At 45.9% G+C, this 106,944-nt stretch overlaps 2 protein-coding genes across 4 annotated transcripts; one reads left to right on the top strand and one right to left on the bottom strand.

Annotated features, from left to right (window-relative positions):
- Nucleotides 1-6,306: 6,306 nt before the first annotated feature.
- ITIH5 (inter-alpha-trypsin inhibitor heavy chain 5) lies at nt 6,307-56,890 on the top strand. Its single transcript, XM_026119355.2, has 14 exons — nt 6,307-6,526; nt 11,263-11,307; nt 15,435-15,598; nt 16,055-16,162; nt 18,162-18,412; nt 26,600-26,769; nt 28,739-28,855; nt 42,781-42,952; nt 45,180-45,489; nt 48,250-48,803; nt 49,193-49,243; nt 50,339-50,455; nt 52,537-52,914; nt 54,206-56,890. Exons 1-14 carry the CDS (start codon nt 6,407-6,409, stop codon nt 54,493-54,495), a joined length of 2,847 nt encoding a protein of 948 aa, XP_025975140.2. The 5' UTR covers nt 6,307-6,406; the 3' UTR covers nt 54,496-56,890.
- LOC112994770 (store-operated calcium entry regulator STIMATE-like) lies at nt 39,992-98,657 on the bottom strand. 3 transcript variants are annotated; one of them, XM_064500404.1, is made up of 10 exons: nt 98,498-98,656; nt 83,042-83,090; nt 82,153-82,248; nt 79,951-80,072; nt 69,540-69,652; nt 68,313-68,396; nt 66,615-66,731; nt 59,569-59,670; nt 43,974-44,037; nt 39,992-41,498 (listed from the first exon to the last, which is right to left on the bottom strand). In XM_064500404.1, the coding sequence occupies exons 1-10, from the start codon at nt 98,598-98,600 to the stop codon at nt 41,467-41,469; spliced, it is 882 nt and encodes a 293-aa protein (XP_064356474.1). In that variant the 5' UTR covers nt 98,601-98,656; the 3' UTR covers nt 39,992-41,466. The 3 variants fall into 3 exon arrangements, with proteins under 3 accessions (XP_064356474.1, XP_064356555.1, XP_064356520.1); XM_064500485.1 differs by lacking the exon at nt 59,569-59,670 and having other exon boundaries at nt 98,498-98,657; XM_064500450.1 differs by lacking the exons at nt 39,992-41,498; nt 43,974-44,037 and having other exon boundaries at nt 59,016-59,670; nt 98,498-98,655.
- Nucleotides 98,658-106,944: the final 8,287 nt, after the last annotated feature.

Below are 106,944 nucleotides of genomic sequence, written 5' to 3'. Positions count from 1 at the left end.
TACTTTTTCAAAGTCAGTCATGTGGGAACATCTGGTGATATTTTCAAAGGCATGTTGTAAGGCTCCCAGGTGCTTTTGAAACTGCATTGGCCTGTCTGCTTCTTTGCATACTTCGATAAAGTTAGCCAGCAAGGCAAGCAGGGAAAAGAAGGGATGAAACAAGCTCCTGGAAGAAGGATCTGGGGACCCACTTCTACTCATCTAGAAAAACAAGGAAATTTGCAGACATGTGAGCAACCTCAAATGGAAAGATTGAAGAATAAGTGGATCCCGGGACAGAACAGCAGACAAGGCTATGTTATGTTATGTTATATTACGTTATCTCATCCTATCTTATCTTAATCTTGTGTTATCTTATGTTATCTCACGTTACAGTTTGATGTAAATATTTCAGTAAAAGATTTCAGCAGCACCTGTCTACTTTTACACATTTTTTACTCCATCCTTTCAGCAGATTATTTCTCAGGCTTTATCTCTGAGGCCTGAAGCTACATCCAGAGGAACCCATGCAGAATAGTGAGTGACCTTTCAGCTCAGCACCATGTGCCAAAGGTGCTTCGGAAAAATATAAGACCTGGATCAAGCACGTATGGCACTTTCCAAGCACCTTTCCAGTCTCCAGCTACTTGCAGCTATGGTACATCCTGACCAGGACATCATTTCTATCTGTTCAGTAGTCCTCGGTTACTTTCTCTTCCATTAAATTATCCAGTTTCCCCTGAAGAACGTGGATAAATATTTAGCATCCATAGCATCCTGTGTGAAGAAATTCCACAGCTTAACTATACATTGCAGAAAAAAACACAGCCTTTTGAGCATAACTTATTTCATAAGTGTTATGTTGCGAGAGACATTGAATAATCAATCCTGATTTGCCTTCTCCCAAGATCTTCTGGGCAATCCTGGATCTTGAGCTTGGAGGTAACAACCCCTGAATTACTAGAAAGTTTAGGGGTCTGTAGGCTGTATCCAAACTGGGACACAGCCTTCACAGCACGTACAACTTGGTTTTGCACTGGTCCATCCACACAGTGGTCCCCATATCACCTATTTATCACTTCTCTCCCTAAGCTCTGGCTCTCAGTTTCTGAACTCCCCCAGAGCTTTCTTGGGCACAGATAACCCAAGTAGTCCTGTGCTCCTTGGACCCAGTAGGCATGACTTGGCTCATCTTCCTCTCCTTCAGTTACTGTAGGTCTGCTTCTGGGTTGCGACTTCCTATGGGGATGTGGGGCAGGGGTGTGTGCGATAGGGAAAAAGGCACACAGAAGAAGCATGGTGAGGATAAGTAGCGTAGATGGGATTACCCTATGCCACACCTTTGTCCCCCTTTTTAGTCCACAGAAAGAAGCAGATATTCCTGACCGTGCCTGACTCAGTTTAGCTACCTGCCTCCACCATAGAAAGAGCTGCATCCTGCTGTTGCAGTGTCCAGTTCATGCCATGTACAATATAGGGGGTCCAGACAGAGGGGCACACCAGCACTGGGAACATCTATGCTTCGTCAGATGACTCATACCTCTTGGAGTAAACTGCTTTGAGCTTATCCCCTTTGTAGGCCTTCTGAGTGGACGAGAAGCTCAGCAGTAAGATCCCAGGCACACTGGCACAAATGGGAGGTTGTATTACAGCTCTGTGATACATAAAAAAATCCAGATTGGCTTTAAATCAGGTAGTCAAGGGCCTAACGATCTAAACAAACAGCTTGGACTCTTTATGTTTACTCGGCCTCTTAGGTAGGTTTTGCTCAGGGCCGTGTGCCTGTAGTCCTAGCAGTATTTAAGTGAGCTAGTTTGAAGTTAGCCTAGGAAAGTCTCCATGAGTGTGGTTAAAGCTGTAGCTATATGATTTATCCAGTATCACAAGAACAGCAAGCATAGGGCACCCAGTCTTTGCTGTTGCATTAGTATATACTGTAATTTGAGGTTTTTATCCACCCTGAGTTGGGTCCACACACATGCCCCAGCTCAAACTGAGAGGTCCTTTCTCATCAGAAACGTAAAGCTTAAGATAGCTGGCCTGGAGGTATCCGGGACCCTGGACCTGAAAGCTAATCACTGGTGCTCTGAAGAGATGCCAAAGTTACTATGGAACATAATTTTATTTAAACACGAATTTCCCAATCCTTTATTTTAAGTCTCCCCTAAACTGTAAATGTGGCTTAATTTTTTTTAGGTAAAAATAACAAGATCGGGAAATTAGTGTGACCACTAGATGGCGCAAACTGCTCAAATATACTGTCCAAAACAGTACAAAAAGCTGAAATTTCTTAAGGAGAAAGTACAAACACTGTAAGAGAGGAACAAGTGCTGAGGATGCTACCATTTGCTACTGGGGTAGGTGAACTTCCCCAGAATTTCGTGGGGAGGACATGATCTGTTAAGATGTTTTGTGGTATGTGTCACTTGTCCTGTTTCATGACTGGGTTTCAGAACAGTCCCTCAGGCAGACTCAGATCTCCCCAGCATCAAAGCCCTCTGTCAAAGGCTTCAGGCATATTTTAAATTTTCATGCAGAATAGAGCAATGCCATATTTTGAAGTTCAGAAATGCTCTGCTGGGCTGTGGCACACGCAGCTAACGGCAGCAGAGAGAATTGCAGCCACCTGGGCTTCAGAGGAGCTCTTTCAGGAACACAGGCACCTGCCACATGGCATCAGATCCAGGGACCATCAGGTCTTATCTGGATACTCCAGAGGAGATTGATTAGCTTAGGGCCTGAGAGAAAATATTTAATGTAATTCCCCAAATTTCAGCATAATTAATTTTAACTCTATACATTTATCTATGTCTGTGCCTGTGTAACCTTTCGGGAATCTTGCCAGTCGCTCAGTCAAATTGCTGGCTGTGAATGCTAATAAATTTTATGGTCTGTTAGAACTTTGGGTAGATTTCGTTACTCATCCAGCACTTTTAGTTGGGTATTTTATGTAGGTGCCTTTGTGTGAGCTGGGTGTTTGGTCTCCTGTTATAGTCAATGGAGAGCTAAGGCTCTGCTCAGCTGCCCACACATACCTAGAGCCAGCTGAGATGGTCTGAGATACCCAAGACACATGATATAGGATATATGGGCAACTCGCACCTCTCTGGACTGTCAGCTGGAGGCAGGTAGACACTCAAGGATATCTCAAGAAGCATTAGTTATGTCTGTGTGGCCAGCTGAACCAGCACCCAGGCTGTACAGTGTAGTGATTTAGCTGACAAAACAGTAGGGTGACCTATGGGATCCAAAACCTGCATCAGCTAGATCTCCCCTGAAAGACAGGACACAACTGACCAGGGAAACTCCTGCAGAAATCAGTGCTAATGGGGAGATAGGTCTACCTAGAAAAATAGAGAACTGGAAGCCTTTAATTTATGAAACCATGCAGCTATGGCACGGAGGTCATGGCCAAATGTTGCTCTGATGTGGTTCCCACGGTTTCAGTTTGGAGTCTGGAAAACCCTTGCTCTCAAGCTAGAAGGTGCCAACCTTTTCCTTAACTTCAGCTCTCCCTACAGTTGGTTTATTGAACTGGCATGGTGCAAGTGAGGAAAACTAGTTCTACCCATGAGCCTTGAGTGGGAAAACAGGGGGACGCAAGTGTGTGAAGGTAGACCATCACCAAGGTGCATGTGCTTGTTTGTAGACACAGAGCAATTCCTTGACACAACATGATCCATCCCAGGTAAAATACATGTGGAATCTTAGCTGTTAGGTCATGCCTTTCTCAAATGTCTTGGCAGGCATGCCAAGCAATTTAATTTGGTCAGCTCCTGCCCAAAAAACAGCTGCTGATTTTGCCAAGTCAGCAAAAGTCAGCATCAAACATGTCTAATGTGAACAGGCACACCTGAGTAATTGCTTATCTCTGTCTTCAACAGCATACCCAGGGCAGTGACTGTCATGTTCCCCCTCAAGTCAGGAGACCATATCCCAAGGAGGGGGGAGAGACGATAATGTGAACAATCAGGACCTCAGGCTTAATGTTCACACACCAAACCTAACTGCATCTGAATCATGTCAAAACACAGTTTGGCCTTATTTAGCTGTGTGCTGTGTCCTTAGGTACCCTTGCTGAGAGCCTGAGTAGAGTTGGCTGCTCCTCATCACTTTGGGAAGGGCACTGCTTTTCCCAGTGGATTTCTTTATGGGGTTGATGACCCCTTGCCTGCTCTAGACCCCTGTTTTGGTCTGCTGCTCCTCCTTTCACTAGATGTGCTTAGGATCAGCTCTACAGCAATATCTTTGCACTGTCTGTGCACTGTCCCCCTGTTTAAGTTACCCTGGGACTCAGCTTCTCACCTGTTCGATAGGAAAAGTACAGCGGCTGTGGAAACAAAATAAATGCTGATCTGGAGGCAAAGAGTGATAGCTGATGGGATGAGGAGGTTTGTCCAAATGCTTCTAGACCGTTCACTGGTTATTTCAAACTAGCAAACATCTCCTCTTCCTGTCCAGGCCTTCCTTTACGTCTAGGGTCAGCAGGGAAGTTTTGACTTGCTTTTTACAGGGGTGTCTATGTCTTCCAAACACTAGGAGAATCATCCTACTATATTATTTTAAATGCCTGCCCTTTTCCATACATAAGCACATGCTGGAGAGCTACAAGACTCTTATTCTCTGTCACCCTTGGCCCCTGGTTACTGAAACATGGACAGGGTAGGCTTAGGAGCAGCCCACCCTAATGTTAGTAGTGAAGGCACATGGGGCCACAGCCCCACTTCTCCCCCTACTCCTGTGCCAAGCTCTTTTGTCTGAGCAAATAGATGAAGGAGCTAAAATAACACTGAACCCAGCCAAAACCACTTCAAACCGTTGTTTTTTTCTTCCTTAAACCAGGTCTCAGCCTGAACCATTATTTTGAAGTCTTACTTGAACCTCAGTTGAGCCCGTTCCCTGCCTCCCCTCAACAAGGTGAGGAGCTGAGGATAACGCCTTGACCACCTCCCAGCAGGGACCTGCTCAGCACAAGGTCTGTTTGGGGTCTCTCCAGGGCCTGGAGCAAGCACTTTCTGTGTCTTCAACTGCTAGATTCAGAGGATGTAATGCTCCCAGGACGGATGCTTTCAGGGGACGAATGTTTTCGGGGCATGACATCTGGGTGCACGTGTCTGTCCAGAAGAAGAAGCTCCAATGGCCCAAGGGTGTGTTTACACCTCCCAACAGGGCTGGAGAGAAATTTAGGCACCAGGTTGGAAATACGAAGTTTCAAGGCCGTGATACAGCCACAGATGATTGTTTATTCTGGCTGTGGTCTTACACCCCGGTCTGCCCTTAGTAGTGGCCTTCTCCATCTGAAAACATTGTGATTCAAACTGGGTGCTGACCCACTCACCAGACTGTTACCGGCACGAACTAGACCTGAAGCAAAACAGCTTCAGGAAGATGGTGCAGAACTGGGAAGGAAAAGGAAAATACAGTGCTTTGAATCCTGACAGGATTGTGTATGCAGCACCTTGCGCATGCAAAAAAAAAAAAAAGACAAGACAGAGAGAGAGAAGATTTGTGGAGCTGAGAAGTTACTGCTCACGTTAGGAAAGCAAACGCCCTGCCGTTGGTGGCAATAACAAGCGTGCCTGCTCGGGGCTGAGGTGGGCTCCCGAAGGCCTGGCGCAGGGAAGCGCCCCGTGCGTCTGTGGGGAGCGGCTGGGGCGGCCGAGCGGTGGGAATGGCACCGGGGCGGTGGGGACACAGAGGCCCCCGGCTGCCAGGCCCGGCGCCGAGGCGAGGAGGGGTGCGGAGGGAGCCCTGCCCTGCTCGGGAACCAGGCCCCCGGGGCAGCTTTTGACGGCAAAACAGGCCTCTCCGGAGCGGCGGGGGGAGGAGGCAGAGGTGCCGCTGCCACCCAGAGCTCAGCGGTTTGGGCCTCACTGGGGCGAAACCTCAGGGTCGTACCCGTCCCGGGCGAAGGCCATATTCTCCTCCTCGGGCCGCGCTCCCCACGGTGTGGAGCAGGGAAGAGGAGGCTTATTTCTGTGAACAAGGCTTTCGGGACATCATGGCTGTCCCCGGACAGTGGGACGGGCTTCGCCTCCCAGCAGGGCCGGGGGCTCCGGCCATCTCGGGCCCTGCTGGTGGAGGACATCTCCCCAGCCGTCACCCCGTCCGGGGCCGAAACCCAGGGGGGCAATAAGTGAACCGGGGGTGGGTCGGGAGGCGCGTGGGGCTGCCCGGGGGTGATCCAGCGTCCGGCACGCCGAGGGACGCGGGGTGGCCGGGCACGGTGGAGGCCGCGGCGAGGGGCACCCCCGGGAGGCCCCGCGGCCGCCCCGGGATGGAAAAGGGGCCGGTCCAGGGATGGGGAGGAGGAGAGGAGGGTGGGGGCGGCTCGTCTCCTGTCAGCCTCTCCCGCAGCGTCGCAGCCAGCCGCCGGCAGCAGCCGCGGCGCTCGCTGGCCGACGCTTTCCTCTCGCCCCCCGGCACCATGATCTTCTGGCTATGGCTCTGCTGGGGCTTCTCCGCCTCCACGGCGCAGCCCGACTCGGAGCTGCTGGCGAGGTACCTGGAGGAGAAGCTGCTGGCAGATTACAGCTTCGCCGAACAAGTAAGTTTGGAGGCGATCGCTATGCTGTTACGTGTGGTGCCCGGGGCTGACTCGCCCCCTGCTAATTGACAGGGGGTTAATTGAAAGCAGCCGGCCAGAGAGCTCTTGGGATCAGCGCGTATCAAGGACGGCGGTGTGAAAGTAGCTCCTTCTCCCCAGACGGCCCGTGTCACCCCCCGTGGCAGGAGAAAGCTGACAGTGAGGAAAATGCACTTAATTTGTTCCTCGTCTGCAGTAACGAATCGATCCCCACGTTGAAGTGCCGTTCCCCTGAGAGCGCCTTGCCCTGCCTCCTTGAGCCTCTGCCACTTGTCGCTTCTGCTTAAATACCGATCCCCTCTAACCCAGGCTTTTATCGCTGACTGCAAAGCCGGTCTGCAGAAAACTGCGGGGCATGTGCTCGTGTCTTCCAAAATTTCTCGGGGAATCCACCTTCTTTCAGGGTTCGGTGCTAACCCGGGTGGCAGCCTGCTCGAACGGCCTCCTTTGGGAGTGTTGAGCAAGTCCGATGTGTTTATTGCGCCCGTGTCTGCAACATGCTGCGCCACGTTCCCCAAGGCCGAGGAGCAAGTTTCTGCCCTGAGGCAGCAACTATTAATTAAGCGGCTATTAATAAACAACCCGGTTATTTGAGGTGCTAAGCCGGGAAAGCACCAGCACCCTCCGATGCTGGCAAGGGACGGGGCATTGCTGCCTGTGGATGGCTTTAAAGCTCACATCCCCATAGCTATGTTAACGAGGAGTTTTGCAGGGACAAGGGAGTTAACGCAGTGCCCTGGCCGTGCGCCAGTCTGAGTAATTCTGCGTGCTTCAGGCTTGGAGGAAAGTTTTTCTGCTTTGTCCGAAGGTCCCAGTCCTGCAGTACTTGATGAATTATATCTTTAACTCATGCTGGATGAAATGAGCCCAATGGCTTTCAGCTTGTAAAATGCTTCTTGATCAAGGGAGAAAAAAAAATCTTTGATGCATTCCAGTGAGGACTATCATGTTGTTTTATTGTGTGGCTTAGATATGGGGCTGAAGGGAGAATGATCTTTTTGCAAGTAAGGAAGAAAGTTTGTTCGGTGATTTGGGAGACTGTGGTTTAAAAGATCCAGCTTCAGATCTGTACTCACATTCTGCAGGCCCTTAGTGGACATCCTGTGTGACCTTGGATAAGTGGTTTACCCAAGTGGTCATTTACCCAAATTTCATGATTTGAGATGCTCTGTAGTATCTGAGACACCCATGTGGGGCTGGCAGGACACTATGGCGGACCTGTGCCTTGCTGGAGTTCAGGTAGGATACCCTAGCAGGTCTAAAATGCCACTCGATGCCTGTTTTGGCAACTTGATCACTCCTCTAATCTCTTTGTGTTTCAAGTTCCCCTAGTGCTTCTGTTCCTTGGTGGGGAAATCATAAATATCAGTGCACTAAAGACTGTCAGAAGTTTCAGAAACAGGCCACAGAGAAGTAGTCTGGATGGATAGATTTCTCTCCAGAGATTTCCATTAGCAAGCATAATTTGCAAGACAAGGAGTCACACAGGGGTTGCAAAGTAACAGATCTCCTATCATACAATAAGCGGAAAGAGTGGGCCTGTTCACACATATCTGTACCTGTCTTGGTGTTAGTCATTTAGTCACTCATCCAACCCATTTTAGAGTGGAAAGAATCTCTCTACAAGTGCCCAACTTTTTCCACTACGATGACCCCAACCTCACTGCTGATCCTGCTTAACACGTATTTCCTGATGAGGAATTTAGCCACACACTGTCATTGTCTTCCAGACCCAGCTGTCCTAACAGAAGAGAATATTTCCACCACTGTCCTGCCAGTGGAGTGGTATCTGGGAGCGCTTCAGGGAAAAAAAACAACTGAGACGCTCAAGCAACTGATTAACAGTGCTGAAATAACCTGCCTGATCTTGCTTGGGCAGATGATGGAGCTTTCACAGCAGCTGTGTTGCTGCAGATCAGTGGCAGCAGTAACTTCTGACAGAAAAGCTGTGATACATAAATAGAGGTTGTGACCTAGCCTGCTGGGACAGCCAGACCTGGAAAAGGATGTCTGTCTATCCTCTCACTGAATGCATGAACCAAGTTAAGAGGAGACAGATGCTTCCTTAGGTCAACTTATCATGCCCCGTATAAACAAATCTCTAACCTACCCTGGTTAGCATACAAGATTATATTTAACTGTAAACTCCTTGGATGACCTTCCTATGCAGAGGTGAGCAAAGACGTGGGTCTTTGCAGGATTCGAGTACTTGCAATGAATGTGGGTTATTTGTTGATTCATCCCATGACAACTCTGCTAATGTAGACAAGAAGGTAGCTGGTTATTCTCATTGCACTAGAGGTGGTTCTGGATAGCTCTTTGTAGGTAGTTGGGTTGCTACTGCCCAACTTGTTCTAGGTATGCCACGCTAAGACTAGGAGATGGCAGCAACTATGGGGTCACTACTAGCAGTTAGTGTGTTTTAATGAGTGTCTCAGAAGTGGAAGGCTTTAAAGCCAAATATTGATGGGAACTTAGAAATTGTTCCATTAGATGATGCTAGGGAAACTACCTGGTTCAAAATACTCTGATGGGTTGATTGGTATCATAAACCTTGCATTAGTGCTTTGACAGTAGTCATGGAATTATAATGAACAGAATACTCTTATCTGGTGATCCTCAGCTACTGACCAATGTCTGCTGTTTGTCCTCAGGACTTTAGAAGGTAGCTCTTGAAGGACCCAAGCCATACAAAGTCTCCTTACGCAAATCAGCAAACAAACAAAATGGGTATGTGGTGAGGGTATGAAGATAAAATTGGTGCCAAATGGCCAGTTTCATTGGTCAGTGAAAAACAATGTGGTCGCATCGTGCAAAATATGGATTGGATTTGTTCCAAAAGCTAATCTTCTTGTTAAAAAATACTGAGGAGCATTGATATAGTCATTGCCTCTTCTCCAGGCAGGATCATCTTCACAGATGTTTGTCTGGCTTGTTCTTAAGAACTTACAATGATGGAGACTCTGCAACTTCTCGTAGCAGTCTCCTGAGGTACTTTAGTAGCCTGAGACAACATACCTAGGTAGAAAATTTCTTCCAACCTTTCATGAGCAAAGAATTTCTTTCCATTGAAAATTGCCTGACAGAGCTGCTTTTCCTCGGTTATTGATGTTGGCTAAAGTAATGAAGAAGCAAATCATAAAGATTTTAACAGAACAGACTGTTTAATTTCTCCACTGGGCTTTTCTGAGCTTTGCAATGCATGATATAAACAGACATAAAATCATCTCTTTGGCAAGGAGTCATATTATTTTAGTATAAATAAACAGAAAGGGCAAACTGGGTAAAAAATTGTCGTTACATTCCTCTGCTCCCTTGAGTTTCACCAACATTTTAAAACACCACTTGTCTTCCCACATTGACAAGAGACTCATACTCTCCTGTTTTGAGGGGGGCTTGGAGATGCGGCTTGCTAAGCCGAGACTTACACCGTAAGCAATGAACCAAGAGGAGTTGTTATCATCGTGAAGGGAGATACAATGAATGAATGTAATTGGGTTGTTATAGATGAGGCACTTAGTTTCATAATCAAACCTGTTGCTAAGTTTACATAGCTTTATACCCTTCTTGTGCCTAACTAGTGCTTTTTGGTCACTGCAGTAAATCCAGCATAACTGTGCTGAGTTTTTAGGCAACAGAGCTCCTGTTGAGGTAGCGCGCCAATAAAGCTAATGTCGTTACACTAGTTTACACAGGTCCTCCTTTGAAGCAGGTCCACACTTGTAGCAGAATGGAGTTATGCTTGCTGAGCCTCATCGCCTGGGTGCATTCTGTCTGCATGGGTGGGACCCTGTTGCCACTCAAGCTCCAAGCATCCACATTGTGCTGAGCTGAGGACAATCTCTAGTGAATGGGCTTGTAGTGTGCTCAGCCCAGTTCCTGCCCAGTGTCTGCAACCCATGATGAGGTTCTGAGTGCTCTTGCATGGGAAAAGTGTGAATAGAGACCAAGACTGCTCTGGGGAATGGGCTTTGGGCTTTACTTTTCTGAGGCAGTAGATAGCCCTTCATGACATTTGAGGAGCAAGCTAAACTATTCCAGTCCTCAGTTTCTCCAGTTGTGGCCTGGTTAATTGCAAAACCTGCTGAGATCCTAAGACATGATCTAACAAAGGGTGTCCTGCCTTGGGTTGATGGGCTATAGCTGGCTTACGAAGACAGTTCATCTGGCCTGTGGCAAGCTTCCAGCTTTCTTTTCCTAACAGAGGCAGAGGCATGTGGATCACAAAAATTTTTCTAGTAAAACCAACTTATTCCTGGTCATTATTTTCCCTGTGGACCATTTAACAGCTCTTCTCATTGTGTGACATATGCCATGCAACTGGGGAAAGACAGTGGCATAGAGTCCTTGGGTACCTTCATAAAAGACTATAAGGGAATAAGTTCCAGGGCTCAAGGCAGAGCATCCAGGGCTAGGGCTAAGGGCTGTGATCCATACCTTCAAATAGAGGGTCTCTTGAAAAGCAGCATTTAAAAAACACACCGTGCCTCCTTGCCTGTGAGTGCCACATTCCACTGCTGAGCTTTGATCAGTGGGTCTGTTAATATAGAAGGAGATTTAGGTTTTAATTTTAACCAGAGGAACGCTTGAACCTGGCCATGGGTAATCAGTCACAGAAACCCATGTCTGGATTTAAACAAATGACAAATCTGCCTATAAGTTGACTAGGCTCCATTAACTCCCTTAACTCTTTGCAGGTTGCACGACGTGTCCCAAGGCAGACCAGATTTTTACAGAGGCTGGTACGTACCACATTGTGTCTTTATTTTACTACATGGGAATTATAGTAGCTCTGTGTGTGTATGGGTATGTGCACCCCTGCAGCCAGGAAAAAACTCTGTATTGGTGAGTGATTGCAGGGTGAGGTTCTAGGAAACAAATCTGCATTTTGGTCAATGCAACAGGTGCAGCTTCTCCTAAGGCTTCCCAGTCAGTCTTCTTGACTCCAGATTTGGAGAGACAACTTTCAATGTTATCAACCTCAGTCATGCAAAAACATAAGACTGACCGAAATCTCATTGTATTCCAAGAGAAAAAGAGAGCTCTTTGCAACTGACTTGTGATTTCTCAAAACTTGAGGATCTTGGTTGTTCTTTTTTGATACAGAGGCCAAAATTTACTGAAAAAAGGAAGAAAACGAGGAGGCCCATATGCTCCTTTTAGGTTTTGCACCTAAGCTTTAAGATGTGTACTTTGAACTGTGAGATGTACATCAAGTCTGCAAGATCTGGCTACATTGCTGCACTGAGAGTTGCATGGCCTAAACCCACTGAAACTTTGGCTAAAGAGGCAGCCAGTGAAATTGCTATTCATGACCAGTTATTTTTCTGGCTTTTCTGAGGTATAGATGCTTCCCAGCTGAGAACTGGACGAATTTCATTCCACACACTGAGCAGCCATCACATGGTAACAGCTTTTGATCCCTTTGATCTTTGGCAGATTTAAATCAGCAGCCTAGAGGAGAACAACTCTTAGTCCTACTGCAAGTTTATTACTTTTAATTTGACATGTGGTCAATCTATTTTGATCAAAGCAACTGATAAATGCAAAAACACAGAATGTATTTCACTTATCTTCAACTCTTTTCCATCTTTTTAAACATTTGATGAAAACAAGCATAAAATCATTTGTTTGGCAAAAAAATTTCAGCTCTCACTTCAGCATAATAAAAGGACACCTTAGTAAAGCATCCAGCCAACCTGCCTGGTAGCAACGTGCTAATCTGTCGCCTTGGCGTTCCCTAGCTCTATTTTAATAGGAATAATAAATCATGGTAATAATATTAAACAAATGTTTTGGTTTGTTTTTTCCTTTGTGCTGCCTCTCATCTTCTGAAGGGCTTAATAACAAGTGGAGAAAACAAACATGCATCTGCGCAGCTGTAGGTCAGAGCATCAGGCGCTGACGGATTGTGCAAGAACTCGAGGGAATACAGAAGAATCACAGAGTGGAACCTGGGCTGCAAGCCAGGCCCGACCTAGCAACCTGTTTGGAAGCTGCCTCTGCCCCCACTGTTTATTTTTTGCTATATACAAGGAGCAGCAGATCCCTTCTAGGGCTGGGAAGATGAATCAGCTCTTTCATCCTCAGTTTTACGTTATCAATGTTTGCCTCCTCCAGCAGCAACTCCTACTCACCAGAAGGGAGAAGGGAGAGGTGTTAAACTGTTGATTTTTTTTTTTTTTTGGTCTGTTATTCAGTCTGTGAGGATATTGAATCTGGAGCTTGTTTTGTGGGATAGAGAGATATGATAGAAATCAACTGAAATCAGTAAATGGTAGATTCAGAAAAAAACCCTAATGGTTGTGGTTCTTCAAATAAATTATCATTAAGCTGTAGAACTCCTTGCAGCAGGATGGTGTGGATGCCAGAATTTTACATCAATTCAAAAAGTAACCGGGTAAATTCATAAAAGAAAAATCCAGAGAGGGTTACTAAACAAAAAGATACCACTCTTATCTCAGGAATTCCTTGAGATACAAATTACTGAAAACTGGGAGAATGTTCTTGGAAAGTGTCAGTGCAGGTTGGCCCAATTTTACACTCTTCTCTAAGCATGTATTATTGATCTCTGCCAGAGACCAAGTGTTCCTTCTGCCAAGTGTTCCCAGTTTGAATTACTTTTTTTTAGCCCAGCACAACCTTTCTTATGTTTCTGTCTTAACAAGGGCAACTCCATGTCCCCTGTCATACTCTAAGGACTTTCTGACTTCAGGTGAATCTAACAATGCATTCACATTATGTATTAAATCTAGAAGTTTAACCAGGATTCAACCTTGTTCTGTTTCAAATATCTTCCCTGGATTTTGGAATATGCACATTTTCATAAGGCCTGAGCTAGGATAATACAGCAGAACCATCTTGTATCTCAGGTAAAGGTTTGATCCACTCTTCTTGTTGTGATATAAACCAGTTTTGAACACACAGTTTGTGATGGAATGCAGAAGGTGGGAGTGGATGCAGGATATCTGGAACCAAGAAAGCTGCTGTATCTTCAGCACCTCTGTTTCACTTCTGCTATTAAATCTGTATGTCTCTTGCTATGCCACAGGCAATTAGAGGTATAGAAGACCAAAAGAAACATCATTATATCTGGAAATGTGCCTACACCTTCACTCCCAAACAAAAATCCAAAACCTTTCCAGCTTTAGGGCAATCAGACTTAAAAGCCATGCCTATGTATCAGGACAGTTCTTGGAAGTCCTAGGGTCTAGTCCCAGTCACCAGCAATTAAAAAGCCCCTTTGGGCCCAAGGGTGGCCATCTAGATCTGAGCAGACATATTCTAGTCTCTGACGGAGACATTTGAAATCAGTGAGCTGAATCACATCCTAAAAGTGCTGTTTTTTTGCCCTTGGGCTCCATGGGAGCTGAGCCTGCACTAAACAGGATGCATGAGGACACAGAACACATCATAAATTCTCCAGCTCTTAAAGATATCTATCATGGTCAGGTTCCTTTGAGAGACACATTTGTCAAAGTCCAAGCCTTGAAGGTGTAGGCAGATGGGACTTTATTTCCAAGATCTACTGATAGTTCTGTGTTTGTTTCTGGAGGATCCTCATTATTCCATTTGCCTGGAATTCAGAAGCCCAGCAGTTTGGGTAGCTGAGTGATCACTTATTGCTGCTTCTGATGCCATGAGCTATTGCAGAAATGTTCCCATTTAATATCTGCTCACCCAAACGATTTCTCCCTTCGTTAAGTCCTTTGGCAAGGACTTTGATTTTTGTTGGGGAAAAAAAGGCTTGGTAGTGCAGCTGAAGAGCATATTCTTGTGTTCACAACTCTCACACAGGGCTGTGGCTTTTCATCAGCCTGCATGGGAAGACAGTCTCGGTGTATTTGGATTAGCAAAGTTGCTCTGGATTTGCAATGTCTTTTGCTCTTTAGTTCCCTTATGCTTTTAAAGGTTCAGCCTTTGACTGCTTAAGGCAACACACAGTTTTTTTCTGGTGGGCTGCTTGTAGTTATATACACTTACGTCTTACAGGAAGAAAACTGTCAAGCTCCGTGGAGATATTGCTGTCAAAAATCACGTTAGACTGGAGAAATGCTCCAACCCAGGACTTGTGCACAAAAACACATTCCCAAGAAGCAGAAATTGGCATTCAGCTTCCATTACTACATCATGTATCATTCATTGCAGTCTCTGCTGCTTCTCTGTTGGAAGGAATCCAGTGTTGGCTGAAAGGATATTTTGTTACAGACATCGCAGTGTCAGGAGTGTGTTTCTTATTAAGCCTCTTCCATACGTTGGCTGAGACCTCCAGGATGGAATCTCAGCAGATGAAGCCTGAGGCCACTCCATTGACAGAAATTTATGCTGATCTACAAGAATTATGGATCTGACTGTATGAGTTTTAAGATACTGCTCTACCCACAGTGATCTCAGTCATCTAAGAGGTCTTATATCTGCTTTTGTGCACAGTCCAACAGGGCAATTTCTTTCTGACATTAATTCTAGACCCTATGAGGAAATATTTTGGGCTTCTCTTTCCATCCAGTCCATTAAGGGCTAATCCTGGCTCCCTCAAAGGGTCAGAATTGACTTGGGATACAGACAGCATGTTTCATAGCATAAAAGATAGCATAATCAGAGCTCTCATCCTGCCTAGACCATTCCCCAACATTGACTTTGCCCTTGTGTGTGAACAAAAGCACTGTCATAGCTTTGGTTAACCTTTTGCAGCTCACCTGAAATTTTGAGGGAGAGTTTCACCTTGCCTGCTGTTGACTGTTTTTTAATAGGGAGTCTGGTACTTGCTATAGGAGGGTTACTTGTTTGAGCATATTAACCATTAAATCCAGTGAAATACTGAAGGGGTGAGTTATCTAGCTGTCAATGAGTAACCTTCTAATTCCTATAGGAAACGAGGCCTCGAATGTCTGAATTCAATGTGAAATCCACAATCATTTCTCGCTATGCTTTCACCACGGTGTCCTGCACGATGGTAAACAGCGGATCTGAGGCACGAGAAGCTGTGTTTGAGATGCAGATCCCAGCTGCAGCCTTCATCTCCAACTTTACTATGTAAGTAAGGGTCTGTTTCCTCGTTGGAATCCATAGCCCTGTAACTCATTCCCAGGAAGAAGCATTTTAGTCAGGAAAATGGCTACTTGAGAGCAGTAACCCAGAATGTCTCCGTATGTATTGAGACAGATGGTGGATCTGAGACCAGCCACAAAACAGTGCTAGTTGGGGGCCTTGGCAAATTGCTTTACTTTCAGTGTTGACATCCTTATGCTTTGGAGATTACCTTCTAAACTGGTATGCGAGAGATGTAAACTCCTGGAGTAAAAATGTGCTCAGCCAGGGCAGTTCCAGGTTGGCTTCTGCGTGACTTGAGTGAGCTCAAGGAGAGTTGTATCAGCAGCACACTTGGTCTAGTCACATGTGCACAGTCTGTGAATTCTTCTGCAGTGAGTGCATAGCTGTCACTGTTTCTGAGCTTCAAAGTGGTCACATTGACACCTCTGGTCTCTCCAGGAGCATTGGCAACAAGACTTATTATGGGGAAGTCACAGGGAAAGAAAAAAAACAAGGCAGTGAAGACAAAGCAAAGAGCAGGAAGCCTCCAAGCCCCACAAATGGAGGGTAAGTATCATGCATTCGGTTGCATTCTGCGAAGTGAAATACCCTCCTCCTGTCTTTATTTTGCTGCTTTAACATACTTCTGTATGGATTTATAGGAAGAGGGAAGAGCTAAATAGAACATTATCAACATTGCTTGGTGTAGTTTTCATACTCCAAGTCATGTGAAATTGGATGTGGCCCTTTTCAGCCCTGTTACATAACCTTTTAACTTGGAAGGAGCTCCAGGATATTAAATTAATGTACTTGTGAGGGGGAGAAATCTTGTTACCTCCTGAATAACAGACAGGAAAATCACCATTCACAGAGATTGAATGAGTTGCAACTTCAAGATTACAAAGCTAGTCAGTGACAGAGCCACAAGAAGCCTTCTGCAGTCCTATATACTCACTCTGCTCTCAGTGCTTGACTGGATTTAGTGTTGGTCATGCACTGGCAGAAAATCCCATCCCTTTAACAATCTAAAAGCCTGTATGTTCCCCTGAATGCTATTTTACCCTTAAATTTTACAGGAGCCTAAATTTCCCTGAATAGTTCTGAAAGAGATGCACCATAGTTGAACATGAATTTTGCTGCTCTGGAAAATCCTGCACTATTCCCAGTAACCTGGGATAGTAGCACTATTCCAACCTACATACATGGTAAGGAATAGCTAAGTAGACTATGACTCCTCAGACCATAAAAAATACAACTGTGGGGAGGGCAGGGTCTGATAGAGATGAACACTCATGAGTGAGATATGGAAGGAGAATAAAGACTGTTTGTTTTCTGTCTCTCATAGAAAAACTAGAGAAAATTGAAAGAAATGATCAGGTGTCAGGTTCAAATCAGCCAAAACAAGGTGTTCTTCACATAAATTGTGTATGGTGTTTATTGTTACTGGAAATTGTGGATGCCAAACATCGGTTCAGAAAGTGGTTAGACAAATTTATGGCAGGAAAAATCCATCACAAACCCTTGACAAAGGATGCAGTCTTAGGATCCAGACAAAGACTGGCAGAATGTGGAAGAGTGGAGAAGACAAATATCACTAGATTCCCCCCCTGTTGTATACTCTTCTGTAGGCAATCACTATCTGTCATTCTTAGACCACTGGTGTGACCCACAGAGGTCATTCCAACTGTCTTAAAGACTAAAATTAAGGAAATATTTTTATATGTGTTAGAGAGCTCTTTAGTAAGTCTCAAATCCTTTCAGTACTCACTGCATTGTGGACATCACCAAAATCTCACATCAGTGAGCTCAAGGGCAACCCTACATGATCTTGAAAGCTCCCATTCTTGTTACGTGGCTTTTTCACATTCTCTTTAAAAATAATAGTGCCTAACATCATAGAAGTGCTGGATGCCTGAATATTGCAGTGCACTCTATGGGAAGTAGAGCGTCTTAATTATCTCTATTTAATGGATTGGCAACTGAAGCCCATACAGGCTAAGGGTGGCAATTCATCTTGCTTTACATTAGCCAACAAAAAGTTGAGTATCAATTTTAAGTTGGGTGTCTGAAGGCACACTGTCGTCAGTTGGAAGAAATGGACCCTTTCAGGGAGGCGTCCAGTGGTGGGATTGTCTTACGGGTCCTATTTCTCCCCATTGAATATGCAGCTATATACAGTTAATGTTAAGGAAGAGGAATTGAGCTGTGCATTGCTCAAAGTATTGCAAGGAGTCAGCAGTAAAGTCAAGAACTAAATGTGGATCTTGCAAATCCTGTGTGTACATCTAAGGGACAGCCTTTCCTGTGGCCCTGTTCCACATTCTGTGTGTTTGCCTTATTCCTCTCCAAAAGAAGTCACTTCAGCCTTTGAAGACCTCTCTTGTATAAGTCTCCTTCTTGCACAATGCTCAGTGAACCATTAGGATGTTTCTTGTTTGCTGGTTTCATGCATTTGTTAGTGTGAAATGCTTGCATTTGGCCAACAAAAATCAGATTCATCGTTCACTGGAGGATGTAGTATATGATGTATGTGGTGTGTGAAGGCATCTTTTGATTTTTCTTCCAGGGAGAAGGGCTATGAGACATTCAAAGCTTCTATTATTATTCCTCGTAAGATGCAAGCCAACTTCCTGCTGCATTATGAAGAGCTCTTGCAAAGGCGACTGGGAAAATACGAGTATACAGTCAGCATCCGGCCCCAGCAACTGGTGGGGAGGTTACGAGTTGAGGTGAACATACTGGAGAACTCGGGCATAATTTCATTGGAAGTGCCTCCCCTTCGAAACAGCAAGCACAAAGGCAATGGGAAAGTTGAAGGTAAGGAGAGATTTTATGACCCATGGCTCTATTACTCAGGGCAACTTAATCACTTTTTGGGAACTGGACTGGCAGTAAGGAGTTCTCCAAGGTAATTCTGGGCAATTGCAGAGACTGGTGGTGCATTCAATCACCCTCTCCCCCAAATGAGCCATTTAACAATGTCTCAAGATTGTATTAAGGCAGCACAGTCTGGGGTCAGGTCTACCTAAAAAAATGAAGGACACATCTCTTGAAGACAACAAGGAAGAAGAATGCTAGCAGCTCATTAGATCTGAATTATTCTAGCAAATTCCAACTATGACTTTATTTAGAAAGATACATTTTTTACTTTCCCTTCATAGCTCTTGTGGCACTGTATGGCAAGCACATTCCACCCCAGAGGTGGCTGCATTTCAGTGACAAGCAAGTCTCTAAGCATTGCAGGCTGTCAGCAATATATTTTTACATATCTGTCTTTCATTCACTGACTGAGCAGTCTCGAGATTCAAGAGAGTTGATATAATAGCTATGGCATGAAAGGATTTTCAGGATTATGGACTCTGTGAGGTTCAGTGGTGGGAATTCAGTCTTAAAGGCTGATGGCTTTTGTTCTGTTATGTATACATGTGTGTGTCTATATGGTATGTGTGCATAAGCACGTGAGAAGTTTGAAGCTTATTGAATATGGAGCTGATCCCACTGAACTTGGTAGAATTCTTTTCTGTTGTTTTTATGAGCTTTGAAATGGACCTTTAGGCCTTGTGCTCAACATCTGAGCAGCCTCTTCCCTGGCTCCACATCTCCTGGGAATTGTTTATTTTAAGTGAATTGTTTTTCCTATCCATCCATGCCAAGGCAGATAGGAAATCCTGCGATTTAGAACATGGGAAATTCCAAGGGGAAAATCCACATTTTGCCAGAGCACCAAATGTGGTGCAAGGGTCTACTCTTACCTGCCAACTGTCCTCACATTTTGTTTGGACAGTTTAAAAGTCATTTTTTTTGGTGAAAACTGACAGCGTGGAGCACAGGATACTGTGGTTGCTACCTGTTGACAAAAAATCCCCATACTATGAATAAGATGGTGAGTCTGTCCCCAAAGCAGGATGTAGAGGCTTGTGGGACCCGATCCTCAGTTTCTCTAACTGACATAACGCCGGTAAAATCAGTGGAGCCGTTTAACGTCTGCGAGGCGGGGATCTGCCGTAAAGCACATGAACATGCAGTTAAACTGACTGCTCAGTCTGATCCTACTGGCTTGATCCAAATACCATTGAAATCAAGGCTCGCAGTGACCTGAACTAGCTTCAGGTCAAGCCATATACAGCTAAATAGTATCTCTGCTGTACGTCCATGCATAGTGTGGTGAATGTGCTCTGCACCTCATCAGGAGGGACAGAAAGCCTTTTTCGCCTCTTGGGGAGTATCATAGTGCATCGTCGTGTATGCATTCCTGCAAAACATCTGGTATCAATCAGTGTTAGAGACAGGCTAAGCAGAGCAGACATGCTGTTGGTCTAGTCCAGTATGGAAATTTCTATGAATAAATGACATATAGGGAAAACTCTTGTATCTTGCTGTCCAGATGGCAGTCTGTGAGTACTGATCATTCTTTGCTCTGTGCTTCAGGAGATTTAAAATAGCTTATATAAAAACAGGGCCAAGTTTTAGGGTTCCATAATCCTCCCTAGCCAGTAAAATATATATAAAATAGATGTGACCTTGCACTACGGGTAAAGCAGCTGAAACTCAGATTCTTTGTGCTTTATCCATCTATCTGCTACTTACCTAGAACTGCTGTTACTAATCCTTTGTATCTGAAATCTACCTATGCAGTCAGTGAATTCTAGCTGTTATGGTGAAATTACTCATATGAAGGATACTGACGTGCTAAATACTCTTTTGGGCATCCAATTCCATCATGGGCAGGCATGGGTGGGTTTGCCCTGTCAGAGCAAAGAAAACTGTGCTTCATTGGTCCTCAGGTGAGTGCCACTCTCATGAATTTATAGAGTTACTGAATTCAGCAGGTTTGCTGAGCTCCTTTCTGATCTGAAGGAAGAGAAAATGTGGAGATCAGGACATTACCAGCAAGCAGTCGGCTCACCCTGCCAAAAAAAGAAAAAAAAAAGAATTGGCAGAGGGTCTCAGAAGGGTCTCAGCGAGGTCTCAGAGAAGGAGAGCTTGTTTTGGATAGGAGGGATTTATTGCTGGTGACCTTTTCTGAACAACAAGATCAATCCCAGTAGAAGTAGACAATAGGAACTTCCTGCCTTTCTGAACACAAATGGAAACCACAAGAATACTCCTAGGGAGGGCAAGGCCAGAACAAGGAGTATTTCACTTGGAAATCTATTGTACTCCAGTGGGCTGTCAGAGCTTGTGCTTGATCCAGAAAGCAAAACATTTGAGTCATTAGATCCTCCCTACAAAGCCTGTTTGCTCATATGACATTCCAAGACCTAAGCTGCAAACCAGAAGATCTTCTCATGCAATGAGACCTCCAGGGAAGGTTGTGGTTTCTGAAGTGAAAGACAGGTGACTTGTGAGTCTTACATCTAAAGAGTGGCTGCTTGGTAGGCAGTCCGCAACCTGGAAGTGAATCAAGAAAAAGACAATACCTGGTGTCCGCTCACATTCCTGTGGCTTAAAACTCTTCAGGATCACTTGACTGTATAACGTGGCAGCAATCTAGCAAGGCCAGCAAAGGATGCCAGACCAGATGCCACCATAACTGTCTTATCTGTGATGCCCCAAATGAGAGGTCACGACTTAAAAAATGACCAAATGAGGAACAGAGGGCAGCTTATTGAAAGATGGGACTTCCTGGCCACTTTGAGTTTGAATATGTCATGAAAACTCTTTTCCTCAATTCCTATGGCTACGAAGATGTTGGTAGTATCTCCTGCTTAATAATAAAATGTGAGGTTTTGATAAGCATTGATAAACTATGTTGAGATTACTGGGTGAAAAATTTATTGCATCATCAAGTCATTATCAGTTAAATGGTGTTCTGAGTAATATTTCCAAAGCACTGCCAGCCTCAGGTCAATGCTGAGGATGGGATGTAGATTCCTAAGTCATTTAGACACTTCTGACTCTGGTCTGGATTAGAAACTACTTACTTTTCCTAAGTACAGCTCCTGAAGATCCAGCATAGGATAGGAAAATTAAGCTGAAAATCAAGGGTTGGTAACCCTGGAGCCGTCATCAACTCCAGATGATCAGCACCAGCAATGATTAATGATCATAACTAAAATGTCAGTCTGATGTGGCGATAAATGCCATTAACAAAGCTAATGAAAATGCCAATAACAATAGTTAGACAGGAGGTCAAAAGCAGATGAATAGCTGATCTGCCTTAATGGCACAGATCCTACATACAGTTGTAGTGCTTTATACATGCTGCCTGTAGTGACAAAGTACCATGCAAGACACATAGTGGAAAAAGCAGTTTCTTTCTCCCTGGTTAATGTTTGTTATGGATTTGCACTTTTGACTACAGCTGAATTGTTAGTACCCATACCATCTGTGATGCACAGAAGAAACAAAACTTGAAGACCTGAAGACTGAAAATGCCCTTTGATGAGAAAGGGTGAAGAACACGTTTTTTACATTTATAAAGCAGTACAGAAATCACAGCAGTAGGAGCAGAAGCAGCAAAGAGTCCAATTCTGCCTGTTATTCACTGTCAGGGCCTGAGCTACAAAGATTGGCCTTGGTTCCATGATTTTTCAGGGATTTACGCAAAGTCAAACTGTGCCTTCTTATAGATAGAGGCCATCGGGAAGTCCTGCTTACATCCTCTCTGAATATGGAACAGAGACAAGGTGATGACAGCTCCTTCCAGGACATTTCCTTTGTCAGTGACTCCTGTGCACACAGCTTCATCTGAGAGCTGTTTTTTTTCCCCAAAGGAAGATATTAGGCAAGCGAGTTTTGGAAAATGATCTTCTGGCATGTGCAGGTGTCTGCTTCTGTCATACATAAAACCCAAACACAGCAGATGTTGAGGCTGGTGATCCTGGCCTTCTCTGGTGACCGCAGAGTGAAACCATTTGCTGAATGGTGCCCTACCTAGATTCCTGATGACTATTCTTACCCTATTCCTCCAGGGCAGTAAGGTGAGAACTAGTCACAGACACGGGCAGGGGGATACCAGGCTGCTTAAGAGTGACCCTATTTCTCTTCAGAGGCATAGCCCTCAGAAAGTTGTTGTTTTATTCTTCCTTATCTTAGTTGTCTAGAAGATCCCACTTGTTAGCAGAGGATGAACTTTGCATTTGGGCTCTATTCCTGACTCTGCTAGTCTCCAAAATAGTCTGGATTTAACTGTTCACCTGTGAGGACTACATTTTCATATGGAAAATGCTTTTGCCTGCCTTTTTATTTTTACTGAATTATCTTTAATTGAATTTGGCAAAAAAAAAATGTCTAAAGGCACTATTAACTAGCTCGGTGTGGGCACAGATCAGTTCAGGTTTTTGGAGTTCATCCATGCTCTGCACTCTGCAATATCTCATAGACTTTCCTCTCTCAGTCCCTTTTTGAAGAGAACCTGGCCAGTTAACAGGGGAGAGTAATTAATATTAAGTGCTGCCTAGAAGAGAAACCTGAGGGAAGGCAGAGTAATGGTTTTGAAATATGTAAAAGGCTTCTTCAAAGAAAAAAGGAGCACTGTGCTCTCTGGGTCAATAACAAATAAGACAGAAGGTCATGGGTTTATAATCCAGAAGGAAAAATGTAAGTTAGACATTTAAAATATTTTTCTAATAGGGAAAAAGTGAAGCCCTGGAAGGGACTGGCAAGGGCAGGTACTGAGTTTTCATTGCTGAAGGTCTGGAGTGTTTTCAGACCATGTTGTAAAACCAAGTAGAAAGTGATTCTGCCTAGGGACATGGGATGGATTAGTAACCTGCCTTCCAGATCTGGTGTTCATTATTCTAGGAAAAAATGATTCCGGACTTTTTTTATTAGACTATATTTTCTCTAGCTTCCTCCTGACAGTGGAAGAAGAGTGACTATGAAGAAGACTGGAGCTGCTTTCCCAGCCATTTCTGTCACTGGCAATGACTATGTGCAGGCAGCCTTGGAAAGCTCCTCTCAAGGGGTTCCTATAAACTGCTTGTATAATGGGGAATGACACTTCTCCACCTCTGTAGAGTGTTTTGAAGAGTGTTAAAGGAATGCAACATGATCCACCTCACATGTGGATCCCACAATGCTTTACAAAATTGGATACATATGATTATGCCCATTTAACAGATGGGAAGACTGAGACAGGAGCATTTACCTTACCCACCTAATTTCAAACAAAGTCCATAGAGATGCTAGGACTAGAACTCAGGTTTTAGTGGTGCACAGCGTACTGTGCTCAGCCATCAACATACTTACTGCAGAGAAGCATAGAAATGAAGTCCATGACGCTACAGCCACAGATATGTGTGCACTAGGTATAAGGGGAGACCTTCTGTTTCCAGTGTGAGACTACCTTTCACTGACCCACGCCTTGAGTATCTCATGTGTCCAGGCAGCCTAACTAATGACGGTGCTTGCTTTTCAGCAGCTGAGGAGGAGTAATGTGAAATCCTCAAGTAAATCAGAAAATATAAATGAAGTGTTAAGCCACTTTTATGAATTCTGTGTATTTCCAGCAAGGCCAATACAAGCAAATCTGATGGAGTGTATTAGAAACATATACTACTTCTGTCAATTCATCAGATCCGAGTGCAGCTGTAAAATTAAAGACATATCAACATGGAGATAAAATCCTATAGAGCTATTGATTTATGACTTTTATTTGCAAAGGAAATCTGGAGTGTTCAGAACACTTTAGAGTAAATGTCAAAGCTCTCGTAAACCCCCTTTAAGACCAGTCATTAGTATTCTTAAGTGATTTCAATGCTTTGGCTGGACTCTCTGTTTCAGTCAGGATGGATGGATTGGACCTGGCTTAGTCAGAGAAGGCCTAATGTAAAGTAAATTCTTGGCTCTTAAAGTTGAGTAATATCTGTCATTCAACTTCACTGGGTCAAGAATTTTGCCACTGGGTTTATTTCACATTATAGGCCCTTTAACTACAATTTCTTTTTGTAGTTTATGTTGTAGATGGACAGATTCTAAAGTGTCTTTATTAGCCTTCAGGAGCTATGCTGGGCCTAAGAAAAAACCCCTTCCCTGCCTCAATAGTTTATTTTTGTGCCTTGTATATTCAAATGAAATCACAGGACAGCTATGAAGGTAAAGCCAAATCGATATGGAGATAAAGTTGTATAGTGCTATTGTTTTATGACTCATTTTTATTTCTTTGTCTGGAGAAGTCTAGACTGCACACAACGCTTTAGGGTAAGTGTCACAGCTGTAGGTAATCATTTTATGAACCCAAAAGTATCCAAGTGCTAGTCCTGGCCTCTCTTTGGGCTTTGACCTGTGTGAAGTCAGGTAAGTTAGGTAACCACTGCATGCTTCAGTTTTCCCATCTGTTAAATGGGCATAATCATATGTACCCAATTTTGTAAAGCACTGTGAAATCTAGATGTGAGGGGAATTGCGTTGCATGCTTTATACAACTGTCGTGTTGCATTCCTTTAACACAGCTCAAAGCACTTTACAAAGGTGGAGAAGTGCTTTTCCCATTACGCAGACAGTGTTATAGGAAGCACTTGAGAGGAGCTTTCGAAGGCTGCCTGCACGTAGTCACTGTGATCAGTATTGTTAATGGACTCTAGGGCATAATTAAAATCATCCTAAATTAGATGCCTACATCCAGCCAGCTGTCTCATACCCCTGTCTCCCCTGACACTCTTGCCTAGATCTCTGCTGAGCATAACAGGAGCCAAGAAAATCAGCTCAGATGCAGACACGTACACTGTGAACACCTAAAATGACACTGATTCTCACCCACCTTTTCTCTGCCGTACCAGAGACATCTTGGTTCACTTTCAGCAAAGAACTGAGACCCAGACACACAGTATAATTAAGCACCTCATTTCCACCAATTTTAACCAGCAGGATTTAACATGTAAACAAATATTATAGCACTTCCGTGCTTCAGAATACTGTTGGAATAATCACTGTGTCAGCGAAAGTACCCAAGAAGGACATCAACTGAGAATTTACCTTGATGTTTTCAGTGACTTGTTAGGACAAGGAGAAAGTCCCCAAACTTTGGTGCTGTTCAAGGCCAACTCTGAACTTGGCCAATCTCACGTAAGGGTCTTTACCTGGGTCAGAATGAATGAACAGTTGGCACACCAAGAGAGAGTGAGGTGGGATTTTGACCACACGAAGAGGCAGCAAGGAATTTTCATTATCACTCAACTTTAGAAACTAAACAGAGCTAGCAAGACTCTCATTACTGGCAGAAGATCCTTCAGGGTGATTCAGACCTAAATTATTCTCTTACTCTGAGATGTTCTCAGAAAGGCACCTCACTCTTCTTTAGCTCAGGAAGGTCTGTAGGAGATTAGGTGAGGTTTTCAGCTAAGGTCTGCAGTTTGTAAGACTGTGTTAGTAAGTGTTGGCTTTAGGCTCACTGAGTCAGACTGATTCCAGCGACTATACTGATAACTCTCTGCTGAATATAAAGGGAGCTAAGGTGACTTGTTCGGATGTAGACATTACACATAGACACTTGTAATTAGTCAGATCGATCCTACCTCACATGTCCACAGTACAGACAGGTATATCTGAACAAGTCTCCCCAAGATCTCTTTATAATCAATACAAAGAAATTTGCAGTATGATTCATCTCATCCTTGAGGAAATGTTTAAACAGGTCGGATGAATCATATCTTTGACTCTCAGGAGCTCACGTATAGAATCTGCATTCTAGATGTCTGGGGTTGGCTGGAATGAATACCACCTAAATGTCTAAAGTTGGGTGTGTTTTATTCACGGAAGGTTATTTACAGACATACAGAGACTATCTGGCATTTGAGTACGATGACTTCCAAACATAGCAGTGAGCATAGGAACTTTGCCTAAGCATTTATTTTCTAGAAAACATTGTGATGTTAGGGTTAGTTTAGAATTAGAGGGAAAGGATTATTAAGTTCTTTTTTTTATCATTAGCTAGCTGCATTTTTAATTTCAATATGTAACTGTGGTAGCTGACCTAATTCCACGGTAATACTGTGTGTGCTGTGCTGAGACATGTCTAAAACAATAGCAAAAAAATGTAATATTGTGGTTTTATCTCAACAGGTGATACCTCTCCTCCTCCTTCCACTGTTATCGGACATACCAAAACCCTAGCAAAAGTAACCTTCAGTCCCAATGTTGTTGAGCAAACCAAGATTGCCCGAAATGGCATTTTGGGAGACTTCATAGTTAGATATGATGTCAACAGGGAGCTGAGCGTTGGGGATGTTCAGGTACTGTATGCATCTTTCTAGTGTTATTAACTGTACCTGAGGTGGTTCTGCATGCTCCAAATGCCCTAGCAAATATTTTCCAAGTGAAAGCTGCTTCTCCATCTTGAAAGAACTATCTAGAATAAGACCAATTATCAGCTGCAGCCACAAGATGGACTTAAAGAGGTGCATACTTCATCTGGTTTCATTTTGCATTTGCCTTTCAGTTTCTCACACTTCAGATCTTACTTGCTCTGTGCTTTCTTTTTTTTTTTTAATGACATCCTACAAAAATAGCACTACATTTCCTTCAGTGCATATGCTTACTTTTTAATACAAAAGATTCCCATGATGGAGGATCATGGAGAAATAGTATGTATGGAAATGGTGGAATCAGCAGCTGTGAACTGGGCAATTTTTGACAGAAAGTAAATTTCAGCTATTAGAAAATGACAGATCTTTATTGCTGTCTTTAGTGAACTCAGCCTGGCAAGCTCTGGTTGGCTCATTTTGCTAGATGATCTAAGAACAGCATCTTTTTCAGTTGTGCAAGATGTACATACAAGCTAAGATTCACCCTTCTTCAGTCCTGGTTTGATGGCTTCAAAGTGGATTAGTTGGCATGCAAGACCTTTATGCAGTTTTTGTGTATAAAGAAGAAATTGATGCTAAATATGTGCATACATTTTTAACACTTCTGCACCTCCTCTTATGGAGCAAACTCCTCTATGTTTCTCCCTCAGCTTCAATACCAGGTCTGAAAGCTCCATCTCTTTTTGCATTTTGTTGCCCTTTTCTGTGACCTTCCCAGGTCTCTGGACACCAGCAAGAAAAGGAAGTTGTTACTTGTTGCTTACCCACAGTCAATTCAGATCGAAAGTTCCTGCCTTCTTTACAACTTTCTACTTCTTCCTCACAGTCTAATTAGGGCCAAGGCTTAGATTTATTTTCATTTTTCTTTCTACACTGCAACTTTGCTTCTACCAAGTAGGCCATCTCCATTGCCTGGGCTTTAAGGCAATTGGTCTTATCACTTGCTTCCAGAACTGGCTCTAAATTTACCTCAGATACTGTTTCTGTCTCTAGCATTCATCATTCCTGCTCATTTTATCTTCTGTCTGTATCTTTTGCCATCAGAAATAACCTCCCCTTCTCTCTCCACAGCCCTGTTTTTCTACCTCACTTCTGATTTCCTCTCTAACACATCTCACTTCTTTTTGTTCAGCATCATGTCCACCATTCTTCCCTCTGCTCTAAATCAGTTTGTGTTCTCTGGGAAGTGTCTAACTCTTTTCACTCAGCTGGAATGCAAGTGGTGAGAAAGAACCCCCCAGCCCTCCTCTTGGTGGTTTTGTCTACATGATCTGTTGAAGCCTAAGGGAACCAGGGCTCACCCTCTGAACTAAACACCCACAGAGATAGATGCTAATGAAGCTAGAGCATCTCTTCCAGAGCATATGGTCCCTATGATGCTCAGTTATGTCTCACAGGTACTTAGTACCTCACTTTGACGCTCTCTGAAGGTTTTCAACCCAGAGACCATGATGATGAACAACATGTCATGCTTCTGCTATTCTGGAGGTTACTGCTTCAGTGCATTATGGCTATAACCATTGAACTGATTGCCAGTGGATTTATTAACTTCCTTTATTGTGTAAATCTGGATACAAGACCAGGTCCCTAGAAACATTTTGTGGTTCTAATCCCTGGATATATATCCTGCATCCTTACTGCATTTGGAAGGAAACTCCGATGTCCAGCCTGGAGGGAGATATAAAGAGCTCCAGTAGGTCCCTAGGTCTGGACAATCAGGTGACCAGGATTAGGAGGGATATCAAGCAGCACAGCTACCCTGAAATGTAGACACAGACAATGAAAGCAGGATCAGGTATGGCCAACCTGCTCTCAGTAGCAAAGATCCCATAATGATGTATGTGAAACATTGCAACATGACCTACCTTCCATTCCTGACTTTCTTGCTCTTCCACAGATTCTTAGTGGGTACTTCGTGCATTACTTCGCCCCCAAAGATCTTCCTCCATTGCCAAAGAATGTCGTCTTCGTGCTTGACAGCAGTGCATCCATGGTGGGAACAAAACTGAGACAGGTGAGGTCCTTGCATGCCTTGTAAACTGTAAGGTTATAGAGAGGAAGGCTCAGGCTTCATCTCACCATATGAGTTCTTCTCCAAAATATTTGCAATGTCTGAGGTGAAAGGAGGCTCTGAAGACACCTCAAGGTGAGGTGTTCCATCTGCCACGAGAAAGAAATAACCATGTTAATGAGAATGGGATTGAAACAAGAAGTGCAGAGGACTCTGTCACTCTGTGACAGAAGAATAGGTATGTGCTGTCAAAACTGAGCTAGGATGTTGCAGGTAGGATTGTGCTGGGCAGTTCTGTTCTGGGCGCTTTGAAGGGATGCAAACTAGGAAGAATTCCCAGAAAAGTGCTTTCAGCAGACCTTTGTATCAGGCTTAATAGCAAAGAGAAGATACTTCTGTCTGTAGATTACCCGGGCAAAACCTGTAGCTATGTGTATCTCAATGGTTTCTGTTGAAAGGAAGATCAGTTTGTGCTGTTTGAGAATCTGATTCTTTCACCACAAATCTCAGCCATTTTTCTAGGGCATAATTCTTCACATGAACCTGCATATCAAGCTGAAGAACACCTCATCAGTGCTTAAGACGAACCTCTGACATGAAAGAGTTCAGGCACCAGCATTTTTGCTTCTCCAGTTGTCTGAGCTGGATAGATGGAAACCAGCTCCAGTCCAGGAGCTGAGCAGTTGGCTTGGAAGGGCACAGTGCCCAGAGGAACATACTGTTCCTCTCAGCACAGTATTATCGGTCAATATCTGATTTCTGTTCTGAATAATTTGACAGATGTGTGTCAGTTCTGCACTCACACTGGAGTGGAAAGTCCTGTTTCTATATCTGTGCAGAAAAGGACAAAAGCCCCAGTAGAGTTGGTAGGGTTTCTTTCCATTTGAAGTCTAGCCCCACATGCATGAGATATGGAGAAGTTTTTTGGCTTGTCTGCCATATGGCCCACATCTTTAGCTTCTACATTCTTATCATGGCCAAGCTAATGACCGTACCACTTTCCACATAGGCTAAGATACCAGTATGGGGAGATTCCAGGGTGTATGGATCATGTCACAGTGTAACCCTGTAAGAATGATTGAAGGCCAATGGCTTGGCCTTATATCTTGGCCAGGGAAGGAGCTGTAATTAGTCCACTCAGGCTGCTTGGTCACCTGCCCAGAGCATGGCGATATTTCTGAAAACAATGATGTGGTCATCTGAGAGTCTTTTTTTTTCTTGGCCACCAGCACTAGCCTAAATGTCCTTCACAAACACCTACACTGGTCATTCACTGATGGTTCTGTGTCTTTCACCAAGGATATCCGTGGTATATATGCCTTTACCTTTCTGCTAAAAACTTTACCATATGGTCTCAGTGGTGATCATATATCTTCATTTAGAAACTGCAGCCTCTGTTAAATCCAATTATCTCCACAGTGAGCTAAAGTGCAGTGTGACTTTTATGGCTCCTAACTACCTCCTCCTGTGACTGGAGTAGCAAGCAGAGAGTTGTTAAACACATACTTACTATTGTGTTGAGACAAATTTTGAATGAAAACGCATTTGAGTCATTACAAATTCCTGTGGACAGAGCCTCGCTCTTGCCTGTCTGACACCCTTCTGCTGAAAAACATCTGCTATGCCTCGCAGAATACACAGTTGCATCCAAACCTACATGCTGAAAGCAGACAGTCAGCAATACAGTGCTGAACTAGGAAGATTGGGGCTTTGAAGAACTCGGTGGTGGTGTGAACTGCCCAACTAGTGCCTTGGGCCAGCAGATTAACCTCATGCTATGAAGGCTTTTATTCTCCTCCTGAGAGCAGGATTGATGTTTCTTTTTCATATAGAAACAACATGCCCAGTGATTAACCCTTGAGGATCTACTTCATAACCTTGCCAGCTCCTACTGCTAAACTCACAGAAATCTCAGGCTAATTAGGCACAGATAGATGCCTCTTGAGACTGAAGCAAGAGCAAACAAGAGCAGTTTCAGAACTGAGTATTGGGCTAGTGATCAAGACTCGATGGCTTGCATCTATACTCCTCTGTTAGAACAGCCTTTGCAGCAGTCATGAGCTACACATACTCAGCCTTTTTGCCTGTTATCTCAGACATCCTCTTTTTATGGAGAACCACTGGTGTATTATAGAGAACTGCTATGTGTGTGAAGCACATATCATCCTCTCATTTCAGCTGCTTCAAAAAATCGAACTTCTTTGAGTTATGACTTAAATCATAACCCCTCCCACTCCCCAGATTAGTCAAGGAAAGGTCAACAGCCAGGGCCAGCTGAATAATATGCCTGTTTTCCTACAATAAGAAAGTGTGATCAGTTACAGCCATGATGTGTTTGTGCTGTGGCCTTTTTACCCAATTGTTGCTGTTATTAAGATGTTTATTAAATTACAGACACGTCCCCTGGTGACAAGATACAACTGAGCAGAGCAAGTGCCTCCTCTTTTATCTCTGACTCTTGCAGCTGTGGTGAGCTATGGTAGTGTGTAGAGAGCTGGGAATTCCCATAGGACTGCCTTTCCTCATTTCTCTCTACTGAGTCACATGCAAGATCAGCTAAAAATACACTCAGCACTTGTAAAGAGTGCTCTTCCAGGTCAGCTGCAGTAACTATGGCAAAGGACAGTTTTTAGGGTTGTAGGAGGGTGGGAGACAGGGTGAGAGGCATCAGTGGTGTGCCCTTCACTGAGAAGATTTTGTAGACTCTTTATCCATCCACATTCATGAAGTTAATGGCAAATTGACTCAAATGGGGTCAGGATTTCATGCATACTGCAGTTCCCACAGTCTAGTTGCGAGTCCTTTCTTTCTTTCTTCTCCAAAGGTCTTCCTTTTCCTACATAAATTTTTTATCTGTTTGTGCCATCCCTCTTTCTTTCTAATATATGTCAGTCTTTACAGCAACAACATGTGCAGGCCCAGTTGGAAACATATATAGTAGGACTGGTTGATCAGCTTATATCAAATCCCTGAGACATTTCCCTCACATCACTGATATATGTTAACTCTGTGGGGAAGATTGGCCCAGGTGCACCTTCCTCTTGTGGTCCTAACAGCCTTTGAACTCAGGTAATATCTAGCAGATTCAGCTGTGTTGCACCAGTCCACCTCCACTGAGGATCTGGGCCTTCGTGACAGTCACCTTCTAGCACTGGCAGCGAGATCAAGCTAAAGAAAAGAAAACTCTAGCGTATGATGATAAAAATCCTTCATGTGTTCAAGGCTTTGCAGGTCATTACTGCTGTTCCACTGGCAAGGAAAATACTGTTTCTGTCCTCAAGAGTTTTGTTCCTTCGTCTGCAGGTGACAGTAAGCTCTGTGTGGAATAGTTGCTTTTAACAGGAGCCAGAAGAGCGTGGGGAACAGGTCATATCTGCAAATTATACTGGGAAACAAAATGTTTTGCCCTTAGAGCAGTCGGATCTGCTGATTTTTATGGTACCAATACCTTTTGCTTCAGAGGTAGGCGGATATAACAGTTTTATATTGACATAACTAGGAGAAAGAGAGGCCAGTTATGGGCTCACCTCCCTTGGGATGAAAACAGAATAGAAAGCTCTGACCAGTTGTTATAACTGGATCTGCAGATCCATCTGTAAAAGCATCGTGCTGCAAAACTGAGTCTCCTGAACTAAGTTGGGTCATGGATAACAGTGAGGGTGAGTGTGCCAGTATCTGTGTTACTAAGTCAAATCATGATTTTATGGCTGTGCCACAGAAACATGTACAGTTGCTATCGATGCAACATCCAACAGAGCCATAATCAGGAAAAGGACCAAAAGCATTCAGAGCAGATGTGAAATGGAGTACAGGCAGGGTCTAACTGTGACATGATACACTGACACCTCTAAAAATGATGGAGACTATAGTAGTTCTGGATATGGCTCCTTTATAAAGTATGTGTTTATCAGGTTACCATGGTTACCACCAGTTTCACTAGACAAGATGAAAAAGGACCTTTATCAGCTTGCAGTTCCACTATTATAAAGCAGGCATGTTCCAAGTTATGGACATGTCCATAAGAGGATTTGCAGGTGTTTTGCAGACATGAGGTAAAATGTGATTGTTTCAGCCACAGATTCATTTCACTTTACCTTTTTCCACAGGCAACAAATGCCCACACACTCAATTACAGAGTTGGCTACACCGCAGCCTGGCAACTTGTCAAGGGTGGTGTGCCGGACTGTAATTTTCTTTGCGGTTAATTGTACTAGGAGGAACTCAGCTGCAGCTGGGGCCTGCTGCATCTTTTTGAATACCTCAGCTTACCCTCTTCAAAGTCTGGGTGCCTTATGTGTACATATCCTTACACTTCTGTGCCCCAGCACACAGTAATGTTATGCTGGGAAGAGCAGACTAACACCTGAACACTTGATGTACCCTCTCCAAACTCCACTTACTTCTGTTGGTTGCCAGAGAGTTGGCTGGGGGCCTGTGGACTGCTAGTCCAAATAATGGCTGCTGTCCAGCAGAACTGCCTAAAACTGCCAGGGAAGCTTGGAAAAAATGCTAATCCTAATTACAGCCTTTAGTGATTTTAAAGCTACTGTGAATAGGAGAGATGTGTTGACTTTTCTAGTAGAAAGCGACAATCTGGATGAGCATAGAGAAACTCTATGCAGTGTCCCCAGCACAGAATGCAGCTGCCTCCTACTAGGAAATACAGAACAGTAGTGTTATCTCAGGCATCTCACTAGATAGGAGTATGGAAATCACAGGAGAATATAGGATCTGCTGTGTAAACTTAGGCAGGTTATTTTCTTTGTCTGCGCTTGTTTCCTTGCAAAGACTTTGTCCTATCTGTTTAGCTGGTTAGCTTATGGATGAGCTTATGGCAGTACAAGATCCCCCAATTCTAAACAACACCTGATCTTTGCCAAGGTCTAAGCTATTACTCTAACACTGCTTGCAACAACACTGCTATTTCCAAGAAAATCCCCCTTCACCCTGTAACTGGGTGCATGGTACAGGCATTGCTTAACTAGGATGGTCTGTCTCTAATTATGAAGAGCAATGAGAGCTCAGAAGTGACTGCTTGGGACCTTATGTGCAGACCTGCTGGAGCAAGATTTTCTACGTTGTTACTGTGTGATGTCCTTAAAAAGCCTTCTCAGGCAGGTTCTGACTTTGAGGTCTACATGATGTAATCTGAGGTCCCTTAAGAACAAGATATGATACCTTCTGTGGCATAAGGAAAGAGCTTTGGTTTGAGTAGTTACCCCTGGTGGAGTGACCTGACTATGTCAAAGCATCTGCTCTGTTTTTGTCTCTGCAGAGTTTTGGACAAGGATTTGACCTGTGATCCTGTCTGAGGCAGTAGGTCAGGACCTAGATGGGCAAGGGAAGGGTTGGAGGCAGAGATGTGCAGGTGGTAGGGAAGGCAGTGGGGATCCTGCAGCTGAAGACGTTGAGGGGTACTCAGAAGTAAGGGAAATGGGCAGTGGGGGCTGACATTGGAGGACTGTGAGGGCCAGATTCTGACCAGACTCTCGGATGGGAAAACAGGCAAATTTTTAAAATAAATTTTTAGTTCTTTTGCGTTGCCCAGTGCTAGCCCTGAGCAAAAATGCTTGGACTTTGCTCCAGACAACCACCATCGCCATCCCTCTCTCGCTTACTGGGGACCAAAGTGGGGAAGTCCACATCTAAAAGTAAGAGGTGTCACAATTCAAGGAAAAGGGACAGGGTTATGAGGGGAGGTGGCAACAGAGTCATGTGCTCTGCAGAGGGATAACAGACACCCCATATCCGTGGAAGTACAGCACTTCTTTTCATTGAGATATAATGCATGTCTTTCCTCTATGGAGAAGTAACATCTTTCTGTGAAGGAACAGTGCATCCCCCCTTAGCAGGTTACACGCACTCGTAGGATGTTCTGAAAAGGAGCTAGAAAGCTTCAAACCCGGCAGGCTGCCGATTGCTGAGCCACCCACCGTGAGAGAGTGGACACATGAAAAAGGATCAGCGTGAAGATCATCAGGCTAATCGACAGGAAAAGCATAACAGGCCATGCCTCAGCCCAAATCCCACTGCCTAATGGAGCAGCTAATTGCTGCTGAAATCCCGAGACTGTGCTGTGGACAGCCTCGTCTTGGGCACATGAACACTTCCCAGCACTGTGAAGGCAGCTGAGCTGGGTGACAGGGGGCAGGGAACGACAGTTCTTGGAATAGTTTTCCAGCACTGGGACTGACTGCATTTTCTGAGGGCAAAGGGAGAGACTTCAAGCTCTGCATTGAGGGCATGGGGCACTTTCATCTTGGCATGGACCTTTTTGCTGTTAGCTCCATGGAAATTGCTTGTCACGCTGACCGGCGGGTTTGAGTGTCTGCCTGGCATGGTATGGGGTGTGATCCCTCTTCAAACGAGCTTAGCACAGATAAGAATGTGGCCTTCATACACTGCTGTGTCAGTTTGGCCTCCTGCCCAGTTAGCTTCGTTGTTTCCAGTGGGATTATTTCAGGATGTCACTGTAATATTGTGGGGCAGCCTTTACGCTTCTCCCTTCAGCTAATTTTACAGGGACATTTACTGTTCCAAATGTAATCTGTACTGCACTGTTGATAAGGGCCTGAAGTGATGATGCTTGGTGCCGATAGTAAAGCTTGCCTCTTTAAATCTTTGTACAGACATTTATTAATCCCTTCAACAGTCCAGTGAGATTGCAAAGACTTAACAGCTGGTCTACCTTCTGGACACATGAAACCTCCATTCCTGAGAAAACAGATCGTCTTGCAGTTTTTCATGTATTTAACCTCACCACACCGCTGAGTGGTAGATAAGTGAGTTACCACCAATTGATAGCTTGTCCATATCCTTGATGATAGTTTAAGTGCTTTGCTCCCACGGAATAGAAATCCAGTGGTTAAATACCCTCAGCAGATGTGGAGCTAAGTGGTAAGCAGGTTACTCAGTGGTAAGCAGAAATTCTGTGGCAGAATAGGCAAAAGAAACAGTTCTAAATCCTGGAGAACTTCATTTGCAGACAGGGAAGCTACCAAGCAACTTTTTCTAAGGCCATGTAGGGAGTCAGAAATGTTCAGTATATTAGCAAGGGATCCATGATGTTTGGGGGTAGACTGGACCATGCACTGGAGACAGTTCTTTATTGTCCAGATCTCCGCAACCAAACTCTTCCTTCACAGGCCAGTGTCAGTGTGAAACAAAATACTTGTTGTCCAGACTTGTGAAGGAGTTTTCCTTGGTTATGTGATCCGTGTCTGCCAGCAGGAAAGCACAAAGATACATTGACAGGGAGGGGGTGAGCTGCAGTCCATGAACTGCACAACGCTGCCTGCAAAGGAAGAAAGGGCAGATTGTCTTCTCCTAAGGGGGGGATGGAAGATGGCAAAAAATCCAAGGATATGATTCTAGGTTAAAGACCATTTTTGGTTCAAAAGTCCTTGTTAAGAGCTGGCACGTGATCTGCATTATGTGGGCAGAAAGGAAATAGGGACGTAGAGGAAAATAAAACTCGCAAGATGTGGCTTCAAACCTCAGCAGAAATGACGTTGCTCAAACCTTTGATCTGTCTGTACGTCAGCTCCTTCCTGAAAAAAGGTAGTGGTGCTCGCACTTGCCTTTTCCTTGGCTATTGGGATCACAAACTGGATCCTTAATTTGCAATACCTCTTCTGGCCTTGGTAGGAGTGTTTTATGTGCGACGTTGATGTCAGCTTTTCCTGAACTTGCAGTGTTAATGCATCTGGCAAAACACGGGCAGAATTGACCAGATATTGCTGTTTTAGCTTGGCAAAGCCAGATCTGAAACTTTTCATTATTTGCCTGTGGAAAGGGATAACTATGAACAAAAACATGGATGATATTGGGAAAAAAAATCCCTCTCCTAATTGTCTATTTTTTTTTCTCCCTATGCTTTCTTGCAGTGTTTTGCCAAACAACATATTTACTTGTACTTTTCTCCTTATCACTGTAGGAAGTCTGATTTCTGAACCCTTTCTCTGTGCTTTTGTGCTCTCAGACAAGTTACTGGACAGAGATGTGTGTTCCTAATTCTCTTTGAACTTACATCTTGTGCCTTAGCTCCCTTCTTGTCAAGTATGGACTCTCACAGGAGATCTGGAAGGACAACTTAAAGGCTATGGTAGATTCAGATCCTGAAGTAATAGGCAGGTAAGCCCCAGAGAGAACAGTGATAGATAGCTGTGATCTCATGTGCCAGTTATGGCATACTACTGTCAGGACTCTGTATGCAGCTGAAATATTGTCTTCTAGTTATAGCATCATTCTGTCCTTCAGCAGATGGTTGTGGATGGGCCCAAGTCCTCCATTCCAGCCATCAGCCCAGAGTCAGATTGTTCTTTTGCAGCTCTCTCGGCTGATGGGTGCTGCTCTCCAAAAACTTTGTGTCCTGCTGTTAATGCTTTAGTGAAAGAGCAGGTCTCTTTGCTAGCCATGCTCTTTAGACTCACTGATCTCAAGCTCACATGGTTCTCTGGTGCTGGCTGAGCTCGGAAAGGAGCTGTCACTGGTGACGATGTCTCACCGTCCCAGCACTGTGAGTGCAGATGCCAGCTGTGTTAGGGCATGCAGGGTGAGGCTGAGTACTGCCAAGTGATCTCAGAGGCACTGGCAGGGTGGGTGCTAGGAGAGCTCCCTCTGCATCTGGAAACTATTTTGAAGAGGGGGGCTGAGGTTATACTCCGGTGATGCAGAGACCAGTTGTTCATACAGAATTTGATTCAGCATGGACTGATAGTCTTTTGATTTCATAGGCTGGCATGAGGCTTGCGCAGAGGATGCAGGCCTAAGACGGAGCACTTATGAGTGCTCCAAATCAGTGGAAAGCATGAATACGTGGGCCTGGAACATGCATTATAATGAAGTGCTTGAACTCCACTCCTGTTTCATAGCAGGGCCAGTGTCTGGCAATGCCAGGGCATCTAACAACCACGCATTGTCTCCCTTTGAACTGCACAGCTTTTAGGGTAGTCAGGCTTCGCCCTCACCCTGCTCCCTAAACAACCAAGAGACTGTGGCAGAAATGTCACCGGGGCTCAGAGCCCTCCTAAAAGGTGTCCAGATGGTCTGACATCATTCCAGCTGTCCCTGAGGCAGATCTCTGACCCAGAGAAGGGCTGAAGGCTCTCAGCTGGCCCATGAGAGTGTGTCTCCTTCCACGCTTTGTTCCGACAGTGCTTAAGCTAAACAGGGTCTGTCAGCGCTAGCCCCAAGGCCCAGGTGCAAAAGTGACAAGTGACTTGAATGGCTGAACTGAGCATAGCTGAGGGAGTTCTCCTTTTCCAAGCTGTTGTGGGCATTGTCCATCCTAGACTGATCTCAGCAAGAAGGGAGCAGATGAGTAGCAGTTGTCTTGAAGGTACAGGTAGGAGTGTGGCAGTGGCAACTAGGACCAGGGTGGTGGCTGGGAGCCAGCTTGTCTCTGATCTTGTAGGCCGGAGAAGACACTACTTGTAAATTGTTTCTTTAGACAGTGTAAGTCCATGTTCAGCTTCCCCCTGTTTCTGAATCACAGACATAACTTCTGATCCCCCCAGCAATCACTGTCACCTCCTCCCTCCCCAGCTGTAGGCCATCGTTCTTCTGCTCCACATTTGGGCAGTGATATTTTACAGCCCAGGAGGGGCTGTTTCAAGCCCTCGGGTTCCAGCCGTGCTGACAGCTGTCATTCACAATCACAGCTTCTCAATACAAATGTGGCAGAATGGCAATCCAGTCTCCTGCATATCTCAGCTCAATTTCTCCCATGCTAATGTAGAGGAAACAGGGGAATCTTCCAACAGCTTATCCTCTTTTAAATCCTCACTTAAAACTTCTCTGTGACAGCTACAAGCCATACCAAACTGGCAAAAATTGATTTTTTCTAGGCTGTTCTGTATTGCTAATTCCTGCCACCCGCTCCTTTAATCCCTGCTCCTCCCTCCACACAAGCAAGCATGCATCTGCCCAGGCAGATGTGTAGGGAGAGGAACAGTCTTTCTTGCTTTGCTTACAGCACTGGCACAGGAGTGCTGGACCCTTAAACTGTGCTTTATCAGTGCTAAAGGGTTAGATCTGTGTTCTGTCTAACCCCCAAATGAGATCAGTGTCATCTACACAGCTGCTGGGGAACGATCTGAAACTTGTCAGGGAATAAATGGTTAATTTTCTGCTCTGCATGAGAGAGTCTTTGGCATGAATTTCAGTGTAACGACTTGCATTTCAGTGTAATGACTCACTAAGGCCTGGCAGGATTGGAAGTGCAAAGACACCGTCCGCAGTGGAGCAGCTTGGGAATCCCACTGCAGCCTCCGTCCTTGGCTCTTCAGAGCCATGAGAAATTCCAGCTGTGGCCTTACAAGGCCAGAACGGAGAAACCTGTTGATATGTCCTAAGCAAAGCTGCTGCCAGGCACTCCCAGCACGCAGAGCTCTGCAAATCCTTGCCTGAGGACTGGGGAGACCAGAGGGGAGGACTGGGCCTGGAGAGCGCTCAGTTGTAGCAGCATATATAAGGATTTCAGCAGTGTACTTTTACAGAGATGTTCTCCTTATTTAAAGCTGCCAACTCCTGAATCATATCCAGCCCTCCAGAGGGAAGTCAGGTCTCTCTTGCTGCCCATTTATGGGTGAGGGATATTGGCAGAGAAGCATATGTTGCCACTCCATAAGGACTGCAGCCTTTAGGAAAAAGTAGAAGGTCCATATGGACTGGGAGAGACGGGGAAACACACAGAATAAACCAGGGAATTCAGAGCACCTTGAGAGAGCTGGAGAGCCAGTTCAGCTCCTCTTGGCTTCAGTAAGCATTGTGGCACTCAGCCTTGGAATAAGCCTTCAGGTGAGTCCTACCTTTGCTATAGCTGAGCTTCTCACGCAGCCTCTTGGAGAGAGGCGCTTCTAGATGGTGACTCTGCCCATCCTAAAACCTGTCCGGAACAGATGGGATGAATGACTCTCTGGAGGTGTCTCCCCCTGCCTGGAGAGGGATTAGATGAAATACCTGGCTGTCTCATGAATGAGTTGGGAAAATTGAATCCCATCCTTCATTTTTACTGGGGATGAGGTAAAAGCTACAGGAGAATAGAACCATTTGGTCAAATAAGAAGCTGACTCCCTCATATTTTGCTCACTTTGGAACCAAACCATGTATACATGCACACATATATATGTTTGCTTGTATATATGTATATATATATATATGTTACATACAAATACAAATGTCTTTAAAGTTGCAGAGAAAAGCTTGTGTTAATTAGAGATGTCAGGATCTGGGTTGCCTTTGCGTGTGCATTAAAATATGTCAGAATGTTTTTCCGGGGAAAAACTTTGATTCACACTCCATGGAAATGACTCAACTGTGACCGAATGGGAGATGGAAAAGGAAAGAGAGAATGGAAGAGGGAGAGAAGCAGACAGTCCCAACCCCCTAGTAAGCCTCTCTCTGAGGGTGTGGGGAAGTATTGAGTTTTCAAGGAAAGTCTGCTTCAATTCCCTCCTGACTTGTTCAGCAATTTTACCTTGGATGCTCTGTACATACAAATGCACTGCTGTTCTGCATTGTTTCTCCTTTTCTTTTCCTTTTCTTTTGGCTGAACGCAGGCAAGAATGTCAAAAGGAATTTCTGGGCACACTGGAGGTGAGCTGAAGTCTCTCAGCGAGAAGGCCAAAACATGATTATTTTTCCTTTTGCCTTGTTCTCAGAAACAACAGAGCTGCTTGGGCCAAATAAATCCCTCTGAGAAAAATGCAGTTTGACAGAACTGCAAACATCTGAAAAGAGGGTTTTGTAATGGAAAATATCAAGTGATGTTAATTATAATCAGAGCTATAATATGGGTAATAAGATTTGGGGAGTTTCCCTCCAAACTATAGCTTCTAGACCTCTCTCTGTTTTTCTTCCTTGCCTACACAGGGAAGTCTGTACATGAGAAATGCTGTGGTCTTACTGTTTCTCGCACTGACATTCTGCCAAAATTTCCCTCAACAGTGACTGGCAGGAAGGCCTGATCACACTCACCCTGGACAGAAGCTTCCTCATTTCCATTTCTCCTTACTTATATCTGATTTTTGAGGGACAACTGCATGGACCACTCTTGTTATCATGGAACAAATCCAAGACTCCTTTTCTCCACTGTGTGGAGAAGGGCTGTTTCGCCCTTCTATGTCTAAGCACAGTTTGGCCTAGTGGATAGAGAGCTGGAAAGCTTTGGAAAGATCTCAATTTGTGACCTTGATCTCATTACTCAAGGGATCTGTGCCTAAGTTTTCACATCTATAAAATCAGACTATGAGTGTTTGCATATCCTTCTGAGGTGTGATGTCATGTATTATCTGACGCATTTTTACCACGCAAAAGCTATTGTAAGAGGAGATAGGAGAGCATAAAAACTGCCCTTCCTTTCTTCTTGGAATAACTGCTATTTAATTCGTCTTAGCAAGCTCCTTAATGACTCTTAGACTGAGGAGGCAGCCTCCATATTCAGGCAGGCATTCATCTTCTTGGAGGTTTGTTTGGTGCACATCATGACATGGAGATGGTAGGGTTCTCCCCTCCTCTTTAAAAAAGTCTCCTCCACCAGTATCTGCTTTGGTAGTCTTGTCTCTGAAACATCTGTGGAACCGATCCTGGTGAGATGTGGAGCAGAGTTCCTCCTAACCAAATGGAGGCATGAATCCTGTGATCCCTAGAATGAAAAGGGTTTATACTTAGGACAGAAACAAGGAGAGACTGACTCCTCAGTTGTGTGGACCTGACTCCAAAAACCTTGAAGCAAAGGGAAATAGTCTCCTTGACTTTGCATGGACCTTGGACCTGAGTCAACAGGTGGGAGGACTAGAGAGTCTACTGTGGGGGGTAATTTGTTTGCATTTGCATCAGCTTCAATGCAGAAGCTAGAAGGTTCTGGGGTACGTCATGTCCACTGCCTTATTCCTTCTATAGCATCAGTAGCTTCTCTGCTTTCACCTCTGCTTACAGATATTGCCTTATATTCCTCTTGTGTTTTGCTGCCGAACATGTATGTTTGTGCAGACAGGGTCTGCTTTTGGGCATCTTCTCTCAGTTGGTCTTTTTAGCTGAAGTTTGAATCCATGCAAACACAACTGCATGGTTGTTCAAACAAAGTTGGTCACACTGGGGAAAACAGGATACATCTGCACTCTTCCTGTTGGCTTACTCTCTATGGTCCGTCTTTACCATCACCCAGGGACCTTGGCCTCTCTAGCTATAAACTCAGCTTAATACCAGCTTTCCTTGCTCTGATTGCCTTTATTTGCTTAGGATGATGAACAGCAGAGCAATAAAATGTTGGCATATTGCTGGATAAACAATAGGCCTGAGACCAAACTGACTAGCAGTTAGAATCTGCAATGCTTTGAGGCTGCTTCTCATATCTTATTCATTTGAGTACATTAGTTTATACATTTGTTAACTGTCTGAACCATTAATTGGAGTACTTATACACAAATCAGTATGACAATTATGAACAGGGCATGTGCATCCTTGACATGTTTAGAGCTATTGCAACTTATAAGCGACCTTTTTAATCATATGCCACTTCCAGCTTACTGCAAGTGTAGAGTGTTTTAGAAGAACTCAGTGAGGCTTTTGATATTACTTAACATTATTCAGTATCTCTCATTCCAGGGCACGGTTCTCACAGGCACTGGGAGCTTTTATTTTAAATATCATGCATGACTTTTAAGTTCACTTAGATCCAGGCATGTCTCTCCCAGCTTTGCAAGATCTTATGGGCAAGAGTTGTTCTTTTGTCGTATATTTGCAGAGTACCTTGGCACAACAGTGATCAGGCCTTGAGACAGGAAAGGACATCCCAGCTGTCTTCATGAGCCAAACTGTCAGTGTAGAAATATCTTTAAGATCAGTAAACATCTTAAGAATTTAATTTTTGCCTGCTAAAGCAGTGACAGTTGCACCTATTGGTCTCTTTTCTCTTCTCTTTCTAGACCAAAGAAGCTCTCTTCACAATTCTCCAGGACCTAAGGCCTGAAGACCACTTCAATATCATTGGCTTTTCCAACCGAATTAAGGTCTGGCAACAGGACCGGCTAGTGCCAGTTACTCCAAATAATATAAGAGATGCCAAAAAGTACATTCATAACATGTCACCTACTGGAGGTAGGATCCAGGGATACGAATGGGATTGATTTTGCTATCCAATTAGCTATGCCTAATGTGTAGCTGTGTAATGTGGTCTTATAGCTTGCAACAATAGAAAAGCATTGAGACTTGGCTCATGAGCCAAGGGCCCCTTCCCTAACCCTACTCTGGGTTATGTGCAGAAGGGTACGTGCCCTGCATCAGCTTACATGGCAGGGAAGTGACCCCAGATCAAGTCATACAACCTGATGTACTTGTTAAAGCAAAGCCATGCTCATTCTCCCACTCATCTTGTGGGACATTTGGAGTGGGAAAGTTCCCAAAGCCATTTCTTGAGGATACAGGAAAAAAACCCCTGTATCCTAGAGGAGGACGCACAGGACCATACTTGCGTGGTCTACAAGCAGGCCCAGGGCTTTGTCTGGGTTGTAAACTCCAGGGCTGACCTAGCCAGGGTGGGCTGTGTGGTTGCCCTCTTGAAGAGCTGGTTTCTCACCTAGTACTGGCTCCTCCTTGGCTCCACCTTCCAACTACCATTATGGAGCAGCCAGAACAACATTTAAGAATTTCTTGTCCCTTTTGCTTGTGCCTTATTGACGGGAGTGAAGAGGGGAGAGGAGGAGACCGCAAGACAGTGGCAGAGCACAGGCATGATTTTGAATTTGATTCAGTGGTGATCTGTAAGGCTGTGGACACTAGTTTAAAAAAGTACAGCAAGGCTTATAAACAACACATTTGGGCAGCTATGCCCGTCCTGGCTAAGTACTCACCAGGTAAGCAAAGAAAGCTGCAAAATGACCTATGCCAATCCTTCTCCATGCTAGCAATGACATCTGGCTAAAAGCTGGACAGGGCTTCCCTATGGCTTCCCCTGAGCAGAGACCACTCCTAGCAAAGGAAACGCTCTGATGGAAAAATGCAGCAAACAGGATGGTTGGCTGTACTGTTTGTATTAGGAGGGGAAGAGTTTAGGAAGTGGCCAGGGGACCAGCCCAGCTAAACAATTACCAATGGTGGGACTAGATGCAGAGGTACAAACCTTTTCTACTGCAGAAGTGCCAGAAGAGCCGTGCAGGAACCAGCTGAGTTTGCCTATGATAAACCTGACAAAGAAAAAAAAGTGAAAGGAAATGATTAACTTAGAGGTTCAACATGGAGATGCAGTAATTCTGTAGTGCAGACCAGGGGTAGTTTAGTTTCAGCTAATTCTGTGCATTTTCCTTATAAAGGAGATGTTGCTTGGGTATCTTCCTGTGAATGTGAATGGGCATTGGCTCACAGATCACATACACAAAGCATGTGCTGTTCTCACCCTGCTATGTCAAACTCACACACTGAGAAAGCAGGAACAAAATATTGTTTCAAAATATTTGTGCATGTGGAAAAGGCAGTCTTTAGTGCTTGGTAGCTCTGTGATGTGTCTGGGTTTGAAAGGACACTATATCTGACACATGGAGTGGTTTTTTTTTTTTTAGTTTCTGGGAAAATAATTCTTTCTGAAATTTTGGATCTGGATGGGGACTGTGGGAGTATTAGGATATTTAGATCCATGATTTTGGTTCAGACCCATTTTGCAAAAACACAATCTGGATTTTGGAGACTTTTCAGAAGTTTTAGGCCCTTTGCTGTTCTTTGTCTTGCTGCAGTCACTGGACCTGTGCACACCAAAATTGTAGGGGCACACCTTAATGCACAGTCAGGCCTGCTAGCACATCCTTGCTGATAACCTCCCTAGATCTCTCTTTTCCCTGTTTAAATTTTCTTAGCCCCTGAGGTTTGAAGAGCAAACCCAACCACTTGTTTTCCCATTTGAAGGGTTTTTCTCCCTCTCTAGATCCTGCACCCTTCAGACAAACTGGGCAGAACTTACTTTCCCAATTCAGATATCCTCTGGGAAAGTCCTGTAATAAAGCCAGCGTTTTTTTATGTTCAGGCAGGACATGGTAGGTGCCATGGCTCTGATTGCCACGGCTGATTATTGTACATCAAAACATTCAAGGATACAACAATTTCACATAATTAAGTGCAATTCATAATTCAATTTATATGAATATAAACATCTTCCCCAAACTCGTGCAGAGTAACAGAGCTGAGCTGAGTTAAAGGGCCATCCTTTGGCCTCATCCAAAGAAAAGGAACATCCTGATGAATAGAGATGCTGTCATTTTACTGAAAAGAGCCTAGGGAAGCTGTTTGCACCACCATTAGAAGAGGAAATGAGCTAATCGTTTTGGTACCCCCACAGGGACTAATATTAACGGTGCTCTCCAGACTGGTGCAAAGCTGCTAAATGATTACATCGCTCAGAATGACATCGATGCCAGAAGCGTCTCTCTGATCATCTTCCTCACGGATGGGAGGCCCACTGTTGGGGAGACCCAGTCATCCAAAATCCTCAGCAACACCAAGGAAGCCATCCGTGATAAATTCTGCCTCTTCACTATTGGCATTGGCAATGATGTGGACTACAAGCTGCTGGAGAGGATGGCGCTGGAGAACTGTGGCATGACGAGGCATTTCCAGGAGGATGAGGATGCAGCCAGCCAACTGAAAGGGTTTGTTCTGCTTTGTGCTTATATCTGTATCAAGTCCTCTGGGAATGGGTTTTGGGGAGGAAAATTCTCGAAGGAGACATGGAGAGAGAGGTGAGTTTCTCTGAGGCTCAACTCTGGCTGAAAGAGGCAGGATACACCCAAGAATTGGGATATATAGTTTCTTTCAGGAATGATGCCTACCCAAAAAAGGCCTGCTTCCTAGCAGACACCCTGAGCTGTACTGGAGCTTCCCAGCCCCTCAGAATGAGTTTTTCATTCACATTATTCTAATCACTACATGTAAACCTGGAAAGGTGGGAGACACGAGTGCTGTCTCTCCTCAAGTGGATGGAGGGAAGAAAGGATGCACTGCTCACTTTAAATTGACAGCTTAAGCAGCGTGAAGGGGTTTAGGAATGAAGGTGTCTGTTTGGGGCAGGAAATGAATTCTTAATTTTTTGAAAAAGATAACTTCATGCCCAAAATCTTTGAGTTTGAAAATTACATCAAGGTCATTCTTGGGATGATAATGTAGTTGCTTTATTGCCTCATTCTTCGTAATGGCCCAGACTATTAACAAGAATGTCCTGTTAGCCTCATGATGCAGTAGGGCCACAGACCATGTTCCACTTCAGTATGGAAGATCAGGGAGCGTGATGGGAGCTGCAGTCCAAGGGAAGATCCTAGAGAGGAATGGCAGAAAATTTAAACCACAGCTCTGTCTAAAATGTCAGGCAGTGTGTTAGTACTTCCAAGTAAAAATGTTTGGCTTTCAGCCAAAAAACAGTAGCGTTTTGAACCTCTGAAAACCAAAGGGGAGTCACACAGCAGAGACCCCTCGTTTTGCCTGGCTAATGCCTAATTTATTTGAAGAAATGAGACCATGCACCTTCTACCAGAGCTTTTCTTTCTATGTTGGTTATACTGCAATGTGAGTTTCTTGCTATTAAGCCACATTTTATAAATCCTTCTGCCACATTACCTGTGTAATTTGCTTCTCAGAATATGTGTTTTGGTAGCAAGTGGCATTCCCTGGCAAATGAAGGATGTGCTGAAAAAAATGATTGATTGGGTCACAGCAACCCAGCATTGCAAGAACTGGTGCAAACAGCTCACTCTTCATCAAGCTCAGCAATGGCAAACCCACTTGGGGTCTGGTGCCAAGTTAGTATGAAAAGGGGCAATAATTTATTGCATGCCAATTCAAATCACTGCTGGCTGGGAAAATTTGCATGGGTGCCAATGTCATTCATGATTCTTGTGGTCAGTGATTGTTTTTTTACCCAGATATTTTCTTGCATGGCACTACAAGACCGGTTGTATCCGTCACTCTACTAGTTGTTCCACCCCAATAGCTGTTTCACAGAACGTTCTCACGTTTATTGATAGTTTAAAGTATATTAAGGTTTCTTCATTGAAGATGCTGAGTGTTCAGAGACTTTAAAAGAAAGCCAACCAATTCAGGCTTTGGATTTCATTTGGGAGAGGATAAAATAGAAAGTGCAACTCTCCAGCTTTCAGACGATCTGTATGAGCAGATGTGAAAAGTAAATGCAGCTTGAAGTTAAAAAAAGGGCTGAAGCCATTTCTTTGTTTATTTACTGAACAAGACCCACATGACTTGCCAAGAAGTGAGAAGGCTGACATTTAAATGGGAAATATGGCATTCTCAGGGCTGCTTGGGAAGATCCATCAAAAATACATTGCTGCAGGGAAAACACAGGACTGTAAACTTGGGCCTTGACCCCTTGTAGAAGCTTTCCCGCCTGTCCAGTACAAGGCATTTTCAAAAGGTCATGTTAACAAAGCATTATAGGATTAAACCCTGTGGTTCAACAGAAGCCATTGCTTCAGGGAATCATAACAGAGACTCATAAATAAGGTAGCCCTGAGTTCTTCTCTTCCAGGTTTCCTGTAATTGGTGGCTAGGATTCCTCTAGTCCTTGGAAATGTCCTCATTTATGGGGTATATTGGGATGCCGTCTTGATTTTCTTTCTTTCTCCCCCTGAAAACTGTAGTCCTCTCCATCCCACACTGGCCCATCCTAAACTGCAGTTTCTAGGGCTTTTTCCAGCATTTCCAGCAATACAAAAGTTTTGTGTTCAGATACTCTCCAGCTTTGGGGTGACTAGCATCTTGTTCTAGAGTTTCTGACTCTAGCCATTAGAATACTATGCATCATACCATTAGAAAACCATGCAGCATCTCTTCTAATTACGTTTTGAAATAACTATAGTGCAATCTGTGAGTATGAGGAGCAAAAAATGTACTTTTAATGGACAGGTTCTCCTAAGCAAACCAAAGTGACCACAGATACCTCCTTGCAGAGCTTTTGAGTTATAGTGGAAGTTAGGTGACTGCCAGAGCATGCTGGGATGCTTCTGAACATACTTAAGGGTCTCTGTTTAGATGCCTAAGAAACACTGAAAACTGAAATGAGTCACAGAATAATTTTGGTCACAAGGGACCTCTGGAGATCATGTAATCCAGCCTCCTGCTCAGAGAAGAGCTAACTTCAAATTTAGGTGAGTTTTTCCCCAGATCTTGTCAAGTTTTGAAAATCTCCAAGGTTGGAGATTCCCCAATCTCTCAGGACCCAATTGCAGTGGATACAGTAGTTAAATTAAATTAAATACCTAAAGTCTGGTAGCCCTAACTGCTCCTGAATATCTTAGGATCCATATTAGGCAGTCTGTCTTATCCTTGGCTATGCATAAATGCAAGTGTGCGCACACATCTGGATGAGAGTACTAACAGTGAGAAATGTGTGTTTGTTTCAGGTTTTATGATGAGATAGGGACACCGCTTCTCTCTGACATTCGAATTGATTACCCTAAAGACAACGTGGAGCAGGTCACCCAGAACTTCTTCCCTAACTACTTCAATGGCTCTGAAATTATAATAGCTGGCAAACTCATCAACCACACCTCAGATAGCCTCCATGTGGAGGTGACTGCTAGCAACTCCAAGAAGTACAACCTCCTCAAAACAGATGTGGCTGTCGACCTGCCAAGCAGAAATGACATCAGAGGTGTCTCTGGCCTAGAAGATGGCAAAGGTGATCAGAATTACATTGAGAGGGCGTGGAGTTACCTCACCATCAAGGAGTTGCTTAACTCCTGGCTGAAGAGTGATGACAAACAGGAGAAGGACTATTTGATGGAGAAAGCCAAGTCAATGGCCCTTACTTACAATTTTGTTACTCCCTTCACCTTTCTGAAGATGAAAGAGGCTGGGCTCTATTCAGAACCTCCTAAAGAGGAGTATATCAGCCCTTCTACTGAAGGCATTGGTGAAAAGCTACAGAGCTTGCAAGGACACAAGGCACCACCAGGTACGAGGGAAATGATAACAATGTGCTGGTAAGAATCTTTTCACATACGTGCTGTCCCATGGCTGACTTTGGTAGCAGGGATAATCTAGCCATGGAACCAAGGGCTGAGAAACAGGAAGCTGGGATTTTCACACTGATTTTGCTATTTGTGGGCTGGTTGACCTTAAGCAAGACCTTTCAAACCTTTCTTTTAGGCACCTAACTCACCCACTGGAAGCACATACTGCTCTTTAGTTACTATTGAAGGAATTTTCATGCTCTAAATGAAGCCTAAAGTAGCTGCAGGAATATGTCCCACAATCTCTCTGAATAATATTTGGGGAATATTATTATTCTATGGCTGATTGTGCTGCTTAGTATCTGTAACAGCTTTCCCTCCCCACTTCTAGGTATACCCAGGCAGCAAGATAAACAAAGAATTAAAATCTCCAAAACTTCAGGTCAGTGCCTGTTCTAATGCCTTTTATAATCCAAGATAATAACAGTTGATTTATGGAAACTTATGAAAACTATAGAACTCCATTTATGGAATTGCATGTCACTGTGGTGTAAATCATCTCAACTATATTTACTAGACTGCAGAGTAGGGAGGAAAATGAAAACAAAAATAAAATACAGAGAGAATCAGGAATGAGTAAAAATATGAGGAAACACAGCAAGATGGATTAGCCACAACATTTGATCCTCCTCTTTGACCTTTCCGTAGAGCAGAGGACAGCAGGAAGTGCTTTCTCGCAGTGCTAGAACTGGTAAAATATTGTTTGATTTTTACAAAGTAATGCAGCTGAAATATAAAAAAGTTGCCGAAGGAAAAAAAAAAAGACAATTCTGCAGTCCTTTACTCTTTTTCTATTTGTTCTGCAGCTCTACTTAACATCCTTTTCATACATTAAACTCTTAAGAATAAGCTCAGATCATGAATTTAGACTTGAATTTCACTGCATAAGGTCAAATTTAGCTTACATACCAAGAGTTTTGGTTTGTCTCAGTGTGATACCCATCTGGTACTTGATAGTAGAAGATTGATCAAGGATTGTTAAAAAATTAAGGTCAAGGGATTGTTTAAAATCTGTGTGTGACTGGACCAATCTGATATTGAGGGCCAAGAAGGTGTGAGGTGTAGCTATCCACCAGTCCTTCGTTAGAGGATAAACTTTTGTGTGCTGTGGGGGATGTAGTCCACCAACAGATTATGGAGAACAGGAGTATAAGATACCTGCATGATGACTCCCATAAATAAAGGAATGATATTTCAGGAAGAAAAGATTCTGATTTTTACCTGAAATAGTTTGGAGTTTGATATTTCATTGAAACACATTTTCCATTAGAAAAACAAGCAAAATAAAACACTCTTTGTGAAAACCAGAGCAAAACACAGTGTTTCCTGGCAGACTTATCCAGCTTCTCTAAAAACAATAAATGAGGAGGTTTTAGAAAAAAACAGGCCCAAATTTGCTTTGAAAAGCAGCTTTGTTATAGTCTTAGGCTCTGGAATGTTGTGTATGTCTCTCATATTTGTTCCTTTTCCATGTCAGCGGATGGAGACCCTCACTTCGTCATTGATTTTCCCTCCAGAAAGTTCTCTGTCTGCTTCAATATTGATGGAGAACCAGGGGACATTCTCCGACTGGTCTCTGATCATAAGGAATCTGGTAAGCAGTTAAGCAACGCAATTGCTTGTAGAAGAAAACTGAAGTGCACGGTCAGCCCTGTTGTGATAAGACTTAGCACCAAGGTGCTAAATAGGCAAGGAAGCTGTAGGAAATTGGAAAAAAGTGCCTTTCAGGCCAGGCAATGAAATACGGATGCACACCATATTACCTGTAGCAGAAGGAGGGATAAACTCTCTTGCACTTACCTCTGACAATGTCATGGCTTATGGGTAAGTTCACAGCAAGTGTAAACAAGAAGGAAGCCTGCCCACTGTTACATACACGATTAATCTACAGAAGTGATTAGCAACAGATTAGAGCTAACCACGGAGAGAACTGGCTTTACTGTGTATCCAAGCTATTTCTAATTCAGATCTTCATTGACCAGAATTGAAGGAGCTTCAATTACATGTAAAACAGCTGAGAAACCTCCTTGAATGCATGAGGACACGCTGATTCCCTTTCTATCCATCTCGATTGGAGAGCTCAGTTCCTGATGATTAGACCTGGTACGGACTGCTGGTTGCAGCACAGCTGAACAGACAGGCACAGGCATTTTGGATGCTCAGTATGTAGGGTTTGGGTAAGCCATGCAGCCAACTCCATGCCTAGAGATTAGAGAGGAGACTCAGCTTTCGGCTGCAAAGGCAGGACATTAATGGAGAAACTTCAGCACACAAGTGAAAGATGTAACAACATGGGCTTACAAAAGTTGCTCTATTATTGGAATTTCACTCTCTACTATTTACTTACTGATCACTTCTGAAGTATCCTAACAGGCTAATCAAACACTGAGGCTATTTGGTGCTACCAAACTTGCTACTGAATCATGACAGCCTTGAGAAACCCTGCACAATTCAGGTTTGGCTTTGCCTGGGGCAGTTTGATCTCCAGGGGCCCAAATTCTGGTCTGATCCGATCTGGAATTCTAAGTAGGGCAGCTAATAAGAGGATTATACCCTGAGCAGGAAAACGGTGGGAGGCAGGGACATCAAAACCAGAGACAATGCAGAGACTTGTTTTTACAAATGAGATAAACAACCCCCCCCCCCCAAAAAAAAAAAAAATATCGTAAGAATTCTGTTCTGTATGGCACTGGTCTAGACTCTGTATTTCTATGTCTGTGCTTGCATTAGAGAATAAAATCCAGCTCCTGGCAATGTTTTCCTTAGACTCCCTTTCCAGACTGTATTTGTACTACTGCCTGATTGATTCTGTGGCTCAAATACAGAATGAACTAGGGGAGAATAGACTCCTTAGAAGAACTGGCAGGCTAAGTCTATGAAGACAGGAATGAAAGATTTCCCCCAGGGATGATGGTATATAGAGATATTTCATCTCGGTGTTGATGGCTTGGACCCAGCTTGGGATAGCCACAAATGTCCTCCCTTATTATTACTGTCTATTAGGTGTTCAGAGACCTGTAGGGAGTGATCCACTGTTTTATGAACAGGGAGTCACAAAAGTCATCAAAATGATTGGGAGTTTTGCTGTGGATATCTAGGATTCAGATGAGTCAGCAGGATCTGCAACACAGACTACTCAAAGATGGTTCTTCTGGGGCAAAACTGAGGCAAAGTGGAAGGGCAGGACAGGTGAAGCTGGAAAGAACCCAGCAGGAGTGCAGGGTTATGGGTCGTCCTCTGCAACAGCACAGAGACCCTGAATTTCTTTCAGTGCCACCTGAGGAGGTTCAGCACTTCACCTCAGACTGCTGCAGGTCAGTCTGTTCCCTCTGCAGATCCTGTTCAGTCTTTGACATGTTGGCCAAGATAGTAATACTTTGTGGCTTCCCAGGCTAGATCTCTTAGAATTCAGGTAGTGAAGGACATCAGGTAGTGAGGGACAGGGGCACCTGTCTCCAGGGCAAGTCAATATTTCTGAACTTGTGTAAATTTAATTGCTCTGTATAAAGCAATCAATTTACAACACATTGGCCATAGTGTTTGGAACACTGGGAGGTGAAATAAGGCAAGTGTGAGGTAGTGAATCAGTATCTCAGATACAAGGCTTGCGTCTTTGAGACAATAGGCCTGTTCTTCAGTTCCAACTTTCACTTGCTGATTCTTTTTCTCTACAAGGTGTAACTGTGAATGGGCAGTTAATTGGAGCTCCTGCACCACCCAACGGCCACAAGAAGCATCGGACTTACTTCAGCACCATCACTATCCTCAGCAATAAGCCAGAAAGATCCTACCTAGAGATCACACCCACCAGAATCATCCTGGATGATGGGGAAAGACTTGTTCTGCGCTGTGACCGGAGCACCACTGTGCAGAGCAGCAGCCTCGAGGTGTCTATCTCTGCCAATTCCAACATCACCGTGACAATACGAGACACAATCAGCTTTGTCATCCTCATTCACCACTACAAGAACCCAGCACCCTATCAGAGGGATCATCTGGGTTTCTACATCTCCAACAGTAAAGGTCTCTCTCCCGACTCCCATGGGCTACTGGGTACGTAATGGGTTATCAAGTTCAGAGCAGTATACTAGAGAGCAAATTGAGATAGCTGGGGAAAATGATCCTTCTAAAGAGTTTTAATGGACAGAGACAGGAGGTCATGAACAAGGAAGATGGGGATTAAGTTTCCAGGTGAGACTTTTGCTTCTACTCAGAAGCAGCTTCTCTGTTGCCTGTATCTTCAGCTCCTCTAGGACCTTTCTCCATATGAGCTGTCTCCCACTATCCTAGCCACGTGGCTATGCCTGTTTTCACATTTCCACTCTTTTTATGATTTTCTAATACGGTCCTCATTAGAATATACAGACTAGAAGCTCACAAGGTTGAATAATACAGAGAGAGAGTGAGAGAGAGCACACAGGTATTGCAAGAGATCCCATGTAGAGCCCAAAAGAGAGCTCTACTCTCAGAACTATTCCATGGCTGGACATTATTGGCTTTCAGCCTTGACCTCTGTGCCCGCACAAGTCCAGAGGGACTATCATCTTTTTTGCAGGACTAAGCTGTTCATATCTGAGCCTGATCAGGATCAAGAAACAGTAGTTCTTGTTCCCCTTCCTTTTCAAACACGTGACATAAAAGAAGAGCCATGCCCATATTTCAAGATCAGCTAGGCTTAGGTAGGGTCGGAGAATACCTAGAAGGTTGGGCTGTTTCAGACAACAAGAACTACTGATGTTTAGTGATCCTGATGAGGCTAAAGCGTGAACAGCTCAGGCATAATGGTCCTTCTGGACATCTGCAGGTGCAGAACTCTAAGGCTGAAGCCAAAGTTTCTAAGACATTGAGACACCCCAAGGTTAAGCAGATGACCACCCTTCAGGAGTGCAGTTTTGGATTCAGGGCCCTCACACATACAAGTATCTAAATCCACACATAGATTTGGCCTTGAAAAGCTTGCCCTCAGGAAGGCAAGGGAAGGCAACGTGGAGCTTCAAGCCTAGATCTTCTTTCTTCTTGCTGATGGGCTATTATCCTCTAGTAACCTTGGCCCACAGAGGGGAACATAAGGTCCTTACTACCACAAGCTCAAAAAGCTCTTCTGCTCAAATGCTGCATCTTGGCAAGTGGAAAAGAAACAGGGTTTTATTGTAATCTCCATCTCTGCGTGAGATTTATAAAAGAACTGAAGGACCTCCACAATAGCAGGCAGAGTCTAGAAGCCTTTCACAACCCCATACTCTAAGAATTTTCAAAACACATCTTGTTAAAAAAAAAAACCAAACCACCCTATAAACAGGCACAAAACAGCCACTCATGGAGTTAATTTTATCTTGTCTTGCAGGTCAGTTCTTGAACGATGAAGTTAAGCTTCTTCAGGAATCTCTAAACATGAGTCATCAGCTGGCTGGTCAGAACAAAACTGAAGCATTAAAGTCAAACCCTACAAATACCCTGAAAGTAAAGGGACGTCTCGTTCCTGTTGTATGGAAACAGAGGAGGATCTACAATGGCCAGCAGGAAGTTGACTGCTGGTTTGCCAAAAACAATGCAGACAAACTGATCGATGGGAGCTATAGAGACTACTTGGCTTCTCATCCTTTTGACACAGGAACCAGCTTTGGGATGATTTAATAGCCTTTAAGACCAATCATAGTATCACATTGCAGCAGCATGTGTGACAGCGGTTCCTTTCTGAAGCCTCTAGAGCTAGGCAGCTTCTGAATATTTCTTTATTTTTGGGTGCCGAAGAAACCAAGGTTTTTCCCCTTGGAAATCAGCTGTCTTTCATCCTAGATGAACATGGGTCATCAAGTTCCCGAAGACAAGGGGAGGGGGAAGGGTTAAGGACACTGTTAAAGGCATGATCAGTGCTCCCCCAGTGGGAGGGGAGGGAGAAAGGGGCCAGCACTTGTATCTAACAGTGCAGAGAACTGCTGACCTTAAAATAAACCCATGTAGCAGTCTGTGCAATACCCCCAGTGGCTGGTGAGTCACCCAGTGTGAGGCACAAATCAGACAGCATGATGCACATCTAAAGAGGCAACCTTGAGTGATACACTTTGCAAAGACATGATTTGGAGCACCTGATTCAACCATGCTCCCTGGCAAAAGGACAGAGAGAGAGAGAGACAGAGAGAGACAGAGACAGAGAGAGGAGATACAGGTGGATATTCATCTACAGAAACCCATTAGCATCAAAGGTAAAAAAAGAAATTGAAACCTTAAATCAAAAAAACTCAAGAGGGTATTGCTTTCTTGGCCTTTCGGATGGGGCCTGCATTGGCCACTAGCAGTGTTCTCTAAACCACTACAGACCCATTAGTCAATGGTGAAAACCATCTTGTGGTTTATTGCTGCCTCAGAGTACAGGCCTTGTGTTCAAAAAGCACCTTGGATCTTCAGCACTGCCAGGAATGGTGTCAGCTCTCATTCCATGAAACATCTAATTGAAATAACCTTTCAGGTTCAGTGTTTTAAACCAGATTCTTTTTTCCCCTCAGAGAAAACCAAGTTTCCACTGGGAGCTGCCATCTCCTTGAGCAGAGCATCAGTTCTGCTTAGCAGAGATTTAAATTCTCTAGAGATGAACCACAACCCTCGAGAGCTTATGACCCCACAAAACAGATCCTGACTTGAATTCAGACTAGACTTTCCTAGCTGCTTTTTTAATCAGGGAGGAAATCTTTATTTACTCCAGATCTTCAGAAAAATTTCATCCCCCTCTCCCTAGCTGCTTCTCTTTCCTTACGCTGCAGGAATTTGGCAACAGGGAGGTTAGGAAAGGGCCTGCCAACCACCCCCACTGCAGGTGGTGCTGCTCTGAAAAGAAACCTCCAAACCCAAATGGCAAGGCTGTGGTCTATTTTAAAGTGAGGCACCACTGAATAATGTTATACATCAGCCACAGGGGAGTTTGCTTAGTAGGGAACTCAGCCAGCGAGGACTTCAGCAACCACAAAATTTACATGTCAAAACCAAACTGAGCTCATGTATAGTCTGCATTTCCAGGACTGAAAGGAGGAGGGTGGGGGTGGAAGTATCTTCAGCAGCTAAATTATATCCATGTGTTAGGAGAGAAATAAGGAGTTGCCAGAGATCTACAGAAATAGGTTCCCTCATCACTGATTTTTTGCATATTTAAAAATTAAATCACATTGTTGCTGCAGGAGGTCCGTCTGCTGGAGCACCAGGTGCTTTCCAGCTGCCTGGCCATCTAGTTAGCAGCACTAGAACCGTAAGAGCAGAGCAGGTAGCTAGCATTCACATCATGCCTTGTGGGGAGAGGGAGACAGCCCAGAGCAACCAGCTAGATTCAGTTGTGCTCTGGAAGGTCCTTATAGAAAGCTCAGCCAGCACAAAACTCACGCCAAGGCATGTGCTTTGGAATGAAACGTGAAGCTAAAGCACTGCTTTGGGCCCAGCTATCTTGGGAAACAGCTCTCTTGCAAGGGAGAACAGAAGGCAAGACTGTCAGCGTAATCCTGAGCATCCGCTAACCAAAGAGGCTAAGGTTCATTGACATGCACATGAGAAGGAGAGTGAGAGAACAGGAGCTTCTATGAAGTTGAGTCCTCCTCCCAAGAGCATGGTGGTAAGATCACCCAGCCCATTCCTGAATAACCTCCTGTTTCACTAGCACAGGGTGAGCAGGATAGTGGTAGTGAATTTCGAGACAGTTCTGGGTTCAGCAGCTGTCTTCCTTCATGCTGTCCTTACTGCAAAGGGATTTCTTTGAAATCTTCACTCTCCTCCCACATTTTGCTGTTCAAATATATTGCTAAGAGGAGCAGTTGGCTCCCTTTTCATCTCTCCTGTATTTATATAAATATACATGCATTGCTAACGCTTTAGGTGCATCATTGCTCCTCTTCCCCCAGCCAAGGAAACATATTTCATTCAGGGCCTGGAAAAAACAATGATCAAATCCAACTTCCCAGCCACGCGAAGCACCTAGAGCAGTATACTCAAGTTCTCATAAAGGCTCCAGTTATCCATTTCACAATAAATATTTTACAGTGAAACTGCAGTGAAGCTTTCATTTGGCAAAGTTGAAACCACCTTTGGAGCTAAAGGTATGTATGTTCTGTGCTGCCGGACAAGCTCATATTACCACACAGCTGAAAGAACCACTCACAACGTAACAGTAAATTGGGAGTAATCCCTGAAAAATTAAAGATCAGTGATGTTCTTCAGCCTCTGCACACTTGGTAGGAAGCAAGAAGTACGTTAGGCGAACAGGCTCTAGGGACTCACTCCCGAAGTGGGAATTTAGCCATGTGGAGAAGACAGATCCAGCTACCAAACACACCAGCACCGGACATGGGAAACCAGAGTTTATGCTTCTGCTGCCCCAAGGATAGTAAGAGAAAGGTAGGTTGTTGAGACCATAAGCTTCAGTTTCTCCCATCTTTAAGACAGGAAAATGATACTTCTTGTCTCAGAAGGAAAACACGTTCCAGTCTTGGTCCTCATACATCTTTGTGGCAGCACAGAGAGCTTCCAGGAAGAGCACCCCAACAACTGCACGTGCAAGTATACTGACATACATTTGTTCCCATCTCCCAAAGCATTGCAGAGCACTTTGCAGCAGTGCAGTTAAAGATTGCCAGCTGCTCAGATAGTCCAGGAGCAAGGGCTGAGCCATCACTTTGGAGAGCAAGGGGAAAAACTGGGCTACTAGGACAGCAATACATACCAGCATTTAAGAAAAGGGAACAGGACTCCCAAATTCAGGGTTCCTGAAACAGCACAGGGGTACACAATGCTACAGCGGGGCTATATTACCCCATATCATACTTCCCCTGCTATGGCCTATTCTGAGCCTCCTCACCCAGCCTCAAAAAAACCAACCAACCAAAAAAACCTAAGTATTTTCACTGAAGATCACAGACAACACAGGAATTATGCCAGCCCTCATCAGCCCAGAGCCCTGCCAGACAAGCAGGAGCTGCATTGTGAAACTTATCTCTAAAATCTAGGCAATATAAATCCCAAGCTGTGTGCCATTTGTGCTAGCATAACAAATTGCTCTTGGAACAAGTATGATTTTGACCCTTTGCTATTAGCAAGGAAGAAACAAAAAGGGACTTAATTTCCACATACACATAGTGAGGCTGCACAGCTGCAAGTGCAGCCAAGCATGTCTAGTTCACTAAGGGGCATGCAAAACTTTGATTCGCATCTAATGCTTGTAAACTACTTTGAAATCGGAAAAGACTTCACACAATTTCAGCTTAACTTTTAAAGGACTAAAGCCATCCAAGTTAGAAAATCCAAACCCTTTATTTTCTACTCCTTATTAAAGCAGATTTTCTTGGGAAAACAGAGGAGGGAAGGGGTAGGGGGAAGATACCTCCTGCCCAACACTTCAGGGGACTGTTTTGCAATGAACAGGAACACATGTCTACAGCTCACCTGGGTCTTCTCCTTCAGTTCAGTGGATTCTGGCTCAGTCCAAGAGACAGTGCTTAGAGCAGGGCCTGTCTCATTACCACTATATCTGCTTAATGCTCTGCTGGGCTGTGTGCAGCTGCTCTCTGTTCTCTCCCTGGAGAGTTGCAGTGTTTTGCATTCTTGCTGTACTCTGTATGTTAACAGGACAGCAAGTCCAAAGCCCCAAACCTCATTCCTAGAGCAGGTGCCAGGTCTGGGATGACCCAAGGGTCTTCCCCTGTGGCAGCCCCACCCAAGACCATTCCCTAACACCCAGAATTTCATTACTGGTCAATGGGGATTTGACTCTTCAGATGTCCATTTTGGATCAGGTTACCTAGTTTAAAATGAGTGTGCGTAAGAGGGAAGGAGTCAACTTCCCCAGCAACATACACTTGTAAGCAAGATGGCAATTGGGATCAAGATCTGATTGCAGCTTCAGTCTGGAGTCTGACATAAGAACTGATGCTGCAACATCAGCCTATCACAGAAGCAGCAGCAGAAGTTCCTCCTTTGCCAGCACCCTATAGCTGATGAAACCAGTCTACAGAAAACGAGCACTGGCTCAGCTCTTCCAGTTTTTGTAGGATAGACCCTCTGCTGAAAGACAACTGGTCTTGCAAAGCACTGGCCAGGAGAGATTTAAGTAAGTTCCCTTCCTCTCCTTTACAGAGTTCAGTTCTTGCAAAACATTAAGCATACTGAAGGCATTTCAAATATGAAGCAGTTTTAGGTCAAACATTTATTACATTCCTTATAAAACAGTAAAAAGCATCAGATCCACTAAATCAATCTTCTCAGTTCAAGACCTTTAAATACATATTAGCAAACCAGTTATTTTGACCATCTGTGCATGTAAAAGTGTCATACTTCAATTAGTACAGGATAGATTTTTTTTTTTTTTTTCAAAAAAAAAAAAAAAGACAGATTTAACCTTTTGATTTCAGTCTTAGCCCTGACAAAGTTACACCCAGCTGGCCAGCCAGAGGAGGAACATTTCCATAACCCTAACCAAAACATGCCTGCGTGTGCCCAGGTTAGGGGCAGACCGGTAAAGCAGATACTGCCAGCTGCCAAGCCTGTACAGGATGCACAGACACCAAAAGGGACAACTGCAGAAGGATAGGTCTAGACGAGGCAGCCAAAAAAGGATCTCCATTGATCCAAGGGGATCAACTAGCATTCCCCACTCTGCCCTTCTGAGGCCAGCTCAAGGATCACAGTGCTGCTTCCCTTCCTTCCACCCTTGCCTTGGTGTTGTCAGATGACCACCTGATAGCTGGGCTGCTTCATCTTCTGGCTTGTTCCCTGGAGTCCCGACATATCCTGGTCGCTTTCAGAGTGATCAAAATCCACATCTGGTGAGAGCAACACCTAGAGAGGAGAACAGACAGATGCTGATTGAGAGGAAGTCCTTGGTCAGACATAGCTGATGCTTCCTCAGCTCTTCTAATAGGAGGTACTATAGATAAAATCTCCAAGCAGATGCTGGCTGAAGGGGTTGGGCGCTGATACAGAGGTCAGCTGCCAGATGCCAGCCTCCCTGGCAGAGGGAGAGGTTTCAAGATCAGCTTGTCCATCTCTCTGGGCTGCTTTGTAGTGTCAGCTAGGCAGATCTGGGTGCAAACATGACACCGGTGCCCCAAATTGCCTTGAGAGCAGAACAGGCAGATAAAGACTGTTCACCAAGGGGCAGGACTCGTGCACAGACAGACACGTATGTTCAGGCTGGGCTGCAGCCTCAGTGAAGGTGTGCAAAAGCCAGGCCACATTTTGCAAAAAACTGTACCAAATGGAGATGTTGTCCCAGGCCCCCAGCTGCTTGTACTTCCACAGCTCTGCCAGGGGAGGGAAGAGAAGGAAAAAAACCCCCCACACCACTGCCCACACATGAGTAGGACCAAGCAAAGCTACAAGGTTAGCTCCATCCAGGGCCAGCAAGCTCAAGGGTGCTGTACCAGCCTTCTTATTTCTATCTTACATAGCAGCTTCTGGCTCAGTCCAAATTGTGGGAGTCAGAGGGCTCTGACACCTCTTACTCGTTCCTCTCCAGATAAGAAAGCCCTCAGCTTTGCTGCATGATCAGAAGCTGCCCCTTGCCTCCAGTAACACCTACACTCTCAGCTGCTAATTTCAGACTTGAAGCTATTAACAGGCTGTTTTGAGCTAAGTGACTGCCACCGGCCTGGAGCTTTTACACGATGCAGACAGGATGCCCCACACGTAGGCACCCTCCAGCCACACCACCCAGACGAGGAAAAAGCCTTGATTTTACTTGGGCTACAGCTACACTGACTGCGGAAGAGCTGAAACCCAGTGCCAGCCAGTAGGCTGGCTGGATGAATGGTTTGCATGGAAAATATTCACAGCTTTGACAGACAGTTTGCTGAACCCCATGCTATCTTTTCTTCTTACCACAAAAACCTAACTTGAGGCAAGAGAAGCCCAATTGTCTTTAGCCCTGACAATAATTAGCTCTAAGCATTGCTAAAACACAGCCTGCTTTTGTGCTACAGCTTGAGTCATGCCCAGCAGCACTCAGGAGCTTGGTGAAGTTGCAGGATTTCTGGTCAATGCTAGTCACCCACATCAGAAGCCTGGCTGGGTCCTTGGCACCTGACCACTCAACGCTACACAAGGCACAAAGTGTGACACTGCACATTCAAGAGGCTTGAATCTTATTTCACCAGAAAAGCAACTCTGGCAGCCCTTTCCCCACCTCCCTCCACTTTCCCTTCCCAGAGCCCAAATAGCATCATTAATTCAGAGCTGATGTGGAAACAAGTGCCAAATACCACAAAACTGCCATACAAAGGCAGCTTGCTCCAGCGAGGCTTCATAGATCTCCCATCAGAGCATCAGCCCCATCTGACCCTGCTGGGCTTCAGCAGCTGAATGGCCTCCTGGCTTGCACTGATGGGTGGCCCACAGAGCATCCCTCTGCCCGAGCCATGGCACGCGACAGCCACCGCAACGCTCAGGCCCAGAGGCACGAGGCCAGGGAACACACACGTGTTTTCAGCCAAGAGCTGTAACACGTGGGGCTTGGCTAGTCCCAAAGCCTTGCGCTCTCCAGGGCAAGATCTGGGACATGGGGAGTTGGTCTTATCCATAGCTATCTCAGGGCATGTTTATGAAGAAATATGCCTTTCATTTGTTACCATTTAGGCAGCACTCCAGGGCTAGCAACCACAGCAACAAAAAGCTAAATAGGAAAAACAAACTGCAATGAATCAATGGCTTCAAAGGAGAAGAGCCATAGGGGAAGTTTTCCTCCCTGCCTTGCACACACTCCAGCCCCTCTGTCTGATTTTGTTATCTTCACAGCAGCACATAAGACATTCAAAGGAGAGCAGTTGATCAGATTAAAGCACTCTTTCTTCCCTATTGGTCTCAAGGAATTTTTTAAACATACACACTGGAAGGTTTCCATCTCTTCCAAGTGAATATTTCCTCTGTTTATCACAAATATTGTGATGCTATTGAACCTGAGAAAACAGGCAGGTAATTACTCACGCAACACTACAAGTTACTGAACTCTGACACCAAGAGGCTGGAAGAGGCTAACTTTGGGCCCTCATGATCTGGGAGTTAAGGTGGGTTTCAGCTTCAGCATGAAATCCTCTTACAGCCACATGCAGCTGACTGAGCAGGCACAGAGCATCGTACATCCAGACCCATTCAGGCTGGTGCCTGCCTGCTATACAGCTCACATGAAGCCACTTGAGCTGACAGTCCTCCAGGGACCTTTCCACAGTTCCATGGGGAGCTTCATGAGAGGGCACCTCATCATTACGACAGCTACAGGATGTATCCTCAGACACACAGGTGAGTTTAGAAGCAGCAGAGACATGTAAATAGGGCTTTACAGGGGGGATGCTTGCACCAGAGATGGTGGACTGGTCCAGTGGCCACCCAGCTGCCAGTCACCAAGTCAGCTACTCCCATGAGCTTTGCTGTGGCAGTGGCACAAGCCCTGACCAGGGTCCACCACGTCAAGTGCCAGTTTTCTAGCAAAACCCCAGCTTAAGCACTGTCAGTGCAACTTGGACAAGAGGCTTCCCCTGCAGATGTATCCAGGTCAGGAGCACAGCAGGTCACTGGTGAAGCTGGGAACAGACCATGTTTTCCCAGTCGCAGGACAATGTGCTACTGTCTCACTCAGCAAGTCAGCAGTCATTGAATACTTCATGCATTCCTCTCCACACCAGGAGACCAGCGGCTTGCAAAACAGATCCGGGGTCACGCTACAGAAATGGGGCTACCCATGTGCTCTGCCAGCCCTTCCAGCCTCACAGGATAGGCTGCACACTGGCTTGGTGCTCCTTCCCTAGACAGGCTCATCGGGTAGTCAAGAGATCTCTGTGGCAGAGAAAGATTGCACGGAAAGGAGAACTGCAGCATAGGTGATTGAAGAAAGAAGCTCAGAGGCCATTTCCCCCACTAGCTGTGGGAAGCTGCTTGCCAACATCACTACCTGGAGCACAGGCAGGAACCATCCCACCCACCTCCTACTCAGCTTAGACATGCTCCCACTGCAGCCAGTGGGACAGTCGCCTTCAAGAAGAGGCTCTACAGTCTCCATTTATCTTCCTCCTAAGGACCAGGCACCCGAGTTCACTCTAAGCTTAACTCAGTTCACTTTTAAATTGCTCAAGTTGCAAATGAATCAAACTCACTCTCAGAATATTGTTTGATAATTACAGCAAGCAGCAGGGGTATTGGCATTCAGCAGTATCTTTGATCTAGTGATCTGCCAGGTCAAGTTCCTATGTAAAAATTTAGGACAGACACTGAACTGCCAATGCTGACCAAAGGCAAGTCCCCATGTAGCTTTCCTCCAAACCCCAAATTAGCCTCTGGTTTCAACCTAACAGCTCAAGTACCACTGTTATTAGACCAAGTTTTGCCGTACTACTTGTCTCTGAAAAAGTCAATCTTGAAAAGGAAGGCGGGGGAAGCAGCAGCAACTCACCACCCTCCCTCCCTGGGAAAAAAGCAAAACAAAACAAAAGCAGCCCAAGGAGATCAAATGAAACATTTCAAAAAAAAATCCAACTTGTTTTCTGAGTGGAGAAAACAAAGAAACCATTGATAAGACCTAAAGTTTTATCGGCACTTGCAAGAGTAAGGGAGAAGAGAGACTCAGACCAAGGCCAGGATGCTCGCTGGAAAATAAGGGCCGTGCAGATCAACACGTCCCTCCAGGCCAAGCAGCACTGGACTCACATTGGCACTCGAGTAATCTCTTCCCATCCCACAGCGGGGCTAAAAAGACTCTGAACATTTACCAAAACCATAGCACAAATCTGAGACAACAAAAAATTTTAAGACTTGACTGGAAGGAAGGGTGAAATTCCTCCAGTGACAAGAGTGAGTTTGCCCCCCCCCCTCCCAGAACTTCAATATTAAAAAAAAAAAGCATCCATTCTAAACAAGAGCCCAGTTTTGCATCCCTGGCTCAACAGGAGAGCCTTAAAACTCATGAGATGGGAAATTCTTTGGTCTATGCTGCAGCTGTGGAGTCAGTGAGCAACTCCAGTAGCAGGACCCAAGGGCAGGTCTTCAACAGGTTAACTGCAGTCCCCACTTCCTATTCTCCTTCCTCTCCCCCTGCTCCTTATCCTAACACAAACTGCTAGTGCAAGTGAAAATAATGACACTCTTTATTGGTGAGATAGGCAAAGGGTTGAAATTCAAGTAGGCAGCGTGATGGGGAGCTGTTGGCGCCTGCTGCTAGACAGTGCTGATGAACCCTGATAAGCTGCTGGACACATTAGCCTCAGCCAGCTCCACTACATACAGACACTTCTCAGCCACCCTCCCTCCCCCTCCAGCAGGGCAGGAGGGAGGGAGGGAGGGAGGAAATCCTCCCGTTTTAATGAGTTATTAGCAGCAAATAGCCCAGCAAACTCATTTTTTGGTTTTGAGCCTAGATTCCAGCCAATCTGGCTCTGGGGCTCAGCCAGACAGCAAGATTTTTAACTCCTAGCCTAAAATGGCAATTTCTGAAGCAGCAGCCACCTATGGCTACCCCAAGGCCCAATACCAAGAAAAAGTCGGAAAATTAAGTATCCAAGAAGCAGGCACTTCTGTATTTCGTCATCAGCTTCCTTCTCTGGCCCAAACTTTGTTCCTGTGCCTTTGGTCCAGCACTGTCCATGTCAGAGCAGCAAGGAGACAGTCCCAGCAGACAGCTCCAGATCCCTAGGTAGCTCCACTCCAGTGATGGACAGATGACCTGCACGTTGAAGGCCTTGGTAAAACTTTGTCTGAGGAAAGCAGTCAAGTACTTGAAAGACTGGAAGAGCCTTTGACAGCAAGAGTTAGTCTGTGAGAGTCCCATTTCCATTGCTTGAAAAAAACCTGCCTAGGCTCAGCTACTTGAGAACAGCCATTAGAGAAAGTTCCTATACTAGATTGTTGTAACCCTTTCTCAACTTCTAGAAAGAAACAGGTGTCTCACTCTTAGATTATCCAAAACTGGCAGAGAGACCATGAAAATTTAACCCCCTTCAGTGAAGCAAGGCAGAAGGCCATCTCTATGGTAGATTGGTAACAGAGACACTGTCTGTGTATCCACAGCAGCAGAGGCCTGAACGTTTATATTACCATTTATGAGCTTAGATACTCCAAGTTTAGGTTAAACAGGCTAGAAAGGGGTTGGAGCCTCAACTAGAGAGGGCATCTCCTTACCCTTGCTTCTGTGCTTGTATAATGTTAAGAAGACCTCAGACCTGTAAGGACACCCATATGCATTCAGTCAGTAAAGCAGATCTTCACCACCAGCTTTACATTTCAAGCAAATATCTAATCCAACACATCCAAGGAAATACCACTCCTTAATGTCAGTCACCAGCAAGAAGTCAGGACTGGGCCATGAACAGGGAGGAGCCCATGCCTGGAGTTCAGCTGCCATCATATCCTAGATATGAGTTCTCAAGCTGCTCATGTAGATGCACAACTATCAAGATACAGACTGGTACCCTTCACTCAGGCGGCACCTGCCTTTCATCCCCAAATCAATGAAGATTTCTCAAGGACGTCTCCGCCACACACAGCTCAGGAAATTCCCTGGGACACACTGTTCAGATGTCTCTAGCAACCTCGCCAAGCTACAACTGTTTATTTGGAGGCCAGGCCAGGATGTGACTCACTTGTCTCACCAGCTGTTCACATCTGCCTGTCCCCGCTCAGAGGAAGGATTCCTCTAATGCCACATCCCTGTGAGCAGTGGCTGCTTCCCCACTGCACCTTTGAGCAGTTTAAGCTATTGTTCTTACACAGACTGTCAAGTACGCAATTAAAGCTACTATTCAGTGCATAAGCAAGCACAAGAAGAGAGTTGCTCTTTAACAGATATGTTCTGGCTTTGCGCAGCCAGCTTCACAAGAGTACAGGACATGTTTTCAAAAGGGAAGGAAAAAAGAAAACCCAAAGCAAAAGCTATTCCTGTTCAGCTTAAATTCCTCAGCAGAAACTACTTCAGAAGCCAGCCTGCGACTGCCAGAATCCATTTTATCTTAGCAGATCTTGCCAGTGAACTGCAGGATATCATAACTCACGCCTGGAGCGCTGTGAAACCAAGCCTGGGAGTCAGAGGAAGGAAGGAAACTCAGTCCAGCTACTTCAGCTGTGGCTCTAACCCAAAAGGGGCAATCTGAAGTATAGACCCTACCTGCCTGGTAGACTGTACATTCTTACCAGTGAGAACAATGCCTACTGGTAATGGATTTATTTTCCCCCCAAACCTTTAAGTGTCAAGCTCAAACTATACAAAATAATTCCTACAGTTAAAGGGCCATTATCTGGCTGAGAAGTTTAAAAACACTGACAAAATAGGATTCCCATCTGGACCTTCTATAGTTTTTTATAAAAAAAAAAAAAATAAAGATGCCACCACTCACTGTGAGGAAAGCAGTCTTCTTGCCAATGTAAGTACAATTAATAGTGGAAAAATTGAGAGCGACAGTGCTGAGGTACCCAGCAGCATCAGCCTGCCACTCAAAAGAGCCCACGTGGGCTTGTGCAAAGCTAGCTCATTTAGGGCAATATTCCAGCAACCCTGTGTAGGTCACGATACTTCTCCTTGTTAGAGTCCGATTCCTCCAGTAAATATACTTCTGCTTGACCTCAGTTGCAAACATGGGAAGTTATTCTGTCTTAACAGGTCATCACTCGTTTCTGCAGCATCACTTTGCATCTGGGTCATCACGATGGTACATTGCACAGTTTTGGTAAGGATATATAGGCAAAGCATAAAAGCCAAGCCACAGGCTTGTAGTCTAGGCTCGTGTGCAGGACATCTTTGGCCTTACCTGAGATTCCTCAGTTCTCCTAGCCCGAGGGGTTTCTATGGATCCGTTGATGTCCAGAGTATCCTTCTGCTTGTATTTCCTCATGATCAAGCTGTCCACAACCCAGAACATTATGGCCTTGGGGCAAGGGGGGAGGAGAGAAAGAGTTACATGAATAGACTGCAGAGACCAAAATACAATACAGTATGTACTTCAACTATTTCTTCTTCTCTTGGCTTCTCCAAGTCTCCAGCCTCGAGCAAGCTGTGTCAGGTGAGTGCACGGGAGTTGGAATTCCTCAGGTCCCTTCCAGTGTAAGTTTATTAATTTTATATTTGCTGCAAATCCAGTGAAAAAGACCACTGGTAGGCCAAGTCTTTGCCAGGAATAAATCATGGCCTGGAGCCATTTGAAGCAACCCCCACCCAATATTCATCCATTCTATCTGCACCAGTCACTGCTCAAGTCACTGAGTTTGCTTTCAAATAAGGAGGTGCAGCGTGTGAGGAGAAAAACCTCGTCATTCACTGTAGCTCAAGCAAAAGAGTTAAAACTTTGCCAGTGCTATACAGGACAAAAACAATAATCAAAGCTGCAAAAAAACTGAATTCACTCCTTGTCCTGGGGGAATATCAGCATTAATGCCTTGTTCTCACTTCCGATCTTAGCAGCAACTGAGCTGCAGATCAAGGATTACCCAGAATCAGGGGAATCAGAAAAAGGCTGAGCTTTCAAGAGGTTTCACCAAACTAGCTTTGAAAAGACAGGTGTTCAGGTTGCCCAGATCTGTCTTTCTGTGCAGTACCATAATTTGAAGTCTAGCCAAAAGGCTCATACAGGATGATCAGATCTGAACAGCACTACTTTCTACTCATCTCTAAGCTTTGAACTTCCACTCTTCACATGCCTATGACTGCACCTATTGCAAGAGTTTCAATATATCCATCTGAGTGTTAACAAGTACTTCGAAGTTTTTAAGTCAAGGTAAAATTGCAGCTTCAAGCTACGCAACTGGCCAAAGACCATGTCCAGAAGAAGGTCTGACCCTGACAATCACCCAACACCTTCCAATTAGGCCAAGTCTCCTGTTTTAGTAGCACTTTGTACCCATGTTGCATTACAACAACCGCCATACAGAACAGGGCCAATCTGATGCAATCCTACTAGGTACATGGCACTACACTTGCAGAGAGAGACCTGTTTGAATGCTGTCACAACCTTTATTGGAGCAACATGTTCCCAGGACAGCCAGATTACTACACTACTGGGACTCCAGCACCAGTTTGGGCTGAGAATACTTATGGGTTTTTGGTCATTCTTTAATAGCTTTCTTAAGGGCTATTATATAAGTCTGTACTATATAAGAAAGGAAGCGTTATTATTAAATAAGGTTGAAGCCAAATAAGGCATGTTTGGGATGCTTGGACTCTGTACTCTGTTCCTAGGGACTCTCCACTTGGCAAGTAACACAAAGAAGGATGCAAAATTGCTTTTCCTTCCTCAGCTACAGAACAGTCTGTTTAAGAACACTTGATCAAGAAGAATCCATTGTTAATGGATCATGGCACAAACAGGATGGACTTTTGCCCTTACGACCCTCTTGAGTTACACCTTCACCTCCCTTTCATCCCTCTTCCCACCTGCATACACATCTCCCCCCTTAGAAGGGGCTGTGACTTCCAAACCAGCCTGTCTAGCACTTGTAGAGGCACCACTTACATTGACTACAAAAGGCACAACAAGCATCACCAGCACGAGCTCCAACTGGGGGTTTGGGATGTAATCCAGGAGGATCTCCTGAAGCTGCAGAGAAAACGGCATTTAAAAGTGTTATTTGAACAACTGTTTTATAGCATCTTTGTAGCAAATCAGCTGCCTTCATACACTGGCAGTCTCCTAGTTAGTGCTCTACAGCCTTTCCTTTAGCCCAGATGTTAGAGAGGTGACAAGGGCAATCCTTTAGTCCAGCTGCCAAGCATCTGATTTTCTACAGAGGAAGAAGAAATAAGCATTGCTAGTCTTCCAGTTTAATTATCCGCAACAACTGGTAGGATTTCCCTTGGCTTCTCAGAGTCTGCTGCAGAATACAGACACCAGCCACGCACGAGGTATGCTGGAAGGAAGCCAGCAGTGTTTCTGGATCTTGCAGCGCACTGCTGAACAACATGTTCACATACCATTGAATGAAAAATCCACGTTCATTTTCTAAGTCTGAGCATTGCAATCTACTGTGTTTGAAGGACAAGCCCTGAACAGAAGTGCATAACTGCTTCCAGATTACAGTAAATAACTGCCAAATCACAGCCTGTGGGGCACCAAGTGCAAATGCACTCAATACTAAAATGACCCCTGGTGACTCCCAGAACTGGTTTTATACCAGTGAATTACCCATGAGATCTACCTGCCACCACCCCTGCAGCTACAATACCGATAAGATTAATTTTAATAGAGAAATTCATGACCAACACACCAACTACCATTGCACAAGCTACCATCAGAATGTGTGTGTGGGGGAAGGATGGGACACTGCTTTGTATAGAGGTTTAATTTGGAAAAAAGAATCCTAGCTTAGGTATGGGATCATGAAACATTAACATGAAGCAACTTGACAAAGTAGCATGGCAATTCTCTGGCAGAGTGGAAATATGTAAACAAGCCTCAGACTGAGAGCTCAGCTGCCAGCACAAATCATTCTATCTTTCCAAGGATGGAAAAAGAAATTCTTATTCCACTAACATCTAATTAACTGGAGAATGTACCAAAAGCCAAGCTGTTATGAAAAAATCTTATTTCTCCAAGCTTAAGTAATTGCTAACCAAACAATTATCTACAAATCACAAGCATTAAAGGTGGTGACCTGTAGTGACAGGGACCATCACTAAGGCAAAGTTGATAAGAAGCAAGCCACAGTGGCTATGGCTAGAAAGATAGAGCTAGGGAGCTTACCTTGGTCCAACCCGGGATAAGCAGGACCAGGCTTATCACTGTCTTCTCAAAAACCATTATCAGCAAATACAGAACACACTGGCCAATCCAGGCAGCAGCTTGTGGTGGGTCACCTGGGAAAAAAAAACACATTAAACCAGATACAGAGGTCAGGAGGAGACAATCTTGCAGAGAAATTGCCTCATACTTGATATCTGGGCTGATCAGAGGGGCAGGAGAAACACTCCCATCCTACAACTTTTGCAGTGAGATAGCTACTCAGAGTAAAAAGACTTGAAATAGTGGAGAGATTCTTGACGTATAGCTGTAAAAGCACACATCTGAGGTGGAAAAGTTGGGGGTCCCTGCTAGACCACTATTCCACTGAAGACCAAAACTTATCTAGTTTTTTACTGGAAAGCTTAGAACTATGATCTGTTACCACTGCCCTTTGTCATCCACTGTTTGCTCTCCATCCACACCAAATAAGTCCAACTTGTACTAACGAAGCTTCTTTAGTAGACTTACAAAATCCTTAACTATTAAGGGATGCATCTTTATAAATTCATGAAAAGGAATAAAAACAGAAAGGCAAGATGTACCCGACCTCCTACCCTGCTCTTCATTTCACCAACCTGCCTCTGAAAGCCACCAAGAGCAGTAACCACCAAAAACTTGGTGGACTTGCAATATAGCACCTGCACCCCCGTTGCCTGTCCTTCCTAGAGGAACTGCTTTGCTAGAGCACAGGCCTGTCCTACGAGGCATACCAGTCTGCTCCTCTAAAAGGCAAAAGTCACAGCTCAGGCTGTGCTTGAGGACCTGAAACACTGTGTTTATGTGGTGATCTTGGCACTTGCATACTAAAGAAACACCCTTTGCATTTGGCAGTTTATTTCCACCCTCACCTTCCTTTGCAGCTTCCCCATCTTCAATATCCCAGTCCTTTTACTAGAAAGCTTCCATTTCGATTTGTATCATCTCAGTGGTTTGTTACCAGCCATCTTCAAACCTAGTTTTTTTTTTTTCCTCCCTCCCTTTTTTAAGCTGTTACTCAACAGAGCAGATAAAACTCTATGGGAAGAAATTAATCTGGTAAAGGGATAAGGAAACAGCCTAGCTTTATAGACTGCCACTTCATAAGAGCTTGATCTTGACTATCTGCCCAGCAGACATCCAACTCCAGAGACTGCCAGTGCAGCTCAGCTTGCCTCTCTCACCCAGAAAGAGCAAGCTGCAGACAGCAAATTTGTCAGTTATTTAACCTCATTTCCAAGGGTTCAGACACTCACGGGCTCCCCAGGGCCACAGCCAAACAGTATCAAAAGTGTCTGGGGAAAAGAGCCATTGCTGATACTGATTAGAAGATCGGGTCAGCTTTTATGAGGCACCATTTGGGATGACAGGGAGATATTTATGTTCTGAACAGACCTTCCATTCACTATTTCTCCTTTCCTTGACTGCATTGCAGGTATCTGCCCCCATGGTGTCAAGCTGCTTTGAGCTGGACGGATACAGGGATTCAAGGAGAGGAAGTTCGGCTTGTACAAGGACACAAGTATCCTGCCTCCTGAAAGCAGAGTTCACCAGAATCCTTGCATATGGAGAAAACCCAGGAATTTCAACATCCGACTCAAGCAATTCCTTGCAAGCATATGTTGCTTTGGGACATCAGTAGTTTGGTTTGCCCCTTGTTTTTCTGAGGGTACTGGAGATCATTTCTCTTCACTTCAACAAACCTAGAAATGCCTGCATAGACAAGTCCTTCCCCCTGCCCCCCCCACCCCCCACCCCCCAATTTTTTTTCCTTGTAGCAGACAGGAGCCTTTCAGGCTCCTCCAGGTCTGTTTTTGCCCTAATGTTAGACTGATGATCCCTTTTTGAATTAAAACTAAACCCCATAGTGATCCCCAAGGCAAAGCACTGCTGGACTGACCTTCCTCTACAGAAGGGCCAGTCAGGATCCTGCACCAGTCTGACAACTTCCAGGCACCAATTTCAACTCAAGAAGCATAAGCTTTCAGTCCCAAACAGAATTAATCTCTTTCTGCTGATGGAGTGAACGGCTGGTTACGTGATACTTATTGTCTGAGCAAGAGACAGGGGCTCCATCGCCCCAGGTTTTTAGAGCAATTCACTCAAAAAGGAATCAATGCTAATTAAATATGAATGCTTCCAATGGGGTACTTACCAAGTAATAATTAAAAGCATATTTGTATTGTTAACAATGATAATGGTACCATATCTATTACATGTGCTTGCTTCAGCTTTCTGCAAGCACTCTGCCAGCTGGTTATCGCCTTCCCAGGCTCATCAGAATATCTCAGGTCTGCAAAACTGAGCTACAGTATCTGGCTTAGGAAAGATGCAACATTTCCTCTTACTACTTGAACATACAGATAACCCCCAGCAACACTTGCTTCCAGGGTGATCAGGCCAGAATTTGGGACTGCATCTGTGTAAGAGAATACTTTGGGAGGCCAACACTTGGCTCCACTGTCAGATTCGAGCAGACTGGGAGGTCTCTGCCTCCCTTTTCTCAGCACAACAGTGCTGAAACGTTGCAAAGAAAGAGGAGAGCAGCAGTTTGCAAAAGTTGGTCTGAACCATTATGCAAGACTCCAGCCCCAGAAGCCAGCTGGGCACACCAGGATTTAATAAGATCTTGTCTCTAAACAACTCCAGGTCTCAGGCATCTGCTTCCCCAGGAAGGCAGAGCAGGTTAGCACTCGTTTTTGTACTTATTCTATAATTTATCAGCAACATACAAAAGCATTTGCCTCATGTCAAAGCTAGAGCTCCGAGAAGCAGAGGCATCCAGCTCTCCATGCCAAAGACCTCCAAGAGATGGATGGTCACCTTGCACCACAGCCCTTAATCACTTTACCCGGGATTGACAAAGGAGCAGAGGAGGGAAGAGGAAAGGAGCAGGAGGCCAGGGGAGTGGGGAGGCTGCCAAACCAAGGGGACAGCAGCAGGGAGCCAGAACAGCAGGCAACTGCACATAGGGGTGGAAGGAAAAGGCAGCCAGCAACGTTACACGCAGCAGCAATCAGCAAAGCAGACGGGACTTTAGAAAACACACATTGCTGCTCCTTGACAGGCAACTGCTTAATGGGTGGTCTGCGAAGGAGACAGGAGCACTGTTACCAGGTGGTTGCAGTACAAGGCTGGCGTCAGGGAGGTCAGAGGGCTTTGCTGCTCCTGAAGCATGGAGGGACTGTCACACAGTCCTACCTCCAATGCACTGTCTTCTTTGGCACAGGTGGATTGTACTGGGGCTTTTTGCCCAAACCAAGGTTGACCAGTCCTCCTGTGAACTCAGGAGCTGCACTGCCTGTGACAGCCTCAAGTACAAACAAAACAGGAAAAACAAACAGATCCTTCATTTCCTTCCTGCATTTGAACTCTTTCACTGTGTTGTCAGCTGTTCTGCTCTGTCCCCTGCGGGGAGGCAGGACTAATAGCCACAGCACCCTTTGCAAGGCAGCTCATCCACTCTACGATGCCGACAGCACTTGCAGAATATTTCCCTCTGCAGTTTCAGCTCGCCTGAAAAAAGCTGCAGTGGGTTTGGACCCATTTGTTATCAAACAACTATGGCTCTGGAGTTTTGCACACTGTGCACTAGGCAGCCTGAACACTCAAATCTTTACAGTCTGGAATGGTATTGGCTAACCGGGCTGAGATACAGACCCTAGGGAAGGCATCCTTTGTCCTAACTCAAATTAGGCATGGACTTCTCCATGTCTTCAGCTTAACAGTTCCTCACACAAACCACTTTCCCCTCACGTTCAGTTAGAAAGAATTCCAAACTGCTTTTCATGGTTTTCTTGGTGTTTAAAGACGTTTTTAGAAAAGCCCATTTCCTAGAGGAAAACACACACACCCTATGCAACAGCAAGATCCCACCTTGACCTTCTGTTTGAGATCTCTACTGTTCCCAAGATCAGATGTTTGTCTGGTTAGGCTAGCTCCACTAGCTAAGCATGGGCACATGAAGTGGTACAGCACACCTGCACTACCAAGCAAGACAGACCTGTGCTCTTTCCTACCCATGACATCCCAGCATAGAGCTCCAGATATTCACATTTCTCCTTCTGGTCCTTTCTGCATCACCTAAAGATGATGCTGTGACTCTCTCCACAATTAGAGGGACATGAGCACTTCTTGCATGCCCACAGTGGAAGGAGGTGGGAAAAGACCCACAGACCTATCTAGGGGACAGATCTGGCCACCTGATCTATCACCTTAGGCTGCAAAACAGTAGCAACTTGGAGCTGCTTTTCTTACATTCTGAGATTTTCAGACTATGGGAAGACATGTTTCTGCACAGGAATCTGTTCTGGAGCACAGAGTTAAACAGGGCTTTATTTCCAGCCTCTGGCAGGAAGATCAGAGGGTTCTCTACAGTTATTTTTTACTGCATCTTGTGCCCCCAAGGACAGGAGGCTGTTCAGTACCAAAATAACTCTAGACAGAGGAATACGAAACAGCAGCATAGCCCAAGGGGCCACAAGGATGACTTGAGCTGTAAACAGACTGTGGCTCGTTTCCTTTTCAGTGAGGAGCTCAGCTGGCTGTTCCTTAGCTTGGTGGATTTGACATCATCCAAAGGCCACTGGTTCACCTCAATGACGGTCACCCAAATCTAACTTGCCACTGACTGGTGCCAATAGCATACAAGCAGTCTGTTGACATCTCTTCAGGGAAGGGGGAGCCTTTGGTGCAGGCCCTGGACAAGCCAAAAGACAGTACATACAAATCTTCTCCCCCCTCTACAGTTAGGAAGTGAGGTGTGAAAACTCATACTGATCTCAGTTAACTTGGCACCTCATTTAGGTGCTGGCTTCTGACAGCTCCGGGATGGCCAGAGGCACCCTTAGACAGAACTCTCAGTCTTAAGTGGACCAAATGCTCCCTAGAGGTACTCTGCTCCATGAACAGAAAAGAACTTGTCTTATATCAAGCATTTCAATTAGATAAATCCAGGTGAGTGCCTACAAGGCTGCTTCCTCTATACAAGATGGCCAGCTAAGAGAAAGTGATCTCCTCCCTGGAGGCCAAAACCCAATAGAGATGGATTCTTCTCTTTGCTGTGGCCAAAGCTTCACTTTCGTGGCAAAGGAGAGGAACAGGTCCAAAGGATCGTTCTTGGCCTCTGCAACACACCTCCTGCTTGCAGAAGCCATGTGTCATACTCCGTCAGCAGCTTCCCGAAGCAAGGGCATTTTCTTCCCCCCAGTTCTAACGGAAGGTAATCCAGGACCTTTCAGTTCTACATGCCAGTTCTACCACAAAAGCTGTGCTCTGAGCTTAGTGAACACTCTTTGCTTAACCCTTTGATAGCTATCTCCCACCATGATAGAAACACATACATCCCTTAGCCTTCATTCCGAAGGATGCAAACACTGCCTTTAGTCCATTCTCCTTCAGCAGGATCCACACTCCCCAGCCTGGTTTTCTCTACGCTTGCTCTGAATCAAGGTTCATTGTCCAGAGTTCAATGCCATGTCCCAGATCTGGGCTTGCCAGCACCAGCCACCCCTTCCCTCCTACCACTGGCAATATCTCCTTGATGCAAACCCAGGATCACTGGTGTCTGCAGCAACCTTGCACACAAACATTCTCATCTCACATATTCCACTTGCATGTGGGAGTCCAACTGCTCACAGAGCCCAAAGCCAGCAAAAGCAGCACTGCTTGAGGTATTTGAGTTGTTACCACACAACAGGATTATTTTTAATCCCGGCTGCCTAATGTACCAAGCTGTCAGCAAAACCCATATGCTACTGCCAGACAGCTTTATTTACTGCCTTTCAGGGACTACGTGTGCACTGAGCAGGTAGGAAAGAATTTAACCACAGCCAGAGCAGAGGGTACAGAGAGATTGAGGAAGAGTAAATATTTGAAAGCATTTAAAGTGGCACAGGGCAAAATGAGGGGGTAGAAATAAGTCATCTTAATGAAGAGCTATTTAAATGGTACCTCTAAAACAAGGAAATCTAACCATCAATGCTAACTTCCACGTACAGAGCAGGGTAAGAAATAGCAGGAAAGCATATGAACTCCACAAAAGTGCACACTGAGGCAAGACTGGATTTTCAGAGATTGAGACCTGACCAGCAATTGTGCTAGTTATAGGCAGGACAATTTGGTATCAGTGCAGCCAGATGTGCCCAGTTGTTTGCACTGACATCCAAGACCCTCTGGCACATTCTGCACCTGAACTAAGGATGAACATACAGCTCAATCAGTCCCCAGTTTGTGATGTTACGCCATTGCTCTAGGTCTTTCATCCTTTGAAATGTTTCTGTTGTAGGGAGCAGTGGTGTTCACACTGCTATCACCAAGATCCAGGAGGGTTTGAGGATTTTCGCACCTGCTCAGAGCAGGGGACCTGACCAGGCACTCGACAAGGATCCCCAGCCCTTTCCTTACTCTTTCCTCCCGGTCCTGGCAGCAGAGAAGTCGAGGAAGCCGAGGACAAGACAGCCCCTCAGGTTAGAACTATTTTCAGTAGTATTTCCTCAAGCACTAGCAGCCAGCTCCCTTGGCCGCTTCAGGACGTGGGAACATTTGTTATGGAAATTTTGTACGATACCACAACAGGGCCAAAAGCAGCCTACACAGGTCCTCAGTTAAACTCCGCAGCTGGCACAGAGCATACTCTTATAAATAAATCTGACCAGCAGAGTTCAACAGGCCACTAAACAGAATTCAGAGGCCTCCAACCAGCATGCCTTTCCATTTGCAGGCAGTGAACTAGCACGATGCATCAAGCTTAGATTAGTCAGGGACCACAGCTACAGAATCGTATACACAAATGAGTATCCAGACAGGCACTGGAGAGGCATTTTCAGTCAAGAACACCCACTTTTCCCTGTCATTCCCTTACTGCTTCTCTTCAGCATTTTGCTCACACATTGCAGAATCTCTCTAATGTGACTTCACTACATTTGCTTACCTCTAAAGTAAGACTTCTGAGCTACTCCAGTATTTCTTTTAATTAAAAATGATCAAATAGCTAAAGCGAGTATAAACTCAGGCATGTCAGTTAGTCCTCACTATTTTCCTCTCAGAAAGATGGTTTGAAGGCAAGTTCTGGAGAAGGGATCCTGCCCCAATTACAAAAAGCTGAGACCTTACATTCATTCTCTGCATGTTACCTTTCTCTTTGGTCACCTAGGTAGCAGTTGCATCTGCAATACCAGGACACCACAGCCCAACAAGAGATTTTCCTCTGTAGAGAGCAGCCTATTGCCAGGGGACCAGAGGGAGAAGAGGGCTGGAACAGCCTGGAGATGGAGCATGAAGCTGAGCCAGGCTGTTGTCTGCAAGCTCTGACTTCAGCCTGTACCAGACCCTGCTCAGTTCGTACAAACCCAGTAGCATTTCCAAGATCTCATGTATCCGTTTCCCTGAGGTTCTTGCAGCTGAAGACCAGCTTAAGCTCTGCTCCATTCTCCTCCCTGCAGGAGTCATCTACAGGGAGAGCACCTATAGGCACAGTCTTCTGCCACCCTGGTAGAGCAATGGTGCAAAGAGCATTCATGGAGCTAGTTGGCCCAGCTAGTGCTTCATGTATGTATATAAGGCAAACAAATCTCCAAAGCCAATTCAAACCAAGGTGAAGACTAAACCTTTCCATTTTTTGATCTTAGGAGCCAATAATCTTCAGAAGAGATAGCAGCCTTTTATAATGCAGTTTTCTACACTTAAAGGCAGTCCAAAGCTGAATACAGAAGCAACAACCAAGACCTGTTGAGCAAAGATGGAGGAACACAAACAAACAGAAGTCTTTGACAACTTTCCACTGGTTAAAAACAGTCTTTCCTGGCTGCAGCAGTCTTTGGCTAAGACTTTAGGCGCAAGAAGTAGCTGACCTCAGATGGGTGTCTTCCATTTTTGAAGCATGAAGCTGATGGATTTTTCTGAACAGTCACTTCTGCAGAGCTGGTTGTTTTAGAGACTTGTCACTTTTCCTCTAGAGGTTGGAGTCTACTTTGCAGATATACCAGTCAAGCAACCGTCTCCTCTTACTATCGCAAAAATTTAAATAAGGATTTAGTTCTTCCTGGTCCAGCTCAATGCAAGTGACTCTCCAATATGGTTTCCCAAAGGATCTTAGCCAGGTTTGTCTAACACCCCTACAAACACAGGCCTCTGCACTAAGGAGAAGAAGGCTCTCAAGAAGCTTTTGGAAGCAGATGTCTAGGAACTTGCTTAAAGCAGATATCCTGCTGAGAGGTTGTTTGGCTCAAAAATGTCACAAAACCATCTAAGTGCTAGAGGGGGTCAAGACTGATCCAGAAGTATCTCTTCCAGCCCTCTGTTTAAGCAGCACAGATTTAGATGCTTTCCCTTCCCTCATCTCTGCCTCTCTGTTAATCCAGCTATTGCAGTAACTCAGGGAAGAATTGCACAGGGCCTTGGAGGCAGGCAAACCAAATGCAGCATAGATGCAGAGGCAGATTAATATTGGCTATACTGGAGAATGATGCAACTGTTCCTTGCTCAGATGGCTGGAGGAGTGACCCACAACATATGTTTTGTGCTTTCCTGACATTCTGCCCTTCCTCCTCTGCAAGAGGGGCTTTTGTTTGTTGGGATACTTCATGAAATAAAGGGAAAGTCTGGTACAGCAATTAGCACAGGAAATGAATCAATATTTCTGGAGCCTGTATCAGACTGTACCAAGTTTACTAGCATCTTCCAGACTGGTTTCTAAGTTGCCTAACAAACTAGATGAGGATACCAGAGGTTTGTTTCCCCAGCCCTGCGGCAGCATTGCTCTTGGACATGCCGCTTGACTCCTATCTAACTTTTCCATTGCAGTCCCTTTGGCCAGAGACCTGCACCAAGAGCAGGGTGGATGAGATATTTAAGCCCTTATTCAAGAGCTGAATTTCAACAACAGCAGAGACTTATTTTTTTTGTTGTTAATGAATACAAGATTTCCTCAGAGGAGCAAACCATTTCTGTAGTCTAAGCCAACCTTCAAGAGGGGAAAGCTACAGCTCAGCGGAAGTTCATTACTGCTGTGTGAGGTTAAAGCAAGCCGTCAATACATGTTAACGCTTCTTTGCTTCTGTTCAACTGCAGACGTGGCATTTGAAGCTGAAGCAGGGCTTAGAGTCCTCGTTGCTCAAAAGGGAAGAATACCAGATCCCAAACCAAGAATATCTGGATTCCTTTGTCGTCTTATCTTAAAGACTTTAGTGCTCAGCTCCTCAACTCTGACAAAGAGCTGGGGGGCGGGGGGGGGAAGGTAAGGTAAGGGGGCAGTGGTGGACAAGGAGGAGCAGTTCCATCAAATGCAAGCTGTAAGGATGTTGAACTTCCTCTGGGTAAAGCCATTCTGGACACCACAGCAGACTTTAAAGCCACTCAGGTCTGTACGGAGCTTTTCAGAGCCTGCCCTGCCTAAGTCCCCTGTTGTTTTAGCTCATCTATTCTCATCTCATTCCCAGGCTGTAGTTGCTTCTGCAGTCTCACAGACCAATCTCGCCCTTCGTCCAGTGCCAAAACCCATTTACCTGGGTGCAGCACTTCACAAGTTACATGCTGAGCATCAGCCTGGTTAAAAGCTCACAGGTCAGTGGGGTCTTCATGCTAATTCCATTCTGGTCTGCATTTCACCTGCTCAGTTATTAAACCAGATACTAAAGAGTATAAGGCTACCTTCAGGAAAACAGGCTTGGTGAGTAAGGTCTTATAAAGGTGAGAAAGTGATTTGTATGAATAGATGCATCTAAAATAAAGGGTTGTATCTAATTTAAAGAGCAGTTCAATGTAAAATAGCAGAAAGGGAGGTGGAGGAAAAGCAAACTAGCCGAGAAGCACTGTTCTCCTTGAAGCTGGCTCTCCTGTTTCTAAAGAGAAGTGCTACCCTCTAGTGGGGCTGTCTGAGAAAGGCTTTGAAAAACGTTTTTCCTGCTCACCTCAAGACAGGAATTGAAGCAAAAGGCTGCCAGGCTCAGGAGTACTGAAACCTGGTATTTAATGTCAGCTGAGGAAATCGTAAGTCATTTGATAACTCAATTTTGGAGCCAGGCTGTATCCCACTCATGCCTACCATAGCCCAAAGCAAACAGAGCAGCAACCGCATGTCTTTGAACCAAGAGGCTGGCCTAAAAAAACCCCTTAGCTTATTGTATACATGCTCCAGGGATGCATTATTTTCCCAGAGAAATGTTCAACCTGCCTCCACCAACTTGCTATACCCAAGTTTGCTTGGCAAGGCAGCAGGCACAAACATTTGCAATCTAATGACATCCCAGCATTTCACACACTATCACTACAACATTTGACTATCTCCTTGAAGAAAAAGTAAGGGAAAACAGAGCAAATGAGTCACCCTTTTGCAGCAGTGCCCAAGCAGGAGGTTAGAGGGAGAAGGAAGACTGCAACAGAGATGTTTGACACCTACCATATTCTCCAAAGACCAGGTACGTGTACTTCTGACGCTGCACAATCCAGGAGACAACGTTCACACCAAACCAGATCAGCAGCATCCCCAGAGTGGCATCAAGGATGAAATTAATGAGATAGCTAAAAGCAGAAGAAAAAGCCACCTTGTAAAGCTTCAAAATTCAGGTTTTGGTTGTGTTCTTAAATCTACACAAAACAATCAAGACCTATTATTTCAATATGGGAAACCATCAAAAAACCCCAAATCTCAAAGTCTGCACTTACCAGACCAACCTCTCCTCCTTTCTCTTTTACTGGTAATGATATGGAGTAAATCCAAGAACAGCAGCAATTTCTTAGTTTAAGGATCTGTTAAGCAGAGAAGGGAGCAGGCTCCACCAACTCCCTGGCCTTATTCATTTCCTCATACAGTATTAAATACTTTTTGGGTAACTCTTAAGCAAGACTAGCCCAAGAAGGAGATAACCTGTTGACAGCATCTTCTGTTCCTATTTGGATGAAATACAAAGTTTCCAAGAAATAGAACTGAACTTTCTTGGAATTCCCTCCCCCCCACAAGAAGCCAACTTGCTGGGCACTACAGCTGCTCTGCAAACCATGCAGCAGCAGAGACAAGGCAGCTGATCTACTGAGCAACTCCGAGGGTGTTGGAAGAGCAGCACCCTTCAGGCTGCCTCACCAGTCAGAGTGTCTCCAAATTTCAGACCAAGAGGCAGATGGTTTCTGGGACAGGCATCAAGCCCTGGCTCAGCAGCAGGTATCCTGGGGTCTCCAAAAGCCTCTGTTTCAAGGTCCCTGCTGCAGATCCAGGAACAGAAGTCCCAATTCCACCAGATGATTTGGGCCTGATGAGTTTGCCTTGCAGCTTTAAGCCCCACTGGAAAGAGTGTCAGAGGGCAGGGGACCTGCAAGGACCTTCTTGGGGCTTTGGGGTCTGATACAGGGCTTTAATACAGTGTTTTAATAAACTCCAGAGAAAGTATCTCCAACTCAGAAAACTAGCCAGAAAACATTCATCTGTTTTTGGAGTCTTTTTCTGCCAGATCTGCCCAAATTTCTACAGTGTAAAGAAAATACCAAGCACAGTTACAGGAATGAACAGTAACATTTCCTTTTCCAGAACTCGATAGAGCCTAAGAATAAAGACACTGAAAATAACGATCTGCTTTCAATATCTACTTTGAAAGGATGACATTAAGATTTGCTATAACCTAAGGTTCAGACTGGCTTACTAAAGCATTCAGCTGCTGAAATTGGAGTACTCCAATACAAACACAAGGCTCTTGGTGGTTTGTCGTGGGTAGGACACGTAGCGTAAGAGCCTCAAAGTCCAGGGACAGTTTTAAGCTGCCTGGTTCAGAATTACAAACCAAACAGTACAGGAGAATGCAAAAAACCCCCTAAGGAAAACTGAAGGGCACAGTATAAGCTCAAAGGGTTTTATTTTGTTTTAATACAATGTCTGTTTAAAAAAAAAAAACATGATCATGATGAACCAGTTTAGAGGTTATATTTAGTCCCAGGCAATCTTGTGGCTGTTTAAAGAAACATATCAAGGTGCAGCACTTTTGTATATACAAAGGAGGTAGGCCTACGAGGTTTTAAGTAGCATTTTAAGGCCTCAAAGGAGTTATTCAAACAAGGATGAAGTTAATTCCACAACTAAGTTAATAGCTACAAAACAGCTGGTCTGGAAGAAAAGGCGACTGACTATGAATGTAGAAATATCTAGCTTAGAAAACCCCAAACCAGGACTGCATGAATACAAGTGGGTAGATACAACTGAAGTCCTGAAAGATATCCTTACACTGGATAAAGGTCTTCACCCATACAATTAGGAAAGCATCCTCCATATTCCTTTGAGACCAGGCAAATTGCAGAGTCAGGCACACAAACAACTGGCATATTTAACCATTGCAGTGATCTCCCACACAGTTGCACTGGGTACCACAGCATTGAGCCAGTATATTTCAAGGTGCTTTTAAGGATAAGAAAGGCACCACCACCCTGCCCCATCTCCATCAGACCAGGAGATTGCAAGTATCATAAGATAACCCAGATCCCAAAAGGAAGCTCAGCACCATTTATCCACCATCTAGTACTTTGAATGCTTCGGTTTCTACTGTATATGACACTTTCCAACAGATTTGGTCCCCCTTCTACAGATTCAGGGCATCATGCAAGCACCTCACATACTTACAGAGAGCAAGGGTCCTCTTCAGTGAGATCAGACAGAAAAACATTGGCAAAGTGGATGAAGAGGGCACCTATTGCTTGCTTGGAGGTATCATAAAACCTGAAGGGGAAAAAAGGCAATAAGATCTGGCCCCAGCAGCACTGCATCATCATCAGCCACCCAAATGAAGACCCTGGATTGATCTACTTTCCTCTAAGAGACATTCATGGTTCTCAGAAGTCATGCATGGTGAAGAGTGGTAGTTTGGCAGATCCAAGTAGTTTAGGGAAGGGAAAAAGGGGGGGAAAAAAAGATACCACTTCAGCATCTTAGTCTTGCAAATCTGCATCTGAGACTTGCTAATGACTTTTAGACCACAGTGAAGGGAAGTTTACCCTCCAGTGCCCAGCTAGGCCTCAGCATCTCTGATCAGCAGTAGGTGCAGAGAAGGTATCAACTTGCTACACCTTACAGCACAGCGGTGCTTCACAGAGGTGTCCTAAGCTAACAGCTAGTCATACTCTATCTTCCACCAGAACACAGCCAAATGCATTGTCTGGTCTTCAGCTGACTGAGCTGGGTCAGGGGCTACCACCAAAACGATAAATCTAACTTAAAGAAAAAAGATCTTGTCTAGAAGACTGTCCATGTGGGGTTATGCCAGCAGACTAGAGAGGACCATAACCTTGCAGTTCAGATCACCTGCAGCTAAACAAGCCTGAGTGAAGAAACTAGGCAGGGCATTTTACTTCTAGGCATTACCAGCTACTTTACTGACATTCCTTTGGGAAGAAACAGCACAGAGTTCCATTTAATAACTCAATATGGAATATTCAGAGTCTAGAAGGCTGTCGGTATCCAAGAAAACAATATTACAGATGCATGTGTTTAAGCTCCAAATTTAAAATCTCACCATATCTTCCAGGGACGCCTCTCTTCCTTTGGTTCCTTAAATCGTTTTACTACAAAGAAACAATCAGAGAGGTGAGGTTAACCAGCAGAGCCGAACTGATACCTCTATGCAGTCTGTGCTGATCTCCAATGCAAGAGCAGTCAAAAAATGTGGAGGACCCTCAGCACTTGCCAGTCTAAAGCTGAGCAGAACTAGAGGACCTGGCTTCAAACTAAGCTGAGACAAAGAATGCACCCATAAATCAGAAAGCCAAACAGCAGAGCTATTTTTGGAGGTAGGCACATACTTCTCACCTCCTTCAGCTGTGCAGCATTTTATACCACAGGAAGCAGCCAGAGGGAGGCTGGAGAAGTCCATCACTATCTACCAGCCCTGAGAATTCTGCAGTCAAACCTGAAATCATGGTAGTGACAACCAAACAGTGTGGCCCAGGAGTCCATTAACTTTTCAAATCACAGCATCATGATAAAGTCATCTCCTAGTTGCAGCTACCTGGAGAAGACTACCTTCAGGAAGCAGGACCTTGCCCACACCTCTAGCATAAAGGTACCAGTGCCAAATGCTTTGCAAGCTGCCATGGCTCCAAGCCTATGCCAACTAGCCGGAGGCAGTATTAAAACACTGTTTTCTTACACAACATTTTGCATGTCAACCAGCTACTGCTGTGGAGAAGCTGTGAAGCAACAGGTGAAAGTGCTGAGAAGAAACTAACCAGTGAAACAGACCTTCTGCCCCAAATTGCGGGAGAATAACAGAAACGTGTGTTAAGTCCACTTATCTGCAGTGGAATGACATCGAGTTTCTGAAGCCTCAAGCTTAAAACCTGCCAGAAGCAAATCTGCAAGTATACCTAGGCCAATATCCCATCTGGCCAGAATAGGGCAGAAAGGCAGCCTTTATCACCCCAAATCCAGCCATCCCTGTAATAGTGCTTCTAAACTCGGAGAGCTTGCCTGCTGTGCACAGCCTGAGAGATGTGGCTCTAATATCTCTTTCAGGGCTTATGGTGGGTGGTATTTGAAGCAACTCTTTCTTTCAATAGGTTTGGAAGGGATTGCTTCTTGCAGCCCTCCAGGTGTGTCCTTATCTACAGGAGCCCTCCAGCACTGGCTACCACAGTCACTGCTCTGGGCTTTTTCCAGTTACTACCTGGAGATAAAGGCAAGTTTGTTTTTCGCTCTGTTTTGTTCACGAGCATTGCAGAAGTGTCTCAGAGTCCCAGCTAACTTGTCCTAGAGAGCTGGCAGAGCACTGAGGCTTTCCCTGTGTTAAACCAGCCTTTACATGTGCAAATCATAGCTAGTGATGGAAAAGTGCGAAGTGCACATCACATGCAAAAGTCAGCTTGGATGGTTTAAGTGTCAGTCCAGCTAGGAGACCATTTTAGAAAGCACCAGCTACGAGGCTAACTCTTCTCCTTTAAACCCAACAGGTGCTCTGGAACAAGCTGTCCTGGAAGAGACATTTCAACCACACTGAACTGCTGGATTTTTTCTCTGTAATTAATAAAATGGTTTTGGTGGCATTGTGTGGTTCTGTGGATGTTAATAGCTACATCTAGAGCTACAAACACTGCAGTTACCGCTGCCTCAGTCACACTGCCTCCAAACTTCAGGCAGAAGCAGAGGTTGCATATCCCAGACCTGGACTCAGCCGCTGGAGCAACTTGCCTCCCCCAAGGCACTAATGAAGTCAAGATGCACAGCACATTAAATCCATCACAATCAGTTCTCAAACACTGCCAGCTTGAATAGGATTCAGAGTCAAAAGTGAGCTGGGATATTTTTTAGAGATGAGAAATACACTGAAAAACACGGAATGGAAAAACAAACAATAACTCAATGCATCCGCTCCGCTCCCGACAGCCCAGCCCGGGACGCGTGCAGACCAGCTGTTCGGTGATGCCATCTAGCGGAACTGGGAGCCTAGAAGCAGCAGGACACACAAGTACAAACAGATGCTCAGCGTACAGTCCTGCTACAGTATACACCCTTGGGATGCTTTCTGTAAGTGTTAATTGCCAGATCCTCCTAAACCTACCAGAAGTGCCCAGTAAAGTTACTGGGCAGAGCATCTGGGATGAGTACGCTAAGTGTAAGTGGATTATTCCTGCAAACACCCAAAAGGACAACCAGCTAATTTATGTCACTAAGTCCTCATTTTTGGAGCACTATGGTCTGCTTCTTTAAGAAGCAACCGAAAGCCAGAAGAGACATGCACCATCCTGCTAATCTGTCATCCAGTTTCTTTCCTCATCATCCCACCTACACATATTCAGCTACTGCCTTCAAGTTTACAGCCAGAAAAAGGACTTTTCGCAGTGCTGACAGTTCTTGGCACACAAGGATACTTCCCAGAACCCCATGGTAAAAGGAAGGCAGTGACCCAGTGTGCCATGGATGACAGCAAAGCCACCCAAGCTATGTGGGTCTACCTGCTCCTCAATGGGGTGAGGAGATGCACTTTTACAGACATGCGTTTCCTTGCTCCCCGTGGGAGGAAAAGGACACAAGCAGTCCCTCTGGTCCACTCTAGATCACTAACAGTGCTGATAAAGGCACCCCACCAGCACAACGTTCAGCACAATTTGTTTCCCAGCTCTCTCTGCTCCCAGATTTACATTTCACCTGTCAGTTGGTCTTTCAGGAAATGAAATCAGGCCAACAGCTTCTGTCCAAGCAGAAACTTTCCTGTTAGAGCCAGAAACTGATCCGGTCCAGGCACCCCACAGTAGCCAGCACCCATGGGCACCCCATGAAACACCACATGAAGTGGGGTGATGTTTACCCCACATTGGGAACCTGAAACAATACTTTCTCCCCCTGCTCGGTGGTGCAAATGCACATTTTTGGCAGGTCAGGACTCAGCTCTTGGAGTCACAGCACTGGCAGGCCTTTCGGCTCCACAGGGAAAGGCTCAAAAGCACAAGCTGTACAGGCTCCGCATACCAGAAGGCAAACAGACCTTTGGGGTCCAAGAGCAGAGTCAGCACCAAGGTACATAGTTTCTCCCTCCCTGTGAAGAGTGAGGGGAAACGCATGTGCTTTTAGAAGCCTTGCTATCCTGGAAAAAAAATCCCAGCCATATATGAGAGTATACTTGACATCACTACAAAAATGTTTGCTCCCCATCAGCAGAAAAACAGTTTTTCAGCACCGATTCCCCCAAGGGGCAGCTTCAATTTCACCCATCCACAGGCAAAAGACCTATGGACTAACAAAGATGCTCAGCTGGCCAGGAGTATTTAAACTGAACCTAACAAACCTGTTGAGGTCACCAGGCAGAGTCTACCCTGCTAAAGAGGTGCTGCTGAACAGATCTGCAGGCCACCAAGCCAGGCAGCTGACCATTAGCCTGGCTGCGAGAGCATGAGTGATGATTTTCATTGTTTTCTTAATGAAAAGTGACATGTTATGTATCCACAGCCACTCAGGCTAGAAATATAGTAATTCAGTATGATAACATGACAAGTAAGAGGTAAGAAGTTAATGGTGTGGTGCCTTGTTGAACATAGCTTGTCATGCCTCATTAGATTTAAGAGAGTTATCCAAGACTGTGTAATTATCAAAGACAGTAAAACTGTTGTATTAAAGATAAAAGCTAGTATTATAGAGAAATAATTAACTGCTTAATAGGGCATTTACTGTGTGGAGCTGCAGCAGGCTGTCTCTGAATTAGACCAGAAAGCCAGCCAAGATTACTGGAGCTTAAACAGGCAGCGGAGTAGTTCAGTAGCTGTGACCCAGAGGTTAGGGGTGATGTTAAATCCACATAAAAGTGGCTCCAGGTCTTTGAAAGCTCAAGGAGCTGATAAAGCCCCCTTTGAAGGAACGCTGCTTCTTTTGTGCTTTGGGAGCACAGCAGGGCTCTGGTGGCAGCTGCCTGAACAGCGATTGGAAAGTGCCCCTCATCTCTTCCAAGCCATGCAGAGAGCCAAGCCGTGACTTTCACAGCTACCTGGGGGGCTGCACAGCCACGTACTCAGCTGGTTGGGGCTGGTGAAAGGCTAACACTCCCTTTGCTCTTCTTAAAACATACCTATGCTCATGGAGGTCAACAGAGTTTTCCATCAACTGTGGGCACAGGTTGTTGTTCCCATGCCTCAGACAGATTAGTCCAGCCTTAGAATTTTAAGAAAACCTGTGCATTCTCATGTGTACAGCAAGCAAACAAGACATATGTGATCATTTGAGTCTTAACAAGTTTTTCCTTGCTTGAGAGTTGCACAGGATTATAGGGAGACAATCTCCCCATCTCACTAGATTAAAAATGGGACTAATGAGTAATTAGTTTACACCAGAAGGCAATCAGGAATGTAGTTTCTCAACAGCACCAACAGCCACTGCATCAGTATTTTACCTCTGCCTCCCTTCACAGCTTTGTCCATATGTAAACCAAGCTGCTTGATGCAGAGCAGCAGTATTATTGCACATCTCTACAGCAAAGCAATACTCCAGAACTACCAGCCACCTGCAAGCTTAAGTTATGGCAGCCATCTAGACCACATCATGGGCCAGCAAGTTACAGGTGCCCCGGTTGCCAGCAGGCATTCGCTACCCATAGCCACATGCTAGTCACCCCTTCACTTTGTAAATCTTCGCAAACAGGTTATATGCACACAGTAAGGAGTCCTCATCTCACTTGGTATCTCCCCACATCACCACTAAACAGAAAATTCGTTCTAGTAACATTAAGTAAAATTCACATGAAGATATTTAGAAAGATTTTGGAGGGAATCTAAGGGGAAGAAAACAGTCAAGGCACAGAGAAGCTTTCAGATGGGTCTTTCAAGTCCAAGAGAAGCAGTGAACCTCAAATTTAGATACAGGTTGGGAATAATTGTTCCTGAGTTAACTTAAAGCAAGGAAGCTTGAGAAATAAGTCATAACTCACATCTCTACTAGCTGTGTGGAAGTCTAGATGTTTGCAACACATTTAAGGCAAGTCTCAGCTTCACTTGCCTCATGGAACTCAGATTTTCTTTGGCAGCTTGTATTTAGTACCAGTTCAGTGACAAGCTATTTGAACAGAAATTACCCAAGTGCAGCAGTTAAGAGTCCAATAACATCTGCATTTTGTTTGGACTTCCCTGGATAGGAACAGTTCATAGTCCAGACCGTGTTTACTGAGCCCTGGAAGATAAGGAACCAGTCTGAGATCAGAGATACGTGCACAAGAAGAGTCTGTCCTCTGGTTTTCATGCAGGGAAGCACATCAGAAGCTCAACAGGACAGATGTAATGACTGAGTAGAAGAATACAGCTTGGCAAGCACATTGGTAGCAGAGGAAATACTGACATCTAAAGCAAGCAGAACAGAAGTCAATGAAGAGATACCTCGAGAGTATCATCAGCTCTGAACAAATAGCTTTAGTTCTTCAGCACAGCACAGCACTCAAAGTATTAAGTCATTACTGATTGACTCTTTCACGATCTTTACACTGCATTTAAAAATTCGACTCCCAGGGGACTTCCTGAAAAGCAAAGTTAATACAGGAACACGAAGCAAGCAAAGCTTTAAGACACTAAACCCTTCCTCTTCTGTTAGGCCAGACTAAGTCTTCACATATTGGGATGTCCCTAATGCAGGGCCAGCCAGTTCAAGCAGCCTGAACTTTCTAAACTACGGTATTATCCTCCTTGTTAGGCTTTGTTGATGCATCCTGTGCTCCAAACAAGCCACTGTACCTCACTGGATGTTCACTGCCCAGTCTCAATGCTTATGCTGACATTCACCTTTCAAAAGCTTGAACAGGGCTTGAAATAATGGAGATGAGCTGAATAATGGTAACTGCAGGTGGGAAGAGGGGATGGAAAACCGTCCAAAGGCATAGACACTTCCATAAGCACCTAGGCCTGCAGTCATCAGATGCTGGCATGAAAGGCAGCCCCCTTGGAAACTTCAGAAGATCTTGCAGAAATGCTGCCAGTCAAGCATGAAGATCCTCCAAGCACTATTGCTGCACCCACGTGGAGTCACAGAATAAGAAAACCTCAGTCAAGCAAGAGGCTTAAGATCTTCCAGTGCCCCACGCTTTCTTGAAAGATGGTTTCACATCCACCACATTTCATGCTTTCTAATATTGATGGCCTGCCAAGTTGCGCCTTTTACCACAAAGCAGAGTTATCTAGCATTCTGAAGAAGAGTAAACTTTGGAGCTGCATCAAGTCAGCTTCCTTCTTGATAGCAAAAACTCACCAAATGACACATACTTCTGCAGCAGAGACTCCACAGGTTGATATAAGATGCTGGGTGGAACAAAGCTGAACTCCCCATACCCAAGGATGTCCTACCACACGGAGCCTGTTTCAGTCTGATGCAGAACTACTCCATTTAAGTTTCAATTAACAGTAAAGGGGGGTGGATGCTAGCAGAAAAACAGTTCACACTAATGGCAGAAATGCATTTCCTTCAGAAAGGCTCCAAAGGTGGTCCTCCAGAACGAAGAACAGGAGCCTCACAAACTCCAGCAGAGCCTGGTGTCACTGTTCAAAAGCTTCATACAAGACTCATGAGAAATACTTCCCTTTTACACAAGAGCTATGTTCAAAGATACCTTACTAGGAAAGAATAGTGCTAAAGTGTAGTCTCACAACCCAGCTGAGACTCAGAACCAGCCCCCCTCACTTCTCCACAGACAAACACAGGCCTCTGATGTTTGCAATGCAGCCCTGCAGCTCCTGTCTCACTTGGTGACCCTGTGCACTAGCTACAGATGTTCAGTACATCAGAGATGACTTCCCACCTGCAGTCGGGCTGCCTACTGCAGAGTGAACAGGAGGGAGCAACAGGAGTGCAGCCTTGAAGGATGCAGGCTGCTTCAAGGTATGCCACCCTGCTGCAGCGTGGAGGCAGGGCACTGCCTGACCGCACAGCCTTGTGATGCGGTACATCTCAGGGGAAACACTAGGAAGATGGGAAACAGCTGTTCCGGGAAGAGTCAGGAGGCAGAGACCAAGGTCTATCCCACCAAACCACAGTGAGCAAAGCACCACTGAGATGACAGCCTACCTTCTTGAACTGACATCCTCAAAAATTACCACTCCCCCCATGCTTGGCTCTGGTTGTCACTAACAAAAGCCATAAAGTTGAGCAAAGGGGAAGGAAGATGAGCGACAATTTGAAAGAGAAGTACCCTTCCCAAGGCTGAAAAAAGGCAGGGCAGGAAACAAAATACTCCCAGGCCCTTCCTATTCAGCCACAGACAATAAAGTTCATATACACATGAAATTCCCCAAAGACCACCATACTAACATGAAGTTGGACATCTGAATAGGGACCTTTGAAGTGTAAAAAATCTTCTTCGGGAGATGAGTCATTGATTGCAGATCCATAAAGAGTCAGAAAACTAAAAGATAGGAACCTAGTGAGAACTGTCCCCATCATTTATATTTTAAGAGAATATTAAATCCTTAACACCTACTGCCAAGTTACAGAAGCTAGACATTTATTATGGTAATTTCTTGATTCAGTTGAAAGTTTTAGCTGCCCCAGATATGTATAACTTCCTTGAAGTTACCTGAGTCTTTGGCAGTGCTGCTCCACAGTCTACTTTCATATTAATGAACTCCCTGATTATATGATCAGTTAACACAAGGACTGGTCACCCAAACTTTGTGCTGTTCCTCACCCCATTCACGTGAGAGCACTCCACAACACACGTGGCATCCTCTCCCCATCTCCATCATTTGTTGTATTCACCAGCAAGGATGCTAGCCCTCTGTTCCCACTCCAGAACAGGCACATTGGAGCCACAGTATCACAGCAAAGCACTAGCAGTGACTGGGGCTGGTCACCGGCAACAGTTCTCAAAGCAGAACAGATGGCTTAACAGTACGTCCCATCTGGACAGGTGCCTCTTATCTCCCTCCTTGAGATTATGACCGTAATTTGGACAGAATTAGCTGCAGTGGCAGCTAGCTGCTGGTTAGCAAAACAGACCCCTAAGTAAGGTTTTACAACTAAGCTGAAAAATCAAGGCAGGGGGAGATTTATTTCTCCAGGAAAAGTTTGGGTATGCTTGACTGTTAGTCATACCTTCTCTTTGATGAACTGGCCTGCAATCAAACACAGGATTCAAAAGGCAGGTTGACAGCTCCTTTCCAAGCCTCTAAAGGGAAAACCTCTAGGACTGGATTTACTGGAGACCCAGGTCTGATGCACACTCAGCTCAGTGGCAGACCCTAGAGGATGAATACTAAAAAGGAGCCTGGTATTTGCAGCACTTGCCCTAGTGCTACTAAGTTAGTGCACTGAACAGATAGTCCACCAAAAACTGTGCTGCAGCACCCAAGTTACTCTGTCACCTCCTTTTAAGGGGGGGCTAGCTAGGTTACCTTGCATAAAGCAGTCACTAGTGCCAGGAAGCCCATCTCAGGGGCAACAACATGTAACCAAGAAGATCAGTACTTCATTTCCAGACATTGCAGATGAGAACGCAGAGCTACTGAGCCAGAGAGGGGGGGGGAAAAAGCTCCCCCCTGCCCAACCTCCGCTTTATTTATCTGCAGTATAGTCTCCAATAACACTTTTCCACCTATTTTGAAGGACACACCCTTTCCCAGGCTCAGGGTTTTTCCAAGCCCCAGACAGGAAAAAGTCAACATGCAGGATACAGAGGCCAAAACCCTGGGGTCTGCACTATTCTTAGCCTGAACATGTGGCTGCTCAGACAGCTCGACCTGGGACACAATGGGAGGAAACAGCAGCCACTGTTTGCAGAGACTGGCTAACATGCTGCTCGCGAGATAAGTGCACGCCTGAGCTGGAAAGATTCACAACATAGATCCACCACGAAGTCCACAGAGCAAGAGTAGCTGCCTGTTACAAGACTCAAGAGAGAGAAGAGTATTTAAATGAAGGACCTATAGAGCAGGAGATTCACAGTATTAAGTTGAAACTGGTGAACAGCAGCATGAGATTAGGGTGTAAATGGCCTGGGATCTGCTCCCATCACCTGCACAGATGATCCTTAGACAAGTCACATTGACCTATCCCCAGTTTCCCATCTTAACCACAGATATGGGACCCCTCACCTTTAGTACAACATAACTGCAGTAACTGCATTTTGAGACTCAGTCACAGTTTTCTAGGAATAGTGTTACACAAACAAGGACCTTCTTACTTGAGCTTAGCAGCAAGAGTCCTATCAATGTTTAAGGAATAAATTGTTGCAGTGAATTGAGTTCTCTAATCTGCATTACATGTATTTAGTCATTCCAGGTCCCTCCCAAATGTCCTTATACCCATGCTTTAACAACATGAGCACCTATAGCAAAACTTTCAGAGGGAATATTTCAAGAATGAAGCAGAAATGGAAGATATGCTCTGGATTACTGCAGCATCAGAGGACATGAGGCAGGAGGACAGTATAAAGATGGTACTAGCTCCTACTGAAGACAGGCAGCTATTGCTGGGCTCTCCTACAGCATCTTCCAGAGAAAGTTTCTTCTGGGGCAGAGTGCTGACTTGCAAGAGAAACATGAGCTGAGGGCAAGTTTAGGCACACATCAGTAGCATGCAACATCCCCATGGAAATCAGGCAAGTCCTACATGATGCCATGCTTTGGAGCTCCCAGGCTGATGTGGGGGCAGAAGAAAGGAATCATTCTGCTTTTTAAGAACACCCACACTCCCTAAGGTCCCACATAACAGCTGCTTCTCTCCCCTTTTTTGTGTAGTTGCTGACATTACTTAGCCCATCCATCCTTATTCCCCACCCAAGTTCAGTCATCCAGAGTCCAGCAAGGCAGAGAGCACCCCCAGAACTCTTATCCAGACCCTGAAAGCAGCATCACTTCCCAATCACTCATCCTGCAGAGAAATACCAAGGGCTGAGGCATCCATCTGCGGGCATTAACAGCCCAAGTTAAGGCTACGTGGTGCTTTTGGAGTGGGTCTCAGTTTCAAGCTATGCCTCAAGCAGCAAAGGGTGTACCACCCCTGCGGGTCTTATTTCTACAGAGATTTTTATGGCTCTTACCCAGCATTCAAGTGCTGGTGGTCATAAAGCATACCTTGAAATAACCACCATTAGTCACATTTTATACATTGAGAACTGGGCAAGGTATTTGATGTCACAGTAAATCTGTCAGGAGACCTGGCTCAGGGCAGGGCTCTAGCTCAAATCCAGAGAGTCTTTTTAACTCTTTCTTGGGAGAGGCAGTAGTGAATTTGTTTTCAACATAAAGCCCCACTAGGTTTCAGGTAAATCACTTTAAAAAATGGGTTTTAAACAGGAATGTTTTTTATCTCAAGAATATAAGGTAATATATCATTAAGAGAACAAAACCTTAAGAATGAAGTAACACAGCTGGACTAGCACTTTAAAGATCATCTGTCACAGTACAGTTCTCACAACCATACTGTTAAGGCAGTTGAAAATTTAATAGTTTTTTTTTTTTTTTTCCTTAGAGCTGTACTTGCTCCATCCCTTAACTGGGGAAGATAAGCTTTGCTATAAAGTTTCTTGTACAGTGTTAAAAGTTATCTATAACATCACTTGTTTACCACATAGTGTAGAACCATTTCAGCAATGTGTTTTGCAGTCCTTGTGTTAAGGATAACTTTTAAAGCAGTTCTCGTCTGCCAGCTCATTTGTCAGCTCACCCAACACATTTGTCCCTTTCTGAAACCAGGACCCTCACAATCCAAATTTAACACACAGCTTTCATTGCTTGATTTAGCTGATAAAAAGGCAGCTTCGTAAAAAGCTTTGTAAAAAGCTGCGTTCAGCTTAACTAAGCACATCAATTGCTGTGCAGACCTCCCAACTTACAAAACACAATGTGTATTTTCAAGCTTAGCTGGTTTTCAGACATACTGAAGCAGAAGAAAAATTTGTCTCAAGACAAATGTCTCTGCTACATGTAGGTTTTTGCTTAACCCACAAACTTGCATGTAAATTGACTATTACAGTCAGCAAAGCCTTGTACTTCACACCTCCAGAGAGAAAGTTAACCTTTGCGGTTTGCTTTCCCCCAAAGGGAAAAGCATCTGCAGTGGTGAAGTTCCCACTTAAATATGCATCAAACCAAACAGAGTTATGCATTTATATTAGAAAAAGTGGGGTCAGCAGAGCCTGTCTTGTGCTTGCTAAGTCCTGTAGTGCTCTTAAGTCCTGGGCAAGTTTATTTCAGAACAGCATGGAAGTCTGGATAGATCAAACACTAAGCTGAACATATCCTTCATTCATTTCTTCCCCTTTCTGACACACACACACACACTTCCACCCACCCTTAAGAGAGTTTTTCAGCGTAAAAGCCAAAACGCCACATAATAACACACAGGACAATTCTGAAGCACAGAAGTGACACAGCAATTCAAAGTATGCACAGCAGCAAGCCTGACCACAGCACCGACTCAAAGTTGCACCAGAGCAGGATACTTAGTTGGTTTACCAGATCAGGATAATCATTACTGCTGGTTCCACTAAACCCTTCCAAAATCCAGACACTTCCACATACTGGGAGACTGCCTCCCATTTTCACCACCAGTAACCCACTGTACTGGAGAAAAGCACATTGCAAGGTCAGTTGTTAGGTCCACAGTTTCTTGCAATTAGCTTAGGAACCAAGGAAGCACATAGATGACACATACCTTTACCAGGTATTTTCTGCCGCAACCCAGAGATTCACTGCTTGCTTTTGAGTCAGTCTGGCAAACTCCAAGCCTGTGGTCCTGCCTTGGGACAAACTACTTGGCCCAGAATTATAAAATATTATCCCTGTGGCTATGTAGGCCACCTCTATCACTACAGGTCCTGGCTGGAAGAGCCAGCACCATGCTCCCAACTGCAAGCAACGCTGCCTTCTTAGCGTAAGCTCAAGGCAAGATGCACTGAAGAACTGCGTCTAGCAGTGACATGCAAAAGAAGCTGATAGGATACTGTTGTCATATTAGGCAGGTCCCTTCACAAGAGCCAAGCTGAAATCCAAGTTTCACTGCTTGAAGAGGGTTATGGAGTCCAATCCAGTACAAGTCTCCCTGCCTAGCTATATGAATTCTCTCCCAGAGCTAAGCATGTTTTGACACCTGCAGCACAAGCGTTACCAAACTTCACTCAGGAGCTCAAGAGGGCTGCAAGGATACTCTAAGGGATAGAGGAATTAGGAAGAGTAACAGATGGCCTCAGATGCCCCCCATGCTGTTTGCCATGGGGTAGAGACAAATATACCAGGTATGAGGAAAGCTTTTTCCTTTCACAATGGAAAAAGAGATCCTTGAACTCCCAGGGTCTGCTTCTGCATTCCAGTTTATCCACAAAGGTGGCTGTGGCAAAGATTTCTTTAAGAGCTTCCCTCATTCCAGAAGGATTTGCTTCTTCCAGGCTGCAAGTTTGGCAGCTTCTGCTGGCCTACAGCCCCCTCCTTGCAACAGGTTTAAATTGAATAGCAGCAACTGCAAGGATTCAACCTCCAAGTCATATCCAGCATCTGCAGGTGATGTAGCCATAACACGCTTTCTCCATTCAGTTGACTGATAATCAGGGCAGAGTGTTAAGAACTACCTCAGATGGGGTTACTCAGTCATCCACACTGCTCTGTGCTGTGACCTCCCCTAAGGGCAAGTTCATGCATAGGAAACAGCCAACCACCACACACACATGCAGAATGCTATGCTTGATCACCTCTTCTTTCAAGCATTCACAGCATAGCTTTTGCAGCAAGGGTCCTTACAGCCAGTTTAAAGCACCTCTGAAACCACCACTGGGGGTGGAAAGGGTGACAGCCCATGGGGTCAGCTCCATTCTGCCACGATTTTCTCTTGTGTGATTGCATATGATCTGCACTTCATACAGTCCAGACCTGCAGTTGCACAGTATCAATTCAGACAAACATACAAGACTGGCCAATTCACTTGCCACTTCAATTTGGGTTCTCCTACCAGGTTGGCAGGAGACAGTCTTCCCAGACTCACAGAAGATAGAAGTTCAAGGATACAAACCCTTTCACTGAAAACATATGACCTTATCCATCCTGGAACAGGCCGTATTAGTGACCCTCCATATTCTGTCTGTATGCTCTGTGAGCATGTCCTATGCACAAGTGCCTGCAAAACACCACATTATAGCTAGCCTGAGTTCCTGAAAATGTTTCCATGGGCTCTGTATAGTATTTGCACAATCTTGAAGCTTTCTCTATTCAAATTCCGGGGGGTTTTTTGTTTGTTTGTTTTTAAAGGACTGTTTCCCCATTTTATACTTCTGAGTTGAAGGAGAGCTGTAACTGGATTTCCAGTTCAACAGAGCCATGGAAACTGAACAAGGCCGGTTTTCAACAGGTGAGGCTTTTCAGAGGATGATAATCAGTCCTTTCTAGGCCAATTGCCTCTTCTAGGCATCTTGCCATAGAAGAGCCAGCAGACACTACTTACACAGCCCTAGGAACATGGCTTTCCTCTGGCAACAGGTCAGCACCTAGTACAAATCACCTGAAATTCCCATGATACAATCCCACCACGAAGCTTGCTACGCTTGACCACGTTTCTTTTGGAAACAGCTTGTTAGAGCCATAACAAAGAAACAGCAGCTGCATAGCTCTCTAGCCATAGCTTCTCCTACAGCTAAGGTGAACTTAAGCTTTATAGCAGAAGGAATCCACAAGGCACAGGCTTGCATTCAGACAGGAATTAAATATCCATGCATTGACCTGTAAGACCAAGCAAGCTGGCCTACAGTGTCCCATTAAAGCAGAAGTCACAGACATACACATCACAAATACACACCCAGGAACACCAGAGTGTGAAAGGAAGAAATATTAAGATGGGCCAACACCAACTCCAGAGAAAGCAGACAGCGTACCAAGGCTTAGCCATTCAGCTGTGACTGCCCAACTTCATGTTGGGCTTGAGTGAAGATGCAGCTGAGGTTCCCAGGAGCCTTATAGACTCTGAACACTCATCCTCCACCAGCTCCTGAGGCTCCCACACGCTGCAGCTGCTCATGCCTTCTCCTCCCCAGGGGGTTGCCAGCTGAATGGTTCACACAAAAGCTCCAAAAGCTGCTTTGGAGCAAGTTATTGGCTAACATAAGGTCATCAGTAAGCCCATTACTACTGAAGTGTGTTAGGAGTCAGCATGCAAACAGCCCCAATGGCAGATCTGAGAAAGCCTCCAGCAGAGAGTGTGTAAATTGGGCATAGATGAGAAACAGCTGGGGGGAATTAGGGACAGACGGCCCTGCTGTAGCCAGAGATGTTGTGTTTGAGATCCCAGGGTTGTAAACACATCTACTTTCAGGGTCCCAGCCAGCAATTTCCTCTGCAGTTTTAGTCATTGAGCAGATTCACAGTGAATCCACATACGATCAGCTTCCAGCTTCTCATTAACCAAGAGGCTGCTAATGTTCAAGGAAACAGCGTCCCTTACACTGCGGGGGTTAAAACCAGCGGCCCAGAGTTGAGGATTTGCTATCAGTGATTGCGGAGCCCTCAGCCACGGGAGTATTTTGGTATGATGAACTGATTTTATAGGATCACTCTGTGGAGTTTACAAACTAATTAACCTGTGTGCGCACATCACAGTAATGGGAACAGAAAGAGCAAATTAGTCTATTCTTATTGTCAATACCTGGTGAAATACAGGCAGTGAAGTGCTGGAATTGCACTACTACAACTGGAGAAAGCTATCAGTTATCACAGAAGGAGTTTGCTGTAGTTTTCCCTGACAGCTTCTGGTTACAACTGCAGTGCTGGAGTCCTGCCTTCAAAAGGGATTTCCAGAAAGGGGAAGACAGGACTATAACTAGAGAACCTGAAGTTTTAGCTCACAACCACCACAGGTTTCTAACAAGGAGAACACATCAAGTTCTGCCTCGTTACTCAACTTGTGTCAAAGCACTTAACTGAATGGTTAAACAACTCATGCACTGCTAGGAGCACAGACAGCACAGAGCAACAGGTTTTCTCAGGTCTTATTAGTGTCCACCCATCTCTTCTCACTGCTCAGCTGCTTTATAACATTGCCACTCCTTCGCAATAGCTAACAAGACAGTTATAATTTAAGGGCAGCCCATGCTATGGGCTGAATTACCTCCTGACACTGAGGTCTGGGATTTTAGCATGCACATCTCTTCCTTTGAGCCCCAGAAACCTCCCTCTTACGCCTCTCAAATTCTAATCACTTCATAGCCTAACAAAGTTAAACGAACATCACAATTCAATTAAGGGAAAAGTTAGTCTAACTTAGCAGCACTCTACGTGACATCAGCGCTAGCTTTGTTAGATTCCCTCATCTTCTTGCTGGCTTACACCTTTAGCTTTCCCCCACGCAAGCAGAGCCAACCCGAACGCACCCCAGCCGCGAGGTCGCTGCGCTAGATTACTCGGATTACAGCTCGAAACGACACCTCTAGCGAGCGCCCGGCACCCCAGCAGCCGGCTCCACGGGCGGGCAGCGACGAGCGGCCCCGCGGCCCCCGCGCCAGGGCCAGGGCCAGAGCCGCCCGGGCGGTACTCACGCATGAGGGTGCTGAAGGCGCCCAGCGCCAGCACCGCCTGCAGCAGGACGCCGAAGCGGCCGAGGAGCGCGCCGCTGCCGCAGCCGTGCGCCGCGGGGGCCATGGCGGAGCGGGGCGGGGGGGAGTGGGGCAGCGCGGAGCACGGCCGCCCCGCCGCGCACAAAGCGGCCCCGCGCCGCCGCCGCCCCCGCCCGGCCCCCGGCTGCAGCGGGCGCGGCCCCCGGCGGGGCGGGGCGCGGAGGGGTGGGGTGGGGTGGGGTGGGGTGGGCGCAGCTGGGGCGGCAGGTGGGGACGGGCCCGGCCGGGCGGGGGTGCGGTGGGCCGCGGGGGTGGTGGGGCTGGGCTGGGGGTGCGGGGTGGGTGACTGGGGATGGGTGACGTGGGGATGGTGTCAGCTGGGCTGGGGGTGCGGGGTGGGTGACTGGGGATGGGTGACGTGGGGATGGTGTCAGCTGGGCTGGGGGTGCGGGATGGGTGACTGGGGATGGGTGACGTGGGGATGGTGTCAGCTGGGCTGGGGGTGCGGGGTGGGTGACATGGGGATGGTGTCAGCTGGGCTGGGGGTGCGGGATGGGTGACTGGGGATGGGTGATGTGGGGATGGTGTCAGCTGGGCTGGGGGTGCGGGGTGGGTGACTGGGGATGGGTGACGTGGGGATGGTGTCAGCTGGGCTGGGGGTGCAGGATGGGTGACTGGGGATGGGTGACGTGGGGATGGTCCAGCTGGGCTGGGGGTGCGGGATGGGTGACTGGGGATGGGTGACGTGGGGATGGTGTCAGCTGGGCTGGGGGTGCGGGGTGGGTGACTGGGGATGGGTGACGTGGGGATGGTGTCAGCTGGGCTGGGGGTGCGGGGTGGGTGACATGGGGATGGTGTCAGCTGGGCTGGGGGTGCGGGATGGGTGACTGGGGATGGGTGACATGGGGATGGTGTCAGCTGGGCTGGGGGTGCGGGGTGGGTGACTGGGGATGGGTGATGTGGGGATGGTGTCAGCTGGGCTGGGGGTGCGGGGTGGGTGGCTGGGGATGGGTGACGTGGGGATGGTGTCAGCTGGGCTGGGGGTGCGGGATGGGTGACTGGGGATGGGTGACGTGGGGATGGTGTCAGCTGGGCTGGGGGTGCGGGGTGGGTGACTGGGGATGGGTGACGTGGGGATGGTGTCAGCTGGGCTGGGTGTGCGGGGTGGGTGACTGGGGATGGGTGACGTGGGGATGGTGTCAGCTGGGCTGGGGGTGCGGGGTGGGTGACTGGGGATGGTGTCAGCTGGGCTGGGTGTGCGGGGTGGGTGACTGGGGATGGGTGACGTGGGGATGGTGTCAGCTGGGCTGGGGGTGCGGGATGGGTGACTGGGGATGGGTGACGTGGGGATGGTGTCAGCTGGGCTGGGGGTGCGGGATGGGTGCGGGATGGGTGACGTGGGGATGGTGTCAGCTGGGCTGGGGGTGCGGGATGGGTGACATGGGGATGGTGTCAGCTGGGCTGGGGGTGCGGGATGGGTGACTGGGGATGGGTGACGTGGGGATGGTGTCAGCTGGGCTGGGGGTGCGGGATGGGTGACTGGGGATGGGTGACGTGGGGATGGTGTCAGCTGGGCTGGGGGTGCGGGATGGGTGACTGGGGATGGGTGACGTGGGGATGGTGTCAGCTGGGCTGGGGGTGCGGGATGGGTGACATGGGGATGGTGTCAGCTGGGCTGGGGGTGCGGGATGGGTGACTGGGGATGGGTGACGTGGGGATGGTGTCAGCTGGACTGGGGGTGCGGGGTGGGTGACTGGGGATGGGTGACGTGGGGATGGTGTCAGCTGGGCTGGGGGTGCGGGATGGGTGACTGGGGATGGGTGACGTGGGGATGGTGTCAGCTGGGCTGGGGGTGCGGGATGGGTGACATGGGGATGGTGTCAGCTGGGCTGGGGGTGCGGGATGGGTGACTGGGGATGGGTGATGTGGGGATGGTGTCAGCTGGGCTGGGGGTGCGGGATGGGTGACTGGGGATGGGTGACGTGGGGATGGTGTCAGCTGGGCTGGGGGTGCGGGATGGGTGACTGGGGATGGGTGACGTGGGGATGGTGTCAGCTGGGCTGGGGGTGCGGGATGGGTGACATGGGGATGGTGTCAGCTGGGCTGGGGGTGCGGGATGGGTGACTGGGGATGGGTGACGTGGGGATGGTGTCAGCTGGGCTGGGGGTGCGGGGTGGGTGGCTGGGGATGGGTGACGTGGGGATGGTGTCAGCTGGGCTGGGGGTGCGGGGTGGGTGACTGGGGATGGGTGACGTGGGGATGGTGTCAGCTGGGCTGGGGGTGCGGGATGGGTGACTGGGGATGGGTGACGTGGGGATGGTGTCAGCTGGGCTGGGGGTGCGGGGTGGGTGACTGGGGATGGGTGACATGGGGTTGGTGTCAGCTGGGCTGAGGGTGCGGGATGGGTGACTGGGGATGGGTGACGTGGGGACGGTGTCAGCTGGGCTGGGGGTGCGGGATGGGTGACTGGGGATGGGTGACGTGGGGTTGGTGTCAGCTGGGCTGGGGGTGCGGGATGGGTGACTGGGGATGGGTGACGTGGGGATGGTGTCAGCTGGGCTGGGGGTGCGGGATGGGTGACGTGGGGATGGTGTCAGCTGGGCTGGGGGTGCGGGATGGGTGACTGGGGATGGGTGACATGGGGATGGTGTCAGCTGGGCTGGGGGTGTGGGATGGGTGACGTGGGGATGGTGTCAGCTGGGCTGGGGGTGCGGGATGGGTGACTGGGGATGGGTGACGTGGGGATGGTGTCAGCTGGGCTGGGGGTGTGGGAAGGGTGACGTGGGGATGGTGTCAGCTGGGCTGGGGGTGCCGGATGGGTGACCTGGGGATGGTGCCTGTTGGGCTGGGAGGTGTGATGGGCCGTGGGGATGGGGGCGCGGGGATGGCCCAACTGGGCTGGGGATGCAGCAGTGGGTGATGCGGGGATGGTGCCAGCTGGGCTGGGGTGCAGGATGGGTGATGTGGGGATGGGTGACATGGGGATGGTGCCAGCTGGGCTGAGGGTGCAGCAATCGATGATATGGGGATGGTGCCAGCTGGGCTGGGGGTGCAGCAATGGGTGATGCGGGGATGGTCCAGCTGGGCTGCGGGTGCTGAATGGGTGACGTGGGGAGGGTCCAGCTGTGCTGGGGGTGCAGGATGGGTGACATGGGGATGGGTGACACAGGGATGGTGCCAGCTGGGCTGAGGGTGCAGTGCTGGATGATATGGGGATGGTCCCAGCTGGGGGTGCTGGGGTGGGTGATTTGGGGATGGGGACACAGGGATGGTGCCAGCTGGGCTGGGGGTGTGCGAGGATGGGTGACGTGGGGATGGGGAAGTGGGGATGGTGCCAGCTGGGCTGAGGCTGTGCAGGGATGGGTGACATGGGGATGGGGAGGTAGGGATGGTCTCAACTGGGCTGGGGGTGTACAATGGGAAGGCGGGGATGGTCTCAGCTGGTCTGGGGCTGTGTGGGGACGCAGGAGATAGGGATGGTGCCAGCTGGGATGGGGGTGCATGGATAGGTGACTTGGGGTTGGGGCCATGGGGATGGCCATGGCCAGACTGGGGCTGTGCAGGGATGGGGCCATGGGGATGGGGACATGATGATGGCACCAGCTGCGCTGAGGGTGTGGGATGGGGAGGTGAGGATGGTCCTGGCTGGACTGAGGTGCATGGATAGGTGACTTGGGGTTGGAGCCATGGGGATGGCCCTGGCTGGGCTGGGGCTGTGTGAGGATGGGGCCATGGGGATAGTGCCAGCTGGGCTAGGAATGTGGGATGGGGGTGGTCTCAGCTGGGCTGGGGGTGCAGGATGGGGGAGATGGGGATGTGGAGACAGGGAAGATCCCAGCTGGGCTAGGGGAGATGGGAATGGGGACACAGGGATGGCGGCAGCTGGGCTGGGGGTGCAGGGATGGGTGACATGGGGATGGGGACATGGGGATGGTCCCACCTGGGATGGGGATGTGGAATGGGAGAGATGGGGATGGGGACACAAGGATGGTGCCAGCTGGGCTGGAGATGCTGGATGGGGGACACAGGGGTGGTCCCAGCTGTGCTGGGGGTGTGAGGATGGGACCATGGGGATGGTGCCAGCTGGCCTGGTGGTGTGCTGATTGTGGACATGGGGATTGCCCTGGAAGGGCTTGGGGATGCGCTGATGAGGAAATGGGGATTGTTCCAGCTGGGCTGGGGGTGCTGGGCTGGGGATGATGGTGATCATCCCAGCAGGGCTTGGGGGTGCTGGAATAGGGGGCATAGGATGGTCCCAGCAATGCTTATTGTGCTGGGCTGTGGAGGATGGGGCTCATCCCTGTGGGGTTTGGGGGTCCTGGGCTGAGAGTGTGGGGATCAGCCTTGCAGGGTTTGAGGATGCTGGTCTGGGAAGGTGAGGATTATCCCAGCAAGTCTGGTGGTGTGGAGCTAAGGAGGATGGGGATCGTCCCAGCACGTCTTGGTGGTGTGGGGCTTGTGGGGGGATCATCTCTGCAGGTCTTGGTGTGCTGCCCTGGGGGGGATGAGGATCATCTCAGCACAGCTTCAGGTGCCAGGCCAGGGAGGGTGGGGATGGTCCCAGCAGGGCTATGGGTGGCTGAGAGGCAAAAGTCTGCCTGCTTACAGTCTTCTGTATCTCTACTCCATCACTGAAATAGTGTTGTGGGGAATAGTCACAGACACTCCTTAATCTGTTGTTTAAAAGAGCTTTGGAAACTCATTTCTCTCAAGGCCAAAGTAACCAAGGCAGCTTTGCAGAATAAAGAGGGATCCCATTAAAACATGCCTAGAGTACTGCGGTCGGTCCCCACAGTTCAGGGAAGACATTGGCAAACCAGAGCGAGTCCAGCGCCAGGTCCCCGATATCCCCAGGGTCTGGAGCACTTGCAGTGAGAGGAGAGGCTGAGGGAGCTGGGCTTGTTCTGCCTGGAGAGGAGACGACTTTGGGGAGAGCTCATAGCAGCCTTTCAGTACCGCAAGAAGGTTGTGAAGAAGATAGAGCCAGGTGCTTCACAGCGGTGTGTGGTGGGAGGACAAGAGGGGATGGGTATAGTTTGAAACAAGAGATGATCTGGTTGGACAAAAGGAGAAACTTTCCCACCTTGAGGACAGTCAAGCAGTGACATAGCTTGCCTGGAGAGGCTGTGCAGTCTCCATCCTTGGAGGTTTCCAAGACCCAGCTGGATCAAGCCATGAGCAGCCTGGTCTGACCTTAGAGCTGACCCTGGTTTAAGCAGGAGGTTGGACTAGAGATGTCCTGAGATCCCCTCCAAGCTGAAGTACCCTATGATCCCATTCCTAAGGTCTGTGGCCAGGATGAATGCACTGAATGAATGATGAACTGAATGAGCTGATGGCCCTGCAGGGTCTGGTGATGAGGTCAGAGTCTCAGACTGCATCTTAGATTTATGGCTTAGATATAGGCTTTGTTAGAAATGAAATGTTAGAAATATGCACAGTGGCAGGAAACATAAGCCTATTTTTTCTGGTGCTCTGCCTAGCGCCGGTGCTGCTCACATAGCATTAACGGGATGAGCACAAATGAGGAAGCAGAGGGGCTGTGGGCCTGACCCTGCGCTGCGTTAGCATTAACAACTCAATAAGCACGTGACGTTATGTGAGGGGGGAGATGCTGCCCACTCCATTGCCCTTTACAGCCACCTCCCAAGAGGCAAAGTTTAATTTTCTCTCTCTTTTCAGTGTAGTTGAGGCCATCTGTAGGGAGCACTGAGGTCAAGTGTCTGAGTTTTCCTCCTTGACTTTGAGAGGGAGGAATTTGCATGTAATTACAAAACCAAACAGGCTGCAAATCTCATCGTATCATGACTCCAGGCTGTGACCTTAAAAATAACCACATACATTATGAGGCACTTAAGAAAATCACGCGAGCTGGCTTGGTTCACAAGCGGGTCCTACTTACAGTGCAAGAGAAAATCGTGTTTGATGTGTTTTCGGGAGTCCCCTGTCGTAGTTAGATCACTAGTATAAGTTTTTGGCAGGGTCCTCCCTGGCCATGCAGGCTGGGCTGAGAGTCATCCCTCCTCCAGCTGCTCGTTCCTGCCTGCGCTGATGTTGCCCGGTCCCTCAGCCGAGCTGGAACCACCCGCGTTAAAAATACTCTCTCCTTCTTTAAAGGGTGAATTGGACCCGAATCATTATAACACGTCTTAAAGTGCAATATGGGGGAAGGAACGAGCAGCTTGGGAGCGTCTTGTCGAAGAAACGCCCAGCATCTCCGTGTCCCCCAGCAGCGTGCAGAGCCAGAGGAGACCTCCCCTCCGGCTGCTGTGCCAGGGAAAAGGACGCTTTCCTGCCGTACATCTACAATCTGGCTCCATCAAAGAGAAGCAAGCCCAGAAGAAAAGGTTCGAAGGCCTCGTCTTCGACTGATAGACATTAAGGTGATTTAGCTCACTGGCTTTAATCATGATTTAATCACGATTTCAATCAGCAAGTTGAAAGTTTGATCTTAGTAATCCATTTTCAGCTCGTTTTATATGTGTAATTGTTACCTGGTTTCATAAAAAAGTTGATTCCCCTATGCTGATAAATCTGTTTATGTTTTACAATCAGTTGCCTTTATATTAAATTCTACATCTAATATTAAAGTTGATGTACTTATGCAAGCCAGGTGAGCACACTATATCTGGAAGCATCTATTAGCACATATATCTCTTTACGCAGGTGCTGACATTCTACATTTTCTTAAGTTTCCTGGGCTGCTGTGAAAGGACCGTTTTCCAGATTTGGTTGCTGGATGATAATTTGTGACCTGGGAATTGCATCAACCTCTGTTTGCCCAGGTAAGGCACAGCAATTGGAGAACGTGAAAAAGGCATTTAAATTAGATCGGTGCTTTTTAAACAAAATTTCATTTTCTGTGGATAACCAGTAGTTTTATTCAATGCTTACCAAAAACAGGATTTGCACTTATAAATGGTTGCATTTTCTGAACAGAGGGAGTGTTTCTGATAGACCATGTGTGGCTACCACAAGCTGTGATTTGAAAGGTATTTGAGGTGAGTGAGACCTTCAGTGTGTTGTCCTAGGTATTCCCAGGCAGGTTTTTTACCTTTTTCCACTTGCAGTGTGAAAATAAGGTGGGCAAGTTATCTCCTACTTCGAAGGAGCAGGAGGAAAGGCCAGTTAGTAGAGCACCAATAGATGACATGCAGGTGAGGGATGTTTTATAGGTTCTTCCAAGAGAGGAAAAGGATCTGGGGTTTTATTAGAGTGCAATCTATCATGACTTATTAGTTCCAAAAATAACCCATGCAGTAATAACCCATGTGCCCTTTAGGCACAGCGGTATCAGCAGTGAAGTTTATGGGCTCTGACTCCTAAAATCTGCTCTGTTATAGTAGCACTGAAGGTGCCACACAGCTGTTTCTTCCAGGGGTTTCTATCCCTTCACAGGAGCAGCGGAATAGGAACTGGATCCCATTTACAGCCACCCCTGTTCCCAACGTGTGTGTCAGTCTGGTTATGAACAGCACAAGTCGCAAACATCAGGGCAGATAAAAAGAAATTGTGAGTCAGAGGTGCCGCAACTCAAATGATTACCTCACCTACGGAAATTTTCTTTAGGGGCTCCCAAATTTTAGGTGAGAATCACTCCCTGGGAGCTCTTGTCTCTCCCCACTGACTGCACCGGTGGCCGATGGAGACTTGTCGTCTAATCCAAGCACTGCAGTTATATCAGCCCCGCAGTGCCCGGTGGGGATATTCCTGCCCTGTCCGTTGTCTCAAAAGCTGCAGCATGCCTTGATCCAGCTTTCTGCCTCTCAGCCAGCATCCAGAAAGTTTTGTCACTATAACAGTGTTAAAAACTTAGCTTTTTCCGCAAACTTGCTTAGCAGGCATAGCACTGATAATGGCAAAAGGTAGCTGTCATTTCGCTGGTGTAAGTGGATATTATCCTCCCCGTTGACACAAAGTCGGTTTCCGAGCAGGCACTTTGGATGAGTTCAGAGAGCAAATGTGCTCCCTTATCTGTTCGTGGTACGGCCCTTGAGAGCTGTGCAACAGCAGGACTTTCCAGCCAATATCACCGATAAGCAGAAAGCCACTTCTGAGAGTTGTGCGATGACAGAAAGGAGAAGTGCTGCAATCCTCTTCTTTTTCCTTACTCACGTGGAATAAAAAGTCGGGAGAGGCTCACAGTGCGTTGGTCAGTTTATGCTGATTTACTTCCATTTATCTGTTGATCTTTATCAACTTATAGAAATATTGATGCCAAAACGACAAACTAAGAAAAAGGAAACATAGTATGCAGTTGTGCCAGAAATTCTCTGAGAGCTGGAAATTAAAAAGGAACCGTGAAAAAAAGGAAAATAAAGACCTATGAAAGCTGAGTCTAAAACATTAATCAACACGCGTAAGCTTAACATCAAAAAGACCAAGACACCAAAATAGTTTTGAGGAACAAGGGATGCCAAAAGCAACCC

The sequence above is a fragment of the Dromaius novaehollandiae genome, chromosome 1, assembly GCF_036370855.1.
Source record: "Dromaius novaehollandiae isolate bDroNov1 chromosome 1, bDroNov1.hap1, whole genome shotgun sequence".
Lineage (NCBI taxonomy): Eukaryota > Metazoa > Chordata > Aves > Casuariiformes > Dromaiidae > Dromaius > Dromaius novaehollandiae.
This window is presented reverse-complemented; position numbering and strand designations above follow the sequence as displayed.

Bases quoted from the DNA above. Each gene is read 5' to 3' on its own strand.
- ITIH5 (XM_026119355.2), top strand. From the start codon at position 6,407: ATGATCTTCTGGCTATGGCTCTGCTGGGGCTTCTCCGCCTCCACGGCG. The intron at 45,490-48,249 runs GTTTGTTCTGCT...TGTTTGTTTCAG, and splicing joins GCAGCCAGCCAACTGAAAGG to GTTTTATGATGAGATAGGGA. The intron at 49,244-50,338 runs GTCAGTGCCTGT...TTTCCATGTCAG, and splicing joins TAAAATCTCCAAAACTTCAG to CGGATGGAGACCCTCACTTC.
- LOC112994770 (XM_064500404.1), bottom strand. From the start codon at position 98,600: ATGGCCCCCGCGGCGCACGGCTGCGGCAGCGGCGCGCTCCTCGGCCGC. The intron at 80,073-82,152 runs GTAAGTATGTGA...TTCTGCTTTTAG, and splicing joins GAAGAGGACCCTTGCTCTCT to CTATCTCATTAATTTCATCC. The intron at 66,732-68,312 runs GTAAGTGGTGCC...CCTTGCCCCAAG, and splicing joins TTGTGCCTTTTGTAGTCAAT to GCCATAATGTTCTGGGTTGT.